At 42.5% G+C, this 107,253-nt stretch overlaps 2 protein-coding genes, 1 long non-coding RNA gene and 1 pseudogene across 5 annotated transcripts; 3 read left to right on the forward strand and 1 right to left on the reverse strand.

Annotated features, from left to right (window-relative positions):
• The first annotated feature begins 12,111 nt into the window (after nucleotides 1-12,111).
• Nucleotides 12,112-14,240, forward strand: LOC103244871 (transcription factor SOX-30-like; annotated as a pseudogene).
• Nucleotides 14,241-24,105: 9,865 nt separating this feature from the next.
• C23H5orf52 (chromosome 23 C5orf52 homolog) lies at nucleotides 24,106-35,557 on the reverse strand. Its single transcript, XM_008015147.3, is given in 3 exon segments — nucleotides 24,106-24,252; nucleotides 31,699-31,807; nucleotides 35,166-35,557. Coding segments are annotated over 3 exon segments (648 nt in total).
• On the forward strand, nucleotides 35,528-106,068 carry SOX30 (SRY-box transcription factor 30). Of its 3 annotated transcripts, XM_038005511.2 has the most exons (6): nucleotides 35,528-35,669; nucleotides 39,261-39,315; nucleotides 85,128-85,367; nucleotides 87,199-87,378; nucleotides 94,238-94,730; nucleotides 105,574-106,068. In XM_038005511.2, exons 2-6 carry the CDS (start codon nucleotides 39,264-39,266, stop codon nucleotides 105,953-105,955), a joined length of 1,347 nt encoding a protein of 448 aa, XP_037861439.1. In that variant the 5' UTR covers nucleotides 35,528-35,669; nucleotides 39,261-39,263; the 3' UTR covers nucleotides 105,956-106,068. The 3 variants fall into 3 exon arrangements, with proteins under 3 accessions (XP_037861439.1, XP_008013339.3, XP_008013341.3); XM_008015148.3 differs by lacking the exons at nucleotides 35,528-35,669; nucleotides 39,261-39,315 and adding an exon at nucleotides 81,542-82,939; XM_008015150.3 differs by lacking the exons at nucleotides 35,528-35,669; nucleotides 39,261-39,315; nucleotides 94,238-94,730 and adding an exon at nucleotides 81,542-82,939.
• LOC140709960 (uncharacterized) lies at nucleotides 39,341-44,617 on the forward strand. The gene is made up of 2 exons (XR_012090802.1): nucleotides 39,341-39,947; nucleotides 44,144-44,617. It is a non-coding gene; the product is annotated as an uncharacterized lncRNA (long non-coding RNA).
• Nucleotides 106,069-107,253: the final 1,185 nt, after the last annotated feature.

The following is a 107,253-nucleotide window of genomic DNA, read 5'->3' on the forward strand; positions in this document are numbered from 1 at the left end:
GTGCTTTGGGAGGCAGAGACAGGTGGATCACTTGAGGCCAGAAGTTCAAGACCAGCCTGGCCAACATGATGAAACACTGTCTCCACTAAAAATACCAAAGTTAGCTGGGTGTGGTGACACATGCCTGTAATCCCAACTACTCGGGAGGCTGAGGCAGAGGATTGCTTGAACCTGGGAGGTGGAGGCTGCAGTGAGCCGAGATTGCGCCACTGCACTCCAGCCTGGGCGACAGAGTAAAACTCCGTCAAAAAAAAAAAAAAAAAGAAAAGAAAACAAAAGAATCTGGCTGTGGTTAGAATGATAAACAAAAGTGAAGAAAACCTGGAGGTGGCTGGGCTACTGAGAATTTATTTTGATATTTCAGATGCAATGCTGATTAAAAGGAAGAGATGGATAAAGAAGAAAAAAGAAAGAGAAGAAAGAAAGAAACGAAAGAAAGAAAGAAAGAAAGAAAGAAAGAAAGAAAGAAAGAAAGAAAGAAAGAAAGAAAGAAAGAAAGAAAAGGAAGGAAGGAAGGAAGGAAGGAAGGAAGGAAGGAGAGAGAGAGAGAGAAAGAAAGAAAGAAAAAAGAAAGAAAGAAAGAAAGAAAGAGAAAGAAAGAAAGAAAGAAAGAAAGAAAGAAAGAAAGAAAGAAAGAAAGAAAGAGAGAGAAAAGTATAGAATAGAATTTGGTGTCCATGAAATGTTTTGAGACCCTAAATCACAAAGAACTCTTAATACTTTTTAGAAAAGGCAAGGCATTAAGACATCTTGATATAATACAAAGATATTATTATTGATACAGAGGTAGAATCATATTCACTGAAGTGTAAATTTCACCACATAGCTATGAGTTATAGGGCTGCATATAGAGTGGCGCACAATCATTTGGCCCTAAAAGGGTCATACGTTGGTAGAGAGATTGATGCAGGCAGATATTTCAATTTAATTTTTTCCAGTGACTGGGCTGGCTTATCGAATAAAAGAATTTGAAATCTTCATGCCCATCTAAAAATGGAATCTGGAATGTGAATTGACTTTCTGATTTGGCTTATACTATTAGTCATTCCCATGCATTAAAAATTAAACGTAGAAGAAAATCCAATAAATAATTCATGATTTTTTTGCTTGGGAACAATTATTTCCTAATCTGACTTCAATGATAGCTTTCATTTTAGCAACAGGAAAAAAAGTGCATGACAAATACTACTACTCATGCTTGATTTTTATTACTCATTCTAGTTACTTGAGTAACGAAAGAGGTTCCTTAAACACTCATACACAGAATTTCCCCTGCAGATGTTTCACACATAGTTTTCTTCTGTTGCATAGTAGTCTGTGAAGAAACGTTAAATTAGGAAGAGAATTCAAAGAATATCAAAGACTGAGCAATATCACGTCACTGATATATTTACACTATTTAAGGAAACCTTTTTCTTCTTCCTTTTTTCAACCTGCTTTTTTAGGTTGAAAAGAAATCATTTTTATCCATGATATATTTTTCTGAAGATTTACTGCCTATGCACACGTTTTTGGGCAAAATCTCAGCAACTCCTGGCCTACTGGATTTGACTCCTTATGGATATAATCCAAAAGTTATCTTCATTTTTAAGTTACTATATTTGTAAAGAACAATTCTGTAAATATAGAATCTCAGGATGAGTAAATGTAATATAAATCAGAACCTAGATACAGTAATGTTATCTATATATCTATATAAGCATAACCCATATGCCTTCACTCTCTAACTATATTTAGGCTGTATTTTACATGTCTGAAGTTGAACAACATCTTTTCCATCTACACATTCAGTTTTGCTCAGATTTATTTTAATTTTCCCAGTCAACCAGGCTTGACAATTTAGAATAATTACTGGCTGTTCTTCATTCTCCAAAAATAGTGGTCAACATATTGAGTGTTTATTCAGATCCAAATTATATGTTAAGCCTTTACATAAAATATTTTATATCCTCTCAAATTATTTTAAGTACGTACTGTTATTCACATTTTATAACTGGGGAAACAGTATTATGGGAATTAAGTAACTTACCCAAGGTCATATAGTTAGTGGTGGAGCCAGGATAGGAAGCCAGGAATGCAATGCAAGAGTTTATGTGCTTAATTCATTTTTCTATACTACTTCTCAATAACACCATCCTGTTGATCTATAGATTCATTTATTCATCTGTTAATGGATTCATTCATTCCACAAACACTTTTTTAAAAAATTTTGCTTTCCATTGCAACAAAATCCACATTCGACACAAATGCTTCTTAAGCAATCATTTTCAAATCAGAGACTGTAGAGAGTGCTAGAAATTGATTAAGACAAGGTCCTTGCCCTAACAATTGAGGTAGCCAATTACATTAACGAAAAATTAAAGCATTATATAAGTGCTTCAGGAATGTTTTTTCTGTTCCTTTTTCCATAAATTTGGATGCTTTTACCTGCAAATAACTGGAAACCTCACTAATGAAATCTTAAACACTATGGAAATTTAATATCATATAGATAAATTTAGTTTGTTAATTTCAGGACCTCTTCAGGGGCTCATTGATGTCATTAAAAATTGTAATACTTTTAGTTCTTCTGTTTCACTATCCATAGCTCATCCAAGAGATCTGTCCTCATGTTCACAAAATGGCTGCTGTGGTAGCAACCATCAAGTTCTCACACTACAGCATTTAAAACAGAAATGAAAGAGATAAACAGAAAAGAGTGCTCTTTTTATATCTGCTCTCTCTTTTATCAGGGAAATTTTTTTTTCACCAGAAGCATCCAACAGACTACTCCTTATGTCTCAGTGGACAAAATTTGGGGTCACATGCCCAACTCCATAGCAATTTCTGACAAAAGAGAACAGTACTTGGCACAATGCCTTCTAAACAAAATCAGAGTTCTGTTAGCAATGAAAAGCATGGAAGGATGGCTAGCAGGTAGGCAACAATGGCCTTACCCCTCTTCCAATATGAGTGCCAAAATGGAGGTATATAGAAAGTGCTGTGAAAGCATAAAGAAATGTTATACTCTGCCTAGGATAACTAGAGATAGTATTTTAGAGAATGTGACATTTAAGCTGGGGCTTTAAAGGGTAGGTAAGAGTTTACCAGGCAAAAGACAAATATCTCAGAAATCAGGACTGAGTGGACCTTAAAAAGTGTTTAGTACAAATTTCATTAAACATTTGCTTTTCCTTCGTAGTCATTTCCAAATCTGACATATTCCTTTCTATGGCCTCCAGCCAACTCAGAGCCATTTAATGCCTAGTCTCCTCACTTTGGCCAACAGTGATTAGACATGCTTAGGAGATCCAAGATAATATAAATATAAGAACCACATTGTTGCTAGCTGATTAAATGCTCTTTTGATCGAAAAAGATAACAAAAGACATAATAGAAACACTGTATGGGGCCTCAAATATCTTTTCCTTTTCCAGATACCTTTCTCCCTCTTCTCATCCTTCTCTTTTATTAACTATGTTACTCTCTTATTTTAGGGAATGCCAACACTGAAAAACTACAACTTACTTTGATTTTTCTGGTAGCACTGTCATAAAATTGTAGGACACCATGCGATAGAGACAAGAGCTCCATTTGCTCTTTATTCAGTGTTAAAACTGTATTCATTATTCTTTTTTGTGTAACAAATTATCCCAAAACTTGGTAGCTTAAAACAAAAATAGGCCGGGCACGGTGGCTCACGCCTGTAATCCCAGCATTTTGAGAGGCCGAGGCCGGCGGATCACCTGAGGTCAGGAGTTCAAGACCAGCCTGCCCAACATGGTGAAACCCTGTCTCTACTAAAAATACAAAAATTAATTTGGTATGGTGGCAGATGCCTGTAGTCCCAGTTACTCTGGAGACTGAGGCAGGAGAATTGCTTGAACCTGGGAGGTGGAGGTTGCAGTGAGCTGAGACTCCGTCTCAAAAAAAAAAAAAAAAAAAAAAAAAAAATCCAAATAAGCATTTATTGGCTGGGCATGGTAACTCATATCAGCAATCCCGGCACTTGGGGAGGCCAAAGTGGGTGGATCACCTGAGGTCAGGAGTTCAAGACCAGCCTGGCCAACATGGTGAAACCTGTCTCTTCTAGAAATACAAAAATTAGCCAGGTGTGGTGGTGTAGGCCTGTAATCCCACCTACTTGGGAGGCTGAGGCAGGAGAATTGCTTGAACCCAGGAGGCAGAGGTTGCAGTGAGCTGAGATTGCACCACTGCACTCCAGCCTGGGTGACAGAGCGTGACTCCAACTCAGTAAAACAAAACAAAATAAAATAAAATAAAATAAAATAAAATAAAATAAAATAAAATAGAATAGCTGGGCGTGTGGCTCACAACTGTAATCTCAGCACTTTGGGAGTCCAAAGTGGGTGGATCATCTGAGATCAGGAGTTCAAGACCAGTCTGGCCAACATGGTGAAATTCCGTCTCCATTAAAAATACAAAAATTAGCCATGTGTGGTAGTGGGTGCCTGTAATCCCAGCTACTTGGGAGGCTGAGGCAGGAGAATCACTTGAACCTGGGAGGTGGAGATTGCAGTGAACCAAGATCACACCATTGCACTCCAACCTGGGCAACAGAGCGCGACACTGTCTCAAAAAATAAATAAAAAAGAATGACAATAAAATAAAATAAAATAAATTTGTCATCTCATACAGTTTCTGTAATTAAGGAATTCAGGAGTAGCTCAGCTGGGTGGCTTTGGCTCAAGGTCTCTCATAAGATTAAGATGTCTGCTGGGGCTTCCGTGACCTGCAGGCATGACTGGGGCTAGAGGATCTGCGTCCAATATGATCACTCTCATGGCTATAGCCAGAGGCTGCCATCCTCTCCATGTGACCTCTTTATAGAGTACCTGAGATATGCTAAACAGGCAGGTTAACGCAGCAGAGAAAATGTGGATTGTTAGAGGCTGGTACGATAACTAGATTGCTATATAAAATGAACTTGGATCCCAATTTTGTATCATATATAAAGCAAAACAGCATATGGATTAAAGATCTAAATATAAAAGGTAAAATTATAGAAGTAATAGAAAAAAATATAAAAGGATGTCTTTGAGAACTTGGTGTGGGAAAGGATTTCTTAAACAAGATCCTAAAAGCACAAAATATAAGGTGAAAAAATGATGAATTTGACCACATTAAGAATTTCTGTACAACAGAGGATATCAGAAACACGTTAACAGGTGAGTCACAGACAAGAAGATATTTGCAATGTTTGAATATCTGCAATAAATAAGAGACTCTTGCAAATCAACATATAAAAAGCAGGAAATGCAAAAATTAAATTTTAAATAATTTGAATGTAAGTAAACATCACAGATAGGGACAGCTAAAAGACTAAGTTTGCTTTATTTTATTATTTTTGTTTTGAGACAGGGTCTCACTGTTACCCAGGCTGTAGTGCAGTGACTTGATTTTGGCTCACTGCAACTTCCACCTCCTGGGCTCAAGGGGTCCTCCCACCTCAGCCTCCCAAGTAGCTGGGACTACAGGCTCGCCACCATGCCTGGCTATTTTTCTTTCTTTCTTTCTTTCTTTTATTTATTTTTGGTATTTGTTGTAGAGCTGGGATTTCACCATCTTGTCCAGCCTGGTCTTGAACTCCAACTTCAAGGGATCCACCCACCATGGCCTCTGAAAGTGCTGGGATTACATGCATGGGCAGCAGCACCCAGCCTAAAAGACTAAGTTTATGAAGAGGTGCTCAACCTATCCAGTCATCAGAGAAGCACAAATTATTTTTTTAAAAAACACCAGATACACTTCTATGTGCCAATAAGATTGGCAGAACTTACTGAGTTAAACCAAGTGTTGGTATGGGAGTGGGAAAAGGCAAATCCTCCTGTGTTGCTATTAGGAGTCTGAAGAGGAACAGTCATGTGGGAGTGAATCTGTCCTTTAGTGAAAGTGTCTGTGCATGCCCATGACACAGCATTCCCACTCGTGGGTAGACCTCCTGAGAAACTGTCAAACAAGTTTATAGGGGACATGTCCATGACAATGCTGCTTCTAGTAAGAGCTCACTGGAGGCACCCTAGGAATCCATTATTAGAGGAATGGAGAAGTAAAAATTGAGCTTCATAAAGACAGAAAGCACTATTCGGGAGGCTGAGGCAGGAGAATCGCTTGAGCCCCGGAGGTGAAGGTTGCAGTGAGCTGAGATTGTGCCACTGCATTCCAGCCTGTGTGACAGAGTGAGCATCTGTATCAAAAAAATAAAAATAAAAAAAGACGGAAAGCAGATTAGTGATTTCTAGGGACACAGGTGGGGTGAGGAGTAAGGAGGAATGAGGACTACTAATGGATTTGAGGTTTCTTCTTGGGATCGTGAAATGCTCTGGAACCAGATAGTGGTGATTGTTTTACAATGCTGTGAACATACAAAAAACCACTAAATTGTTCAATTAAAAAAAAAAACTAGGCCTGCTGTGGTGGCTTACGTGTGTAATCCCAGCACTTTGGGAGGCCGAGGTGGGTGGATCACCTGAGGTCAGGAGTTTGAAACCAGCCTGGCCAACATGGCAAAACCCAGTCTCTACTAAAAATATAAAAAAATTAGCTGGGCCTGGTAGAGGGCTCCTATAATCCCAGCGACTCCGGAGGCTGAGGCGGGAGAATTACTTGAACCCAGGAGGCAGAGGTTGCAGTGAGCCGAGATCATGCCACTGCACTCCAGCCTGGATGGCAGAGTAAGGCTCCGTCTCAAAATAATAATAATTAACAATAAAATAAAATAAAAATTAAGTACTATAAATTTTTCCCAAGTAATTTTTAATTTGTGTGAGGTATATACTAGTAATTCACCTTTCTGATAGTGAAATATGGACACACCTAATTTTACTGTGTTTTTATTCCAATGTTTAATTTGCAGAAAAATTGAATACCCCTTTAACTTTAGCCAATATGTTCACATGCAGAATTTCTTACAATGAATTTTCCACAACTTTCCATAACTTGCTTAAACCTTCAACTTTAAGTTTAAGTTATTCTGCTTAACTTAAAACAATCCTTTAACCTTTTAGGCAAGAAAATTTACAGTCACATGACTTCTTATAATCTTTTACCAGAAAAACACTCTTCACTTTCCCTACACACCTTACATGTAGAACTTCTTCTTCAGTAGTCTCAATTACGTGTTACAATGATAAATTTCAGCAATTTTGACTTTTGGTGAAAACCCTGGTTAGTAAGCAATTTTAACTGTGTACTAGGTGTGGAGCCTAGGACCTCAACAGAAGTGCAGAGAAAGTCTGACTTTTTCTAGCATTGCTAGGGGGTATGGCTAACACTACATATCCCTAGACCTTATCTGGAATTTAATGTCTTCAAGGTAGGTAAATTGAACAATTTTCAAAAGTCAGAGAAGTAGTTTATGACCTTAAAGCATTTAGCAAACCTAGTATCTGGCCTGCATAATTTAGAACAAATGTTTACATTTTAAAAGATGTTTTTATTTTACCAATAATCTTTAAAACTATTTATTTCCCTAAGGTTACTTAAGTCACATGAACTAAATAAACCACATTACGCTTTTTACTTTTCTCACAAAATATTTCATTTAAGCACTTAATTATTATTATTATTATTATTATTGAGATGGGGTCTTGCTCTGTCACCCATGCTGGAGTGCAATGGCACAATCTGTGCTCATTGCAACCTCCACCTCCTGGGTTCAAGCGATTCTCCTGCCTCAGCCTCCCGAGTAGCTGAGATTACAGGTGCGTGCCACCACACCCAGCTAATTTTTTGTATTTTTAGTACAGATGGGGTTTCACCATATTGCCCACCCTGGTCTCGATCTCCTGACCTCGTGATCCACCCACCTCAGCCTCCCAAAGTGCTGGGATTACAGGTGTTAGCTACCGTGCCTGGCACAATTAATTGTTTTTAAGTCAACTAATCAAAGCTCTTTTATAGGTAAACATCACACACATAATACATATAAATACATAGACAAGTCTGGGCGTGGTGGCTCATGCCTGTAATCCCAGCACTTTGGGAGGCTGAGGCGGGTCACCTGCAGTCAGGAGTTTGAGACCAGCTAGGCCAACACGGTGAAATCCCATCTCTACTAAAAATACAAAAATGAGCTGGGAGTGGTAGTGGATGCCTGTAATCCCAGCTACTTGGGAGGCTGAGGCAGGAGAATCACTTGAACCTGGGAGGTGGAGGTTGCAGCGAGCCGAGATTGCACCATTGCACTCCAGCCTGGGTGACAAGAGTGGAATTCCATTTCAAAAAAAAAAATAGGTAGATGATAAATGACTCTTTCCCTAAGCCATGAATTGAACCCTGAACCTGGGCCACCACTGTGAAAAGAGAAAGCACAGCCACATGGTTAGGTTACAAGGTCAAGCTTCTAAGGATGTACAAGAGAAGAGGGAAACCTCACCCAGTTTTTTTCAGGGACCTGCAGCAAAGTTCGTAACTGACCAGGTTGCTGGGCCATCTTGAACAGCAGGCTTATAGGTGTCCTAAGCCCATGTTCTATCCTAAGGTACCCCTGTTTATGGCAGAAAAATACAGAACGACATACAAAATGTACCAGACTGACTACAGTTTAAGACTAGCTTCACAAACCCTTTCTTCCATTAATCAAAACTTTGCAAGAAATAGTGATTTTTACCATTCCTACAACCAGTTTGCACATACAGAGAGAGGAAAGCATTGCCTGAGGCAGAGTGGGGAAGGTGAGGCACTCAGGGAAGCCAGAGAAAGACCCACCCATTGCAGCAACTGAAAAGTTCAGGTGGCCTCTTCTCGGTACTGAAAGGATCTTTTCCAGCAGTCCCATCAGCTCTCAAGTGTCCCCTTTAGGGGAGGAAAAAGCTCCCTGTGTCCCGTGATCCTGTACATGCCTAACCCTGTCACCCACAGCTGTCAGCAAAGAGTACAAGGCAGAGTATTTCAAAGAGAATAGCAGTTAACATCCCGTAGTTCCAAACCTGTTCTTAGCCAAAAGGGACTTTAACGAAAGGGGCCTCTAATACCCTAAATCTTAGAAGGGACTCTAACCCTCCTAAGTCAGGCCTCTAACCCAAGGATGGTCAAGCATTCTTACCTTTTATCAAGAGGGGCCTCTAACCCACGCTGTCTTAGGAGAAGCTCTAATTCTTGTAAGTTGGGCCTCTAACCCCATCCCATTCTTTATACGGATACCCCACCACTTGCCCAATCAGTGCTGTAGTCTATGTCCTTTGGGACGGGGGTCCCCTCAATATCATGCCTTCAGGGTTCACTGGAAAGACGTTATTAGACCCTACCACGTACCTGAAGTTAGCCTTTGGGTTGGGGGTTTCCATAGTATAGTCGATTCTGTGGTCAACAGGAATATGTTACAGGACCCCACCACTTACCAAGGGTTTCTGCACTAAATTCCCATCTGGGTCACCAGAAAGATGTTACAGGAAAAGGGTCCAGATCCAGACCCCAAGAGAGGGTTCTTGGATCTTGCACAAGAAAGAATTCAGGGTAAGTCCATAAAGTGAAAGCAAGTTTGTTAAGAAAGTAAAGGAATAAAATAATGGCTACTCCATAGAGAAGCCCCAAGGGCTGCTGGTTGCCCATTTTAATGGTTATTTCCTTTTTAGACCGTATAGGGTAACTTCCTGATGTTGCTATGGCATCTGTAAACTGTCATGGCATTGGTGGGAGGGTAGCAGTGAGGGTGACAAGAGGTCTTTCTGGTTGCCATCTTGGTTTTGGTGGGTTTTAGCTGGCTTCTTTATTGCAACCCGTTTTATCAGCAAGGACTTTATGACCTGTATTTTGTGCCAGCCTCCTATCTCATCCTGTGACTTAGAATACCTTAACCATCTGAGTGTGCAACCCAGTAGGTTTCAGCCTCATTTTACCCAAAACCTACTCAAGATGGAGTTGCTCTGGTTCACACAGCTTTGACTGTTGTGGGAAGTCAGGGACCCTGAACAGAGGGACTGGCTGAAGCCATGGAAGAAGAACATAAATTGTGAAGATTTCATGGACACTTATTAGTTCCCCAAATTAATTCTTTTATAATTTCTTACTCCTGTCTTTATTGCAATCTCTGAACATAAATTGTGAAGATTTCATGGACACTTATCACTTCCCCAATCAATACCCCTGTGATTTCTTATGCCTGTCTTTACTTTAATCTCTTAATCCTGTCATCTTCGTAATCTGAGGAGAATGTATGTCGCCTCCTGCACAAATGCGTGAGGTTTGCGTTAACTGTACAAATTGTTTGTAGAGCATGTGTGCTTGAACAATATGAAATCTGGGCACCTTGAAAAAATAACAGCAATATTCAGGGAACCAGGTAGATAACCTTAAACTCTGACTGCCGATGAGCTGGGTGGAACAGAGCCATATTTCTCTTCTTTCAAAAGCAAATAGGAGAAATATCGCTGAATTATTTTCCTCAGCAAGGAACATCAATGAGAAAGAGAATGCGCCCCTCAGGGTAGGCCTCTGAAATGGCCGCTTTGGGGGCAGCTGTCTTTTATGAAGGGATGAAATAAGCCCCGGTAGTGCTCCCAGGCTTATTAGGACAAGGAAATTCCCGCCTAATAAATTTTGGTCAGACCCTTTGTCTGCTCTCAAACCCTGTCTCCTGATAAGATGTTATCAATGACAATGCATGCCCGAAACTTCATTAGCAATTTTAATTTCACCCCATCCTGTGGTCCTGTGATCTTGCCTGCCTCCATTTGCTTTGTGATATTCTAGTACCTTGTGAAGTATGTGATCTCTGTGACCCACACCCTATTCATACACTCCTTCCCCTTTTGAAAATCGCTAATAAAAACTTGCTGGTTTTACGTCTCAGGGAGCATCATGGAACCTGCCGACATGTGATGTCTCTCCCGGAAACCCAGCTTTAAAATTTCTCTCTTTTGTACTCTTTCCCTTTATTTCTCAGACCAGCCGACGCTTAGGGAAATAGAAAAGAACCCATGTTGAATATCGGGGTTGGGGTTTCCCCTGATATCTGACAACTTGATTTATTTGTTTGCCTCTTTTATTAGTTTTTGCTCATGCACACAGTTGACTCTCCCATTTAAACCTTACTACTGTGGTTCTGAAAGTGGGGTATGGGGACTGACACTCTTAGAGAGTCAGTTAGGTTAAAACTATTTTCATAATAATCCTAATGCAATATTTGCTATTTTCAATTCATTCTCTTGTGAGTGTAATGTGGGGGAAAAGACCATTTTTTCCCCATGAAAATGTGTTACTACATAATGGTTTTATTATTGTTTTAAATGAGTTAATAGCTATTTTTAAAATTTAGTTTTTCTTTATAACTTAGTAAATATTGAGAGATAAAATCCAAATGAAAAAAGCTCTTTGGGGATCTTCAGTAGTTTTTAATGGTATAAAGAGTTTTTGAAATCAAAAAAGTTTGAAAATCATTGCCCTTGTCTATCTGCCAGGTATAAGAACTCCTGTTGACCACATTTGATACCACAGGATTAGACAATGAATTGGAGTTGGTCTTCTTTGAGTGATAAATTGTCTTGATTGCAAAAATCATCTACGTCAAGATAAACTATAGCTTTTGGCCAGAATGTCATTTAGAAATGCAACAAATGTTAATACAGGATTTCTTTTTGTTTTTCTTGGTGATGTGTAATGGAAAGAAACACAATCCTAATAAAAGGAGAAGCATAAACATGGAAAGGATTTGGAACAGTGTCTAGCATAAGAGTAAGCCCTTAACACAGGTAGTGATTATTACTATTTTATTATTACCCTATTACAGTTTCTATTCAGTTATTTATTCAACAAGTATTTATTGAGTACTATATGCCAGGCTCAATGATCTGCATTGGGGATTCAGTGATGGGCAAAACACAAACAGTTCTGCCTTCAAAGACTTTATAGTCAAGTGGGAGAGGCAGTGGAATCATCACAGTGAAAATTCTAATTACAAATCGTGGTAAGCAAACGAAGTGATAGAGGTATAAGTAGACCAAGATTAGATCTGATTTTCACAGTCAGTAAAAGCTTCTCTGAAGAAGTCCCAGTTGAGCTGCACTGAAAACTGGGTAGGAGGAATTAAGGCGACATAAAGAGTAGCACACTCTGCATGTTTAAAGACCCTTCAGTAGAAAGAGAATGATGAGGGGGCCAATGTGGCTGAAACCCAAAGACTCAGGGCTAGAGTGGTAACTGTTTAATGGCACAAACCACAATTATGTTTGCACCAACCTAGTAATAGTAGTAGTAGTAGTAATAGTAGTAGTAGTAGTGGTTAGATCCCAAGTCATTTGGGGATTTTAAGGCTTTGTCAAGGATTTTACACACATATCACATATCAGTGGGCAGCCATGGAAAGCTTTAGGAAAAGTGTGACAACCTTAGATTTGTATTTTCAAAAGATAGCTGGAGTGTAGTGAGGCAAGGCTGACAAACAGGGAGATTATTTACAGGGCTTTGGCAGTATCCAGGTGAAGGATGGTGGGAGCCTGGACCAGCATAATGGTAGTAAAGACCCAAAGGAGTGGATGAATTTGGGATGTATAATATTTTGGAAGTAGGGCCACAGGACCTGGTGATTAATTGAAAGCTTAACTAGAACAAGAACTGCACAAAGTTGAAGGCTTTTCCCAGCAAGATTAGCTAATGGGTTATTGGTAAGTTGCAAAATCTCCCCCATTCTCCCTTGGCAAAGATTCAAAAGTCCTGATGATACTCAGGGCCGACAGATTACTTAGGCCGCACAAAGCCAGTGCACAAGGCCATCGCGTGTCTTAACACCAAAGACTTTATTCCCTGGAGTTCAGCAGACTGGAAGCACAACGTTTCCTGGGCAACGCCATTGTCGCAGCTCCAGGCAGGGGAAAGATGACTAAAGACAATGCTGGGAGAGAACTCCGCAAGAGAGGGAGAGTCTGAGCGAAAATGGGCAACTCGCCCTGAGACTCCAGCCATCACCTGATTTGAGGACTCAGCGGGAGGAGAGAGTATGGGCTGGGAAGAGCCACAAAACCCACCTGTGATTGGCTGGACAGGAGTATTGGTCGCTTGTGATTGGGTGAGGCTGAGACATAGAGCTGTGTTTTGAACCGCATAGGGTTCTGGGTAGCAAAGGCCTTGCAAGGGTCTTAACCGAAACAGGGAGGGGGAAGGTCGCCAACAAATGGCGGAGCTCACAATCCAGGCCGGGGCATCCCCCAACCCCCATGGAGAGAACTAGGCAGGAGCCGCTGCCTCAGCCGCTCCCCTTGAGTCCGGCTCCGTCCCTGCTGCCGGTCGAGGGCACTTCCTTTTGGGCAGTGGCTGTGGAGACCCCTCCGTCACTGCCCACGCCATGCGCGGCCGCCATTGCTACTGTGGCCTCCTAGTGTAGGGAGGCTTTGGTGCCCTGTGCTGCCCAGCGGCTGCTGGAGGTGAAGCCGGAGAAGGTGTTGCTGCTACCACAGCCCCACACTCTAGACAAGGGCGCTGCTTTCTCTCCCAGCTGCAGTTCAGGCCTGTCCTGTGGCTCCTGCCGCCGCCGGCCGCGTCCGAGGGCGCCCCCTGCAGGCCCAAGTTGCCTGGTGCAGCCCCGGGCGCTGCACCTCAAGGCCAAGAAGCAGGAGCCAGGGCCTTGCCTGGACCGGTCGGTGGGGCCTCGGGGGGCCGTCGAGACCGGTCCTAGAGCCTCCAGGGCGGTCAAGTTGGAAGGCCTCGGGCCGGCCGTTGACTATTCCGAGGGAACGAGAAGGGCAAGCTGGAGGAGGAGGATGCAAGGTGGGGAAGGCAAAAGCCCGGCGGCCATCCGAAAAGGTGTGATCAAAATGGAGGAACCTGAGAGACTCCTCGAGGACTGCAGGCTTGGCGCGGAGCTCGCGTCCAATGGCCGGTTTCGTGGCAGTGCGGGGGTCATCTTGGCCCCAACGTCCGGTGCCTTTGGGCCGCACCAGCAAGACCTCAGGATCCCTTTGACTCTCCACACGGTCCCCCCTGGGGCCCGGATCCAGTTTCAGGGAGCTCCGCCTTCAGAGCTGGTAAGATTGACCAAAGTCCCCCTTACACCAGTGCCTATTAAAATGCAGTCCCTACTGGAGCCTTCTGTAAAAATCGAAACCAAAGATGTCCCGCTCACCGTGTTGCCCTCAGATGCAGGTATTAGACAGCAGGGGAGTCGGGTTTTCGAAACTGCGCCTGTGTTGCCCTATAGGGCGTGTCAGCAGTTTTCAAGTCTAAACTACAAAAGTAAAGTCATGGAACTGATTCTTTTCAGGACAGAGTCTGCACAGGTATCACTTCTGATCGACTTGTATATGTAGCAGTAAAATACACCAACGCCTTCAAAATTCTGAAGTATTTTTTTAAAAGTCGAATTTAAGGCCTTGTGTTTAGATAGGACTAATTTTTGTGCACAAAAAGAGAAGTATTCTTGATAGACATTTGCCTGGTCCTCTAGCTAGAAATTGGGGCCTTTAGTTTCCCTGCTCTGTTACGTCGCTTCCATGGCGAGGTGTACTCTTGGGCCAAGTGACAGGATGAAGAGAGAAAAAAGGCAATCAAGATTTTCCTCTTCCACTTTTCAGAACGCAGATCCTTTGGTCAGATAAAAGGATTCTGCTGTGTCAGAGTTTTTAATTGCTTTTCTGGCCGCTACTGATAATGCTGCTACCAAAAAAACCATTATTTTTTCTTTCTTTTTTTTTTTTTTTCTTGAGACGGTGTCTCACTCTGTCGCCAGGCTGGAGTGGCGCGATCTTGGCTCACTGCAACCTCCGACTCCCTGGTTCAAGCGATTCTCCTGGTTCAGCCTCCCGAGTAGCTGGGATTACAGGCACGTGCCTCCAAGCCCAGCTGATTTTTGTATTTTTAGTAGAGACTGAGTTTCACCGTGTTGGCCAGGATGGTCTCAATCTCCTGACCTCCTGATCCGCCCACCTCGGCCTCCCAAAGTGCTGGGATTACAGGTGTGAGCCTCTGTCCCTGGCCAAAAAAAAATTATTTTTTCTAGAGGCCGAGTCTCACTTTGTTCCCCAGGCTGGCCTCAAACCTCTGGCCTCAAGTGATCCTCCCGCTTCAGCCTCCCGAAGTGCTGGGATTACAGACATGAGCAACTGCACCAGCCTTGTTGATATTTCTTTTTCAGAGTCCTCAGATGGCTGCTTCGTGCAGCCTGTCCACGGCTTTCAGTTTCAGCCAGTGGGAGAGACAGACTATGCTGACTCTATCTTACTTAGAACCGGAACCCCAAGAAATTTATTTATTTATTCATTTATTTTTTGAGATGGAGTTTCTCTCTTTTTTGCCCAGGCTGGAGTGCAATGGCGTAATCTCGGCTTACTGCAACCTCTGCCTCCTGGGTTCAAGCGATTCTCCTGCCTCAGCCTCCTGTGTGGCTGGGATTACAGGCACATGCCACCATGCCTGGCTAATTTTGTATTTTTAGTAGAGACGGGGTTTCACCATGTTCGCCAGGCTGGTCTTGAACTCCTGACATCGGGTCATCCGCCCACCTTTGCCTCCCAAAGTGCTAGGACTACAGGCACGAGTCACCACGCCTGGCTGAAATTTATTTGTTTATTTAGAGATGGTCTCACTGTCTTGTCCTGGCTAGAATCATGTAGTATGATCACTGCCCGCTGCAGCCTCAACCTCCCAGGCTCAAGTGACCCTTCCACCTTGACCTACTGAGTAGCTGGAACTTAAAGGCACTGGCCACCTTGCTCAGCTAATTATTATTTTTTACATCTTTTTATATTTTTTTTGTAGAGATAGGGTCTCACTGTGTTGCCCAGGCTGGTCTCAAATTCCTGGGCTCAAGTGATCTGCCTGCCTTGGCCTCAGAAAGTGCTGGGATTATAGGCATGACCCACCACACCTGGTCAGAAATTTATTTTACATGCTGATGTTTAGAAAAGGGAAAACAAATATACTCCAGCCACAATATCCCCATCCTCCTAACTTAGTCAGCATCTTAGTACTGTGATACATTTCCTTCCCCCGAGCATTTTTTTCACAGTTGAGAAAACATAATTTTCATTCCTCCTTTTCAAAGTTTTAATTACTTTTTTTAAAGATTTTTATACAAAATAGAGATGGGGTTTTGCTATGTTGGCCAGGCTTGTCTTGAACTCCTGGGCTCAAGTGATCCTTTTGCCTTGGCCTCAGAATGTGCTGGGATTACAGGCCTGAGCCACTGGGCCCAGCCATTGCTCTTTGCTCCTTTTTAAATCCCTCTTTTTTTTTTTTCTTTTTTTTGTGAGATAGAGTCTTCATCTTTCCCCCGGGCTGGAGTGCAGTGGTGCAATCCCGGCTCACTGTAAGCTCTGCCTCCTGGGTTCACACCATTCTCCTGCCTCAGCCTCCTGAGTAGCTGGGACTACAGGCGCCCCCCACCATTCCCAGCTATTTTTTTTGTATTTTTAGTAGAGACAGGGTTTCACCGTATTAGCCAGGATGGTCTCGATCTCCTGACCTCACGATCCGCCCACCTCAGCCTCCCAAAGTGCTGGGATTACAGGCATGAGCCACCGCGCCCAGCCTAAATCTCTTTTTATGTTTGTTTATTTATTTATTTATTTATTTATTTATTTATTTATTTTTTTGAGACGGAGTCTTGCTCTGTCGCCCGAGCTGGAGTGCAGTGGCCGGATCTCAGCTCACTGCAAGCTCTGCCTCCCGGGTTTACGCCATTCTCCTGCCTCAGCCTCCTGAGTAGCTGGGACTACAGGCACCAGCCACCTCGCCCGGCTAGCTTTTTGTATTTTTTAGTAGAGACGGGGTTTCACCATGTTAGCCAGGATGGTCTCGAACTCCTGACCTCGTGATCCGCCCGTCTCGGCCTCCCAAAGTGCTGGGATTACAGGCTTGAGCCACCGCGCCCGGCCAATCTCTTTTTAAATATTCAGAATTGGACATGGTGTGACCAGGATTTCATATCCTAAGTGGGAGAGGTTAAGGTTGAGGGCTTTTGAGAGGGTCCATGGCCTTTTCCCAAACAGTTCACTCTGTTCTTTTGGACTCAGAGTAGAGTGGCCTTTTACTCAGATAACCCAGGAAGAAAGTCTGTGGAGGCTTGAATGCAGTCCTGTAATAGGGGAGAATGAAATGGCCCCACAGCCTAACAGCCTGGCTTGGAACAGGGATTCTAGGCCTCTGCTTGATTTCATGAACCTTTAACTTTTCCACTCCGAAAGTGAGGAATCTCTTTCCAAAGTCAATTAAATTTGGTTTGAGAAGTTTCTGTGAAGTTTATAATACCCTGTCAGATAAACAGGGACATGCTATTGGCCCTGAGGATTTCTCAGAATGACCTCTGTTGAAATGGTGATCTCATTACAAATCCCAGGGGCAGGTAACGCTTGATCTTAAAGCACGCAGCCCTGCTTTCCTATCCTGGAATGTTAAATCCAAATTCCCTTAGAGGCCAAGCGCAGTGGCTCATTTCTGTAATCCCAGCACTTTGGGTGGCTGAGGTGGGAGGATCACTTGAGCCTAGGAATTTGAGACCAGCCTGGGTGTAGGGAAAAGAAAGAGAGATCAGACTGTTACTGTGTCTATGTAGTAAAGGAAGACATAAGAAACTCCACTTTGATCTGTACTAAGAACGTTGTTTTGCCTTGAGATGCTGTTAATCTGTAACTTTAGCCCCAACCCTGTGCTCATAGAAACATATGCTGTATGGAATCAAGGTTTAAGGGATCTAGGGCTGTGAAGGATGTGCCTGGTTAACAATATGTTTACAGGCAATATGCTTGGTAAAAGTCATCGCCATTCTCCATTCTCCGTTAACCAGGGGCACAATGCACTGCGGAAAGCCGCAGGGACCTCTGCCCAAGAAAGCCTGGGTATTGTCCAAGGTTTCCCTCCACTGAGACAGCCTGAGATGTGGCCTCATGGGAAGGGAAAGACCTGACCGTCCCCCAGTCCGACACTCGTAAAGGGTCTGTGCTGAGGATGATTAGTATAAGATGAAGGCCTCCATCTCCTGCATGTCCCTGGGAACGGAATGTCTCGGTGTAAAACCCGATCGTACATTCATTCTATTCTGAGATAGGAGAAAACTGCCCTGTGGCTGGAGGCAAGATATGCTGGTGGCAATGCTGCTCTGTTACTCTTTGTTATACTGAGACGTTTGGGTGGAGAGAAGCATAAATCTGGCTTAGGTGCACATCCAGGCATAGTACCTTCCCTTGACCTTATTTGTGACACAGATTCCTTTGCTCACGTTTTCCTGCTGACCTTCTCCCGACTATCACTCTATTCTCCTGCCTCATTCCCTTTGCCAAGATAGTGAAAATAGTAATCAATAAATACTGAGGGAACTCGGAGACCTGTGCTAGTGCAGGTCCTCCATATGCTGAGCGCCGGTCCCCTGGGCCCACTGTTCTTTCTCTATACTTTGTCTCTGTGTCTTATTTCTTTTCTCAGTCTCTCATTCCACCTGACGAGAAATACCCACAGGTGTGGAGGGGCTGGCCCGCTTCACCTGGGCAACATAGGGAGACTCCTTCTCTACAAAAAGTAAAAAAAAAAAAAAAGCCCAGCATGGTGGTGCACACCTGTAGTCCCAGCTATTTGGGAGGCTGAGGTGGGAAGATCACTTGAACCCAAGGAGGTTGAAGCTGCAGTAAGCTATGATGGCACCACTGCACTGCATCCTGGGCAACAGGGTCTCACTCTGTTGCCAAGGACACAGTGCAGTGGTGCCTCAATAAATAAACAAAAACGGGGGGAAAAAAGTCCTAAGAATCCATTAACCTCCACCTCTGAATTGTGGCCCAATATCACCTAGGAAGGAGCTCAGGATGAATATTGAGAGGTGTGGATTCTCATCCTGACTCTTCCACCACTTGACTTTGACTTCAGGCAGACCCTGGAATTTTTCTGAAATTCTGCCTACTCTGTAAAATGGGAATCACAGTGCCATCTGTGCATAGGAATGCACCCCACAGACCTCTAATTACAGAAAGCAAAATTGACTATGGGCTCCCAGCTGTTGCACTGTGAAATCCATCATCATGTTTATGCTGAGACCAGATTTCCTTCAAGCTTTTTCTAGCGAGTTCCTGGGCATAGAAGGGATACTAAGGCAGGCCCATTTCTGGGAGACATGATAGACTTGCCCTTGGCCAAACATTTGTAATGACTTTTCCTGAAGAAAAAAAAAAAAAAACAGGATGTTTTGTTGATTGAGCTGGGCAATGCCAGGCTAGTGGCTTCTTTTTTTCTGTTTCTGTTTTTGTTTGTTTGTTTGTTTGTTTTTGAGATAGGATCTCACTCTGTTACCTAGACTGGAGTGCAGTGGTGCAGTCACGGTTGCCACCTCAGCGTCCCAAGTAGCTGGGACTACAAGCGTGTGCCACCACACTTGGCTAATTTTTTTTTTAAGTGACAAGAGCGAAACTCTGTCTCAAAATAAATAAATAAATAAAAATAAAGTTTTGCACATATCTTATGAAGCCCACAAAGGGCATCTTAAGGGTCTATGCTCTTAGAAAATTTCTGGAAGGATACACAGAAATGGTAATTGCTGTGGCCCTGGAGTGCAGGAGGGGAATTTTCCTTTATTGAATACCCTTTAATCTATAGTGCATGTATTATGATTTTAAAGTTTTTAAACTTGTTAGTTATTTTAAAGGAATTGCTGTTCTAACACTTTGGAGTGATCACAAACTCGCATCCCTTCAGGGGCCAGGGAGATTCAGTGTACTTGGGTTTAAGGAGATGGCGGTGGTGGAGCTGCAGCTAACTACAGCTTCCATACCACACCCAAAGTGCTTAAATTCAATACCATGAGAAGCATAGTGTTTGATCAAATCAATGTCCCACTATTGGTCCCAGGAGCACTATCAATTAGCGACCTCTGCTTAGAGTGATAGTGACAGGTTTTATGTGAAAACCTTTCAGAGGAGTCAATGATTCCTTAGTGAAGTATGCAGAATCTCTAAAGCTATGAGGGGTTGGGGAAATTACCTGAGAGCTCCAGAGAATATGGCTGGTTCTGCATAATGCAATTTTTACACAGAAAAGGTTATCCATCCAGGCCTCTGTTTTCTGACGTGTCCAGCCCCTGCCTGGTGGAAACTTCTAGTCCGATGGGAGATGGACAGAGTCTACTCTTGGAAGGCAGAGTTCATGTCATGGCAGGCCCTGAAGGGTCTAAGCTGAATTTCCTCAGGTAGAAATGAGGGAAATCTATATTCCTTTCAGGGTGAACAGTAGAATCAAAAGTTCTGAGGTGGGCCAGGCATTGTGGCTCACACCTGTAATCCCAACACTTTGGGAGGCCCAGGCAGGAGGATCACTTGAGGGGCCAGGAGTTCAAGACCAGCCTGGGCAACACAGTGAGACCCCTGTCTCTACAAGAAGTAAAAAAAATTATTGGGGCATGGTGGCACATGCCTATAGTCCTAGTTACTCAAGAGGCTGAGGTGGGAGGATCACTTGAGGCCAAGAGTTCAAGACTGTGGTGAGCTATGATCATGCCACTGTACTCCAGCCTGGGCAATGAGAGGAAGAGGAGGGGAAGGGAGGGAAGGGGGTGGAAGTGAGAAGGGGAGAGGAAGAGGGAGGTGTGGGGGGAAAGAAAGGAGGGAAGAAAAATGGAAGAAAGGAAGAACAAAAGGAAAGGAAGGGAGGGAGGGAGGGAGGAAGAGAGGAAGAAAGTGAGCTCCAAGGTGGAAAATCAAGGGGCCTGTTTGGAGAAGAGAGAGAATTCATGGGATCTGGCTCAGGGGAAGAAGTATGGGAAATCAGGTTGAAAAGGCAGGTTCCAGGGAATCAGGCCCTCCGAGCCTTCTAATACGACAAAGCTGAGGAAGAATTCTTCCTGGTGACCATTTCATTCTTGTGTAGTGAGTGCACTCAGCCCCCCAGAAGTAACTGTGGAGGGCTTGGTTGGAACCCCAGTGACCAACCATTGCTCCCGACCAGATTCCTAACAGGCACGTGCTGGCTTGGGATGCTCCAAGGCCACCTGGAGGATATGGATCTATCTCAACCCAATTTCCTCCTCCTAGGGGATGAACTGAATATGACGGAAGAGAGCAGATCAATGCTCGGAAAGGGAATGTATGTCGCTCAGGGTCTCAGAGCAAATTGAGGAATCATAGAGGCTGAACTCCCACCTCTAGATTCTTATTCCAAGGCTCGCTCCCCAGCACCAGGCTGCCTCTTGAAGTGTATGTGTCACCCCCAGGTACAACACAACAATTACCATTCTCAATAAAACCCCCTTCCCATTCACCCACAAGATGCTAGGCCTTGGGCTAGGTTCTTGTCAAGCTAACTGGGTTCTCAGAACAAGCCTATAAGGTAGGTACTACAATTATTCCCAGTTTCCAGATGAGGAAGATGAAGCTCCAAGGGGCAAAATGACATTCTTCTGCAAGGCAGAGCCGAGTTTCCAAATTAGAGCCATTTGACTGCAAAGATCGTGCACATCAGATAAAGGAAACCTCGCTGAAGCAGGGAGGGACACACACAGCCTTCCAGGCTTGTGAACAGCATTTCCAGAGGTCAAAGGATTGCACAGAGAAAATACTGTGCAAACCAGATTCTCCCCGTAAAGCCCAAAGGAGGCATCTTGCCTTCAGCCAAAGCCAGAGGCACCAGACTCCAACAGCTGATTCCTGTTTCATCTGATTCCTGTTTTTCCTACTCTCCTCTCCACCACCCCAAGACTATTCAAATATAAGCTTTGGCTGGGTGCAGTGGTTCACACCTGTAATCCCAGTACTTTGGGAGGCTGAGGTGGGCAGATCACCTGAGGTCAGGAGTTCAAGACCAGCCTGGCCAACATGGCAAAACCCTGTCTCTACACAAATACAAAAATAAATAAATATATATTTATTTATATGCTAGGCCTTGGGCTAGGTTCTTGTCAAGCTAACTGGGTTCTCAGAACAAGCCTATATATATATGCGTGTGTGTATAGATAGATAGATAGGCATGATAGTGGGTACCTATAATCCCAGCTACTTGGGAGGCTGAGGCAGGAGAATCGCTTGAACCCAGGAGGCAGAGGTTGCAGTGAGCTGAGGATCGTGCCTTCATGAAAGCAGAGGAGTTCAGTCAGTTTTGTTCACTAATTTCCAGCACCTACAAGAGTGCCTGGTACATATAAGGAGCTATTAATAAATAAACGTGTTGGATGATGTGGAAGGTGAATGTTTTTTAACTATAGGGAGTTTTCATTTGTTTGTTTTTTGACATAGGGTTTCCGCTCTCTCACCCAGGTTGCGATCTTGGCTCACTGCAGCTTTGACCTCTTGGTCTCAAGTAATCCTCCCACTTCAGCTTCCCGAGTAGCTGGGAGTACAGGCATGTGCCACCACACCAGGCTTATTTTTGCTTTTTTAAAAAAATTTTTTGTACAGACAGGGTCTCACTACGTTGCCCAGATTGGTCCCAAACTCCTGGCCTCAAATGATCCTCCCACCTGGACCTCCCACAGTGCTTGGATTACAGGCATGAACCACTGCGCCTGGCCAAATTTAGACTATCGCACAAAGCTCCTGTATAGGGGTACTTCCATTAGCTGGGAGACCCAACTTGAATGACAGTGGCTTGGTGACAGAAGATTTGAAAATGCTCCTGGATGAGCCGACTGGATAAGGAATACCACTGGGAATCACTTTGGAAAGTGATAAACACATTAGTCAAGTTAAACTCTCCCTGAGTGATCATTTTGGATAAGCCTGGACTTTCTTGCTTTGCTCAGAGCAGGATTTGTTTCCTTCCACTCAGCAGACCTTCATGAAGCATTATGTGTGCAAAGCTCAGTGCCACATCTCAGATCTGAGAAATGGAAGGAAGTGCAGAAACCACCCACCAGCCCCGTCATTCCTGAAGAGCAAGTGGGAGAGCTGAAACCCAGAGAGAGGTTACTAAGGGAGGCAGGAGGTCCCAGTCCAAGGCCTGCCCCTGGCTCTGTCCCCTCGGCCCGCATAGATCTGCAGACTTTCAAAGTCAGCAGCTGGACCAGGCCCAGAATTCTAATAGGCAGAGTAACACTTCCTGACTTAACAAAGGGCTGGACTGGAAAGTGTTCCTGCTAAGGGTCTCCAAGAATTAAATGACTTTGGTGGCCATGCACGGTGGCTCATGCCTGTAATCCCAGCACTTTGGAAGGTCAAGAAGGGAGGATCACCTGAGGTCAGGAGTTCGAGACCAGCCTGACCAACATGGCGAAACCCCTTCTCTACTAAAAATACAAAAGTTAGCCAGGTGTGGAGGCACATGCCTTTAATCCCAGCTACTCAGGAAGCTGAGGCACAAAAGTCACTTGAACCTGGAAGGTGGAGGTTGCAGTGAGCCGAGATTGCACCATTGCACTCCAGCCTAGGCGACAGAGTGAGACTCCATCTCAAAAAAAAAAAAAAAAAAGAAAAAGAAAATGCCATGTAGGAAATGACATACAGATAAACCTTGAAGGATGAAGAGAGAGCTAAAGGGGCATTTCAGATGAAGGATCTTCACAAATAAAGCTACAGTGTGGGGACTATCCGGGTATAGTCTGGAGAGCAGGCAGAACAGGGAGTGGGGACCACTGGAAGGCTACTGGAGCCATCATGGTGAGAACCACTGGAAATGATGAGCCCTGGGCTTAGCACTTTACATCCTCATGCTAGACCTTGGAGATAGGTTCCCTTACTACTACTGCATTCTTTCAGATAAGGAAACAGAGGTTCAAGGAGGTGACAAAGTCACAAGGCTGACTGGTGGTAGAAATAGCACTTAAGCCAGGTCCTTCTGATGCCTCCCCCCGACCTCCTTACCACTGGGATGCCAGGCAGTGGCATTACTGAGGCCTTCCCATCTAAGGTACCACTGCCCCAGCACACTTGGCTTGGCATGTCACCTCAGACATGTGGGCAACAAGAGGTCAATCTTTGCCTTAAGCATGGAAGCTAGCTTGATCCCACCTTTTTGAGTTGAACATCTACGAGACTATCAGGACCTCCTTCACCAGAATAGAGGGCATGCATGGGCAAGGAATATGAGGATTGCTGAGGATTTGTCATGCTCCGCTGTCTGCTGGTTTCTGTTTATTGTTCTATAGTTGTGTAGGTTGTAGTTACTAGTTCTCCTCTGGTCACACTGGTGTCATCATGACTCTGGGGCAGATCCCTTTGCCAGAAGTAGGGTGGCTGGTCATTCTTGGGAGACTGGAGTTTAAACTGGTCATGGTACCCCAAAGGTTAAGTACTGGTTGTTCACGGATTCATCTCTCTATCGCCCCAGCTTTCTGAGCTGCTCTGTCATGAACTTTTTTTTCAGGTGTTCATAGTAGTGGTTCATCTTTTTCTTGGTCTTCTCTAAAGCGTTCACCTTACAAAAAACAGAGGTGAGGTTAGGGTCACTTCACAGCAGGGCAGGCATCTGTGCTGCTGATGTGGGGGTGGGAAGAGTGTCAGCTGGACCCTATGTACATTCCATATACTTTGACTCACAGGGAGCCTATTTCTCTAGTTGTAAAAAGTGGCCATTAAGCTAGATAACTCCAAGGCCGGGAGCAGTGGCTCACGCCTGTAATCCCAACACTCTGGGAGGCCAAGGAGGGTGGATCACTTCAAGTCAGGAGTTTGAGAGCAGCCTGGCCAACATGGTGAAACCCCGTCTCTACTGAAAATACAACAATTATCCAGGCATGGTGGCCCATACCTGTAATCCCAGCTACTCGGGTGGCTGAGGCAGGAGATTTGCTTGAACCCAGGTGGTGGAGGCTGCAGTAAGCTGAGACCGCACCACAGCACTATAGCCTGGACAACAGAGTGAGACTCTGTCTCAAAAAAAAAAAAAAAAAAAAGCTAGGTAACTTCTATGATACCTTCTGACAGTCTGCAGCCTAGGAGCCTGATTTTGACCTTAAAAACATCTCTAGGCCGGGCGCGGTGGTTCACCCTTGTAATCCCAGCACTTTGGGAGGCTGAGGCGGGCGGATCACGAGGTCAGGAGATGGAGACCATCCTGGTTAACACGGTGAAACCCTGTCTCTACTAAAAAAATACAAAAAATTAGCCAGGCGTGATGGCGGGCGCCTGTAGTCCCAGCTACTCGGGAGGCTGAGGCAGGAGAATGGTGTGAACCCAGGAGGCGGAGCTTGCAGTGAGCCGAGATCGCGCCACTGCACTCCAGCCTGGGCGACAGAGTGAGACTCTGTCTCAAAAACAAAAACAAAACAAAACAAAAAAATCTCTATTTGGCCAGGCGTCGTGGCTCACGCCTGTAATCCCAGCACTATGAGAGGCCAAGGAAGGCAGAGGTCAAAAGATCGAGACCATCCTGACCAACATGGTTAAACCCCCTCTCTACTAAAAACACAAAAATTAGCTGGGCGTGGTTGTGCGCACCCGTAGTCCCAGGTACTCGGGGAGGCTGGGGCAGGAGAATCGCTTGAACCCGGGAGGCGGAGGTTGCAGGCAGGATAATCGCTTGAACCCGGGAGGCGGAGGTTGCAGTGAGCCGAGATTGCGCCACTGCATTCCAGCCCGGCGACAGAGCAAGACTCTGTCTTAAAAAAAAAAAAAAATAATAATAATAATAATAAATCCCTATCTGAAGACTGGTCAGAAAAAAGATGGCGGGGGTGGGGGCGGTTTAGGAGGGTTACATCTTGTCTCTCCATAACTTCTATTGCCCTGTCACTATCAATCATTTGGTGCCTCCCGCATGTTGTCTGTGACATCCCCTATATCACACTGAATTCTACTGATTTCTTCTATTGTATAACTTATGTCCCCCAAAAGACGGTCTGGGAAGCCACATCCTATGTCTTACTCATTTACTCCAATGAGCTAGCTACAGGAGAGGATACTAAGAAAAACTGCCACCAATCTTCACAGTAACTACAGTGTAGTCAGTAGGTAAGACACATGCCCAAATATTTCTTTTTTTTTTTTTTAGACGAAGTCTCCCACTGTCGCCCAGGCTGGAGTGCAGTGGTGCAATCTCGGCTCACCGCAACCTCCACCTCCCAGGTTCCTGCCATTCTCATGCCTCAGCCTCTCGAGTAGCTGGGACTACATGCGCCCACCACCACGCCCGGCTAATTTTTTTGTATTTTTAGTAGAGATGGGGTTTCACTGTGTTAGCCCAGATGGTCTCGATCTCCTGACCTCGTGATCTGCCGGCTTCGGCCTCCCAAAGTGCTGGGATTACAGGTGTGAGCCACCATGCCCAGCCCACATGCCCAAATATTTCTAAGAGAGAAAATGATCCACCTCCAAAAGAAGCGCAGAGCTCAAGGAAGGGAGATATCAAGACAAGTTTCATTTGGCTGGGCGCGGTGGCTCATGCCCATAATCCCAGCACTTTGTGGGGCCGAGGCAGGTGGCTCACTTGAGGCCAGGAGTTTGAGATCAGCCTGGCCAACATGGTGAAACCTCATCTCTACTCAAAATACAAAAAAAATCTAGCTGGGTGTGGTGGCATATGCCTGCAATCCCAGCTACTCAGGAGGCTAAGGCACAAGAATTGCTTGAACCCAGGAGGCGGAGGTTGCATTGAGCCAAGATTGTGCCACTGCACTCCAGCCTGGGTGACAGAGCAAGACTGCCTCGGAAAAGAAAAGAAAAGCTATACAGAGAAGTTAGCATATAAACTGAGGCTAGGTTTTGAAGGATGGGAAGGTTTCGGGCATGTCGAAACAATGTGGTGGGTGGTGAACCTGTGAATGTACGTTTTTAACAAGCCCTCCAGGGGTTTCTGATAAGCACTAACATTATCTGCAGACCCAGCACAAGGTTAAGCAAAGGACTTCTTCATAAAGGCCAATGTGGACATGATTACTTGACATGAGGAATTAAAGAGGGAGGGTGGGTACTAAATGACATAGTTCAAGTCCGTGTTCTCCAAACCTGGCTGAGCATCAGAAGTGTTTCAGTTACTTGATACAAACATGGGCCCCAAGGATTCTTGCTTAATAGGGTTTGGATGGGGGCCAGCAATCTCCACTTTTGTCATGTACCTGAGATGATTCTGATCCAGCCATTACCAAGTGGCTGCCATTACCACCATTTTCTTTTTATCTTTCTTTCTTTCGTTTTTTTTTGTTGTTGTTGTTATTTATTTATTTATTTATTTATTTATTTTTTGAGACGGAGTCTCGCTCTGTCGCCCAGGCTGGAGTGCAGTGGTGCAATCTCGGCTCACTGCAAGCTCCGCCTCCCAGGTTGACGCCATTCTCCTACCTCAGCCTCCCAGGTAGCTGGGACTACAGGCGCCCGCCACTGCGCCCGGCTAATTTTTTTTTTTCTATTTTTTAGTAGAGACGGGGTTTCACCATGGTCTCGATCTCCTGACCTTGTGATCCGCCCGCCTCGGCCTCCCAAAGTGCTGAGATTACAGGCGTGAGCCACTGCGCCCGGCCTTTTTTGTTTTTTTTTTGAGACAGGGTCTCACTCTATCGCCCAGGCTAGAGAGAGTGCAGTGGCATAGTCTTGGTTCACTGCAACCTCCACATCCTGGGTTCAAGCGATTCTCATGCCTCAGCCTTTCAAGTATCTGAGATTACAGGCTCAAGCCACCACACCAGGTTAATTTTTGTATTTTTAGTAGAGACAGGGTTTCACCATGTTGGCCAGGCTAGTTTCAAACTCCTGACCTCAAGTGAGCCACCTGCCTCGGCCTCCCAAAGTGCTGGGCTTACCGGTGTGAGCCACCGTGCCTGACCTTATTACCACCATTTTCTTTTCTTTTCTTTGAGAGTTTTGCTCTTTTGCCCAGGCTGGAGTGCAATGATGCGATTTTGGCTCATCACAACCTCTGCCTCCCGGGTTCAAGCAATTCTCCTGCCTCAGCCTCCTGAGTAGCTGGGATTACAGGCATGTGCCACCACACCCAGCTAATTTTGTATTTTTAGTAGAGAAGGGTTTCTCCATGTTGGTCAGCCTGGTCTCGAACTCCCAACCTCAGGTGATCCACCCGCCTCATCCTTCCAAAGTGCGTGTGCCACCGTGCCTGGCTTACCACCATTTTCTAGTCCACTCCATGACAGCGGGCTTTTTGGCCTCTCTCAACTAGTGATTTTACCTTGAGCGTGACTCTTACCAATCAGGGTTTCTCAACCTTGACATTACTAACATTTTGAGTGAGGCAGTTCTGTGTGGTGGTAGCCTGTCCCATACACTGCGGGATATTCAGCAGCATCCCTGGCCTCTACCTACTAAATGATAGTAGCACCACTATCATCGTAATATCAAAAATGTAATAATCAAAATGTCTCCAGACATTGCGAATATCCCCTGAGGGGCAAAACCTCTTGAGGACCGCAGCCATAGATGAAGCAGTAGCAGCCATCATTCACTGTTCTTAGAGCATACTCAGGGGATGCCCAAGATGCTAGAACCTAGCTGTCCTTGAAATCCGTGGCTAGCCAAAGACGCCTCTTCCCCTAATGTGATCACATTTTTAGAGAGACAGAAACACTGCCACATTGTCACAGAAGCCTTCAAATCCTCTGAGTTCCTACAAGCTGGCATCTCCGCTAGTCACTGGGTCTATAAACTGGAGAAACCAGTGTCTGTCCTTGGGGAGAATATCCTGCGTGACGGTTAGTCAGACTGGGGTTTGTAACTCTGCAGTGACTCACAGTGTGATCCTAGTGAAGTTCCTCCATTTCTTTTGAGTCTCAGTTTTTGAACTACTAAATGGGGGTAATAATGCATAATAGGTGTCAGGTACCTAAAACGTATAAGGTCTCCATATAGCTTTAAAAGGAAGCTTCTGAGACCAAGTGCAGTGGCTCATGCCTGTAATCCTAGAACTCTGGGACACTGAGGCCGGCAGATGACCTGAGGTCAGGAGTTCGAGACCAGCTTGGCTAACATGGTGAAATCCTGTCTCTACTAAAAATACAAAAATTAGTCAGGTGTGCTGGCACACGCCTGTAGTCCCAGCTACTTGGGAGGCTGAGGCGGGACAATCGCTTGAACCCAGGAAGTGGAGGTTGCAGTAAGCTGAGATGGTGCCACTGCACTCCAGCCTGGGTGACTCCATCTCAAAACAACAACAACAAAAAAAACACAAAAGGGCCGGGCGCAGTGGCTCACGCCTGTAATCCCAGCACTTTGGGGAGGCCGAGGCAGGTGGATCATGAGGTCAGGAGTTCAAGACCAGCCTGGCCAACATGGTAAAACCCTATCTCTACTAAACATATAAAAATTAGCTAGGTGTAGTGGCTACAATCCCAACTACTTGGGAGACTGAGGCTGAAGAATCGCTTGAAACTGGAAGGTGGAGGTTGCAGTGAGCTGAGATGGAGCCACTGCATTCCAGCCTGAGCAACAAGAGTGAAACTCTGTCTCAAAAATATAAATAAATAAAAATAATAAAAAAAGGAAGCTTCTGGGCAGCTGAAAGTTGGCACAGCCCTCAGGTAGACATAAAGCCAACTCAGGAGTTTCCATTTAAGAGTATTTCAGAGTTCCTCCTCTCACCTAAGGTGCACAACATTCCCTACTCACTGAGTTGGCCCCCAACTTATCCTAGGCCTCTCAAAATACTCCACACCACCTGACCACAATGATTGGAACAGGGATGGGTCCATGAACCAAGTGGGGCCAGCTGCATTCCTTCTCCAGGATTTGTCTAACCGGAGCAGCAGTGGAAGCGCTCCTTGTGGTCTAGAGGCCAGGGTTTCCTGTGGCTTTGCTCCCCAAGGTCAGCCAGTCTGATAATGATACTAGTGTTCAGAAAGCCACAAAGGGCTGGGCACAGTGGAGCATGCCTGTAATCCCAGAACTTTGGGAAGCAGAGATGGGCAGATCACTTGAGCCCAGGAGTTTGAGGCCAGCCTGGGCAATATGGTGAAACCTCATTTCTATTAAAAGTACAAAACATTAGCTGGGCAAGATGGCACATACCTGTAATCCTAGCAACCTGGAAGGCAGAGGTGGGAGGATTGCTTGAACCCAGAAGGTTGAGGCTACAGTGAGCTATGGTCATGCCACTGCCCTCCAGCCTGAGCAAAGGAGTGAGACCACGTTTCAAAAAAAAAAAAAAAAAAGGAAGAAAAAAGAAAAATAAAGGGGGGAAAAAAAAAAAAGAAGGATACAAAGACGATGAGAGAAAATGGAAGACATACCTGGTGGTAGTACAGCTCCTGGCTTTCCCCAAAAACATTGGTGACTCTGCCCTGTCCATCCTTGATTATGTAAACCCAACTTCTCTCTTTTGCTTGAACTAGTTCAAGTTCAGTTTATATTACCTGCAACTGAGAGGATCTTAACAGATCCTCTGTTACAAATCAGAAAGCAGAGTCTGGAGGAAGTGTGATTCACCCAGGGTCACACAAAACTGGCTTTCCCATCTATTTCCACTGCACCACACCCATGGAAGTGTAGCAGAAGGAGAAATGCCCAGGTCTCTACTCTTCTTTTGGTGTTTGTGACCTTTAAGAGGATCTGGCACCATCTCTTAAGGATCTCCAATTGTTTTTAATGTTAGAATCCTGTGGGCCCATCCAGACTTGCCCCTGGAACATGGAGGGAAGCTCAAAAGAGTCAAGAAGGGGGCAGTGGCTGGACATGGTGGCTCACTCCTGTAATCCCAGCACTTTGGGAGTCTGAGGTGGGTGGATCACCTGAGGTCAGGAGTTCGAGACCAGCCTGGCCAACATGGTGAATCCCCGTCTCTACTAATAAAACAAAAATTAGCCAGGCGTAGTGGTGCATGCCTTAATCCCAGCTATTTGGGAAGGTGAGGCAGGAGAATTGCTTAACCCGGCAGGTAGAGGTTGCAGTGAGTTGAGATAGCGCCACTCCATTCCAGCCTGGGCAAGAAGAGTGAAACTCTGTCTCAAAAAAGAAAAGAAGGTGGCAGCAGCTCAACCCTGGGCACCCTGCTCTGCTTGAAAAAATGACTGTGTTCCTGGAGTCCATCTTGTTCACTTGTCTCTTCCTAGTGCCCAACATAGTACCTATCCCAAGCAGGCCCAAAGGACAGGTTTAATGAATGCATCAATCAGGGTCTATGGGAACAGTGCAGTGACAGCACTCAGCATTTCAAGTAAGCAGGTCAAACTCTACCTGTCCATAGCAAAAAGTGGGAGAAGAGCCTCAGTTCTCATCTGGAAAATGGGGATAATCCCCAAAGGAAAAAATCGACAAGATGGTGTTGAGGCCCATTCAAACTGTAGGACTCAAGACTTTGGTTTTCTGTTTGTTTGTTTGTTTGTTTGTTTGAGATGGAGTCTTGCTCTGTTGCCCAGGTTGGAGTACAGTGGCACCATCTCAGCTCACTGCAACCTCCACCACCCAGGTTCAAGCAATTCTCATGCCTCAGCCTCCCATGTAGCTGAGATTACAGGCAGGTGCCACCACACCAGGCTAATTTTTGTATTTTTAGTAGACACAGGATTTCACCATGTTGGCCAGGCTGGTCTAGAACTCCTGACCTCAAGTGATCCTCCTGCCTCAGCCTCCCAAAGTGCTGGGATTAGAGGTATGAGCCACTGCGTGCGGCCTAGGACCCCAGACTTTGTATAGGAGAAAATAAGAATTCATTCATGGATTCCCTAAATAGAGAGATAATATGCTTTCAGAAAAAAAGACCCAAGAGATATGGAGTCTTTCCCTGTGGCTCTCTTAGCCCAGGAACCTTGTGCAAGTCAGTAACCCTGAGTATCAAATTGCCTCCTCCGTAAAATGGCGCCTGCCTTAGGGCACCTTGATGACTCCCTATCACCTCTATGATCCCCCAGGATACAGGGAGAATGAAATAAATATGGGTCAAGCCACTAACACCCTCTAATGCAAAAGCTTGTGGCTACTTTACCTCCATCTCATAGATTCGTTGTGCGATGCGGTTATCATGAATAATCACCCGAGATAAATGGCTCTTGGGTAAAGTTTTTTTCATTGCTGCTTCACTGGAATTCATTATGCTGGAGCAGGGAGGGAAAGGTGGTACAGGTTACAGATGGCTGGAGCCAGGGTCAGAGCACATTTGATGGGGTCCTATGGGAGTGGCTGAGGCTTCCCCAGGTTTCTTAGGACAAGTGCAGCTCTGCCATAATTTTCAGAAGAACAAGGGAGTAACCACAGTTTCTTGTTGTGGAAAAGGTACGCTGAAGGGGTATTTCATGGATACCTAGAAGAAAAGCCATTCTGAGGATATAAAAGGGCCCAGTGCAGTCCACAGAGAAGGGTAATCAGGAACTCGAAACCATCCTCAGAAGCAGTCATCTTTTTTTTGTTTTTTGTTTTTTTGAGATGGAGTTTCACTCTGTCTCCCAGGCTGGCGTGCAGTGGTGCAATCTTGGCTTACTGCAACCTCCACCTCCAGTTCAAGCAATTCTCTTGCCTCAGCCTCCTGAGTAGCTGGGACTACAGGTACTTGCCACCACGCCTGGCTAATTTTTGTATGCTTAGTAGGGACAGGATTTCACTGTGTTGGACAGGCTGGTTTTGAACTCTTGATCTCAAGAGATACACCCAACTCAGCCTCCCAAAGTGCTGGGATTACAGGCAAGTGCACCCAGCCAAAAGCAGTCATCTTGATGATCCTTCTTAAGGATGAAGTGGTGAGAGGAGTCTTAGAGGAGAGGAGTAAAGTTGTAGGGTAGGATTCAGAAGGATGAATCTGAGAGGTGTTTAGCTTGGGGGGCACTTGCTCTAGAGCGTATGCCTCAAGGGGATCTGGGAGGTGGGGGGTTGGGGGAGTATAAATTAGAGCAGGGAGAAATGAAAATGAAAACCTTGGACAGGTGTTAGGCTGGTTAACGGGGAAATTCTGGAAGAAAGTTTGGGGAGTTTAGAAAAGTGAGGGAGGTATGGGGTGGCCAAGGGTTTTAGGAGACTCTGAAAGGTGAGAGGTGAAAGATGGGGTGGGGTGGGCTAGAATGGAGCCAAGTACTCCAGGTGAAAATACAACAATTTGGTCAAAATGAGAAAACAGTGAAAAGTGGAAACACTTTCAGGCACTGAGTTTTCACTTTTTGATAATTTGGTTACACCACGAAGTAGTTTTATGAACATATACCTTTAAATGGTTTTGTCCATTTAAAAATAATTGTTCGGGACCGGATGTGTTGGCTCACACCTGTAGTTCCAGCACTTTGGGAGGCTGAAGCAGGCGAATCACGTGGAAGTCAAGAGTTCCAGAACAGCTTGGCAAACATGGTGAAACCCCGTCTCTGCTAAAAATACAAAAATTAGCTGGGCGTGGTGGTGAGCACCTGTAATCCCAGCTACTCGGGAGGCTGTGCAGGAGAATCACATGAACCCACGAGGCGGAGGTTGCAGTGAACTATCGTACCACTGTACTCCAGCATGGGCGGCAAAGTGAGACTCCGTCTCAAAAAAAAAAAAAAAAAAAAAAGTTCATATTTTCTTTCTAAAATGTGGAAACAAGATGTACAATATTGAATAAATTTTGGTATGTCATAAAATAAAATACATGTAATTGTGTATGAAACATAGACACGGGTGGTGTATTAGATGGGAGAAGAAAGCAGGTTACTAGAAAGTGAACTTTTTGTGATGTATTGTTTTTTAAGTGTAAGCATGTTATCATATATATATATATATATAATATATGAATGGAAGTATACATATGTAGCAAACCTGCACGTTGTGCACATGTACCCTACAACTTGAAGTTTAATAATAATAAATAAATTAAAAAATATATATATATATATATGAATGGATCCCGAACAAAATGCACCAAAATGTTAACAGTGATTGTCCCTAGCCAATCATGCTGCTAGTCTGTCTTATTTTTCTTATTTTATTTTATTTTTATTTCTTTGAGACGGGGTCTCACTCTGTTGCCCAGGTTGGAGTGCAGTGGCACAGTCTCGGCTCACTGCAACCTCTGCCTTCCAGGCTCGAGCAATCCTCACACCTCAGCCTCCCAGGTAACTAGGACCACAGGCCAGCCACAATGCCTGGCTAATTTTTTGTATTTTTGGTAGACACAGGGTTTCGCCATGTTGACCTGGCTGGTCTTGAATTCCTGAGCTCAGGTGATCCACCCTCCTCAGCCTCTCAAAGTGGTGGGATTACAGGCATGAGTCACTGCACCTGGACTTATTTATCCATAAGTGTATGCTACTTTTGTAATTAGGACAAAAAAGACAACTGTGGAAGGGTAAAACATTTTGAAGGACTAGAATTTTTTTCTAACTGATGCCAGGGGCAGTGGCTCACACCTGTAATCCCAGCACTTTGGGAGGCAGAGGCAGGCAGATCACCTGAGGTCAGGAGTTCCAGACCAGCCTGGCCAACATGGTGAAACCCCGTCTCTACTAATAATACAAAAATTAGCCAAGCATGGTGGCGCACGTCTGTAATCCCAGCTACTCAGGAGGCTGAGGCAGGAGAATCGCAATTCATTTTCAGCCAATTTGGAACCGGAGTGTCGTGTATGTTTTTAGATTTACAAACTAGTATGAACAATCCAATTTCCCAGTCTCCCATTTACATTTTTCTGACCTCTATGCACAGCCTAGGTATGAGGTGATGGAAAAGGCTGGTTTAGAGATCAAGATGCTCAAACAGAAAAGTCCCCCAAATCCTGATTTTTGTTGTTGTTGTTGTTGTTGTTGAAAAAAGAAATCCCTAAAACATTTAAGGACACATAAAACTCTTCACCCACTTAGTGGGTGCACCAAATTTACCAATACTAGAAGGGGAAAAGGGTGGCAACGACTGGAAATAGTCCCTTTCAAGTAATAAAGGTCATTTTTAACCAAATTGCTTTCTACCTCAAGTTCTCCATGGACAGGAGCCTGAAGGATGCAGAGAGGGGAGTTTGTGGAATGGAAAGGAGCACGGGTAATTAGGGTTTGTGAGGATCCAGGCCAGGCAGAGGGAACTGGGTTTTTTTCCAGGACCACTGGGGAACAGAGAGGCTGAGAAGGGGCATATGAGACGGATTCTAACTTGGGAGGACCCGGGCCTCGCCAGGCTCTAAGAGTCAGGGCTCACCCCCTAGGGTGCTGCGGCCACCAGATGTCATGCCTGGAGGACTAACGGGCCGGGACCGATTCTGAGAAAATGTGGACTGGAAATGGGGATTCCAGGTTCTCCCGGGATTCCGGGGCGACGGAGTTCGGGCTCCAGGGAATCCGAAGATTTAGACTGGGAAGGAGCTGGGGCCCGGGGCTACGAGGAATCAACTATCCGGGGGTGGGAAAAAGGGCCGGGGTCCAGCTGAGGGAAGCGCCAGTCTCAAAGAGTTCGGGTTCCCTCGCGGGTCCGAGGGTCTGACGAACGCTCTGGGCATGCGGGCCGCACCTGAAGAGCACCGGCTGCTGCGCGGTCCGCGGCCGCGGGAAGCAGACCTGCGGCTGACTCCCTACGCCGATGTCTTGGCGGCGGCCGAGTCTATCGCGCTGGTAGTTCGAGCCCAGCTGGTAGTTCGAGGTTGCGGCAGAACTGGTGGTCGCCTGGGGGGCGGTCCCATAGATCGTGGAGGATCCCAGGTCCCAGGTGACCAAGGGCCTAGTTGGCTGTGTCATTGCGGCTTCCCTATTGGAGAAAGAGTTGGAAACTGGAGGCTGGTTGCCAGCCCAGCTAGGTGGCCCTGCGCTGACGCGGAGTGAGTGCCTGGGCGGAGCCCTGAGCCGAGAGCCGCGCGTTGCCTGGGAGACACATAGGCGGGGAAAGGGATAGGTGCTGTTGGACATGCACGCAGAGCCCGGCGGCTACGGACGCAGTAATATTGTCTCTCGGCGGCCGCCGTGGTGAGACCTGGCGCGTTGCCATGGAGACGGACGGCTCCGGAAGAAGTGGGGTGCAGTGAGCTGAGCAGATCCTATCCGCTTCAACGCGGGGACGGCGGTGACCCAGTCTTGCTGTCGGAGCGGGTAACGGGTTGAGCCAGGGTGGGGCTGCTCAGGGGCGTGGAGCTGAGGCCTGGATTTCTCTGAAGACCCAGCACAGGCAATACCTTTCTGCGACGAGAGACAATTGCTATGGAAACCAAAGTGCTAGGCCAACGGGGATTGAGGCTCCAGCATCCAGACTGGTCTCTTTCCAGAAGACCCTTACCCGAGGCTTCGCTGGGCGGCTGCTTCCGGAACGAATCCGCCACTCTCCTGAGGGGTCTTGACACCGAGCAGGCGAAGAAGCCTATTCCAATGCCAGCTCCCCCAGGAAACCCCTGGCCAACCCCTATAATAAGTAGTGCCTGGCTCTCGTTAACTCTTAGACTTTGTTCCACGTTTGTAACCTAGTATTTCGCTAACGCCCCATGGTGTTTGTTCGCTTTTCCCACACATAATGGGCCAGAAAGACTTGCTTTGGGACTTTGCTTTATGACTCTGAACAAGTCATTTTTTCCCGCTGGGTCTCTCTTTCCTCTTGTGTAAAATGGAAATATTAACTCTAGATGCCGGTCTGATTAGGTTTGAAGATCGAACCAGATGAGGGAAGCCAAAGACTTCATAGGCTGTAAAGTGGTGAAACTGAACTGCTACTGAGTTGCTATTTTTTTCTCCCCTCCCTCTGCCTCAAGCTAAACGTTCTTCAGATCTCGTGATTTCTTCAGGCGGTCTTTGTGACTCCCTAGCCTCCGACCTGGAATAAATCTCTCTTTACACTTCACTTCCACAGAGCCCTGCATTTTAACTTCCCTATCCAAAGCAAGAAAAATAGTTATCATTTTCAGAGGGCTTACTCTGTGCCAAGTCCTGATAAAACTCTTTACCTGGATTATCTCATTTAATTTCACAACATCCTTTTAAGGTAGCCACTGTTATCCTCTTTTCAAGCTCTGTCTGCCTGTAACTGCCTATTTAATGTCTGTTTCCCCCACTTGACTTTGAGCTCTGAGAAAAGGGGCCATGACTGTCTTGTACATTTCAGTATCTCCAACCCCTAATATGGTGCCTGATAAATATTTCCTAACTAGCATGAAAATGACTGACCCTCCTCCCATCACTACCCTCACCCTCAAGAGTATTGTCTCTCCTGCAGACTTTTAGTTGCTGTGATGAACAGCACTTTCCTTTATTCCCATCACTCACTGGGCACTGGTTTGAGGGGCCATCAGTTCACTTCTCTCTGGATTATCTGATGATGAGGATCCAGAACATCCCTTAGCATTTAGGCTTCCACCTTGGTTCAGGAGGCTTTTTCCTTGCCTGTCATATCGTCTCTAGAACAAGGCAACCCTCGCTGCCCTTCCTGGGGTGAGCCTGATGCATTTGAGTCCAGGGCATTGGCAGGTAGGATTTGCCTATGCAAGCTTTGGCTGTTCTTTTTAGTAGCCTCAGAACCACCCCCATCCCCACTCAGCCTGTTCCTGGAATTCTAGAGAAAAATGGCCAGGCTGGGGGCCATGGCTCATGCCTGTAATCCCTGCACTTTGTGAGGCTAAGACGGGCGGATCATTTGGGGTCAGGAGTTTTCGAGACCAACCTGGCCAGCATAATGAAACCCTGTTTATACTAAAAATAAAAAAAATTAGTCGGACATGGTAGCGCCCCCCTGTAATGCCAGCCACTCGGGAAGCTGAGGCACGAGAATCAGTTGAATCCGGGAGGTGGAGGTTGCAGTGAGCCAAGATCGTGCCATGTACTTCCAGCCTGGGCGACAGAGAAATACTTTGTCCCAGATAGATAGATAGATAGATAGATAGATAGATAGATAAAATTGCTGGGCGCGGTGGCTCACACCTGTAATCCCAACACTTTGGGAGGTCACGGAGAGCAGATCACTAGAGGTCAGGAGTTCAAGACCAGTCTGGCCAAAATGGTGAAACCTCATCTCTACAAAAATTAGCCGGGTATGGTGGTACCTGCCTATAATCCCAGCTACTCGGGAGGCTGAGGCAGGAGAATTGCTTGAACCCAGGAGGCAGAGGTTGCAGTGAGCCGAGATTGTGCCACTGCACTCCAGCCTGGACTACAGAGCAAGACTCTGTCTCAAAAAATACATTCATTAATAAAAATAAATTAATGACTTTGCCTCACTCCCCAATTTCAGAACCCGGGCATTGTGCCTTGTAGCACATCCTAGCTGAGCATCTAAGCACAAGCCTCTGCTGACCCCTTTTGGTCTCTGTGGGATCTGCCCTAGCCTAGCAGCCAGAGCCCCAGGTGTACATTTGGCACCTTCTGGCCTGGTGACCTCACCTGTCAAAATGCTTTCCCACCGCTTATCTCATGGGGTCCTTCCTACAATCCTGGGAAGTGAGGAGAGCCAGGATTCCCATTCTCACTTTACAAATGAGCAGCAGGATCCTGGGATCCAGGACCAAATCTACCACTAATTCCTTACCTGACCTTGATAGGTTGCCTTCCTATTCCTAGGTTCCGTCACCCATCGATGAAATAGGAGAGGCGATCTGCACAAGACAGCTATATGGTCTCTTCCAACTCCCCTACCTCTCATAGTGGAAAAGTGACTTGCCCAAGATCAGAGTGAACCAGAGCTGAAGCACTCCCAGTCTGCAGGTTCCCATCACTGATCAGGAAAAGCCAGGTGTCTCAGCAAAGAAGAAAACCCATTCTTCCACCTTTATGTTCTGATCATGTGTTCAAGGGCCACATAGATAGGTGAGTGGGTGGGTGGGTGGGTGGATGGATGGATGGATGGATGGATGAGTGGTTGGATGGATGAGTGGTTGGATGGATGAATGGTTGGATGGATGAGTGGAGGGATGGATGGATGGATGGATGGATGGATGGATGGATGGGTAAGTGGATGAGTGGATGAATGGATGGATTGGTGAGTGAATGGATGAATGGATGGATAGATGAGACAGATATGTCAGAACTTTAGCACTCACTCTTAGCAGCAACTTCAGCAGCTACCTACCTTCCCCTGCTCCCTGACAAGTTACCCCTCTGATTCCAGCTGGGTAGCCCTTTGGCAGGATCCTCTGGATCCACCAAATTCTGAATTCTTCACATTCTGAAATCACTGCTCCTGCCTGACAGCCTGGAGCTAGCACCTGCAGTGTGGGGAATAAGTCTTCATCCCAGGCTTCCTTCTTGACATGTTTTCAACCACTGTGCTCAACAGCTATAGCCGTAGGAGGAGAGTCAGTGGCCAGGGGCCATAAATGAAGCCTCCAACCATGGGCATCCCTCACAGAGCAGTTCCTTTTTGCCTATAATGGCTGAAATAAGCTCTGCGCTCATAATGAAGCTGAGGATCACTGGGGCGGCCGGCTGGCATGGGAAGAGCATGCCCTGTGCATCGTATGGCCTGGTTCACATCTGACATTAAGTTCCTGCACCTCCCTGTGCCTTGGTTTTCTTGCCTGTAAGATGGGCGTGATGCCTGACAAGTGGTGTTGTGGGGAATGAATGAGGTAAGATATAAAATGCCTCGCAGGTCATAGGTGCTCAGTAAACAGAAGTTCCCTTCTTTTTGTTCCAGGTCATGGAGAAATGCTGTAGAGGAAAGGAACAAAGTCTACTGTGCATCCAGCAAGGTTTGTATGTATGTACGTATGTATGTATGTATTTATTTATTCTGACATGGAGTCTCACTCTGTCACCCAGTGTGGAGGGCAGTGGCACGATATCAGGTCACTGCAGCCTCTGCAACCTGGGTTCAAGTGATTCTCCTGCCTCAGCCTCCCGAGTAGAGTAGTTGGGATAACAGGGGCCTGCCACCAAACCCGGCTAATTTTTGTATTTTTAGAAGAGACAGAGTTTCGCCATGTTGGCCAGGCTGTTCTCAAACTCCTCACCACAGGTGATTCCACCCACCTTGGCCTCCCAAACTGCTGGGATTACAGGCGTGAATCACTGCACCCAGCCTCAAGGTTTTTAAACTGGTTAAGTTTTTCCAAGTACTCCAAAGCAGTGAAATGCATTTGGTGGGGGAATGAAGGGAGGGGAAATGAAATGTATTTTCAACAAGAAATGAAGTTGTGTTCAAACATACTTAATCTCTTTAAGAGATAGTACCATTCATCTGTCCACTGCCATCATCATAGAACTTCAGGCACAAGGAATACTCCACAGAGATTTTCCAGCGACAAGCTGAACTCATCTCTTTATTTCATAGGATTCTAGGGCAGCAGTCAGGACTCCTATGTCCCATCCCTCCGCTTCTTGGGTAAGCCTCTACCTCATCCACATCTCCCTAACCCAGCCTAACTCTCCCTAATGGTCCATCCATCCCAGAGTAGGTGACAAGTTCTTCAGGTACCTGGTGGAAGAGGCACCTGGGTTGGAGTCCAGCTTTGATGTTAAAGAGCTGACCTTGGCCGGGCATGGTGGCTCACACCTGTAATCCCAGCACTTTGGGAGGCCAAGGCAGGTGGATTACCTGAGGTCAGGAGGTGGAGACCAGCCTGGCCAGCATGATGAAACCCTGTCTCTACTGAAAACACAAAAATTAGCTGGGTGTGGTGGTGCATGCCTATAATCCCAACTGTTTAGGAGGCTGAGGTACGAGAATCGCCTGAACCCAGGAGGCGGAGGTTGCAGTTAGCTGAGATTGTGCCACTGCACTCCAGCCTGGGTGCCAGAGCCAGACTTCATCTCAAAAAAACAAACAAACAAAAAAAACAAACAACAACAACAACAAAAACACCTCATCCATAAAATAGGGCTAATAAAATGACCTATTCTGCTGTTGGGAGGATTCAGTGAGATCACGTTTGAAAAGAGCTGGGCCTTATACCTAGCACATGAGTGCTCAATAATATGTTAATCTGCTAATAGTTTTGATGACCTGAATGGGATCCCAGGTGAGATTTCATTTGAACTGAGGTGTGTGTGTGTGTGTCTACTGGACTAAAGAATCTTTCAGCTGGGCATAGTGGCTCACACCAATCCCAGTACTTTGGGAGGCTGAGATGGGAGGATCAGTTGAGCCCAGGAGTTTGAGACCAGCTTGGGCAAGACCCTGTCTCTACAAAAATACAAAAACTAGTCAGGCATGGTGGCATGTGCCTGTGGTCCCAGCTACTCTGGAGGCTGAGGTGGAGGTGGGAGGATTGCTTGTGCCCAGGAAGTCAAGACTACAGTAAGTCATGATTGTTCCACTGCACTCCAGCCTGAGTGATAGAGTGAGACCCTGTCTCAAAAAAACAAAAAACAAACAGAAAAAAACAACCTTGGGCCCATCTCCTTAGCTTCAAGATTCCATTTCTCCCACAATGTCTTCCCATCCAATACCTCTCCATTCTTCACTCACTAATTTTTCTTTCTTTTAATCTTCTTCTCTCCCAATAACTAAGTGGCTTTCAAGAATTTCATTGCTTTGAAATTTGAACCGAGATCGCACCACCGCACTCCAGCCTGTGTGAAAGAGTGAGACTCCACCTAAGAAAAAAAAAAAAAAGGGAATATCCTGCAAGATGGTCAGTCAGACCAGGGTTTGCAACTCTGCAGTGACTCATTATGTGATCTTAGTGAAGTTCTTCATCTCTGAGTCTCAGTTTCCTGAACTATTGAATGGGGGAAATAATACATAATAGATGTCAGGTACCTAAAACACCTAAGGGCTCCATATAACTTTATTTTTATTTATGATCGATAAATAAATTTTTATTTATTATAGATAGATAAATAAATTCATAAATAAGTTATAATTATTTATATTTATTTTTTTAAATATTTATATATTTATTTAAAGTAATATATATTTATTTAAGATAAATAAATAATATATTTTTAAAAATATCTTTGAAATATATTTGATATAATATATATTTCAAATATATGTTTATTTGAAATACATATTTACTTAAATATGTAAAAATAAAGCTATATGGAGCCCTTAGGTGTTTTAGGCACTTGACATCTATTATGTATTATTACCCCCATTTAATATTTCAGGAAACTGAGATTCAAAGAGACTCAGAGCGAGAGACGGAGTTTTGCTCTGTGTTGCAGCCTGGAGTAGGGTGGCACAATCTCGGCTTACTACAATCTCCACCTCCTGGGTTCAAGGGATTTTTCTGCCTTGTCTTCCCAAGTAGCTGGGAATACAGGCGTGCATCACCACACCCAGCTAAGTTTTGTATTTTGTAGTGGAAATGGGGTTTCACTATATGTTGGCCAGTCTGGTCTCGAACTCCTGACCTCAGGTGGTCTGCCCACCTCAGTCTCCCAAAGTGCTGGGATTCCAGGCATGTGTCGCCATGCCTGGTCCTTCATGTAGCTTTAAAAGGAAACTTCTAGACAACTGAAAGATGGCACAGCTCTCAGGTATAAAGCCAACTCAGGAGCTTCCAGTTAAGAGTATTTCAGAGTTCCTCACCCCAGCTAAGTTGTAAACATTCCCCACTCACTGAGTTGGCCCCCAGTCTATCCTGGGCTATTCAGAATACTCCACACCACCTGGCCACAATGATTGGAACAGGGATGGGGTCCATGAACCAAGTGGGTGGGGCCAGTTGGATTCTTTCTCCAGGATTTGTCTAACCACAGCAGCAGTAGAAGCACTCCTTGTGGTCTACAGGCCAGGGTTTCCTGTGGCTTTGCTCCCCAGGGTCAGCCAGTCTGATAATGATATCAGTGTTCAGAAAGCCACAGAGGGCTGGGCATGGTGGTTCATGCCTGTAATGCCAGCACTTTGGGAAACAGAGGCGGGCAGATCACTTGAGCCCAGGAGTTTGAGACCGGACTGTGCAATATGGTGAAACCCCATTTCTATTAAAAATACAAAAATTACCTGGGCATGGTGGTACATGCCTGTAGTACCAGCTACCTGGGAAGCTGAGGTGGGAGGATTGCTTGAACCCAGGAGGTTGAGGCTACAGTAAGCTGTGATCACTGCCCTCCAGCCAGAGCAACAAAGTGAGACCCTGTCTCAAAAACAACAATAACAACAACAAAAAAAAAGGCAAAAAAAGAGAAGGATACAAAAACAATGAGAGAGAATGGAAGACATACCTCGTGGTAGTACAGCCCCTGGCTGCTTTCCCCCAGAATGTTGGCGACTCTGCCCTGTCCATCCTTGATTGTGTAAACCCAGCTTCTCTATTTTGCTTGAACTAGTTCAAGTTTAGTTTATATTACATGCAACTGAGAGGATCTTAATAGATGCTATTTTACAAATGAGAAAGGAGAGTCTGGAGGAAGTGTGATTCACCCAGGGTCACACAAAACTGGCTTTCCCGTCTATTTCCACTGCACCACACCCATGGAAGTGTAGCAGAGAAATGCACAGGTCCTTACTCTTCTTTTGGTGTTTGTGATCTTCAAGAGGATCTGGCACCATCTCTTAAAGAACTCCAACTGTTTTATTTTTCTTTTAATGGAGTCTCACTCCATCACCCAGGCTGGTCTCGAACTCCTGACCTCAAGTGATCAGCCCGCATCAGCCTTCCAAAGCACTGAGATTACAGGCGTGAGCCACCACACCCGGCCTGTTTTCAACTTGGGCTCAACCCTGGGCTCCTGCTCTGCTTGAAACAATGTGTATGTTCTTGGAGTCCATCTTGTTCACTTGTCTCTTCCTAGTGCCCAACACGGTACCTGTCCCAAGCAAAAAGTGGGAGAAGAGCCTCAGTTCTCATCTGGAAAATGGGGATACTCCTGGAAGGAAAAAACTGACAGGACTGTGTTGATGCCGATTCAAACTCTAAGACCCGAGACTTTGGTTTGGTTGTTTTTGTTTGTTTGTTTATGGGACAGAGTCTTGCTCTGTTGCCCAGACTGGAGAACAGTGGCATGATCTTGGCTCACTGCAATCTCTACCACTTAGCTTTAAGCAATTCTCATGCCTCAGCCTCTCATGTAGCTGTGATTACAGGCGCGCACCTCCACACCTGGCTAATATTTGTATTTTTAATAGAGATGGGATTTTGCCATGTTGGCCAGGCTGGTCTTGAGGCTGCCGGCCTCAAGTAATCCATCTGCATCAGCCTCCAAAAGTGCTGGGATTAAAGGTGTGAGCCACTGTGCCTGGCCTAAGACCCAAGACTTTGTATGGGAGAAAATAAGAATCCATTCATGGATTCCCTAAATAGATAATGTGCTTTCAGAAAAAAGACCCAAGAGACATGGAGTCTTCCTCTCTGGCTTTCTCAGACACCTTGGGCAAGTCAGTAACCCTGAGTGTTAATTGCCTTCTCTGTAAATGGGTCCTGCCTTAGAGCATCTTGATGACTCCCTATCACCTTTATGATCCCCCAGCATATAGGGAGAATGAAGTGAATATGGGTCTAGCCCGTAACGCCCTCTAATGCAAAAGCTTGTGGCTACTTTACCTCCATCTCATAGATTCATTGTGCAATGCAGTTATCATGAATAAATAAATTCCTCTTGGGTAAATTTTTTTTTTTTTTTTTGAGACAGAGTCTTGCTGTGTCGCCCAGGCTGGCATGATCTCCGCTCACTGCAACCTCCACCTCCTGGTTCAAGCAATTCCCCTGCCTCAGCCTCCCAAGTAGCTGGAACTACAGGCACGTGCCACCATGCCCGGCTAATTTTTTGTATTTTAGTAGAGATGGGGTTTCACCATATTGGTCAGGATGGTCTCAATCTCCAGACCTCATCATCCACCTGCCTTGGCCTCCCAAAGTGCTGGGATTACAGGCATAAGCCACCGCGCCCAGCTGGATAAACATTTTTTCACTGCTGCTTCACTGGAATTCATTACGCTGGAGCGGAGAGGAAAAGGTGATACAGGTTACAGATGGCTGGGGCCGGGGCCAGGGCCAGAGCAGAGTTGATGGGGTCCTAGGGGAGTGGCTGAGGCTTCCCTAGGTTTCTTAGGACAAGTGCAGCTCTGTCATACTTTTCAGAGGAGCAAGGGAGTAACCACAGTTTCTTGTTGTGGAAAAGGTACGCTAAAGGGATATTTCATGGATACCCAGAAGGAAAGCCATTCTGAGGTTGTAAAAGGGCCCAGTGCAGTCCACAAGAGAAGGGCTATCAGGAACTCAGAACCATTCTCAGAAGTAGTCTTTTTTTTTTTTTTTGAGATGGACTTTTGCTCTTGTGGTCCAGGCTGGAGTGCAATGGTGTGATCTCGGCTCACTGCAACCTCCACCTCCCAGGCTCAAGCCATCCTCGCATCTCAGCCTCTTGAGTAGGTGGGGCCACAGGTGAACCACCATGCCTGGCTAATTCTCTGTTTTTTTGGTAAAGACAGGGTTTTGCCATGTTGCCCAGGCTGGTCTCAAACTCCTGAGCTCAGGCGATCCATCCGCCTCAGCCTCCCAAAGTGATGGGATTGCAGGCATGAGCCACTGTGCCCTGCTGGCCAGTGTGCTTGACCCACCTTCCCTTCTTTTTTTTTTTTTTTTTTTCTTTTTGAGACAGAGTCTTGCTCTGTCACCAGGCTGGAGTGCAGTGGCACGATCTCAGCTCACTGCAACCTCTGCCTCCCAGGTTCAAGCGATTCTCCTGCCTCAGCCTCCTGAGTAACTGGGACTGCAGGTGCATGCCAACAGCTAATCTTTGTATTTTTAGTAGAGATGGGGTTTCACTGTGTTGGCCAGGATGGTCTCAATCTCTTGACCTCATGATGCGCCCACCTTAGCCTCCCAAAGTGCTGGGATTACAGGCGTGAGCCACCAGGCCTAGCCCTACCTTGCCTTCTTATGGGGAACTACAGTTAACCCTCAGTTGATGAAGGGAAGTCTTTACATAAGAATGCTGGCTAGGTTAAAATGCAGAATGATAGACTTAGAAAGTCAGCTTTTTGTAAATATTTATGAAAGAATCGATTCAAGCAAGGATCACTAATGGATGCCAAAAGCAGTACTTATAAGATTTTTGGGAACCAGGATAGTCCCAAAATGTTATGACATTGCCCCACAGATTATTTGTTAATTTACAGAGAGAAAAACATACAGTTACAAGGAGACTTTTGTCACCACTTTCAACTAGTCATCAAATTTAGCATCACGAACAGTGTTGTAACCTAAATTTACAGAGCACCTGATGTCCTGCAGTGTGGGATGTACAGAATCGTGGGTGAAGACTGATCTAACCATTAGATCAATGAGTCACAACCTTCCCCATATGTTAAAATCAACTCAGGGCATTTTAAAGCTCCCCATTCCCAGTCTGCACCCAAGCTAATTATATTAGAACCTCTGCAGGTGGGATCTAGGCATTAGTGTTTTGTTCCAGCTCCCAAAGTGATGTCAAGGTTCAACCAAGATCGAGAAGTACTGGCTTAGAGGAAGATGTTAAAACACACCAAAAGAACATAATCAGACATATTCAGAATATGGGATATTATTTAAGATTACTGATTTGGCTTCTTCAAAAAGTAAATTTTTTCAAGAAGAACAGTATAGGCGGCCGGGCTCGGTGGCTCAAGCCTGTAATCCCAGCACTTTGGGAGGCCGAGACGGGCGGATCACGAGGTCAAGAGATCGAGACCATCCTGGATAATACGGTGAAACCCCGTCTCTACTAAAAAATACAAAAAAAACCTAGCCAGGCAAGGTGGCGGGCGCCTGTAGTCCCAGCTACTTGGGAGGCTGAGGCTGGAGAATGGCGTAAACCCGGGAGGCGGAGCTTGCAGTGAGCTGAGATCCGGCCACTGCACTCCAGCCTGGGCTACAGAGCGAGACTCCGTCTCAAAAAAAAAAAAAAAAAAAAAAAAAAAAAAAAAAAAAAAAAAGAAGAACAGTATCTTTGAACATATGTACTAGGAGAAAAAAACGAAGAAAATGAAAACGGAGGAGAAACAAAGAAGGAAAGAAAAGGTAAGTGGGGACTGTTCCAGAATAAGAGATTTAAGAGACATAATAACCAAATACATGCAAAACTCTTGACTGGATACTGGCCTAAAAACCATTAAAAACAGCTCTAAATTCGCTGTGGAAATCTGCAATTACAAACAACCCTAGGTTTTAGTGGTTTGTAAAACAAAAGTTTATTTCCTGTTCAAGTCACTTGTACTATCAGTTGACTATGGGTATATTCTTGATAGCTGTCTTGATCCCTGTGTCTTATTCAAAAACCCAGAAAATGATTAGAAAAGCTTCTGTACTGTGCAGTGTGCATCTTGCTGCTCACAGTATGTTTGCCGAAGCAATATGGCCAAGCGCTAAGATTATAGGGCAGGAGTGTGTCATCTTCCTATAGGGAAGAGGAAAATCAATAATTTTGAGTAATAATACAATCTACTGCAACTATTAGTGGATACTAGGGAATTGTTAATTTTACAGGTGTGGTAATGTTAATGTGATGTGTAAAAGACTAATCTTAGGAGATACATGAAGCAGTATTTTAGGGATGAGATAGTAAAAAAATAGATTGACAGTAAAAGCAAAAGTGGCAAAATGTTAACAACTGCTGAATCTAGTGGTGGTTTTATGGGTATTTATTATAATTTTTTAACTTTTCTACACGTTATGGGTGGAATTGTGCCTCCCCTAAAATATGTTGAAGTCCTAACCCATATACCTGTGGATGTCAGTTTATGTGGAAGTAGGGTCTTTGCCCTCTTGGCTACTGTAAGCAATTAAAATAGGGTCATTAGGGTGGGCCTTTAGTCCAGTGTGACTGGTTTTCTTATAAGAAGACAGAGACACACAGAGAGGAAGAATAGCACCTGAAGGAGGAAGCAGAGATTGGAGTGATGCATCTACAAGCCAAGAAAGGTCAAGGATTGTCACCCATCGTCAGAAGCTAGGAGAGAGGCATGGAAATCGATGCCATCACTACTCTTATTTTACAGTTGTGGAAACTGAGTGGAGAGGGGTTAAGTGACTTGCTGAAGGTCACAGAGCCAGCAGGTGGTGGTGCAAAGATTCCAATCCACGAATTTCAACTCAGAGCTTGAACTCTTAGCCACTGCCTGGCACCACCTCCTCTTCTCTCCATGTTTTTATTCACCAGCTCTACAATAGTTTCTGTCTGTGCTAATCATTTTAGCCCCCTGAATCCAAAGAGGGATGTGTCATCCAATCCTTTAACTCATCCAATTCTTCAATTCCCAAACAGTTTATTCATGTGTAGCCATTACGAATTTTGTCATGTCCTTGTACTACTTTTTAAATTAATATTATTATATTTGTCAACTCTCTTCTTTTTAAATCTTTTCATTGAAAAGAAACATATGTATACAGAAAAGTGTACAGTGTCCCATTGTCTGATTATACCACAGTTTATGCATCACATTGTTGAATAGACATTTGGGTTGTTTCCAGTTTGGGGTGGTTATGAGTAATGCTGCTGTCAACATTTTTGTGCATGTGTAGTGTACACATGCCTGCAGTTACGTTGGATGTATACCTGACTGGAATTTCTGGGTCATGGGAAAATGCATTTGTTCACTTTTTTTTTTAATTTTTATTTTTTGAGATGGAGTTTCGCTCTTGTCCCCCAAGTTGGAGTGCAATGGTGTGATCTCGGCTCACTGCAACCTCCACTTCCCCCGTTCAAGTGATACTCCTGCCTCAGCCTCTGGAGTAGCTGGGATTACAGGCACCCGCCACTACACCTGGCTACTTTTTTGTACTTTTAGTAAAGACGGGGTTTCACCATGTTGATCAGGCTGGTCTCGAACTCCTGACCTCAGGTGATCCATCCGCCTCAGCCTCCCAAAGTGCTGGGATTACAGGCATGAGCCACTGTGCCCGGCTGCATTTGTTCACTTTTAATAGATAATTTCATACTTTCTCCAAAGTGTTTTTTGCCAATTTACATTTCCAACAACAGTGTATTAGTGTTCTTGTTGCTCCACATCCTCACCAGCAACTGGTACTATTAGTCCTTTAAAACACTGTGCTGCATCATTCTGGCCTGCATGTAATGGATCTTTTGTGGTATACATTCTCATGATGATGAATAATACTGAACTTCTTAAATTTCTTATTTTATTGAGACAGGATCCTGCTCTGTCACTGAGGCTAGAGTGTAGTGATGTGATCATGGCTCACTGCAGCCTCAACCTCCTGAGCTCAATTGATCCTCACTACTCAGCCTCCCGAGTAGCTGGGACTATAGGCTTGCACCACCACAACAGGATAATTTTTGTATTTGTTTGTAGATGGGTTTTTGCCATGTTGTTGCCCACACTGGTTTTGAACTCCTGGGCTCAAATGATCTGCCTGCCTTGGCCTCCCAAAGTGTTGGGATTACAGCAGCCACTGCGCTTGGCCATCTTTTCTTATTCTTTTTGCCAGCTGGATAGCCTTTATTGAAGAACGTGTTCAAATCCCTTGTCCATTTTTTTCAACTCGTTTTTTACACTTGAATTTATGTGAAAGAAAAACTTTGTCATTACTATATATGGAAAATCAGTATCACATGCCAAAAATAGAGTGGCTATTAAAATAAATGAAATTCCAGTATGCTCATTCTTTGTGGTAGGAGAGTTTTTGTTTTCTTTTTCACTTTGCCAACAAGGAAAGGAAGCTCTTAACATTACCAGACACATTCAAACTCATGTAAGAAGTCAGCAGCAGAACTAGATGTGGCTCAGAATTCCTTCCCTCTTTCAGTGACTTATGAAAATGTTGGAGAGGAGGCACAGATTAAAAGCCAGACAGAACTCTCTTGAGCTCTCCCTTAGGGTTAGCATTAATACCAGAGGGCATTTGTTAAGCATGTGCCGTGTGCCAGACACTGTACTAGTCACATTACCTAGGCTATCTCATTTATTCTGCACACTGCCCTTAGAAGTTGGGTTCTGCAACTTTGGTGTGTGGCTTCTATGTTTGATGGCCGGAGCTCCAGCCATTGCGTCTATATTCCAGGCAAGAAGAAGAAAGAGGAAGGGAGCAGAGGGTCATATCTCCTGCCTGAACCATCTCTGTGGGGTTTTTACTGACATTAGCTGCCCAAGTTCTGCTTACATATTTTTGGTCTTTCTTATCTAAAAGGGAGGCTGGGAAATGTAGTTCTTTTAGCTGGGTGCTTGGCTATCTCCAACAACATAGGCTTTTTTTTTTTTGAGATGGAGTCTCTCTCTGTCCCCCAGGCTGGAGTGCAGTGGCACAATCTTGGCTCTCATTGCAAGCTCTGCTTCCCAGGTTCATGCCATTCTCCTGCCTCAGCCTCCCAAGTAGCTGGGACTAGAGGCGCCCACCACCACGCCCAGCTAATTTTTTGTATTTTTAGTAGAGACGGAGTTTCACTGTGTTAGCCAGGATGGTCTTGATCTCCTGACCTTGGATCTGCCCGCCTCGGCCTCCCAAAGTGCTGGGATTACAGGCGTGAGCCACCATGCCCAGCTGGCTATTTTTTTTTTTTTAAAGGAAGATGGAAAAATGATATTGGATGGGTGACTGGAAGCTTCTGCCACAGAAGTCAACAGGAGTTTTAAAGGGGCAGTCAAACAAACCCTGTTAGCCTGAACCATCACCCCTGAACTCTCCCAGTCTCACAACAGACAGTCTATAGAAGCAGAAGATAAAGAGGGAAAGGAAGGGATAGGAAGATTGGCTGGAAATTCTTAGTGAGATGTTACTCCCTTCCCTCTCTACACTTGTCTTCACCACCATCTGCCTCACCCCCCAGCTCCCAGTGCAAAGAAAGTAGTGGGAGGGGACAGGAAGGGGGGCTTCTAGGGCAGGAAAAAGGAGGACTGCTTCCTCCCTGTCCAGGGGTTCTAGGAAGCTGGGCACCTGCAGTTTTCCTATAGCTGCCAGTATAGAAAGGTACCAGGAGGGTCACTGGGAGATCCCAAATCCTGACAGCTGTCACTCTGCCACGCCTCGCACCCTCCCAAGGAATGTATGTGAATGCAGAGACCAGTGACTGCATCACACTTGGAGGTTTCTGGAGTGGCCTGGGCCAATAGATGACAAGAAGCAGTGATGAGGTGTGCTTAACAAAAGATGGGGATACCCGAGTCCCTTTCAGCCTTTGGTGCCTGGAAAAAAAATCATCAGAGGCATTACAAGTAGGAGCTCAGAGGTTACAGCGGGAGGAGCTTGGAGTTTTGTATAAGGTCACCGCACAAGTCAAGTCATCCCTGCTAGAGAGGGCTTGAAGAAAGAGAAAGCCGGTTGGGCCAAAGGGAGCTAAAGGTGCTCCTCTGCAAGGGATCATCAGGAACAATGGAGGATCAGGATGGTGTAAAGATGGCTCAGGAGCACCATGCACCATGTGAAGCAGGAAGACAGAGCATTTCCCAGCACCAGGCTGAAGGCCACTCACATGAGGACCCTCTGCCCTCCCTACACTCCAGCCCAGCCCTCAACATGAATGAAGCCTTGAAGAGAGGCCCATGGTACAGAGGAACTCAGAACCAGACCATGCCTCCCACCTGCATCCCGGCTGTTGAATGGAATGAACAGACTCAGGGTCTCCCACTTTAAGCCCCTTCAGTAACAGGCCTGGCCTGTACCAGGGTTGAGTAGGGGGAAAAGGAGGAAGAAATAGGGATTACATAGAATTCAGATCACAGGGCCGGGTGCGGTGGCTCACGCCTGTAATCTCAGCATTTTGGGAGGCAGAAGCGGGCAGATCATCTGTGGTCAGGATTTCGAGACCAGCCTGGGCAACATGGTGAAACCCTGTCACTACTAAAAAATACAAAACTTATCTGGGTGTGGTGGTGCATGGCTATAGTCCTGGCTACTTGGGAGGCTGAGGCACAGGAATTACTTTCACCTGGGAGGCAGAGGCTGTAGTGAGCCGAGATCACGCCACCGCACTCCAAACTGGGTGACAGAGGAAGACCCTGCCTCAAAATAAATAAATAAATAAATAAATAAATAAATAAATAAATAAATAAAATTAGCTGGGTGTGGTGGCTAACACTTGTTATCCCAGCTACTCTGGAGGCTGAGGCACGAGAATTGCTTCAGCCTGGGAGGCGGAGGTTGCAGTGAGTTGAGATATTTCCACTGCACTCCAGACTGGGTGGCAGGGCAAGACTCAGACAGAAAAAAAAAAAAGAATTGAAATCACAGATTTGGACTGCAGAAACTGAGCTTTAAGTAATCAAAGTGACAGGAAGATTAGGAAATCTGCCCAAAATGTTGGTAAGGGATGGTAAGGGATGAACCAGAATGATTTGACAGGGCATATTTAAATGTAGTGATAGAAGAAACATAATAGATCAATATTGAACCAAGATAAATCAAGAAACTGGTTATAATAAAAATAACTGGCTGGCCACGGTGGCTCAGGCCTGTAATCCCAGCACTTTGGGAGGCCCAGGTGGGCAGATCACGAGGTCAGGAGTTCAAGACCAGCCTGGCCAATATGGTGAAACCCCATATCTACTAAAAATGCAAAAATTATCCAGGCATGGTGGTGTGTGCCGTAGTCTCATCTACTTCAGAGGCTGAAGCAGAAGAATCGCTTGAACCCAGGAGGTGGAGGTTGCAGTGAGTCGAGATTGTGCAACTGCACTCCAGCCTGGGCAACAGAGCGAGACTCTGTCTCAAAAATAAATAAATAAATAAGTAAATAAATAAATAAATAATAAAACTAACTGCTACTTTTTTGAGCACTCACAAATTGCTTTGTGACACTGTGTAAACCTCTTACAGGTCATCCCTTTTCATCTTCAGAACAATCCATTTTACAAATGAGAAAACAAACAGAGGCTTATAGGGATTAAAAGTCTGTACTCTCCTGCTTCATAAAATAGTCAGCACATACCATGTCCCTGGTGCTGTGTTAAGCACTCAGGATACATTATCCAGACCCATCTTCTCAGCCATCTTGTTGGCAGGCATTATTCTCCTTACTTATCAGATACCTACAAGACATACAATAACTTCCTGCAATACTGCGTACAGGGAACCAGGGAAGCTGGGAGACTCATCCAGGTCACTGTCTTTAGAGATGAATTCTACCTAGATCCTACCTACTTTCAGGGTCCTGACAGGTGGGGAAGATAAGATGACTATACTGCAAGGGAAAACATGGTGGGTATAATAAGAGTTCCCACAGAGAAAGCACCATGAGAATCTCCAAAAGAATGTTACTGAGGATGGAAAGTAAATCCTAAATTTCTTTGAAACTCACGAACTGTTTTGTAAAATTCTGTACACAGGGAATGTAAAATGGTGTAGCTGCTATGGAAAACAGTATAGAAACTCCTCAAAAAATTAAATATAGGGCTGAGCATGGTGGCTCACACCTGTAATTCCAGTGCTTTGAGAGGCTGAGTGTGGAGGATTGCTTGAGCCCAGGAATTCGAGACCAGTCTGGGCAACAGAGCAAGACCCTATCTTTACAAAAAAATTAAAAAATGAAAATCGAATTACCATTGATCCTGCAATTTCACTTCTGGGTACACAGCCCAAAGAATTGAAAACAGAGTCTCAAAGAGATATTTGTACAGCCATGTTCATAGCAGCTTTATTCACAATAGCTAAAGTGAGGAAGCAGCCTAAGTGTCCATTAATGAACGAGTGGATAAACAAGATGTGGCATGTCTACACAGTGGAATATTATTCAGCCTTAACAAGGGATGAAATTCTGACACACGCTACAACATGAATGAATCTTGAGGACATTATGCTCCGTGAAATGAGCCAGTCACAAAAAGACAAATGCTGTGTGATTGCACTCATATGAGGTGTCTACAGTAGTCAAATTCATAGAGGCAGAAAGTACAGGGATGCTTGCCAGGGGGATGGGGAGAAGGGAACAGGGAGTTGTTATTTGATGTGTACAGAGTTTCCATTTTATAAGGTGAAAAGGGTTCTGTAGATTGGTTCATAACAACGTGAATGTAGTTAACACTACTGGATTGTATACTTAAAATGGTTAAGATGGTAAATTTTATATTCTGTGTATCTTAGCATAATTAAAAATAAATTAAAAATTCTGCACACAACAGGTATTTATGACCTAACTGGACACTGGCTTCTATTTTTATGTCTTAAATTTTCTGTTACTTAGAAGATCACTTGCTCACTGCAGGCTGACACAAAGAAAAATAATTGCCTTTGGCATGAAAGTCATATTTCAGTTTGTCTTCCCTGATGCTGACTCATTTCATTTGTGCTAAAAGCTGCATTATGTAAATGAAATTTGCAGAATGGATGGTGGGGAGGGGAAAGAAGAAGGAATAATTTGTGTCTAAAATCTCCTTTCTCCTCTGAACCACTCTAATCTAATTTCTGGCTTGGAGTAATGTATATGCTTCCAGGAATGACTGCCTAGGTCTGTCTTGGTTTTGAGGCAGGTATAAGCATTAGGACATACCAAGATATACAAGGGTATAAAATTTAGAACTATTATTCCAGAATAAATTTATGATTACCGAGAGTTATAATTAGTATATTTGTCCTGCATTTTTGAGGCATTGCCTACATAGATCGGGGGAATGGATTTTATTTCTAAAGAGTCATTGATTGTGTGTCCTTAAAAGGACACATTCAAGTTAACTACTGATTCTTTCTCTACTTAACAGGGGTTCCAGAATTCATGAGGAAGTGGTTGATGGAGGGCTTGGAAAAAGACGTTAGGAAAAGAGAAAGAGGAAATTAAATGTATGTTGCGTAGTCCCACTTGACCTTGTTCCCTTTAATTCCACAAATGTACTCATTCATTTAACAAGTATTTCTTGATTTATTTTTATGTACCACGCACCACGGCTATCACGCAACAGCAAACCAGACAGCCATGCTGCCTGCCCCGTGGGGTTTGCCGTCAGTTGGGAAAGACAGACCCGAGGACAGACAATTGAGTGAAGTGTTGTGAATCAGGCTGGAGACCTGGGGCAGGGGTTGGGTGTGGCTGGGGATAGTCCATGAAGTTTCCCCTGAGGAAGCAGTACTTACATTGAGACCCAGTAATGAGATCACAAGACAGCTGGCTTACAGGTTTCTGGAATCCTTGAATTTTAATGTTGGGTGAACGTTTTGCCACAATATTTTGGTTGTGTAAGATTTTGGAAAGGAACCCTGAGTAGTGTGAATTTCTATATCATGGGTCAGCCAATTAATAAACACTGATTGAGCCCCTTCAATGTGTGAGGGCACTGGACAACGTGTGAGGTGTCTGGGCCAACTGAGAATCTATTCTGATATTTCAGATATCCAGGACTGATTGAATGGAAGAGATAGACAAAAGAAAAAAAAAAGAACTTTGTGTCCATAGGTACTGACTAGGAGGATATAATTGATAATAATAATACCTTCTGGGTATAATAAAATTATTCCAAACCATATTCTCATACATTAATAATTTTTTCCTCTCTCAGTGAATCTGTAGGGGAGGTAGGACAATAATATTCTCCATTTCATAAGAAAGGAAACAAATGTTATGGGAATTAGTTAAGTGATTTGCCCAATGTCCAAAAACTTCCCAAAGTAGGATTAGAACCCAGGCCTTTTGACACCAAGTCCAAGGTCCCCTCCACTCTGCCACCTTTCCTTTCCATGCTTGTAAGGAATGAAGTAGATAGCTGTTGTCTTTGCCTGCCCAGCATTTCACTTTTCTGACTTTGAACCAGGAAAGCCCAACTGTCCTTTCCCCACCTTCAGGCCATGTAGTCCAGGTGGAGATAATCCCTCCTCACCTCTTGCTCCAGGGTGAGCACACGGCCAAGACCACTGTCAAGTCCTAGTGTGAACTGGATAAAGATCCCTCTCTCCTGCCACACACAGTCCTGCACCAGGATAAAGGCTTGCTGAATGCGGCCCTCGCTGGATTTCAGCCCCTGCTTGTCCTTTTTGCAATGAACAACCTGCACCAATATTTGTGGCCTTACTAATGAATGAGACCTAGCCAGTTAGGTTACGAGATGTGGATGTGACCCAAGCTAGGTCAGTGAGACAGTCTGGCCCTTTGCTAGGATGACCAGGAAAGACAGGCTCTCTTCCCATTAGAAATGTTACACTGGTGGCCATGCTGCCTTCAAGAGGGAAGAGACCACCCAAGATTTCAGTTTACAGAAAGGAAAGAAAATAGGACAGATGGAGAAAAAAAATGTTATAACATTGAGCACCATGCTTGGAGCCAGTGCTACCCCTGGACTCATAAGTTCCTGGAGGGGAGGACTTTGCTCAATATTTTTCAAAGCCTAGAACAGTGCCTGGCACAAGGGAAGCAATCAACAAATATTTGTTGAACAATTGAGCTGATAAATTCTTTTTTTTTGTTTTTGTTTTTTTGTATATGTAACTGGTTTGTTAGAAGTCTCAGTTCACTGGGGAGTGTAAATAAAAGGTAACTTTATTTTTCCCAGTAACTGTTCTCTCATGTTCTCCTTTCTTACTGGTTAGCAATTTCCTTGGAGCATGGCTGGGTGCAGTGGCTCACGCCTGTAATCCCAACACTTTGGGAGGCTGAGGTGGACAGATTGCTTGAGCTCAAGAGTTCTAGACCAGCCTGGACAAATGTGGCGAAATCCCATTTCTACCAAAACAAACAAACAAGCAAACAACCAGAATCTCGAGCAGATCCCACAACTCCCCAGGTAGAAAAATGTTCTAGTATTCATTTTCAAGATTGGCTAGCCGGGCATGGTGGCTCATGTCTGTAATCTTAGCACTTTGGGAGATCGAGGCCCCACTCACTTGAGGTCAGGAGTTCAAGACCAGACTGGCCAACATGGCGAAACTCTGTCTCTACTAAAAATACACAAGTTAGCCGGGTGTGGTGGGCACCTGTAATCCCAACTAATCATAAGGCTGAGGCACAGAATTGCTTGAACCTGGGAAGTGGAGGCTGCAGTGAGCCAAGATCGTACCACTACACTCTAGCCCGAGACTCCATCTCAGAAAAACAACAACAACAAAAAGATTGGTTACAAGTACTGTGCACCCCCAACACAAGTGTCTTTCTCCCTCTCAGTCCTATTTATTCTTCTATCAATGCAGGGTGGGGAGGTTATATGTTGGTAGAGAGATTGACGCACGCAGATATTTCAATGTAATCTTTTCCAGTGACTAGGCTGGCTTATCGAATAAAAGAATTTGAAATCTTCATGCCCATCTAAAAATGGAATCTGGAATGTGAATTGACTTTCTGATTTGGCTTATGCTATTACTCATTCCCATGTATTAGAAATTAAAGGTAGAAGAAAATCCAATAAATAATTCATGAGTTTTTTGCTTGGGAAGAATTATTTCCTAATCTGAGTTCAATGACATCTTTCATTGTATTTTTAATTTTAATTTTAATTTCTTTTTGAGATGGAGCCTCACCCTGTCGCCCAGGGTGGAGTGCGGTGGTGCAATCTCTGATCACTGCAACCTCCACTTCCTGGGTTCAAGTGATTCTCCTGCCTCAGCCTCCCAGGTAGGTGGGATTACAGGTGCCCGCCACCATGCCTGGCTAATTTTTGTATTTTTAGAAGATACAGGGTTTCCCCAGGTTGACCAGGCTGGTCTTAAACTCCTGACCTCAGGTGATCCACCTGCCTCAGCCTCCCAAAGTGCTGGGATTATAGGCGTGAGTCACCGCACCTGGCGAAAGCTTTCATTTTAGCAATCAGAAAAAAAGTGCATGACAAACACTACTACTCATGCTTGATTTTTATTACTCATTCTGGTTACTTGAGGAACAACAGTGGTTCCTTAAACATGAATACACAGAATTTTCCCTGTAGATATTTCAGGCATAGTTTTCTTCTGCTACATAGTAGTCTGTAAAGAAACATTAAATTAGGAAGAGAATTCAAAGGATATCAAAGACTGAACTACATCACGTCACTGACACTGCACACATTTACACCATTTAAGTAAACCTTTTTCTTTTTCCTGTTTTCAACGTGCTTTCTTAGGTTGAAAAATAAATCTTTTCTATCTATGATATTTTGTTTTTGAAGATTACTACCTGAGGACACATTTTTAGGCAAAATCTCAGCGACTCCTGCCCTATTGGATTTGACTCTTTATGGATATAATCCAAAAGTTACCTTCATTTTTAAGTTATTACATTTGTAAAGAATAATTCTGTAGTTACAGAATCTCAGGATGAGTAAATGTAAGTAATGTAAATCGGAACTAAGTAGAGTAACTTTACATATCTATATAAGCATAACCAGTATATCTTCACTCTCTAACTATATTTAGGCTTTATTTTACATGTCTGAAGTTGAACAACATCTCTGTCATCTACACATTGAATTTTGGTCAGATTTATCTTCATTTTCCGAGTCAACCAGGTTTCACAGTTTAGAATAATTGCTGCCTGTTCTTTATTCTCCAGAAATAATGGTCACCATATTGAGTGTTTATTCATGCCAAATTATATCTTAAGTCCTTTACATAGAATATTTTATATCCTCATAATAATTATTTTAAGTATGTACTATTATTATTCACATTTTATAACTGGGGAAACAGTCTTATAGGCATTAAGTGACTTAGTGACTTACCCAAGGTCACACAGTTAGTGGTGGAGCCAGGATAGGAAGCCGGGAATGCAATGCAAGAGCTTATGTTCTTTTTTTTTTTTTTTTTTTTTTTTAGAAGGCATCTCACCCTACTACCCAGGCTGAAGTACAGTGTTGTGATCTCAGCTCACATCTGCCTCCCTGGCTTAAACAAATCTCCTTCCTCAGCCTCCCGAGGAGTGGGGATTACAGGCATGCACCGCCACCTCCAGCTAATTTTTATATTTTTAATAGAGATGGGGTTTCACCATGTTAGCCAGGCTGGTCTCAAACTCCTGACCTCAGGTGATCCACCCGCCTCAGCCTCCCAATGTGCTGGGATTACAGGCATGAGCCACCACGCCTGGCTAAATTTTGTATTTTTTATAAAGATGGGGTTTCGCCACGTTGGCCAGACTGGTCTGGAACTCCTGATCTCTAGTGATCTGCCCGCCTTAGCCTCCCAAAGTGCTGGGATTACAGGTGTGAGCCACCATGCCTGGCTGGCAGGATTGGTTTCTAAGGAGGGCTCCCTTCCTGGTTTTGGATGTCTGCCTTTTCACAATGTCTTCGCATGGCCTTTCCTCAGTGCATATTGGGGTTGTGGAGAGGAGATCTGGAGTTTCATTATACAAAGACACAAATCCTATCAGGGCGCTATCCTTATGACCTCATTTTAACCTTAATTATTTCCTTAGAGGTCTCATCTCTAAATACAGCCACACTGGGGGTTAGGGCTTCAGCATATGAATTTTGGGAGGAAACATTCAGTCCATAACACTGATTTAATTAGATCACATTAAGTAACCTTCTTCGGAGACATTGTTGTGACTTTGAACAGTTTTCATATGAATTTAAGGTTTCTTTGTAAAAACGTAAATTGTATAAGAAAAGAGGACTCATTTGTCCTACTTACTGTTGTATTCTTAGAGCCTAACACAAGGCTTGACACATTCTAGGGGTTCAGTAAACATTTACTGAATGAATAAATGAGTAAATCAGTGAATGGAAACTCTCTTTCCGGCCTTAGTAATTGAGATTTTGCAGTCATAAGAAAGAACTAATCCCAGAATTCTTTGCTGCAAATTTCTATTAAGAAAGAGAAAGAAGCCAGGCGCGGTGGCTCACGCCTGTAATCCCAGCACTTTGGGAGGCCGAGGCAGGCGGATCACAAGGTCAGGAGATCGAGACCACGGTGAAACCCCGTCTCTACTAAAAATACAAAAAATAAGCCGGGCGCGGTGGCGGGCACCTGTAGTCCCAGCTACTCGGGAGGCTGAGGCAGGAGAATGGCGTGAACCTGGGAGGCGGAGCTTGCAGTGAGCCGAGATCGCGCTACTGCACTCCAGCCTGGGCAACAGAGCGAGACTCCATCTCAAAAAAAAAAAAAAAAAAAAAAGAAAGAGAAAGAAGACAACATAATGTATTAGTTTCCTAGGGTTTCTGTAACAAAATACCACAAACTGAGTGGCTTAAAATGACAGAAATTCACTCTCCCAGAGTTCTGGAGACCAGCAGTTTGAAATCAAGGTGTAGACAGGTTGGCTCTTTCTGGACGCTCTGAGGAAAAGTGCCTTCAATGCCTCTTTCCTAACTTCTGGTGGCTCCTGGCAATTCTTAGCATTCCTTGGCTCATAGATACATCACTCCAATCTCTGCTTTCATCTTTACATGATCTTTTCTGCTGTATCCTCTCCTTATAAGGACACCAATCACTGGCTTTAGTGTCCACTCAAATCCAACATGATCCCATCTGGATTCTTAAATAATTACACCTCCAGAGACCCTATTTCAAATAAGGTCACATTCTAATCTTCTAGGTATGAATTTCTGGGGATGCTACTCAACCCACTACAAGGAATCTGATGAAAATGATGAATGCAGGTACTACGGAAACAAATTAATAACACCTCTGCTATACCTTATGTAAATCACCAAGGAAGCAATTACTGAAATTTATGCCTAATGTTCTTCAACAATTATTATTGATGTCCTTCCATGAGGGATGAGAGAGCAAAAATCTATCAAGCCCATGATGAAATTAAAAGACAGAGCCTTCTATGAATAGAAATTTATTCTGACTGGGTCCCAGATTTAGAATGCAAAAACTTTAAGAAACTATTATAAATATTTTCAAAGAATTAAAGAAAATATGACAATAAAAAATAGAAATACTAACTCAACTAGAAAAATTCGAAGTTGAAATTCTAGAGTTGAAAAGTATAACAATTGAAATGAAAATTTCACTAGATAAGCTCAATAGCAGATTGAGATGGTGGGAGAATCAGCAAGCTTCAAGCTTAATCAGTAGAAATTATCCAATCCAAAGAGCAGAGGAAAAAAGAATCAAAGAAAAATGAACAGACCTTACAAGACTTGCTAAAACAAGGATTCCAACACACGTTAATGGGAGTCCCATAAGAAGTGAAAGAAAATAGGTGGAAGAAATAATTGAAGAAATAATGGTCAAAAACATTTCAAAAGTGATCTAAAAACCACAAAGTGGCCAGGCACGGGGGCTCATGCCTGTAATCCCAGCACTTTGGGGAGCTGAGGTGGGCAGATTGCTTGAGCCCCGGAGTTCAAGACCAGCCTGGACAATATAGGAATAACCTGTCTCTACAAAAAATGGTGGCATCTGCCTGTGGTCCCAGCTGCTCAGAGGGCTGAGGTGGGATGATCACTTGAACCCAGGAGGTCAAGGCTTCACCAAGATGTGATTATGCCACTAAACTCCAGCCTGAGCAACAGAGCAAGACCCTTTCTCTCTCTCTCTCTCTCACACACACACACACACAAAACAAAAAACATAAAGCAAAACTATCAACCTAAAGAACAATTTACAAATCCAAGAACTTCAAAAAAACCCCTAACACGATAAGCATAACGAGATTTACACCTAGACACATAACCAAACTGCTAAAAACCAAAAACAAAGAGAAAATTTGGAAGGCTGTAAGATAAAAATGACTTATCACGTGTACAGGAAATAAGAGTACAATTATGGCTGAGGTTTCCTCAGAAAAGAGGGTAGTGGAGTAACATATTCAACATGCCAAAAGAAAAAGAAAAGCAAGAGAGAGGTTCCAAAATGGCTGAATAGGAACAGCTCCAGTCGTCTACAGCTCCCAGTGTAAGCAACACAGAAGACGGGTGATTTCTACTTTTCCAACTGATGTACCAGGTTCATCTCACTGGGGCTTATTGGACAGTGGGTGCAGGACAGTGGGTGCAACCCACAGAGCGTGAGTTGAAGCAGTGCGAGGCATTGCCTCACCTGGGAAGTGCAAGGGGTCTGGGAATTCTATTTCCTAGCCAAGGGAAGCCGTGACAGATGGTATCTGGAAAATCGGGTCACTCCCATCCTATTACTGCACTTTTCCAACAGTCTTAGCAAATGGCACACCAGAAGATTATATCCCATGCCTGGCTCAGAGGGTCCCACGGCCACAGAGCCTTGCTCACTGCTAGCACAGCAGTCTGAGATAGAACTTCAAGGCGGCAATGAGGCTGGGGGTGGGGCACCCGCAATTGCTGAGGCTTGAGTAGGTAAACAAAGCTCTGGGAAGCTCGAACTGGGTGGAGCCTACTGCAGCTGAAGGAGGCCTGCCTGCGTCTGTAGACTCCACCTCCAGGGACAGGGCATAGCTGAACAAAAGGCAGCAGAAACTTCTTCAGACTTAAATGTCCCTGTCTGACACCTTTGAAGACAGTAGTGGTTCTCCCATTGCAGAGTCTGAGATCCGAGAACAGACAGACTGCCTCCTCAAGTGGGTCCCTGAACCCTGAGTAGCCTAACTGGGAGGTACCTCCCAGGAGGGGCTGACTGACACCTCACATGGTCAGATGCCCCCCTGAGACAAAGCTGCCAGAGGAATGATCACGCAGCAACATTTGCTGTTCTGTAAATTTGCTGTTCTGCAGCCTCCGTTGGTGATACCCAGGCAAAGGGGGTCTGGAGTGGACCTCCAGCAAACTCCAACAGACCGGCAGCTGAGGGTCCTGATTGTTAGAAGGAAAACTAACAAACAGAAAGGACATCCACACCAAAACCCCATCTGTATGTCACCATCATCAAAGACCAAAGGTAGATAAAACCACGAAGATGGGGAGACACCAGAGCAGAAAAGCTGAAAATTCTAAAAATCAGAGTGCCTCTTCTCCAAAGGAACGCAGCTCCTCACCAGCAATGGAACAAGACTGGACGGAGAATGACACTGACAAGTTGAGAGAAGAAGGCTTCAGATGATTGGTAATAACAAACTTCTCTGAGCTAAAGGAGGATGTTCGAACTCATCACAAAGAAGCTAAAAACCTTGAAAAAAGATTAGATGAATGGCTAACTAGAATAAACAGCATAGAGAAGACCTTAAATGACCTCATGGAGCTGAAAATGATGGCATGAGAACTACGTGACGCATACACAAGCTTCAGTAGCTGATTTTATCAAGTGGAAGAAAGTGTATCAGTGATTGAAGATCAAATGAATGAAACGAAGCGAGAAGAGAAGTTTAGAGAAAAAAGTAAAAATAAATGAACAAAGCCTCCAAGAAATATGGGACTATGTGAAAAGATCAAATCTATCTCTGATTGGTGTACCTGAAAGTGACGGGGAGAATGCAGCCAAGTTGGAAAACACTCCTCAGGGTATTATCCAGGAGAACTTCCCCAACCTAGCAAGGCAGGCCAACATTCAAATTCAGGAAATACAGAGAATGCCACAAATATACTCCTTGAGAAGAGCAAATCCAAGACACATAATTGTCAGATTCACCAAAATTGAAATGAAGGAAAAAATGTTAAGGGCAGCCAGAGAGAAAGGTCAGATTACCCACAAAGGGAAGCCCATCAGACTAACAGCAGATCTCTTGGCAGAAACTCTACAAACCAGAAGAGAGTGGGGACCAATATTCAACATTCTTAAAGAAAGGCTTTTCAACCCAGAATTTCATATCCAGTCAAACTAAGTTTCATAAGTGAAGGAGAAATAAAATCCTTTACAGACAAGCAAATGCTGAGAGATTTTGTCACCACCAGGCCTGCCCTACAAGAGCTCCTGAAGGAAGCACTAAACATGGAAAGGAACAACCAGTACCAGCCACTGCAAAAACATGCCAAAATGTAAAGACCATTGATGCTAGGAAGAAACTGCATCAACTAACGAGCAAAATAACCAGTTAACATCATAATGACAGGATCAAGTGCACACATAACAATATTAACCTTAAATGTAAATGGGCTAAATGCTCCAATGAAAAGACACAGACTGGCCAATTGGATAAAGAGTCAAGACCCGTCAGTGTGCTGTATTCAGGAGACCCATCTCACATGCACAGACACACATAGGCTCAAAATAAAGGGATGGAGGAAGATCTACCAAGCAAATGGAAAACAAAACAAAACAAAAAAGCAGGGGTTGCAATCCTAGTCTCTGATAAAACAGACTTTAAACCAACAAAGATCAGAAGAGACAAAGAAGGCCATTACATAATGGTAAAGGGATCAATTCAACAAGAAGAACTAACTATCCTAAATATATATGCACCCAATACAGGAGCACCCAGATTCATAAAGCAAGTCCTTAGAGACCTACAAACAGACTTAGACTCCCACACAATAATAATGCGAGACTTTAACACCCCACTGTCAACATTAGACAGATCAATGAGACTGAAGGTTAACAAGGATATCCAGCACTTGAACTCAGTTCTGCACCAAGCGGACCTAATAGACATCTACAGAACTTTCCACCCCAAATCAACAGAATATACATTCTTCTCAGTACCACATCACACTTATTCTAAAATTGACCACACAATTGGAAGTAAAGCACTCCTCAGCAAATGTAAAAGAACAGAAATTATAACAAACTGTCTCTCAGACCACAGTGCAATCAAACTAGAACTCCGGATTAAGAAACTCACTCAAAACCACTCAACTACATGGAAACTGAACAACTGCTCCTGAATGACTACTGGGTACATAACGAAATGAAGGCAGAAATAAAGATGTTCTTTGAAACCAATGAGAACAAAGACACAACATACCAGAATCTCTGGGACACATTTAAAGCAGTGTGTAGAGGGAAATTTATAGCACTAAATGCCCACAAGGGAAAGCAGGAAAGATCTAAAACTGACACCCTAACATCACAATTAAAAGAACTAGAGAAGCAAGAGCAAATGTGTTAAAAGGTTAGCAGATGGCAAGAAATAACTAAGATCAGAGCAGAACTGAAGGAGATAGAGACACAAAAAACCCTTCAAAAAAATCAATGAATCCAGGAGCTGGTTTTTTGAAAAGATTCACAAAATTGATAGACTGCTAGTAAGACTAATAAAGAAGAAAAGAGAGAAGAATCAAATAGATGCAATAAAAAATGATAAAGGGGATATCACCACTGATCCCACAGAAATACAAGCTATCATCAGAGAATACTATAAACACCTCTATGCAAATAAACTAGGAAATCTAGAAGAAATGAATAAATTCCTGGACATGTACACTCTCCCAAGACTAAACCAGGAAGAAGTTGAATCCCTGAATAGACCAATAGCAGGCTCTGAAATTGAGGCAATACTTGATACCCTATCAACCGAAAAAAGTCCAGGACCAGATGGATTCACAGTCGAATTCTACCAGAAGTACAAAGAGGAGTTGGTACCATCCTTCTGAAACTATTCCAATCAATAGAAAAAAAGGGAATCCTCCCTAACTCATTTTATGAGGCCAGCATCATTCCTGATACCAAAGCCTGGCAGAGACACAACAAAAAAAGAGAATTTTAGACCAATATCCCTGATGAACATCCATGGAAAAATCCTCAATAAAATACTGGCAAACCGAATCCAGCAGCACATCAAAAAACTTATCCAGTATGATCAAGTGGGCTTCATCCCTGGGATGCAAGGCTGGTTCAACATACACAAATTAATAAACGTAATCCATCATATAAACAGAACCAAAGACAAAAACCACATGATTATTTCGATAAATGCAGAAAAGGCCTTCGACAAAATTCAACAGCACTTCATGCTAAAAACTCTCAATAAATTAGATACTGATGGGACGTATCTCAAAATAATAAGAGCTATTTATGACAAACCCACAGCCAATATCATACTGAATGGGCAAAAACTGGAAGCATTCCCTTTGAAAACTGGCAGAAGACAGGGATGCCCTCTCTCACCACTCCTATTCAACATAGTGTTAGAAGTTCTGGCCAGGGCAATCAGGCAAGAGAAAGAAATAAAAGGTATTCAATTAGGAAAAGAGGAAGTCAAATTGTTCCTGTTTGCAGATGACATGATTGTATATTTAGAAAACCCCATCATCTCAGCCCAAAATCTCCTTAAGCTGATAAGCAACTTCAGCAAGGTCTCAGGATACAAAATCAATGTGCAAAAATCACAAGCATTCCTATACACCAGTAACAGACAGAGAGTTTGTTTCCCTGACAAATTCTACCATGAGTGAACTCCCATTCACAATAGCTTCAAAGAGAATAAAATACCTAGGAATCCAACTTACAAGGGATGTGAAGGACCTCTTCAAGGAGAACTACAAATTACTGCTCAACAAAATAAAAGAAAACACAAACAAATGGAAGAACATTCCATGCTCATGGATAGGAAGAATCAATATCATGAAAATGGCCATATTGCTCAAGGTAATTTATAGATTCAATGCCATCCCCATCAAGCTACCAATGACTTTCTTCACAGAATTGGAAAAAACTACTTTAAAGTTCATATGGAACAAAAAAAGAGCGTGCATTGTCAAGACAATCCTAAGCCAAAAGAACAAAGCTGGAGGCATCACACTACCTGACTTCAAACTACACTACAAGGCTACAGTAACCAAAACAGCATGGTACTGGTACCAAAACAGATATATAGACCAATGGAACAGAACGGAGCGCTCAGAAATAATACCACACATCTACAACCATCTGATCTTTGACAAACTTGACCAAAAACAAGAAATGGGGAAAGGATTCCCTATTTAATAAATGGTGCTGGGAAACTGGTTAGGCATATGTAGAAAGCTGAAACTGGATCCCTTCCTTACACCTTGTACAAAAATTAATTTAATTCAAGATGGATTAAAGACTTAAATGTTAGACCAAAAACCATAAAAACCCTAGAAGAAAACCGAGGCAGTACCATTCAGGACATAGGCACGGGCAAGGGCTTCATGTCTAAAACACCAAAAGCAATGGCAACAAAAGCCAAAATTGACAAATGGCTGTAATTAAACTAAAGAACTTCTGCACAGCAAAAGAAACTATCATCAGAATAAACAGGCAACCTACAGAATGGGAGAAAATTTTTGCAATCTACCCATCTGACAAAGGGCTAATATCTAGAATCTACAAAGAGGTTAAACAAATTTAGAAGAAAAAATCAAACAATCCCATCAAAAAGTGGGCAAAGTGTATGAACAGACACTTCTCAAAAGAAGACATTTATGCAGCCAACAGACACATGAAAAAATTCTCATCATCACTGGTCATCAGAGAAATACAAATCAAACCACAATGAGATACCATCTCACACCAGTTAGAATGGCGATCATTAAAATGTCAGGAAACAACAGATGCTGGAGAGGATGTGGAGAAATAGGAACACTTTTACACTGTTGTTGGAGCTGTAAACTAGTTCAACCATTGTGGAAGACAGTGAGGCAATTCCTTAAGGATTTAGAACTAGAAATACTATCTGATCCAGCCATCCCATTACTGGGTATATACCCAAAGGATTATAAATCATGCTGCTATAAAGATACATGCACACATGTTTATTGAGGCACTATTCACAATAGCAAAGACTTGGAACCAACCTAAATGTCCATCAATGATAGACTGGATTAAGCAAATGTGGCACATATACACCATGAAATACTATGCCGCCATAAAAAAGGATGAGTTCATGTCCTTTGTAGGTAATGGATGAAGCTGGAAACCATCATTCTGAGCAAACTATTGCAAGGACAGAAACCCAAACACTGCATGTTCTCACTCATAGGTGGGAAGTGAACAATGAGAACACCTGGATACAGGATGGGGAACATCACACACCGTGGCCTGTCGTGGGGTCGGCGGGGGTCGGGGGGAGGATAGCATTAGGAGATATACCTAATGTAAATGATGAGTTAATGAGTGCAGCACACCAACATGGCACATGTATACATATGTAACAAACCTGCACGTTGTGCACATGTACCCTAGCACTTAAAGTATAATTTAAAAAAAAGAAAAACAAGCCAACCATGAATTTCATATCGTTAGCTAACCTTTCAATAATGAAGGTAAATAAAGATATTTACAGGTAAACAAAAATTGAGAGAATCTGCTGCTAGGAGAACTGTCTTCCAAGAAATATTAAAGGAATGACAGTGGACAATAACTTGGATATGCATGAAGGAAAGAACAATGTGGGAAATGGTAAATATGTGGCTAATGAGGACTAAACTCTGATTTTTTAATCTTGCCCAAATTCCTATCCGGGAGGTCTGAGGAGTCGTGCCTTACAAATCATAAATTCTCATCAGATGGGTTTTATTTAACCCTATATATTGTGACTTACTTTCCAGTCTGACTCTGGCATAACATTACAAGACAAAGAAGAAAATCAAAATATTTTACCCCAAAACATGTTTCTTTTCCATATCTTGAAATGGCCCTGCAAAGCTGTCTTTTGTGGGGGAAAAGTTGCATCTATAAAGTATCTCTAGTAACACAGCTATATCTTTTTCTTCCAGGCCCTCCCAATCCTAAAGAGGTTAACTAAAAGTCTCGCACGTTTTAAAGATCTGAACAGGAAACATTTTTCATCTATGGTCTCTAAGGGCAGCCACTATAAGACTTCAAAAGAACCTTGATCTCCACAGTCTTTTATCTTAACCTGAACATTTCCTTTCTATGATCCCAGGTCTTTAGATAAACTCAACAAATTGTCAACCAGAAAATGCTCAAATTTACCTATAACCTGGAGCCCTGACTTTGAGTTGTCCTGCCTTTCTGGACCAAACCAATGTATTTCTTAAATGTATTTGATTGACGTCTCATGCCTGCCTAAAATGTATAAAACCAAGCTGTGCCCCAACCACCTTGGGCACATGTTCTCAGGCCCTCCTGAGGGCTGTGTCATGGGTCATTGTCTCTCATATTTGGCTCAGAATAAATCTCTTCAAATATTTTACAGAGTTTGACTCTTTTTGTTAACACTAGATTTAAAAAATAATATAATTTTTCTCTCTTAATTTCTCTAAACAATCTGTTTAAAGCAATAAATGTATAATTGTATTACTTGGTTTATAATATATATAGGCACCTATCAACGTCAATAATAGCATACAGGGAGGAGGAGGAAATGGAGACCTGCAGGTGAAATGTAGCTATATTGGACCAGAATTAAGTTAGTATTAACCTGGAGAGGTCTGTGATGGGTTAAGGATGCATGCAAACACACTTGCACACACTAAACCTCAAAAACTTGCTTTAAAAAAAGCTAACACAGGAATTGAAATGGTAAGCTAAAACATATTTGTATAACTAAAGAAAAGTGATATAAGAGAACCATAGGAACAAACAAGCATGTAGAAAAGTTCTAAAATGACAAACATAACTCTAAGTATACCAATAATTTTTTACATTAAATTTTACTGGACTAGAAACTCCACTCATAGGTAGAGGCAGTAATGTAAGATTAAGAGTATATTTTTTTCATAGAAAAAAAACTTTATATTTAAAATACAATAGAAAGAAAGAAATACAATCGTAAAAGATACATGAAGCAAACAGTAGCCACAAGAGATCTGGAGAGACTGTATTTAAATATATTTTAATACAAGAACCATCCTAGAGACTGAGGAGAACATTTCATAATGATAAAAAGGGTTAATTAATCAAAAAGATACAGCATTATAAATATAATTGCACCTAACTAGAGAGCCCCAAAATATGTGGAGGAAAAATGGACAGAATAAAAAAAAAAGAAACATTATCCACTAATTATATTTGGGTTTGTCAGTATTTCTTTTCAGTTATTTCATTTCATTTCATTTCATTTCATTTCGTTTCGTTTTATTTTAGACGGAGTCTCGTTCTGTCGCCCAGGCTGGAGTGCAGTGGTGTGATCTCGGCTCACTGCAACCTCTGCCTCCCAGGTCCCGGTTCAAGCAATTCTCCTCCCTCAGCCTCCCGAGTAGCTGGGATTACAGGCACGCACCACCATGCCCATCTAATTTTTGTATTTTTAGTAGAGATGAGTTTCACCATGTTGGCCAGGCTGGTCTTGAACTCCTGACCTCGTGATCTACCCTCCTCGGCCCCCCAAAGAGCTAGGATTACAGGTGTGAGCCACCATGCCTGGCGGGTATGTCAATATTTCTTTAAACATAATCTGATGGCAATTGATAGAAAAAGTTATTATCAGTAGAAAGGAATGTCTAGGTTATGATAAAGGATTGTGAAGACCTAGGTTTTATCATGCAGACAAAGCCTCCAGCAGGCATTAGAGAGAAGACTGTAAATGTTTCTTATCAGATATAAGGTTTGTGTTGATTAATGCTGGAGGAGTATAATGAGGCATGTCAAACCCCTAGTTCCTTTCATGGCCTGAACCAGTCTTTCAGGTTAAATTTTAGAGTGCCCTGGCTGAGAAGAAAGTCCAATCAGATTTTTGTGGGGGATACTTTTGAATTTTATTTTTGGTTTACACGTCAAAGAAAAAATCTCCAGGGAAATTATAAAATATTTTCTACTGAATGAATATAAGATCAGAACATATCAACATTAATGCAGGTAAAGCAGTATTTAGAGAGAAATTTATAGCTTTAAAAATTAGAAAGGAAGACTTTAATAACCTAGAAAAATTAATTAAGTTTCCACCTTAAGAAACTACAAAAAGAAGAGCCAAAGTAGGATGAACGACTAAAGACCACAGCGGAAATCAATACAAATAAAACAGTGAAACAATAGAGAAAATTAGTGAAACTTAAATTGATTCCTTGAAAAGATCTACAAAATTGATAACATTTTAGTCAAATGACCAAGAAAAAAAGAGAGAAGATAGAAATTACCAAAACTGGGATTAAAAGAGGAAGCATTCTGAACCCTATGGAAATTAAAAGGCTTATAAAGGAATATTTTAAACAATCTTATGCCAACAATTTGTCAACTTAGATGAAATGGGCAAATTCATTAACAGAAATGATCAAAGTAGACTCAAAAAGAAATTATAAAATTTGCATATATATATATCAGTGAAAAATATTAAAGTATTTAATTAAATTATTTTAAAATCTTCTTCAAAGGGAAGTCCAGGCCTGCATGGTTTTACTGGGAACTCTATTGACATTTAAATAATTAATAATACCAATCCAATGGAAATTTTTTCAAAAATAGAAGAAAAGGGGACACTTTACAGCTCATTTTACCATGATACTAAAAGCCACAAAGATATCACAAGAAAACTACAGAACAACACTCCTCATGAATGTAAACGCTAAAATTGTTTAAATAACAACAAATTAGATCCAGTAATGTACAAAAAGGATTATATACTATTACCAAGTGTGGTCGGTTTATTACAGGAATGTTCTTTAGCTTAACATCTGAATATCAATTCGTGTAATACATACATTAATAAAATAAATCAGTGGTCAGCAAACTATAGCCCCTGGGCCAAATCTGGCATGACATTTGTTTTTGCAAATAAAGTTTACTGAAACAAAGCCAAGCCCATTCATTTACATATTATCTATGATTGCTTTCTGCTACAAAAGCAGAGCTGATTGGTTGCAACAGAGCTCATGTGGCTCACAAAACCAAAAATATTTACTATATAGCCTTTTCTGGAAAATTCTGCTGACCCTTAAAGGAAAATGCCATATAATCATCTCAAGAGACACAGACAAAGCATTTGATAAAATTGAACTACCATTCATGGTAGAATTCTCAATAAACTAGGAATAGAAGGAAACTTTCTTACTTTAATAAAAGGCAGCTACATAAACCTATGACTAACAACATGCTTAAAGGTGAATGAATGCTTTCTTCCTAAGATTGGGTACAAGGCAAAAGGATGTACACTCTCATCACTTCTATTTAACCTTGGACTGAAGGTTCCAGCCAGTGCAATAAAGTAAGAAAATAAAAATGCAAAAATCAACATACAACCAACTGCAAAGGAAATTTAAAAAAAATTACATTCACAATAGCATAAAAAGAATAAAGTATTCAGAAATAAAGTTAATGAAAGAAGTACAGGACAGTACACTGAAAATTACAAAACATTGTCAAAGGAAATTAAGACCGAAACAAATGGAGATATGTCCCATGTTTGCAAATAGGAAAATACAGTATTGTTAAGGTGTCAGTTTTCCCAAAATTGATCCATAGATTCAGTACAATTTCTATCTAAATACCATTAGGGTTTGCTATAAAAGACATTGATAAGATGAACCTAACATTTGTCTTTTAAATCCAAAGGACCAAGATAAGCCAATATGATTTTATGAAAGAACAAAGTTCAAGGACTTACATGATTTCAAAATTTCAAAATTTACCATAAAGCTAGAGTAATCAAGACTGTGGTATTGGCATAAACATATATATATAAGGCTGGGTGTGCTGGCTCACGCCTGTAATCCCAGTACTTTGGGAGGCAGAGGCGGGTGGATCATGATGTCAGGAGATTGAGACCATCCTGGCTAACATGGTGAAAACCCGTCTCTACTAAAAATACAAAAAATTATCTGGGCATGGTGGCATGTGCCTGTAGTCCCAGGTACTTGGGAGGCTGAAGCACGAGAATCACTCAAACCCGGAAGGCAATAAGGTAAGAAAATAAAAATACAAAAATCAACATACAACCAACTGCAAAGGTTGCAGTGAGCCGAGATCGTGCCACTGCAATCCAGCTTGGGCGACAGAGTGAGACTCTGTCTCAAAAAAATAAAAAATAAAAAAATACATATATGTATTTTGGCATGGTGGTATACATATTTGGCATATATGTATATAGCTTGGCATGGTGACTCATGCCTATAATCCAGCCTGGGTAACAAAGTAAGACCCCATTTTTAACAAAAGAAAAAAAATAGATACTGTAAACCAAAAATAATATTCTAAGTTTCCCAACCAATGGAATGGACCCCTCCTTTTGGCCAAGGGTATTTTATTTTATTTTATTTTTTTGAGACAGGGTCTCACTCTGTCACCCAGACTGGAGTGCACTGATGCAGTCTCAGCTCACTGCAACCTCTGCTTCCTGAACTCAAGCAATTCTCCAGCCTCAGCCTCTCGAGTAGCTAGGACTACAGGCACAGGCCATCACGCCTGGCTAATTTCTGTATTTTTTTGTAGAGACGAGAGTTTGCCACGTTGTCCAGGCTGGTCTAAAACGCGTGGACTCAAGCAATACTTTTGCCTCAGCTTTCCAAAATGCTGGGAATACAGGCATGAACAACTGCACCGGGCTAGAGCATTTTAAAGTAAACCTAAAACACTAGATCAGGCTACCATGGGAATGGGTGGTCAGACATGCCTCATTAAACATTCCTCCCTCTGGAATTCAGGCACAGCTGACCGGCATTAACATAGAAACAGCGACCTTCAGACTGACAGAATAGACTTTTTAGGTCTGATATGCTCTGAAACCTGCTATCTGGAGGCTTTATCTGCACAATAAGAACCTTCGTATCCACAACCCCATATCTTAACCCAGACACTCCCTTCTGTTGATTCTAGGTCTTTAGATAAATCTTTCAACCAATTGCCAATCAGAAAATCTTTGAATCCACCTGTGATCTGGAAGCCCTGATTTGAGCTGTCACCCCTCTCTGGACTGAAGCTATGTACATTTTACAGTATTGAATGATGTCCTACATCTCCCTAAAATGTATAAAAGCAAGCTGTAGCCCAACCACCTTGGGTACATGTTGTCAGGATTTCTTGAGGCTGTGTCATGGGTATGTCCTTAACCTTGGCAAAATAAACTTCTAAATTGACTGAGGCAGATACATTTGGTTTACAGTACATAGATGGAAGGAATGGAAGGAACAGAACAGAGAGTTCAGAAAGAAACCCATGCATCTACTGTCAATTACATTTTGATAATTGAAATCAGAATATGAACTGAAATCTTGCACAAAATTAACACCAACTTTCTTATTGGACACCACCACTTACCCAAAGTTAGCCTTTGGGTTGGGGGTTTCCACAGTATAGTGGGACCATTCCATGGTCACCAGAAAGATGTTACAGGATCCTAGCACTTACTGGGAATATCTATAGGCCCAACTGGGTTGCCAGAAAGATGTTATAGGAAAGGGGTCCAGATCCAGAATCCAAGAGAAGGTTCTTGGGTCTCACACAAGAAAGAATTCAGGGTGAGTCCATAGAGTAAAGTGAAAGCAAGTTTAAGAAAGTAAAGGAATAAAAGAATGGCTACTCCATAGACAGCGCTGGTTGCCCATTTTTATGGTTAGTACTTGATGATATACTAAACAAGGGATGAATTATTCATGCGTCCCCTTTTTAGACCACATAGGGTAATGTCCTGATGTTGCCATAGCATCTGTAATCTATCATGGCACTGGTGGGAGTGTAGCAGTGAGGATGGTAAGAAGTCACTTTTGTTGCCACCTAGGTTTTGGAAAGTGTTAGCCAGTTTCTTTACTGCAACCTGTTTTATCTGCAAGCTGTTTATGACCTTATTTTATGCCAGCCTCCTATCTCATCCTGTGACTTAGAATGCCTTTACTGTCTGGGAATGCAGGCTAGTAGGTTTCAGCCTCATTTTACACAGCTTCTACTCAAAATGGAGTTGCTCTGGTTCACACGCCTGACATTACCCCCTCCCTTTTATAATCCTAAGGGTTTGTATAATTTTAATCCTAAGGGTTGCAGAGAGTTGAAAATTCATCTTCTGTAACTTCTTCATGATGAATAGGAGCAATGATATTCCTGCCTAACTATGAGAGTCTCTTGTATTCAGGGTAGAGAGGAGCTCAGTCAGAAAGCATCAGTATGGTGAGGGCAATTCATGACTCTGAGTTTTGACAAAAGGTGATATATGGAAGATTCATAAGTGTTTAACTTAAGACAACGAGTAAGCTTATCCTTATTCCTAACACAAATAGCACAACAGCAATATATTCCACAACAGTAAAGCAAAAGAAATAAAATTATTCCAAGTAAACTAAGTTAAAGGGCTTTCCATGAACTGGGCACCTGTTGGAACCAAGCTGACATGGGGTTGTTATCTGATTCCAATATGTGCTCAGAATTAGAATGCTGATTTAGATTTTACATTACCCATCCCTCTTGTTTCCTCTGAGCAACAGTCAGATGTCACTAGTTGGTTCACAGGAATAAGCAGGGTTAGTCTAAATTGCAGAAACAAACTTAAAAACAACTGATGAGACTAGAATTTAATAACAAGTGTACCACAGTTTTTGAAACATAATTTCTCTCCAGTGTCCCATTTTTACTAAAGACAAATCATGGTAAGTCTGATTTGCTTTATTATACATGGCCTGATTATTTGTATAAAGTGCAATAAGAATAATTATTTTTTACATAAACTCTTTTTAAATTGGCTTTGATGGAACTTTATTCCACAGAAGGAATCTAAGACTTTTTTAGAGCCCAGCCCTGCCATAGGTTTGTATCTCAAATACCTATGAGGTGAGTAAATTCCCCTGCTCAGGGTCCCAAGATAACCTGGGGATCCTGGACCTGTTAGAAAGTGACATTCTTTACTTACCACAGGTCAGAAACCCTGTACAGTGGCTGTTGTAGACAAGGTCTGAGGCCAATTCCCCAAGGGGCTTTTATTGGCTTTACAAGACAAGTTTGATTCCTTAAAAGAAAACATGCCATTCCAGTCAAAGCCTTGGTAAAATATCCAGTGTTTCCAATTGTGTCCTATTGCAAAAGAAAACAGGTTCTTATTTCAGTTATGCAAATAACTATATTGCCATAACATAAGAATACTCACAAACAGTTTCCAAATTCTGGAGAAATTAGGTTGAGAGAACCAAATACACTTCAAATGTTATTCACAGCAATATACTTTACTCAACTGCTAAGAGCTGCAAATAGCTCAAAAGATAAGTTTCCTTGACTCTGAAAAACAAAACAAAGGATCAGCAGCATTTTAAGCAAAGCTAAAATGATTACTTTAGTCTTCTATTGGTTCAGTCAATTCAGTTAACTTCTGTTCTGCTTGATATGCCTGAACATTTCAGCTCTCCATGAGTATTCTGAAAGTGTTTTCCTTTATTTTAATATCACAATTTCCAAAGTTATCAGAAACCTGCATTGAAGAACACTTGTTAGAGTTCTATAGTTGATTATAAACCAACTTTTGAAGAGGATTAAAACAAGACAACAATTGTGTGTGGATGACAAAAAATCTTAGGACAGCCACTATTAAAGTCACAATTGATAAGGAAATTTGCTTCCTTCTGTGGTATACAAGGATTTTATGTAACAATTATAATTATTCATAATATACACTAAGTCATATCAGAATTATAAGACTTTTAAAAATAATTTTGGATATATACCAATAACACATTTATACAATTACAGCCCCCCAAAATCTAAACACCATTTTACATTTGATAATGCTTCCTGTATGATTTTTGTACCAAATAAGCGAAATGTGACTGTTGCATTAGTGCATTATTGATGACAAACCCAATTCTTTATAAAACGTTATAGACAAATGTATTCAATCTTAATGAGTTTGACTTTTAGGTAAGATTTTCACAAACCTTTTATAACCCTTCACATATTTTTGTTAAGGAGCAAATTATAGCAGGTTTTTGCTCTAAAAAACTTGTGCTTTTATTCTAATGCTTAATTTATAGAAAAACTGAATACCCCTTTAACGTTAGTCAATATATTCACATACAGAATGTCTTACAGTTAATTTTTCATAACTTTCCAAAACTTGCTTAAACCTTCAGCTTCATTCTATCTAACTTAAAACAATAATTTAACCATTTAATCTAAGGAAGAACATTTACATTCCCATGACTTCTAATAATTTTTTACCAAAAGCACATTTCATTTCCTTACACACCTTATGTGTAGAACTGTTCTTCAGTAGTCTCAATTACATGTTACAATGTTAACTCTTAGTGATTTTTACTTTTGGTGAAAACCCTGGTTAGTAAGCATTTTAATTATGTACTAGGTGTGGAGCCTAAGACACAGACACAAGTGCAGACAAGGTCTGACTTTTTCTCGCATTGCCGGGGGTATGGCTAACATCATATGTCTCCAGGCCTTATCTAGACTCTAATGTCATCAAAGTAGGTAAATTGAACAATTTTCTTTTTTTTTTTTTTTTTTAATTTATTTATTATTATTAAACTTCAAGTTGTAGGGTACATGTGCACAACGTGCAGGTTTGCTACATATGTATACTTGTGCCATGTTGGTGTGCTGCACCCATCAACTCGTCATTTACATCAGGTATAACTCCCAATGCAATCCCTCCCCCCTCCCCCCTCCCCATGATAGGCCCCGGTGTGTGATGTTCCCCTTCCCGAGTCCAAGTGATCTCATTGTTCAGTTCCCGCCTATGAGTGAGAACATGCGGTGTTTGGTTTTCTGTTCTTGTGATAGTTTGCTAAGAATGATGGTTTCCAGCTGCATCCATGTCCCTACAAAGGACACAAACTCATCCTTTTTTATGGCTGCATAGTATTCCATGGTGTATATGTGCCACATTTTCTTAATCCAATCTGTCACTGATGGACATTTGGGTTGATTCCAAGTCTTTGCTATTGTGAATAGTGCTGCAATAAACATACGTGTGCATGTGTCCTTATAGCAGCATAATTTATAATCCTTTGGGTATATACCCAGTAATGGGATGGCTGGGTCATATGGTACATCTAGTTCTAGATCCTTGAGGAATCGCCATACTGTTTTCCATAATGGTTGAACTAGTTTACAATCCCACCAACAGTGTAAAAGTGTTCCTATTTCTCCACATCCTCTCCAGCACCTGTTGTTTCCTGACTTTTTAATGATCGCCATTCTAACTGGTGTGAGATGGTATCTCATTGTGGTTTTGATTTGCATTTCTCTGATGGCCAGTGATGATGAGCATTTTTTCATGTGTCTGTTGGCTGTATGAATGTCTTCTTTTGAGAAATGTCTGTTTATATCCTTTGCCCACTTTTGGATGGGGTTGTTTGTTTTTTTCTTGTAAATTTGTTTGAGTTCTTTGTAGCATCTCCAAGACAATCCTAAGTCAAAAGAACAAAGCTGGAGGCATCACGCTACCTGACTTCAAACTATACTACAAGGCTACAGTAACCAAAACAGCATGGTACTGGTACCAAAACAGAGATATAGACCAATGGAACAGAACAGAGTCCTCAGAAATAATACCACACATCTACAGCCATCTGATCTTTGACAAACCTGAGAGAAACAAGAAATGGGGAAAGGATTCCCTATTTAATAAATGGTGCTGGGAAAACTGGCTAGCCATAAGTAGAAAGCTGAAACTGGATCCTTTCCTTACTCCTTATACGAAAATTAATTCAAGATGGATTAGAGACTTAAATGTTAGACCTAATACCATAAAAATCCTAGAGGAAAACCTAGGTAGTACCATTCAGGACATAGGCATGGGCAAAGACTTCATGTCTAAAACACCAAAAGCAACGGCAGCAAAAGCCAAAATTGACAAATGGGATCTCATCAAACTAAAGAGCTTCTGCACAGCAAAAGAAACTACCATCAGAGTGAGCAGGCAACCTACAGAATGGGAGAAAATTTTTGCAATCTACTCATCTGACAAAGGGCTAATATCCAGAACCTACAATTGAACAATTTTCAAAATGAAAGCAGCAGCTTATGACCTTAAAGCATTTAGCAAACCTAACATCTGACCTGCATAATTTAGACCAAATGTTTACATTTTTAAGATATTTTCATTTTACCAGTAATCTTTAAAACTGTCTTCATTTCTCAAAGATTACTTAAGTCACATGAACTAAATAAAAGGCATTATACATTTAGTTTTTCTTACAAAAATATGATTTAGGACTTATTATTTTTAATCAATTAATCAAAGCTCTTTTATATACAAACACCACACCCATTATACACATAAATACTCAAACCGACAGAAGATAAAGGACTCATCTCCTAAGATGGGAATTGAACCCTGAACCCGGGCCACCACTGTGAAAGAGAAGCACAGCCACATCGTTATAAGGTCAAGCTCCCAAGGACATACAAGACAAGAGGGAAACCTCATCCAGTTTTTTTGGGGGACCTGCACCAAAGTTTGTAACTGACCAGTTTGCTGGGCCATCTTGAACAGCAGGCTTATAGATGTCCTAAGCCCATGTTCTATCCTAAGGTACCCCTCTTTATGACAGAATAATACAGAATGACACAGGAAACACACCAGATTGGCTACAGCTTAAGACTAGCCTCACAAATCCTTTCTTCCATTAATCAAAACTTTGTAAGAAATAGTGATTTTTACCATTCCTACAACCAGTTTGCACAGAGAGAGACGATAGCATTGCCTGAGGCAAGGTGGGGAAGGCCAGGTGTTCAGGGAAGCCATACAAAGACCCACCCATTGCAGCGACAGTGAAGAGTTCAAGTGGTCACTTCTCAGTAGTGAAGGGATGTTTTCCAGCAGTCCCATTGGCTCTCAAGTCTTCCCTTTATGGGAGGAAAAATCTCCTCATGTCCCATGATCCTGTACCTGCCTAACCCTGTCACCCACATCCGTCAGCAAAGAGTACAAGGCAAATTATTCCAAGGAGAACAGAAGTTAACATCCTGTAGTGCCGAATCTGTTCTTAGCCAAAAGGGACTTTACCGAGAGGGTCTTCTAGCCCCCTAAATCTTAGAAGGGACTCTAACCCTCCTAAGTTGGGCCTCTAACCCAATCCCATTCTTTATCTGGGTACCCCACCACTTACCCAAAGTTGTCCAATCAGTGCTGTAGTCTATTTCCTTTGAGTCAGAAGTCTCATCAGTATCGTCCCCTTAGGGTTCACCAGAAAGACGTTACCAGACCCCAACGCTTACCCAAAGTTAGCCTTTGGGTCAGGGTTTCCATATTATAGTCCATTCCATAGTTGCCAGAAAGATGTTATAGGACCTTGCTACTTACTGGGGGCTTACGCAGTATAATCCCATCTGGGTCACCAGAAAGATGTTACAGGAAAGGGGTCCAGATCCAGACCCCTAGAGAGGGTTCTTGGATCTCACACAAGGAAGAATTCAGAGCGAGTCCATAGAGTAAAGTGAAAGCAAGTTTATTAAGTAAAGGAATAAAATAATGGCTACTCCATAGACCTAGCAACCCCAAGGGCTGCTGGTTGCCCATTTTTATGGTTATTTCTTGATGATAAGCTAAATAAGGGGTGGATTATTTATGCCTCCCCTTTTTAGACCATATAGGGTAACTTCCTGACATTGCAGTGACATCTGTAAACTGTCATGCTGCCAGTGTGAGTGTAGCAGTGAGGACGACAAGAGGTCATTCTCGTCACCATCTTAGTTTTTGTGGGTTTTAGCCAGCTTCTTTACTGCAACCCGTTTTATCAGCAAGGTCTTTATGACCTGTATTTTGTGCAGCCTCCTATCTCATCCTGTGACTTATAATGCCTTAACTGTGTGGGAATGCAACCTAGTATGTTTCAGCCTCATTTTACCCAGCACCTACTCAAGATGGAGTTGCTCTGGTTCACACACCTCTGACAACTTAATTGCCTCTTTTATCAGCTTTTGCTCATGCATACAGTTGCCTTTCCCATTTAAACCTTAGTACAGTGGTTCTCAAAATGTGGTATGGGGATGGATACTTTCAGAGTCGGCTAGGTTAAAACTAGTTTCATAATAATCCTAATGTAATATTTGCTCTTTTCACTTCGTTCTCTTGTGAGCATAATGTGGGTAAAATATATTTTTTTCCTATGAAAACGTGTTACCACATAACAGTTTTATTGTTGATGTTTTAAATGAGTTGGTAATGATCTTTAACATTTGTTTTTATTTACAACATAGTAAATATTGATAGATAAAATCCACATGAACAAAATCTTTTTTTATCTTCAATAGTTTTTATGGGTATAATGAGTTCTTGAGATAAAAGTTTGAAAACCATTGCCCTTGTCTATCTGCCAGGTGTAAGAACTCCTATTGACCACATTTGTTACCAGAGGATTAGACAATGAATTGGAGTGGTTTTCTTTGAGTGATAACTTGTCTTGATTGCAAAAATCATCTACGTCAAGATAAACTATAGCTTTTGGCCAGAATGTCATTTAGAAATGCAACAAATGTTAATACAGGATTTCTTTTTGTTTTTCTTGGTGATGTGTAATGGAAATAAACACAATCCTAATAAAAGGAGAAGCATAAACATGGAAAGGATTTGGAACAGTGTCTAGCATAAGAGTAAGCCCTTAACACAGGTAGTGATTATTACTATTTTATTATTACCCTACCACAGTTGCTATTCAGTTATTTATTCAACAAGTATTTATTGAGTACTATATGCCAGGCTCAATGATCTGCATTGGGGATTCAGTGATGGGCAAAACACAAACAGTTCTGCCTTCAAGGACTTTATAGTCAAGTGAGAGAGGCAGTAGAATCATCACATAAAAATTCTAATTACAAATCGTGGTAAGCAAATGAAGTGATAGAGGTATAAGTAGACCAAGATTTGATCTGATTTTCAGAGTCAGTAAAAGCTTCTTTGAAGAAGTCCCAGTTAAGCTGAAATTTGAAAAATGGGAAGGAGGAATTAAGGAGACACAAAGGAAAGAGTAGCACGCTGAGCATGTTTACAGAGCCCACAGTAGAAAGAGAATGATGAGGGGGCCAATGTGGCTGAAACCCAAAGACTCAGTAACTATTTAAGAGCAAAAGCCACAATTACTTTTGCACCAATCTAATAGTAGTAGTAGTAGTAGGTTAGATCCCAAGCCATTGGGGGATTTTTAAGGCTTTGCTAAGAATTTTAGACTTTCATCACATGATCAGTGGGGAGCCACGGAAAGCTTTAGGAAAAGTGTGACCACCTCAGATTTGCGTTTTCGAAAGATCACTGGCAGCTGGAGTGTAGTGGGGCAAGAGTGACAAACAGGGAGACTATGTACAGGGTTAAGGCAGTATCCCAGTGAAAGATGGTGGGAGCCTGCAACAGGGTAATGGCAGGTAGAAACACAAAACAGTGGACGAATTTGGGATGTATAATATTTTGGAAGTAGGACCACAGGGCCTGGTGATTAACTGAAACTTTAGCACAATAATTACACAAAGTCGAAAAGCCTCCCCAGCAAGATCAGCTAATAGGTTATTGATAATTTACAAAATCTTCACCATTCTTCCTTGGCAAAGATTCAAAAGCCCTGGTGATACTCAGGGCCGACAGATTACTCATTCCGCACAGAGCGGGCCCACAAGGCGTCGCCCGCCTTGTGACGCAAGACTTTATTCCCTGGACGTCAGTGGCCTGGAAGCGCAGCGTTTCCTGGGCAACGCCATTGTCGCAGCTCCGGGCGGGGTAGGGATAACTAAAGACAACGGCCGGGGAGAGAACTCCACAAGAGAGGGAGAGTCAGAGAAAATGGGCAACAAGTGCGGCGGCTTCCGCCATGGCAGGTGATTCAAGGACTCAGCACGAGGCGAGAGTAGGGACCGGGAAGAGCCGGAAAACCCGCCTGTGATTGGCCATCCAGGGGTATCGGTCGCTTGTGATTGGTGAGGCCCAAACAGACAGCTGCGTTTTGAACCGCGTAGGGTTCTGGGTAGCAAAGGCCTTGCAAGGGTCTTAACCGAAAGGGGGAGGGGGAAGGTCGCCAACAAACGGCTGAGCTCACAATCCAGGCCGGGGCGTCCCCCTCCCCCATGGAGAGAGCCAGACCGGAGCCTCCGCCTCAGCAGCGCCCGTTGCGTCCCACTCCGCCCCCGCTGCCGGTCGAGGGCACCACCTTTTGGGCAGCGGCCGTGGAGCCCCCTCCGTCGCCTCCCACACTAAGCGCGGCCGCCAGTGCGACCTTGGCCTCGTCGTGCGGGGAGGCCGTGGCGTCCGGCTTATCGCCCGCGGTGCGGCGGCTGCTGCAGGTGAAGCCAGAGCAGGTGTTGCTGCTGCCACAGCCTCAGGCCCGGGACGAGGAAGCCGCTGCCTCGCCCGCGCAGGCGCGGCTGTTGCAGTTCAGGCCCGACCTTCGGCTCCTGCCGCCGCCGTCAGCGTCCGAGGGCGCCCCCTCCAGGCCGGAGTTGCACCCGGTGCAGCCCCGGGCGCTGCACTTCAAGGCCAAGAAGCAGGAGCTGGGGCCCGGCCTGGACCCGTCGGTGGGTCCTCGTGGGGGCGTCGAGACCGGTCCTAGAGCCTCCAGGGTGGTCAAGTTGGAAGGTCCGGGACCGGCCCTCGGCTACTTCCGAGGGAACGAGAAGGGCAAGCTGGAGGCCGAGGAGGTCATGAGAGACGCGATGAAAGGCGGGGAAGGCAAAAGCCCGGCGGCCATCCGAGAAGGTGTGATCAAAACGGAGGAACCCGAGAGACTCCTCGAGGACTGCAGGCTCGGCGCGGAGCTCGCGTCCAATGGCCTAGTTCATGGCAGCGGGGAGGTCATCTTGGCCCCAACGTCCGGTGCCTTTGGGCCGCACCAGCAAGACCTCAGGATCCCTTTGACTCTCCACACGGTCCCCCCTGGGGCCCGGATCCAGTTTCAGGGAGCTCCGCCTTCAGAGCTGATAAGATTGACCAAAGTCCCCCTTACACCAGTGCCTATTAAAATGCAGTCCCTACTGGAGCCTTCTGTAAAAATCGAAACCAAAGATGTCCCGCTCACCGTGTTGCCCTCAGATGCAGGTATTAGACAGCAGGGGAGTCGGGTTTTCGAAACTGCACCTGTGTTGCCCATAGCTGTTTTGTCAGCAGTTCCCAAGTCTAAACTACAAAAGTAAAGTCATGGAACCGATTATTTTCAGGGCAGAGTCTGCACAGGTATCACTTCTGATCGACTTGTATATGTAGCAGTAAAATACACGAATGCCTTCAAGATTCTCAAGTATTTTTTAAAAAATCGATTTTAAGGCCCAGTATTTAGATAGGACTAATTTTTGTACACAAAAATAGAGGTATTTTCTAGACAGCACAGAGCCCTCAGTTTATATGCTACAAATAATCAAGATTAAAAATATTGTATTATAATAGCTCAGTACATTTATATGTGTCAAGATATAGAAGAAATTATGGTGTTTAATGAAAAAAGGGATTATAATTAAATAGGAAAGTTTATACCCATTATAGAGGCTATCTTTAAAAATGAACAGTAAACATTCTAGCAGAAAACAGTACGTGATTCGATGTAATATTTTAGTGTTTATTCCTCTGAAAGGTAAGGACTTACAGAAATACTGAAAAGAATACGGTAGAATGAGCCATAAATATTGTTTTTAAAGAAATGACTAGTTGCAGCGGTAACAAGTACAAATAGATGTTTTTATTTCTATCCAGTATTTCCAGATATAAAGTTAGCAAATTCTTATTTTACGATTTAGTTCACACAGAACACTTTGCCAATGAACATCTTGGAAAGTCATATTAATCTTTGGTTCATATTTTCTTTAACTTTATTTATTTATTTTTTAAATTTTCTGTGTTGATTCTTCCTCTCCACTCCACTCTGTTGCTTTTCTCTTTAGTATTTTTTAGATTTTTGTTTTCTAAAGGAAAGAAAGGGAAAGCTTTCTTTATACTACTTATTTCATCCTTAGTGTTTTAAAGAAATTTTTAATATATCAGGCAATCCTAAAATATAAATTTATGGACAGTTATTTTTGATAAAATACATGAGAGATGTGAATTTGATAGCTTCCTTTGTTGAAATTTCAACTGGCTCTCTGACTTTCTTCTTTTAAATTTTATGAAAAAGAGATGCTCGTCTCGAACTCCTGAGCTGAAGCAATCCTCCGCCTCGGCCTCCCAAAGTAATGGGATTACAGGTGTGAGCCATTGTGCCTACCTTCTCTGACTTAAAAAAAAAATTACTTTTATTATTTTCTCTCATTTTTTTTCTGAAATGTTGGCAGAGAGGTTCTAGGAACGAAGGTCAGAAGCAAATGTGAGCCATTGCACCTGCCTTCTGTGACTTCCAAAAAACTTTTTTTGAGACCGAGTCTCACTCTGTTGCCCAGTCTGGAGTACTGTGGCGTGATCTCAGCTAGCTGCAACCTCCACCTCCTGGGTTCAAGCGATTCTCCTGCCTCAGCCTCCCAGGTAGCTGGGACTACAGGCATGAGCCACCACGCCCAGCTAATTTTTGTATTTTCAGTAGAGGTGGGGTTTCACCATGTTGGCCAGGCTGGTCTCAAACTCCTGACCTCATGTGATCCACCTGCCTTGGTCTCCCAAAATGCTGGGATTACAGGCGTGAGCCACCTTGCCTGACCCAAAAAATTATTTTTATTGTTTTCTCTCATTTTTCTCCCAGTACACGGGACTAGTGTAGATGATTCCACTTGGTAGGAGCTTCAGCTTCATAGTGAAATACAACTAATATAGTATTATAGTTTGATAAATATTTTTGCTTGAAAGGACACAAGAGCAGCATGTAGATGAGTTCCTGTTAACGTTTAGAGAACCTCTACCTAGCTAAGATTATAGTCATGAGTAAGTCATGCATGGTTTCTGTCCCTTAATGATAGAATATTTTTATTGGTAAATAAACTAAATGTTAATTATTGTTAGAGGTACTAATAATACAGATCAAAGAAGTAATAAGCCAACAATTTACTCTCTTCAACATGATTGTTTCCACAGTATTTTCAACAGTATTATTCTCTTTGAGGAAAAGGAGTCATTCTAAACTACAGTTCAGAATGGCGAGTTCAGGGGATGTAAGGAATTGTGGAATACTGGCAGGTTTTTTTGGTTATACTGAAGTGTGTATTTCCTCCACATATTTCAAAAATAAGTATAGATGGAGGTGCACTTTACCTTAAAATTGTGTGTGTGTGTGGCACATTAATTTAGCCTCTTAATTTTTGTCATGTAGGCATACCAGACACTCCCTTCAGTAAGGACAGAAATGGTCATGTGAAGCGACCCATGAACGCATTTATGGTTTGGGCAAGGATCCACCGACCAGCACTAGCCAAAGCTAACCCAGCAGCCAACAATGCAGAAATCAGTGTCCAGCTTGGGTTAGAGTGGAACAAACTTAGTGAAGAACAAAAGAAACCCTATTACGATGAAGCACAAAAGATTAAAGAAAAGCACAGAGAGGAATTTCCTGGTAATCAAATGAAATAATGCCTCTTACTTCTTTTAAATGAATTTATTTAGTTAAAGATTAGGGTAGGTTGAGTTTGAAAGACAAAAATGTATACTTTTTTTCTGGTATGTACAAAAAAGAGAATAATGACTAGTATAACAAAAATTGACATGACACTGGGCATGAGTTTCCTTAAATGGAACCAAGCAAAGGGATATCTGATTTCATATTCACCAACCCATACAAATCAGAGGACACGCAGTTTCATTGTGATTTTGATTTAGATAGATATAAATTTAATGAAAGTACATCTCAAAAGCTTTAGGCTATGATTTTGCAAGCAAACTATAGAAGTGTTAAAATGATAGCAACAGAAAAAAAATGCAGTCTACACTTAATGAGAATGCAGGGATTGTCACCATATTCCGTTTTAACATATGATTGTCAGAACATAGTCCTGCCTTCTGATTGACAGATTTAGCCCTGTCATGATATAGTGTGAAATAAATCCGATTTCTCCCTAGCAGTGAGAACACAGGGATTAATCTTGGGAAAATGCAAGTATGGCCAGCATGTCTGTGCAAGGTGGGACAAAACTTACTATTTTCTGAAATATTGGGAGAGAGGTTCTAGGAATGAAGGTCAGAGGCAGCAGCTGTAGGGAACCAGTGATTGTTCTATTACACAGTGGCTGCAAATGCCATAGTTCCACTGGTCTGACGTTGGAAGAAATTGAGTTATTTGTGGACTTGGAGATTGCTGAGTTTAGGAGAGTGACTTTCTTGAACTAGGCATAAAAATAGTGACTGATCGGCCTGGTGCCGTGGCTCACACCTGTAATCCCAGCACTTTGGGAGGCCGAGGCGGGTGGATCACGAGGTCAGGAGATAGAGACCATCCTGGCTAATACAGTGAAACCCCATCTCTACTAAAAATACATTAAAAAAAAAAAATTAGCCAGTTGTGGTGGTGGGCACCTGCGTCCCACCTACTTGGGAGGCTGAGGCAGGAGAATGGCGTGAACCCAGGAGGCAGAGCTTGCAGTGAGCTGAGATCTTGCCACTGCACTCCAGTCTGGGCGACAGAGCAAGACTCTGTCTCAAAAAAAAATAAAAAAGTGACTGATAATTAGTGACTATTGCATTGTAAGATATAGACAATTGTATCTTACAGAAAGTGAGGAAATGAGGAGATGAATAATGTCATAGTGAGGCATTGTTTGATAAGGTGGAGTAAAGGCTTGGGGATTCAAGTACAGGGGTTTTGATGTTGACTCTACTACAGATTCATTCTGTGTCATTGGTTATAAAACATTTGACCCTTGGCCGGGCGCAGTGGCTCACACCTGTAATCCCAGCCCTTTGGGAGGCCCAGGCGGGTGGATCACGAGGTCAGGAGTTCGAGACCAGTCTGGCCAACTAAAAATACAAAAATTTAGTTGGATGTGGTGGTGTGCACCTGTAATCCCAGCTGCTCAGGAGGCTGAGGCAAGAGAATCCCGTGAACTTGGGAGGCAGAGGTTGCAGTGAGCCAAGATTGCACCATTGCACTACAGTCCAGGCAACAGTGCAAGACTCCGTCTCAAAAAAAAAAAAAAAAAAAAAAAAATTGACCCTCTTCCTTTCAGTTATGAGTTGTAACATTGGCCACTAGTCAGGAGCTATTTGGATATGTATGTTAAAATACACAGTGGAGAAGTCATTCACTGAAATAATATCCCAGAGCTGGAAAATATACTTTAGACAATAATTTGTTTTTAAAACACTTTAAAGTGCTTTGCATTTTAGTATGAAAAAAATTATTTAAAGGCTAAATAGAAGCTACACATTTAAACATATTTTGTCTTCTATAGGTTGGGTTTATCAGCCTCGTCCAGGGAAGCGAAAACGATTCCCTCTAAGTGTTTCCAATGTATTTTCTGGTACCACACAGAATATCATCTCTACAAATCCTACAACAGTTTATCCTTATCGCTCACCTACATACTCTGTGGTAATTCCCAGCCTACAGAATCCCATCACTCATCCAGTTGGTGAGTTAGTTTTATTGTAGATTACTATTTTTTAAATATCTGCAAGAAAATTTTACCTCAAGTTTGAAGTTTTCTTTCTGTTAGTCTTAAGAATTTGGAACAACAATATTAAGGAAAAAAAAGAAGAGGGAAAGTGAGAACATTAAATTGGAGAAGGAAAAATTTCAGTAGACCTCAAAACACTTGGTTTGCCAGAGTAGAAAATAATCCATGTATAAAACCTCAGACCTTTTAAGCAAATCAGGATGGGCCCATAGATTAGGCAGATAATGCAGGAAATGACTGAGGTAATTCAATAGGAAAAAGGAGAGTCTTTTTACTAACAGCATGAAAGAATGTCTTGATAATGGGGTATGAGGCATCCTGTCCTGGAACTTAGTAATGATGCTGATTTGTTGAGACCATTCTCTCACTGCTGTAGAAAAGCAGTGGAAGTAATCTATTTTCTACCAAATATTTGTTTGGTTCATTATATTAATCTTTCTAAATGTCTCCTCTGAGTTCTTTACATTCCTGTTATTGATTTTAAGAACCAAAAATTGAGAAGTTAATATCTTAATAACTTGTTATAGGGCTATTCATCATTGGTTTGTTTTTCCAGAACATTTTTTTTTTCTTTCTTGAGACAAGAGTTTTCACTCTTGTTGACCAGGCCAGAGTGCAATGGTGCTCACCACAACCTCCGCCTCCTGGGTTCAAGCAATTCTCCTGCCTCAGCCTCCTGAGTAGCTGGTATTATAGGCATGTATCACCACACCCAGCTAATTTTGTATTTTTTCTGGAGATGGGGTTTCTCCATGTTGGTCAGGCTGGTCTGGAACTCCTGACCTCAGGTGATTCGTCTGCCCCGGCCTCCCGAAGTGCTGGGATTACAGGCATGAGCCACCATGCCTGGCCCCCAGAACATGTTTTAACCATTTTTAAAGGAGAGCTTTATACATTCACTACTTGCTGTCACTTTTTTTTTTTTTTTTTGAGACAGGGTCTCACTCTGTTGCCCAGGCTGCAGTGCAGTAGCAGGATCACAGGTCACTGCAGCCTTGTCCTCCTGGGCTCAAACGATTCTCCCACCTCAGGCTCCCTAGTAGCTGGGACTACAGGTGCACACCACCATGCCCGGCTAATTTTTGTATTTTTTTAGAGATGGGGTTTTGTCATGTTGCCCAGGCTGGTATCGAATCCTGGGCTCAAGTGATCCACCCACCTTGACCTCTCAAAGTGCCACGATTATAAGTGTGAGCCACCACACCTGGCGCACATTCTTGAAACTACTAAGACTGCTTAAACCTGCTTTTTCTATTTTTTTTTTTTAACCTGTTTAAATCCTTCTGGTAATAAAGCCACCCATATGAGCTGAGAGTTTTAGATACCTTGGAAACTGACTTATTAGAATTTTAGGCATTTTCAGTTTTGTTGTTGTTGTTTTTAATGTATCATTTTAGCAATTGATAGCAACAAGCTACATTCCAGATGTCTAGACTCAAGAGAGAGATGCAGAAAACTGATCCTATAGCCCTATTCTCTCCTAGCACAGTCAGGCACTCTCAGTGTTCACTATTTGGTAGTGACTTCTTTAATCTTGTATTTCAACCCAGGCTTAATTATGACTTTTTTCGCTTACCTTGTTTTTCTGTTACATTATTTATTTTTTGAGACAGAGTCTTGCTCTATTACCCAAGATGGAGTGTAGTGGCCCGATCCCGGCTCACTGCAGCCTCTGCCTCCTGGGTTCAAGCAATTCTCCCACCTCAGCCTCCCGAGTAGCTGAGACTACAGGTGCACACCACCATGCCCATCTAATTTTTGCATTTTTAGTAGAGATGGGGTTTCACCATGTTATCCTGGCCTCAAGTGATCCACCCATTTCGGCTTCCCAAAGTGCTGGGATTACAGGTGTGAGCCACCATGCCCAGCCTGTGTTATGTTATGATTTCTGTTTTCATAATATAAGTTTCTTCTTTTTATCCCTTTTTCCAAGACCTCACTTACATCTGCTTCTACCCACGGTTAAATGCTGTATATTTTCTCTTCCCAGAAACAGAATTAACAGTGTTCTTATTTGAAGCAGCTGACATTTGATATATTAATTTTATGCCATTCTGAGCAAAGATAAGGGTTGAGTAGAAACTGGAAAATTTTTTCTAATGTTGGCAGGGTTCTTTCTCCATGATGTTGTATTTAAGTATGGTAGGTAGAATTATAGGAAGCATTTCAGAGCTATGCACAACAGTAATCAAATCTAAGACAACAATTATTTTTTTGTTTGTGCTTAGTTTTTTGTTTTGTTTTTTACAGTATCCCTTATTTCTGGTGATATATAGTGTCAGTAAAGATTCATTTCTTGGGCCAGCTGTGGTGACTCATGCCTTTAATCCTAGTGCTTTGGGAGCCTAGGAGTTCGAGACCAGCCTGGGCAACATAGCAAGACCCTGTCTCTAAAAACAAACAAAATTATTTCTTGCATCTTAAAAGATAAACAGAGAACATTATCTTATAAGTATAATTTGGGAATTTTTAAGATATACACCTTAATAATAGATCATGAAATTTATCTGCTATTTTATTCCCCAATCATATAGCTTTGAAATATATTCTTATAGATTGTTCTCATCAACTTGGTGTTATATTACTTAGAGAAGTCAGTATCACTTGCAAATTTGGAAATTTCACTATATATTTAATATTCTAAATCATTTGTGAAGCTTTTAGAACAGATTATAGCACATCTCTTGTGTGCTATAATCTTGGGGAATCATAATTTTAATATCTTGTCATGTGCAGATGTTAATTTATATACTTTTTTTGTTTGTTTCAAGTAATTTCATATTCTAAATATGAAGTTATGATAATTTTGTTTTTCAAGCATGTTTGCTTTATTTCCATGGAAGAAAGATACCAAGATAGTGAGGTATGTGATTTTTCTCATATAGAAACAATTTGCTTTTTTTCTATAGCAAGCTTTGCGCATTAATATCATACTGTATAGATTGCACCACCATTTCAGGTGTAGATAATAGACTCGCCAAGCTAGAGTTCTCAAGGTCACGAGTTTCAATAGCTGGAAGTCATATTAACTTTCTAAAAATCTCTGGCAGAAACCATTTGTACCTACTTTGTCTAAAATTTTCAGTTCTACCTTGAGGTTTTAAAAAAAATTTTTAATATTTGTATTTATATATATATATATTTGAGATGAAGTCTCACTCTGTTGCCCATGCTGGAGTGCAGTGGCGCAATCTCAGCTCACTGCAACCTCTGCCTCCTGGGTTCAAGTGATTTTCCTGCCTCAGCCTCCCTAGTAGCTGGGATTACAGGCATGTACCACCATGCCCGGCTAATTTTTGTATTTTTAGTAGGGTTTCACCATGATAGCCAGGCTGGTTTTTCAAACTCCTGACCTCAGGTGATCTGCCCACCTCTGCCTCCCAAAGTACTGAGATTACAGGTTGTGAGCCCCAATGCCTGGACAGAGGTTTGTCTTTTTTTTTTCTTTTTCTTTTTCTTCCTTTAAAAAAAAAAAAAAAGTCTTAGGTGAATGCCATCTAAGATCTATTTATATTCTTTTTGTCAATTGAATTAGAACATTCTTTGAACTTGTCATTTTACGGTAGTTGATCTAATATTTTTAACCTATTTGCTTTGAAAATTAGGGTTCAGAAATCTTCTTAAGGTCTTCTTTAGTAGAAAGAATTTATCGAGTCTGTCTGTTCTCTTTCAGTTGCTGTTTATACCGTAATGACTAAATAATTCCGCTGATTCTTTCCTTTTTGTGAAAATATTTAGAGTCAATTAGTATTGACTTTGAGGTCTCTCAGATGTGGCTCCTTCTGTTTTCCTTTGGACTGCCTAACGTTTTTGCATTTGCCTCACCGCAGTTGGGCTTATTTGTACATTAGGACAAGCTTTTGAAGGTTTTTTGTTGTTTTTGTTGTTATTTTTGTTATCGTTTTTTATTTTTTGCCAGTTAGCCATAGTAACTGTGACTTTGAGGCACATTTCTTTCTTCTGTATTTTTAGCATTGTTGTGTAAAATAATCTCCATTTTTCTATGAACTTTTTATTTTAATCTCTATCAGCCTTTTCCCTAGCCAGTATCAATATCAATGTCTCCCAGGCTGGAGTGCAGTGGCATGATCTCTGTTCCTTGCAACCTCTGCCTCTCAGGTTCAAGCGATTCTCCTGCCTCAGCCTCCTGAATAGGTGGGACTACAGGCAAGCGCCACCACGCCTGGCTAATTTTTGTATTTTTAGTAGAGATGGGGTTTCGCCACATTGGCCAGGCTGGTCTCGAACTCCTGGACTCAAGTAATTTGCCCATCTCAGCCTCTCAAAGTGCAGGGATTACAGGCATGAGCCACTGCACCAGGCCCTCAAGCTGACTACATTTTACTGGGTATTCTACCAAACCTTTTTGTTCTAATCAGTCACTTGTCCTGTACTAGATCTTCCCAGTACACTTTTATCTCATTAAGATATTCAGTAAATATATGTGAATTGTGGCAGTTTAATCTCCCCTGTGACAGTGAGTTTTATCTCAGATAGCTTCTGAGTGAATTCCAGTGGCACGTTTGTATGCCTGCTTGCCTGCCACCTTCACTGCTAAGGTTTATTAAATCCTATTATGGGGCAAACTCTGCTAGGAAAATATATAAAGCTTTTTATGGTCTCTGCTGTCAAAGAGTTAATAAGGTAGTCGTAGCAATTATAGATATAAATATAACTACTTTTACTATTTCTTTGATAGACTCTGCCTTGTCTGGTATTATGATTATTTTTTGAGATAGAGTTGTGCTCTGTTACCCAGGTGGGAGTGCAGTGGCGTCATCTCAGCTCACTGCAACCTCCATCTACCAGGTTTAAGCGATTTTCCTGCCTCAGCCTCCCAAGTAGCTGGGATTACAGGTGCTTGCCACCATGCCCGGCTGATTTTTGTATTTTTAGTAGAGATGCAGGCAATAGAGTTAACTCCCTTAAGTAAGATTTATGGTGAAATGCTGCTTATCTTAGTTTTTTCAGACAGCTTGCAAGCTCTCTGGTCAATGGGTATGGTGTCAGTGGGGGTGGTGCTGCAAGGTCAGGTGGTCAGTGGGCATGTATAGAAAAATACGTAAGTGAAGGTGAGATGAGTCCCCCCCCCCATCCCACTACCGTGTCTCGCTTATAGCATGGTAGTCTGGAATTCTCTTCAGATCTTTGATTACATGTCTTTGATGCCAGTTATGCTAGCATTCTCCTTTTATATGAGTATTCCTATTCATTTGAAGGCTTTGGAACTTTTATAAAAGCTGTATCCATTCATACTTTTCTTAACTATTTTTTATTAACCAGGTTCTGGCTAGATACTGGGATACAAATAGGAATTGAGAGTTCCTGCTCTCAATCTCCCAGGTTGGTGATCATGGTTGAGGTGGCAGACATGCAAATAATCACAAAGATTTACAGTATTTCCTGATAAGTGATAGATTTACGAGGTTTGGAGGGAACGTGGACAAGGGAAATTAAGCTGTGCTGGATAAATCAGGAAGGGCCTGAGTAGGGCCTGTGCCTCATAGATAGGAGGGCTAGTCCATATAACCTCATCAGGTGAGAATCAGGGCAGCATCATTACATCCTGTTTCTCTACTTCACTGGGTCAGAGGCCATCTTCAAATAGGTGGCTATGTCCTTTAATTCCCTACTTTCTGCTTTAAGAAGAGTATTATCTGCTTTATCTGGAGAAAAGGAAGGAGAGGGAAGTCACCTGGATGAGGCTGGAAAAAGATCCACATTTCTTTCAGTCTCTGACAGAGACATGTCCAACCACAGAATTTCTTGAACTGCATCGTCTTTATTAATGGATTCGGAACTGTATTGCAATACACTAGATCATGACTCTCTTGCTGTGGCATCCATCTGTCTTTCATCAGGAAAGTTGAATTAAATTTAGGCTAGGTGTGTCATTTGGGTCACTTAGCAGCTCAATCAGTAGTCCTGTCTTCTTCAGGAACAGAAAGCTAAAACATAATTGTTTCACCTACCTTTAAAAATTCTGCCATATCTTTCATGCTCTGCTGCAATAGTATTCCTTTTATATCTGTCACCAGTGGTTGACATGTGGCAAGTCCTGTTCTCACTTGGACATTTCCTTTCCTATTCATATTGAATACAATAGAGGGAAATAATCTTGTTGTTTAAGTTTTTTCCGCTAAAAAAATTGTGTCATTTGTAATTTAGTTTAATATAGAGAAGTTTATAAAAGAAAGAAAAATAACCCATACTGCTACTCTGAAACCCCTAGTAATATTAAAAATAAGATTAATATATTTAGGTAAACAGAACATTCAAATAGTACCAGTAGGTAGAAAATGAGAATCTAGCTTTTCCTCCTGCCCCACTGCCCTGTCCCCTGTCTTAGATCATGGCTCCTTAAAGGTAACTAGTGTCGATAGCTTCATATTATTATTTTTAAATGTGTATATGCATACCAACATTTATGTGTTTTCAGTCTTTTGGTATATCTATCAGTAATTTTGTTCATTTGTTTATTCATCTAAAAAATATTTGTTAAGGGCCTCTTCTGTGCCAGACAGAATGTTTCACCCTGGGGATACAGCAGCAAACAGAAAAGGTTGCTCTTCTCATGGCACTTAGAGTCTAGTTGGGAGAGAGAGACAAAAAAATGTAAATAAACAAGAAAATAAGATAACTTCAGTTTGTTCAAAATGCTGCAAATGAAACAGAGTGGTTTGATGTGATGATGCAGTTAGGTAAGGTGATTGATGAAGACCTCTGCTTATACAATTTATTAAACTTCACTGAAAGAAGAAAAATGTGGAATGACTCAGTTGATTCTTGATTTATGCTATTTTTATTTCTGAAGGTGAAACCTCACCTGCCATCCAGCTGCCCACACCTGCAGTCCAGCGCCCAAGCCCTGTCACACTTTTCCAGCCCAGCGTCTCCAGTGCTGCTCAGGTGGCTGTCCAGGATCCAAGTCTGCCGCTCTATCCAGCACTCCCGCCCCAACGCTTTGCTGGGCCTTCCCAGACAGACACTCATCAGCTGCATTCTGAAGGCACTCACACTGTGAAGCAACCGACCCCTGTCTCTCTAGAGAGCACCAACAGGATTTCAAATAGTGCAAGTACTGCCCATGCCAGATTTGCAACTTCGACCATCCAGCCTCCTAAGGAGTATTCCAGCGTTTCCCCTTGTCCCAGAAGTGCTCCAATCCCCCAGGCTTCTCCCATTCCACACCCACATGTCTACCAGCCCCCTCCCCTTGGCCATCCAGCCACACTGTTCGGGACACCACCAAGATTCTCTTTTCATCACCCTTACTTCCTACCCGGACCTCACTACTTCCCATCAAGGTAAATTAACATTTTTTTTTCCCTTTTACCTAAACATTCAACTGATGAGTTTTTACCTGTGACAACATTTTTTGTTTGTTTTTAAATACTTAAAAGGGGACTTCTTCAATTCTGCTGAATAGGAAACAAGCAGTTAACATAAATAGATGGAGAGGGCCAGGTGAGGACTGGGGGAGCTAGAGAGAGTGCATGCTCTAACTCAGCTCCAGCTGACTCTTGTTATGTAAGAATATAGGCTTCAGGCTGGGTGCAGTGGCTCATACCTGTAATTCCAGCACTTTGGGAGGCCAAGGTGGGTGGGTAACTTGAGGTCAGGAGTTTGAGACCAGCCTGGCCAACATGGTGAAACCCTGTCTCTACTAAAAATACAAAAATTAGCCAGGCATGGTGGCATGTGCCTGTGATCCCAGCTACTCAGGAGGCTGAAGCAGGAGAATCACTTGAACCCGGGAGGCGGAGGTTGCGGTGAGCTGAGATCACACCACTGCACTCCAGCCTGGGTGACCATCTCAAAAAAAAAAAAAAAAAGAATATAGGCTTTAATGGTGTCAGAATTTTTCATGCAAAATAACTATAAGAAAAAGAATATAGGCTTTAATGTTGTCAGATAGAATTTTTCATGCAAAATAACTATAAGGGACCTTAAGATTGTTTAGTCAAATGTATAGAGGTGTGCTTATTGTATAGAGGGTATGCTTCTCAAACTTTAATGTGTATATAAATTGTGGTATTTTGTTAAAATGCAGATTCTGATTCATTGGGTCTGGGGTATAGTAGTATCCTATATGGGGGTATAGTATGCCTAATATTTTGCATTTCTAGCAAGCTCCCAAGTAATTGCCAATTCTGCTGGTTTATGGACCACACTTTGAATAGCAAGGGTATAGAGGAGGGCACTTGGTCTAAGTGAAAAATTGTTTATTTACCTAGGTTGAATGACAAGACCAAAGTTATACTACCTCTTTGTGCCCTTTTTACCAAACTAGAAAATTTCCCATGTAAATTACCAATAAAGGAATTCATTTTCATAGGGAAGTATCTAGGGAAAACAAATGTGTAACTTCATTTTGGAATGATAGAAATTTAACTCCCTTCAAAGTATTCTGATAGAGTGGTATTAGCCTCTACTTTCCTTTTTTTTTTTTTTTTGAGACGGGGTTTTGCTCTTGTTGCCCAGGCTGGAGTGCAATGGAACAATCTCGGCTCACCACAACCTCCGCCTCCCGAGTTCAAGCAATTCGCCTGCCTCAGCCTCCTAAGTAGTTGGGATTACAGGCATGCGTCACCACGCCTGGCTAATTTTTTGGGTTTTTTTGTATTTTTAATAAAGACGGGGTTTCTCAATGTTGGTCAGGCTGATCTCGAACTCCCAACCTCAGATAATCTGCCCACCTCAGCCTCCCAAAGTGCTGGGATTACAGGCGTGAACCACCATGCCCGGCCTAGCCTTTACTTTTCAATTACTGTTAAATGTGTAGACAGAGATGGTTTCTGTTGAGATGGGAGTATTAAAGTGTCTAACACCAATCTCTTTTTGTTTCTTACTTAAGTAAATCTGCTTCCCACTAGGGTATACGTACACCTCAATAGAAACAACTTTTGAGGTATATATTATGTTGTTTCAATTTATAATGGGATTGCCTGCTTTTGGGTCCTTAGCTCAGGACTGGAAGAAAGTGGAACCAGAGGATTAGATAGGGAGAAAGGGAGAATTTTGTTATCTAGGGTTGTTTTGTTTTATGTAGAATCTTTTTATCTTTTGCGGCCTTAAGTATTTTAGTTCAAGGGATCAAACTTCAAGAGACTTTTAATTTAAAGCCGGGGGGTTGATAATCTGTTTTCATTGCTATCTTCTAGGATCTAGGATTTTACAGGAATTTTGGAGAATTTTACAAAATTTTTCCTAGATATAAGAATAATATGAAGGATGTAGATTGAATTTAATAAATGAATAAATTTGGGAACACTTGGCCTTAGTTAGAGCCTTGAGGCCTATAACAAAAATTGTGGAAATTGTATTTGTTATATAATTAATTTTGTAATATGGGAAATGCTTGGACCCTATTTACTCACAGGATAGGTGAATAAGACTCAATTACAATGGGCTGTGTACCACAATCTCACTCTAGCTGTTACTAGTTTTTTCGTTGTTGTATTTTTCTTCGTTTTAGTGTTTTGAGAGCTAAGAATTTTTACATGTCGTTTTTGTAACAATCCTGTGACTTGGGTATAATATTCCTCTACTTTTTCAGTTAATGGGATTGGTAAATGGATTAATAAATAACCTCATCAAGATTATGCAGTGGCAGAGCCAATAGTCAAATTCAGGTTTGATTGATTTTGAATTTCATATTTGTCTTTTTTACTATATCGGTAAGACTTCTTTTATGATGGTTCCTCTTGATTGACAGCTGTTAGTTGCTAGCAGAGAATCATATGGAAAAAAATATACTTTTGAATAAAAAACTCACATAGTCTAGTGGACGTTGGGGCAGGTAATGTTTCCTTACATATTACATAGATTAAATCCTAGAAGTCTGTCTTACTCATTCACGACAAGGCTTGTAAGATTTGGCTGTTAATGTATAAATTATCTGACACTTTAAGGAACATTTTAAAAGGAAGCTCTTGAAAGTAAGTTCTTTGTTTTTGTTTGCTTGTTTGTTTATTTGTTTTTGAGATAGAGTCTTGCTCTGTCACCCAGGCTGGAGTGCAGTGGCGTGATCTTGGCTCACTGCAACCTCTGCCTTCCGGGTTCAAGCAGTTCTCCTATTTGAGCCTCCCGAGTAGCTGGGACTACAGGTGCCTGTCATCATGCACAGCTAATTTTTGTATTTTTAGTAGAGATGGGGTTTTACCATATTGGTCAGGCTGGTCTTGAACTCCTGACCTCAGGTGATCCACCCGCCTCAGTCTCCCAAAGTGCTGGGATTACGAGCATGAGCCACCGTGCCTGCCCAAAAGTAAGTTCTTAGAAGACAAAAACTACCTTTTTCATTAATACTATTATTGCTAATTAATAATAATGCTATTGGAAGAACCAAATGAAGTGACTAAGTAGTTATTATACTGAATTTTATTTCATTTAAGAATGTCAGAGCAGTATGTCAATTATAAACATTTAGCTATGCATAGTTTTTTAGAAAAGAACACTAGCCTTATGAATTATAGTATTTTTCAATTGTTTTTCTGACTTATACCTGTATGTGTCTGATGATAATTTTTCCAAGGAAATAGATTATTTATGACTGTCTAGATAGTATATTTCAGTAAACTCTAAATGCCAAAATTAATTGATTCTCTCTCAATTTTTATCTTCTCCCAATTGATAATGGCATCTCCTGTAAAGAATATTTCTGGGTGGGTGCAGTGGCTCATGCCTGTAATCTCAGCACTTTGGGAGGCCGAGGCGGGCAGATGACCTGAGTTCAGGTGTTTTAGATCAGCCTGGTGAACATGATGAAACCCCGTCTCTCCTAAAAATACAAAAATTAGCTGGGTGTGGTGGGGGGCACCTGTAATCCCAGCTACTTGGGAGGTTGAGGCAGAGAACCGCTTGAACCCGGGAGGCAGAGGTTGCAGTGAATCAAGATCACACCACTGCACTCCAGCCTGGGCACCAGAGTGAGACCATGTCTCAAAAAACCAAAAAATGTTTTTTTTCACCAAACAGTTCATTTTGCCCTGTGTAGAGTAAAAATCAAGTAGGCTAGGTGATTTAATCAAGGAGTCACTTTACAAAACAGATGGACACTCAGAAGTGCTGCTCCCCATCTCTGGGGCTAACATCTTATTCCTGCCTTCAGATCTTAACCATCATCATACTATGTTTATCAAAATGCTTTCTTTCTGTGTACTGCATTAATTCTTCAGACTAGTTCTTTTCTCCCTACCCCTTCCTCTTTCTTCTTCTTGCAGTATATTGGGCTTTCATATTCAAGGGTGATACGTAGGATCTTCGTTCTGTTGGCCATTGAGTAAAAAATATGTGTTTAAAATCTGTTGTAATTAGGGATAAAGAAAAGATGAAGACAAATGGGGATTTACTAGCTTGAAATATATGGAAAATACACTCAGATATATGGTAGGGGAAGTTCAAAGAATTCCTGGATTTGTAAAATAGCATCGAAATTGTAAAATTTTAGGCAAGTGAATAAAAGGTTAAACGCAATTCTCTTTAAACTTTGTTTGGGTCAGAGACCCATTTGAGAATTTGATGGAAGTTATAGACTACTTCCATAATAATGCATATCTACATACATATACAAACTTTTGCCTAAACTTTTATGGAGGAGGGAAACTTACAGTCCTAAAACATGATAGACTTCGTTAACATAGAATACCTTCTGCTGTAACTAACTAGAAATGTTGAATTTAAATATGAATAATTTAATACCTATGTGAACTCACCAGCAAGGAACTCACCATGTGCCAAAATGATCAACAAGTTGAAAACTAGTTATAATGTTCCTGGAGATGATTTTCAGATTCAGAAATAGTTACATTGGTTATAAACTTGGGTTTTAAGCTGGATGTGCTGTCACGCGCCTGGAGTCCCAGCCACTTGGGAGGCTGAGGTGGAGTTCAAGGCCAGCCTTGGCAACAAATTGTGATCCTGTCTCTAAAACAAAAACAAAAACAGAAAAAAACATAAACTTGAGTTTTAATGTCTGCGAAGCGAATAGAGATGAGGTCTTGACCCTGCTCTGCTCCCCTGTTCAAGGTGGTGATAGGTACTGAAACTAAAACCTCTCTATAAAGCCAAGACCCTGGAAGGAATTTTTTTCTTTCTTTCTCTTTTTTTTTTTGACAGAGTCCTACTCTGCCTGCCAGACTGGAGTGCAGTGGTGTGATCTCAACTCACTGCAGCCTCTGCCTCCAGGGTTCAAGCAATTCTTGTTCCTCAGCCTCCCGAGTAGCTAGGATTATAAGTACAAGCTACTGTGCCTGGTTAATTTTTGTATTTTTATTAGAGACTGAGTTTTGTCATGTTAGCCAGGCTGGTCTTGAACTCCTGGCCATAAGTGATCTGCCCACCTTGGCCTCCTAGAGTGTTGGGATTACAGGCATGAGCCACCACACCGGGCTGGAAGGACTTTTTAACCTTGATAAAAGGAATAGAAAGTTTTTGTCATTGATTCAGGTAAAGCACAGAAGAATCTTGTTTTTACCTGGGGCTCTACGTGACTTTCATTAGAAATAAAATTCCCAAGGTGTTTCACACATTGGTTCAGAGTCTAAAATCATCCTATCCACTGGATGCAGATATTTCTTTTTCTTTTGAGATGGAGTTTCGCTTTTTTTGCCCAGGCTGGAGTGTAATGCCACGATCTCGGCTCACTGCACTGCCTCCTGGGTTCAAGTGATTCTCCTGCCTCAGCCTCCCGAGTAGCTGGGATTACAGGTACCCACCACCATGTCCAGCTAATTTTATATTTTTAGTAGAGATGGGGTTTCACCCGTCTCTACTGCAAGTCCAGTGAGACCTAGTTAGCTAGACTTTTCAGGATAGAGTACCAGAGAAAAGAGCTACACACAGAGGGAACTCCAAATGACTGTGTAGGGCCCCTCTTGAATATTCAGTGAAGTACTAATTAGTGAATGCTTGTGAAGAAACAACCCAAGGCGGCGAAAGAACCACCTGAAAGGATTAGAGAAAACAGTATCTGACAATCATGCACTAACACAGTGCTGGGAATAGTCCCACCAACTAGACTGGAAAACTATGGGGCACAGAACATTTGGTACTCAGAAGGGTCTTGCTTCAGATAGCCTTAGCCTAAATGTTGCTATGGTCACAACAAAATTTTTTTTTTTTTTTTAACGGGGTGGGTCTTACTATGTCACCCAGGCTGCAGTGCAGTGGCATGATCATAGCTCATTGCAGCCCTGAACTCCTGGGCCTGAGCAATCCTTCTTCCTAAGCCTCCTGAATAACTGGGACTACAAGTGTGCACCACCATGTCCAGCTAATATTTTCATTTTTTTGTAGAGACAGGGCCTCACTTTGTTGCCCAGGCTGGTTTCAAGCTCCTGGCCTCCCAAAGTGCTGGAATTACAGGCATGAGCCATTGTGCTCTAATTTTTTTTTTTTTTTTTTGAGACAGATTCTCACTCTGTCGCCCAGGCTGGAGTGCGGTGGCACAATCTTGGCTCACTGCAACCTCAGCCTCCCAGGTTCGAGCAAGCAATTCTCTTGCCTCAGCCTCCGGAATACCTGGGACTACAGGCCACACCACCACGCTCAGCTAATTTTTGTATTTTTAGTAGAGAGGGGGTTTCACCATGTTGACCAGGCTGGTCTCAAACTCCTAACCTCAGGTGATCCACCCGCCTTGGCCTTCCAAGGTGCTGGGATTACAGGCGTGAGCCACCATGCTCAGCTCAAAACTCTTAAAAGCAAGACCTGGAAGGACCAACTTGTTTCTAAGTTATTTAACTGCATCCAAGAGCAAAGCTTAAGAATAGAAATAGAATCAAATGATTAAAAAGGTAAGTGAGAATACAGTTCATTTTTGAGATGGCAGCACAGGGAGCTCCATGGACCTAGTCTCTAGCAAACAAGTGTAACTGGTGAAAACTATTTTTAAAAACCAACCATTCAAGTCTCTGGAAGTTACTGGGTGTGGTGGTGTACCTGTAGTCTCAGCTACTTGGCAGACTGAGGCAGGAAGATTGCTTGAGCCCAGGAATTTGAGACTGCAGTGAGCTGTGATCATGCCACTGCATTCCGGCGTGGGTGACAGAGCAAAATCCCATCTCTTAAATTATATATATAAAAAATATAAGTAATGATAATATTTTATATATATATATGAAATCCACACACATATCCGGAACTAGACCCATGTTCAGAAAACACACGAAAAGACCCCGAGCTTTTAACTCTGACTAATCTGTAGGCTCTGTGTAAGCAGGAAGTAAAGACTAAGGCAGAATTGAAAACAGCTTGGCTAAGTATGTAAGGAGTGCCCCAACTCAAAGCCAATCTGCAAAGACCAGGATAATATTTTTTGTTTTATTTTTGTTTCTAGGTTTTTAAGGAAATCTCTGTCAAATTTGTGACTGCTAAGCTAATTGAACAGAGATTTCAATGACCATGCATAACAAAGAATACAGTCTATAAAAATACTCTAGAAAACCAAATAAACAACTACAACCCCAAACAAGCAACAGCAACAAACCTTGGATAAGGGAAATAATTTGATTTCTAGTGGCATCACATTATAATATTCAAAACATCCAGTTTTCAACAAAAAGTTACAAGATATGCAAAGGAACAAGAAAGTAGGGCATTCACAAGTAAAAGATATTAGTAGTAACTATCCCCAAGGAAGGTGAGACGTTGGATTTACTAGACAGTTTAAATCAGCTGTTTTAAATATGCTCAAGGAACTAAAGGAAACCATGGACAAAGAACTAAAGGAAACCGGGAGAACAATGTCTTACCGAATATATCATATCAATAAGGAGATAGAAATAAAAAAAAGAACCAAATACAAATCCTCAAGCTAAAGATTGCAATAACTTCTTTTAAGACTTACCAATCATACATTGAAATAGTGTTTCTAGTTTCCATTACTTATATTCTCCTGTTCTTTATGACAGACCTTTTAGGTTGACAGAACAGGCATTGCTATCCCTATTTTGTATAAGAAGGATACAAGGATCAGATAAAGTAAGATTTACTTAAGTTTACCAGGTTCTTACGTGGCATAGCTAGAACTAGAGCCTGGGTAGGGTGGCATGGTAGTTAGGAGAACAAGTTCTGGAGTCAAATTGGCTGATTCTGTCTACCACTTACTAATTCTATCATTTTGAGCAAATTATTTAACCTTTTTAAAGCTCCATTTCCTCATCTGTACAGTGGAGATATTTATAGTATCTATCCCTTAGGGTCATTCTGAGTGTCGTTCAGTGTTATATTGAAATAACATATACACTCCTTGGCCAATGCCTAAAAAATAGTAAATGCTTACTTGTTGGATAATATTATTATTTGGACTATTCTAAGTAATGTTTTTCTCCCTACACCATGATGCTTTTATAGCTTTTTACCTTCACTCATGTAACCTTCTAGGATTGCCTTTGTCTTAATTGATCTTTTTGTTCTCTGAACATAACACTAACTCGTCTTTACCAAACCAAAATAGTCACTATAATGCTGGCATTGTAGACTTTAGCACATGTCTAATATATACCTAGATTTTATGTTTTTTTAAAAATTATCTACCAAACCTTACATAGCATCTTGCCTACACTGAGTCCTGAAAAAGATAGTTATTGGGTGAATTATTTCTAGCTGAAGTGAAGGCTTTGTGGAAGGGAGAGATTTTTGTTTTATTGATACGTAACATTTTACATATTTATGGGGTACATGTCATAAATATGTATAAAATGTGTAATGATCAAGTCAGGGTATTTGGGTTATCTGTCACCTTCATTATTCATCATTTCTTTATATTGGGAACATTTTTAGTCCTCTCTTATGGCTACTTTGAAATACACAAGACATTATTGCTAACTACAGTCACCCTACAGTGCTACTGAGCATTAGAACTTATATCTTCTAATTGTATGTTTGTACCCATTAGTCAGCCTCTTTTCATCCTTGAATTATCTGTGGAATTCAATGGATGGAGAGAACTGCTATATGAGCGAAGTTGTGCTAGCCAGCACAGTGTATTTGGCCGTGCGCGGTGGCTCACGCCCATAATCCCAACACTTTGGGAGGCCGAGGCAGATGGATCACCTGAGGTCAGGAGTTCGAGACCAGACTGGCCAACATCGTGAAACCCCATCTCTACTAAAATAGAAAAATTAGCCGGGCATGGTGGTGGGCACCTGTAATCCCAGCTACTTGGGAGACTGGGACAGGAGAATTGCTTGAACCTGGGAGGCGGAGATTGCAGTGAGCCGATTTCATGCCACTGCACTCCAGCCTGGGTGACAGAGCGAGACTCTGTCTCAAAAAAAAAAAAAGAAGCACAGTATATTCAGGACATGTGTATTAAATTTAAAATGCCTGAACTAAGAGTGGCAGTAGGCATGGAAACCTGAAAAATTTTAGAAACTTTACCTCATTTGTTATAATTAACATGAGCAAGGTACCTAGTACTTGAAGATTTGGGGGTAGGGCATAGTTTCAGAATTTGAGATAAAGTCTAGTCTGTCATACTTAGGTTTTTAAAAGTACAGAAACAAAGTTGGGGTGTGTGTGTGTGTGTGTGAGGGCAAGAAATGAAACACTTGCCATGGGTTTTGCTGATGAGTATGGTCATTATGTTTATGTTATCTGTCACTAGATGGTTGGACTCTACCTCTTCCTATAATTCCTGTTCTATGCCTTTGAAAGAGAATAATACTTTAAAAAAATTGACAAATGGGTCTGAGTAGCAGAATTTTTGAGGTGTAATCTTTTTAAAAAATTAGTTTTTTTAGATGAAGTCTCACTATATTACCCAGGCTGGCTTCAAACTCCTGGGCTGAAGTGATCCTCCGCCTCAGCCTCCTGAGTAGCTGGGACTATAGGCATGCACTACTGTGCCCAGCAAGTGGCAGAAATTTTGGATTTCCTTTTTTTTTTTTTTTTTTTTTTTTAGACGAAGTCTTGCTCTGTTGCCCAGGCTGGAGTGCGGTGGCACAATCTCTGCTCACTGCAACCTCCGCCTCCCGGGTTCATGCCATTCTCCCGCCTCAGCCTCCCGAGTAGCTGGGACTACAGGTGCCTGCCACCATGCCTGGCTAATTTTTTGTATTTTTAGTAGAGATGAGGTTTCACCATGTTAGCCAGGATGGTCTCGATCTCCCGACCCTGTGATCTGCCCGCCTCGGCCTCTCAGAGTGCTGGGATTACAGGCGTGAACCACTGCACCCAGCCAAAAAACCATAATTTGTAAAACTGCAAAATGTCTTTTTGATTCTTCACATTCCTGCCCTCCAAAAAATGTTTTGGAAAAAACCTTTAAGACCATAGTTTACTATCAGTTTTAAATCTTTCTAGTAGTAACAGTGTTTTAAATTTACTTTATTATTGAATGTCAATGAAAAAATTTAAGTTGTCTTCTGTTTCAGTGCCTCAATATTCTGGATCTCTTGATTTCAATCTAGTTATACATTCCCCGGCCCCCTCCCCACCAACAACCATGAGCTTCCTTTCAAATACCAGGAAAAACAACTATTGCACCAGTGCATCGTTTACTAAGTGTCAATTCTGTTTGTTTTTGTTTTTGTTTCTGAGACGGAGTCTCACTCTGTCACCAGGCTGGAGTGCAGTGGCGCAATCTCAGCTCACTGCAACCTCTACCTCCTGGGTTCAAGCGATCCTCCTGCCTCAGCCTCCTGAGTAGCTGGGACTATAGGCACACACCACCACGCCCAGCTAATTTTTTGTGTTTTTAGTAGAGATGGGGTTTCACTATGTTGGCCAGGATGGTCTCAATCTCTTGACCTCATGTTCCGCCCACCTCGGCCTCCCAAAGTGTTGGGATTACAGGCGTGAGCCTCCACGCCCAGCCACTGTCAATTCTTAGCGTAGCTCAGCACACATCTGCATTTCCAAAACCTTATGTGGTATGAGGCATCATGAGAGAAAGACCAGAGTAAGCAATTTTGTTATCATGGTTGTCAAAAGGTAAGAAGCCTGAGGCTAATGATAGATAACAGTGCTGGTTTCTTGTGGATGGGGACTGGGCAGTGGGAAAAGAGCAGAGGAATACATGAAGTGGTTGCAGAAAGGAACTTTCCAAGCCCCGAAGAGGATTCATTAACTTGCTCTGTTAGTCTGTATGCAAGGCAGTATGTGGGCAAGATCTAATTCCTTGTTTGTGTTTTTCTGCTACAGTACATGCCCTTATAGTCGGCCTCCCTTTGGCTATGGAAATTTTCCGAGTTCAATGCCAGAATGCCTTGGTTATTATGAAGACAGGTACCAAAAACATGAGGCTATATTTTCAGCTTTAAATAGAGACTATTCTTTTAGAGACTACTCAAGTGAACGCACACACAGCGAAAATTCTCGGAGTTGTGAGAACATGAATGGAACTTCTTTCTATAACAGTCATAGCCACAGTGGGGAAGAATACTTAAACCCTGTGCCTCAACTGGACATTGGAGCCTTGGAGAATGTCTTCACAGCCCCGACATCAACTCCTTCTAGCATCCAGCAAGTCAATGTCACTGACAGTGATGAGGAGGAAGAAGAAAAAGTGCTCAGGGATTTATAATTTTAAAACAAATATGCACAGAAAATAAACATTTCTTAAAATATATTCTGGGTCAGTTGGTATGAGAAAAAAAAAAGCCTAGAATTCTTTGTTGAAAGTTTTTTCAGTCATGATTTGAGGAGTTAAAACCAAATGCAATTTATGTCTTCATAAAATTTTCATTAGTGAAACTAGAGTCTGGATGTTTCATTGTAGGAATATTTAAGTTATTAAGTAGTTTATTTTTAATGGCTGAAATTTGCATCAACATATATTATTATTACTTTATCCTGGAACATGCAAAATACTGAAGCCTCACAATTGTATGTGAGGGGAAAAGGGGTATAAATCTAGCATAGTGTGATTTTTATTTTATCTCAGAATACATTTTTTTAAATGATTTTTTGTTTGCTGTTTATGTAATACTTATGGATGTTGTCAATTTTTGATGTAACATTTTGAAAGTATTTTGACAACTCTTAGTGAACTTGGACTCGGTTGCTAAATTTAACTTACACTAATAACAAATTATAAGTTCCAAATGTGTTTTAATGGCACCTGGGTGATTCCTTCAGCTAAATTTAGTCATTTCTGTTTCTAAATATTTTATCATTTTAAAGTATTTTTTTCCATTTGGCATACATTGTTCTTTGTTGTAATTAAATAAACATAGATAAAATTGTTCTTGTTGAATGTTTTCTGTTTGGGGGATAGAAATAAGCAAACAGAATATTATTCATAGAAGATTATTTTCTATACCATATACAGATACTCATTTTTACCTAATAGTCTCCAGAATTGCATAGATTCTATTAGCTCACATGAGACTTAAACATGTATCAACAAAGATGTGCACACATTCTGATGCCATTTCCAAACTCTACACATATATACACGTGACTTAAGCACGTCCCAGAATGGAAGAGCTCTTCCAGATTTGGCTCAAGCAGCTGTCTTGAAAACTGTGAAGTTTATTTAAGAGCATGTGGAATTTATTTAATTCACGATCAACAAAAAAAACCCCACCTGTGACATAACCTCCTGGTAAGTACCCAGTTAGGGATTGAGAAGGCCTTTTTAGAACAGTATTAGGACTGCCAGAGTTGAGATCATGGTAAAAGATCTCTAAGGTACAAAGTGAATTGATGATGGGAAATAGTCACCAACCAATACACTTTTCCTTCAATTATCCATATAATTTATGCAAATTGAGATCCTGCTACTTAAAACAGTGTGGAAATTGTGTGTGGAAATCTAAGCTTCCACGTTCTTCCTTTACTAAACCTGTATTTGTTTCTTAAACAAAATTTCTTAATGTA

This window comes from Chlorocebus sabaeus, chromosome 23 (assembly GCF_047675955.1).
Source record: "Chlorocebus sabaeus isolate Y175 chromosome 23, mChlSab1.0.hap1, whole genome shotgun sequence".
Taxonomy (NCBI): Eukaryota; Metazoa; Chordata; class Mammalia; order Primates; family Cercopithecidae; genus Chlorocebus; species Chlorocebus sabaeus.

Excerpts from the sequence above, each read along its gene's own strand:
- SOX30 (XM_008015148.3), top strand. The coding sequence starts at position 81,973 with ATGGAGAGAGCCAGACCGGAGCCTCCGCCTCAGCAGCGCCCGTTGCGT. Across the intron at positions 87,379-94,237 it reads TCCCATCACTCATCCAGTTG|GTGAAACCTCACCTGCCATC; the intron begins GTGAGTTAGTTT and ends TTATTTCTGAAG. Across the intron at positions 94,731-105,573 it reads CCTCACTACTTCCCATCAAG|TACATGCCCTTATAGTCGGC; the intron begins GTAAATTAACAT and ends TTTCTGCTACAG.